We start from the raw sequence: 142,802 nt of genomic DNA on the forward strand, positions 1-142,802 counted from the left end.
CCCCCTAAATCCCCAGCCCTATGGAGTGGCTACATCCCCCAGCAACTCTGAGCCCCAGGCCTCCAATTCCACTACAGATCCCTGAGCCCCCCAGGTCCCCCCCAGCACTCCCCGCCCCCCCAATGCCAGAGGCCCCCCAATGCCAGAGGCCCCCCAGCACTCCCCGCCCCCTCAATGCCAGAGCCCCCCCAGCACTCCCCGCCCCCCCAATGCCAGAGGCCCCCCAATGCCAGAGGCCCCCCAGCACTCCCCGCCCCCTCAATGCCAGAGCCCCCCCAGCACTCCCCGCCCCCCCAATGCCAGAGGCCCCCCCCGCACTCCCCGCCCCCCCAATGCCAGAGGCCCCCCCCGCACTCCCCGCCCCCCCAATGCCAGAGGCCCCCCCAGCACTCCCCGCCCCCCAATGCCAGAGGCCCCCCCCGCACTCCCCGCCCCCCCAATCCCAGAGGCCCCCCCCGCACTCCCCGCCCCCCCAATCCCAGAGCCCCCCCAGCACTCCCCGCCCCCCAATCCCAGAGCCCCCCCAGCACTCCCCGCCCCCCAATGCCAGAGGCCCCCCAGCACTCCCCGTTCCCCCAATGCCAGAGGCCCCCCCAATGCCAGAGGCCCCCCCCGCACTCCCCGCCCCCCAATGCCAGAGCCCCCCCAGCACTCCCCGCCCCCCCAATGCCAGAGCCCCCCCAGCACTCCCCGCCCCCCCAATGCCAGAGCCCCCCCCGCACTCCCCGCCCCCTCAATGCCAGAGCCCCCCCAGCACTCCCCGCCCCCCCAATGCCAGAGGCCCCCCCAGCACTCCCCGCCCCCCCAATCCCAGAGCCCCCCCAGCACTCCCCGCCCCCTCAATGCCAGAGCCCCCCCAGCACTCCCCGCCCCCCAATGCCAGAGGCCCCCCCCAGCACTCCCCGCCCCCCAATCCCAGAGCCCCCCCAGCACTCCCCGCCCCCCAATGCCAGAGGCCCCCCCCAGCACTCCCCGCCCCCCAATCCCAGAGCCCCCCCAGCACTCCCCGCCCCCCCAATGCCAGAGCCCCCCCCCCGCACTCCCCACCCCCCAATGCCAGAGCCCCCCCCCAGCACTCCCCCTAGCGCCTGCCCCAGCGAGGCGGGCCCCCGGCCCGGGGCGGGTTAACCAGGGGGGAGGGGGACGAGCCCCGCGTTCAACCTTAAACCGGACCGCGTAGGCCCCACCTTCGGCTCCGCCCCTCACTTGTTATTGGCTGGCAGGGAGACCCGCCCCCGCATGCCCCCTTCTCTGAATGGCTGCTGGGCTCCCCTGGCCACGCCCATCCCTCCGGCGTCGCGACTGGGCGCCTCTCCCCACCCCCGCCCCTTGCCGTGCGGCCGCGCCCCCAATCGCCTCGCCCCTTGCCGCGCCCCGCGCCGTGAGTGGCTGCTCCCCATCCTCGCCCCGCCCTTCCAGCGCGCCGGTCGCTGTGATTGGCCGGGGCCGGCCCTCGCCGCGCCCCCTCGCGCTCCGCGCTCCCCCTCGCCGCGCGTGGCCGCCCCCGCCCCCGGCCCCGATTGGCCCGGCGGCCGGGGGGGCGGGGCGCGCGCCGAGGCGAGCGGGCCGGGCGGGGGGCGCGGCCGGGATGAGGGAGGCGGCGGCGGCAGCGGCAGCCGGGGCCGCGCGGAGTCGGCAGCACCATGGAGACGGGCGGAGGCGGCTTCCTCGTGCCGCTGCCGCTGCTGCTGCTGCCGCTGCTGCTGCCGCCCGGGGCCGCCGCCGAGGAGGGTGAGTCCGGCCCGGGGGCGGGGGGTCCGAGACGCGGGCAGGGGGCACTGGGGGGCAGGGGCAGTGTGGGGGGCAGGGGCAGTGGGGGGAGGGCAGGATGGGGCAGTGGGGGGCTGGGCAGGGGCAATGTGGGGGGTGGATGGGGCAGTGGGGGGCTGGGCGGCGTGGATGGGGCAGTGGGGGGGCAGAATGGGGAAGTGGGGGGCTGGGCGGGGGGAGGGCAGGGTGGATGGGGCAGTGGGGGGCTGGGCGGGGTGGATGGGGCAGTGGGGGGGGCAGAATGGGGCAGTGGGGGGCTGGGCGGGGTGGATGGGGCAGTGGGGGGGGCAGAATGGGGCAGTGGGGGGCTGGGCGGGGTGGATGGGGCAGTGGGGGGGCAGAATGGGGCAGTGGGGGGCTGGGCGGGGTGGATGGGGCAGTGGGGGGGCAGAATGGGGCAGTGAGGGGCTGGGCGGGGTGGATGGGGCAGTGAGGGGCTGGGCGGGGTGGATGGGGCAGTGGGGGGGCAGAATGGGGAAGTGGGGGGCTGGGCGGGGGGAGGGCAGGGTGGATGGGGCAGTGGGGGGCTGGGCGGGGTGGATGGGGCAGTGGGGGGGCAGAATGGGGAAGTGGGGGGCTGGGCGGGGGGAGGGCAGGGTGGATGGGGCAGTGAGGGGCTGGGCAGGGTGGATGGGGCAGTGGGGGGCTGGGCCGGGTGGATGGGGCAGTGGGGGGGCAGAATGGGGAAGTGGGGGGCTGGGCGGGGGGAGGGCAGGGTGGATGGGGCAGTGGGGGGCTGGGCGGGGTGGATGGGGCAGTGGGGGGGCAGAATGGGGAAGTGGGGGGCTGGGCGGGGGGAGGGCAGGGTGGATGGGGCAGTGGGGGGCTGGGCAGGGTGGATGGGGCACTGGCAACGTGGAGGAGAGGGTGAGTAGGGGCAGCGTGTGGGATGAGTGGGGAAGGGGCAATGGGGGGAGGTAGGGATGTGACAGCGAGTATCTGTGTGGGTGGGAGGATTGATTGTCATTGGACCATGAGCTGGGCTCTGTCATGAACACCTTCAACCTCTCTGTGCCCCATGTGGTTCCTCCCAGCCTCCCTAGGAGGGTCCTTTGCCAAAACAGGTGCATTGAAGAAAGGGGAACAGTTTGGGGATGAGGCAATGGGGACTTGGGGGATACGATGAATAAAGAGTTTCTGCCATCTGCATATAAATAAAGTGTTTCCAGCATGTTTATAAATAGTCGTTGTCGTCGTAAATTGCATTTCCTGAATTTCCCTATAAACAGCAGCCAGTCCTCATCCTCCTTTCCCTTCCCCTGAGCAGAAAGGAGGGTAGCTGGAGGCTGGGATCAGGGGAGTGGAGTCTGCAAGAAGCCTTCCTTTCTGTGGGGAGTCTGTCCTGGACTCAGGTTGCTCATCCCTTCCCCCTAGACTCGGTGCCTAGTCCCTTTCTATCTTATGCCTGGAGATTCCTTGCACAGATCATTCTCTTTGGCACGTGCAGCTTTACAAGGAGCCCCTGGTTCTTCATGCTAGTTTTGTATGCTATGTGAAGAGAAAAGACAGAATGAGGAAAAGCAAGCAGGTTGCTCAAAAAGTCAACAGCTGGAAGGGTACACTTGTTTCCCAGTCTGCCTCCAAGATCCAAAACCTCTGTAGACTATTATTCTGGCTGTGTGAACTCCTCCTGGTTCATAATGTATGGGATCAGTAGCTAGAGAGAACATATATAATGTGAAATCATGGTAGAGCTGTCAATTTGTGGTTGTAAAGATGTGAATTTTTAGTATTGTACTTGTGCTATTGTGGGGACAATAGACCATGTGACGGTAGGTGAGTTTCGTTAGGCTGTGCAGTTATCATTCCCTTCTTAACTGACAGAATAACACAGAGAGACACGGGGGGTGAGGTAATACCTTTTATTGGACCGACTTCTATTGGTGAGGGAGACGAGGTTTTGAGCGTACACAGAGCTCTTCCTCCGGTCTGGTTTGAAGAACAGAATAACACAGAGGCTACAGCCAGAGATGGGAAAAGGTTGCAGTGTAGTCTGGCCAAATCAGTGAATTTTCACTTCCTGCGTCCCTGGACCTATAAAGTCTAATTTAGCTGAGAGACGTGTGTAGCTTAAAGATTTGGACAGCAGTTTTATGGTTTCCAGGAACAAAGAATCGAAAGCTTCCATTCTTGTCTGATTAATTCTTACTGTGTTTGCTGGGTTGTAATCCCATCACTTAAGGAGAGTGTAGAAGATGGACACCTGGTGATGTGAACAGTAGAGTCACTACTATCTCTAAATTCCAAGGCAGACTGGCTGACGTTGTGGATAATCTGGTAAACTAAACCATGTAGATTGTGTACTTTACGCACAATTGTCATTCAGGTGAACTAACATGAGGTACTAGTATAGAGCTTGTAATTAGTGCTGTAACCAGTCTGTCCTTGTATTATTGGTGAATAATGCACTAAGTGAGAACATGATATATGACTTAGGCCCTATGTGATAAAAGTTCATAATTCAGGTAGGTATTGCAAGTTCCCCAATATGTTGTTGCTTGACTGGAGTTTTTTTCCTCTTTGCCATGCACGTGTATAGTTGGAGAACAGTTCTGCTTTTCTGTGGTATGCAGAAGTTAATTTAGAGTCCCAAAATTCTCCCAAAATTTACATGACTAGAATATTCTCTGGAGTGGAAACTCTAGATTCAATTCCTTTTCCTTTCTTGAATTAATCTAGAGGAGATCCTGGTAATAAAGTCTCATCAAGTGTAGTTTTTGACTTGAAATACTATTTCTGGCTGCTAATTTCCTGTATGTCTAGGTGCCACATGACTGCCATTGCATTAAACTGCACGACACAGCTCTGTTTTGTGTTGAAAAGTGTGAACTGCTGCTTCTGTTTCCATTGCCAATGCAGTGTGGATTCTCTGGAGTCCTACACTTCAGAGCATCCTTCATTATGGGTTCCCTTTTGGCTTACAAAAAATGCCCCATGGGTATTGTGTGTGGTTCCCCATCTGGTCACTTACCCAGCTGTGTATTTATCTGTAGATAGACACACAAGCTTGCCAACACTGGCTGCCTCCTCCAGGTGTTGAATAGATTACCAAGAGCAATGCTACAGACAGTGGATCTCACTGGAACTCTGCTGAGAGAGTTGAGTGTGCCCACCTCTGGGATGGGACAGTATCTGATAAAAATACACAACCCTGAGAGTGGAGAGGGGGAAGGAAAGTGAACTCCTGTAGGTTAGGACTGTGCTTGCTATACTAAATTTATCCTGAGGCTTCAACCTTCTCTCTAATCCCCCCATCTTCCTGCCCTTACCTCTGCCCACCTCAGCTGCTGCCCCTTCTTCATACTTTTGGATGATGATGCTCCCTATGCCTGGAAAGACCCTCACTCCCGCCATGCTCTTCATCACTGAACTCCCCTCCTGGACTGTCTTCTCCTCCTCCTAGCTCAGGCTCTGCTTAAAAGTATTTGAACAGATCAGATTTACTTCCCTCAGTTCCGCCTCTGTAAAGAGTGATGATAATCCTTCCTTTCTTGATGGTAAATTCTTCAGGGCAGGGGCTGTCCCATGCTATGCTTGTGCAGTGCCCCGCACAGCAGGGCCTCTTACTGCTATTGTAATACTAATAACTGGCTTATATTTTAAGCTTCTTACCTTCTCCCTGTATCTATCACTGCTGTGTTCTATGCTTCTCTTCTTTAGAAAGAGAGCTCCTTGGGGCAGTGACCCTCTCCTGCAATCCCTGGAAAATGCTGTGCAAAGCTATGATGTTGCATTAATGGTTAACAATACGAATAACAGGATGCATGTTGAAGCTATATTTGAAAAGTGTGGTTCTGTCTAAGTGCTGTGATCACCTGGAAATTCTTGCTGGCAAGTTCCCTTTCTTTACACTTGGTTACACAGCAGCTCTCTGAACTTGCCTTCTGGAGGTACTTAAAAATGTCCTAGGAGGAAAACTCAGATAGGCTGACTTTGTTCTAGGCTCTTGTCTCTCACCCCTCTACCACCTTCCTGCTTTGCTTTCACACTCAGAATCATTGAATTCAATCTGTCTATAGCATATTGATCTGCTTTCTGCGATATTTTTCATTCAAGCAGGCAAATAAATGGCTAGGAATTCATATACTTTTTTTCTAAATGAGCCCAGTGAAGCTTAATTTAACATTTGCATTTCTGAAGAGCTGAAGTTAAAATACACTAGTCACTAGTGTTGCTGAAATTCCCATTTACACCATGAAGATGGTGCTCAGTGTTGCACTGTGGTGTGAAGTGGCCCAAGCCCTAGAGGATGCTACATGTTGTAGTTCTGTTCTGTCTAGAAATGGCATGACAAGCTTGGTTTCTTTCCCCATTTTGCCTCTTGCTTTCTGATTACATTGCACTCTGCTTTTCCCCTAACATGGAGCTCTGTGCTCATGTTGGCCTTTGCTTTCCACTTGCATGGTTGTTCTGATGGGTAGTGGTTTGATTTATCACTGATTGATCAATCTATTCTGTCCTGCGTGTGCTCGATGCATTTACAAATTCCCATGGGGGAGAGGAGCCAAGACTCATCTGAATGTCTGTGCCATTCTCTTCACAGCAGAGGGCCTTAGCATGGGAGGCTGGACAATGAAGATCTGACACTTAAGATAAGCCTTCTCTCTTTCCTCTTGCCCCTTTCACAATTCATCCATGCCTAAAATACTGTATTGGTGCCCCAAATCTTATAGTGTTGTCCTTGTCACAATATCCCTCTGGGGGTGTGGTGGAAGCATCGGAGTCTGAACACAGTCCACCAAGAAAGCTTACGGTACGAGGATAGAAACATGCTGAAAGCCCAGCTGGATCTGGTGGTCGAGTGGTTGCAATGTTCATATTAACAAAGCCTGATTTAAATCTTGATCTGCAATTAAAATGACCCCCAACATCAAGCTGCAGTGCTGGTTTTCAGCCAAGATCATTTGACTGAACACTCTGGCTTATTTGAGACGGCTCCTCTGCCTGTCTTCCCCTCTCAGTAATTAGGGCAGGTGCAGTCCCTTGGAATAAGGCAGTTTGCTGTCTGCCAGCCTTGTATGTTTTTAGCTTTGCTTCACTCTAGTGACGCCCTCTGGCGGCTGCAGCTTTTTCATTCCAAGTAATCCCACTGATTACACCTATTTAGTTCCTGACATGGGTTGCATTAACCTTGCCTGTTAGCCTCTGTCGGCTCCAACCTTTTGCTTTTCCTCTAGGATCCTGAGGAATTTGGAGCTGTCTGTTTACAGTACTCAGCCTTATGGGTAGGGAGACCAAAGAATGACTGTTTGTAGCTTTGTCGGTCCCAGTATATTAGAGAGACCAGGTGGGTGAGGTAATAGCTTTTATTGGACCAACCTCTGTTGGTGAGAGAGACAAGCTTCCGAGCTTACACAGAGCTCTTCTTCAAGTCTGGGAAACTCATTGATGAATTGATCATAATGCTCCTTTCTTGCCTTCGAGTCTACAAATCAAGGAGTCCTACGCTGACTGTGCTCTGGGATTGCTTTCATATTTAATGCCATAAATACCATGTCTAACTCATCTGCAGAACTTGGCATCACAGTGCTATGGAGCCTAGGGAGCCTTACTGCAGGATTTTGACCCTAGTGTACCGTAGTGTACATGGTGGTATCCCTACATTCCCACTGTTGGAAAGCTACTGAACTGTCACAGGTTTCAGAGGGGTACCCATGTCAGTCTATATCAGAAAAAAACCTAAGGAGGACTTGTGGCACCTTAGAGACTAACACATTTATTTGGGCATAAGCTTTCGTGGGCTAAAACCCACTTCATCAGATGCATGCCTTTCACAGTGGCTTCACAATGAACTGGAAAATGAAAGGATTTTGCCCAGTGTGCTAATTTAATTTCCTAGACACCTGCCTGTCTTTCTTTCTGGGTGTCCTCTCTCACTTTCCTGGGGTGATATGTACTTGGTGGGGATCAGTATTCACTTCTTCGCTTGCCCTATCTTTTTGCCACACTCCTTAGATGTCCAGGAGACAGAACCACTTGCCTTGAGAGGAAAAGAGCTTGAATGAATGTTGTTAGCAAGGGATGAATGGAATCCAACAGAATAAACTGATTCTTAGTCTCTGGATGATGATTATCAAGAGAGTTTATATGCCTGTGTCTTCAAGATGTGTTTTTCAACAAGAGTCTCCTTATTACCCAGCTATATAAGGAATCTACAGGAAGATGAGACTCTGAAAGGCAGAAGAGAAAAATAGAGACAGAAGAGTGACACTCAAATGTCTAACTATGACATACAAGAATTTTAAGGAATCCATGTAGCACTTCAGTCATCAGGTTCCTATGGCCTGCCAGGGATTCTCATCCTTCTACAACTCCTGTAACCAGTTCAGTCATCCGGGGCCGAGTTCAGGTTTGCAAGGTATAGCACTGCACAGAGCTCTCCCAAACATGGGCAGAGCTAAGTTGTCCTTGACTATATCTTCTGCCTCTTTTTTAGAAGCATTGGAACAGATGTGTACATAAAACTGCCCGGCAGTCCAGAAATTGTCAGCATTAACCCTTTACATCTGATGAAGTGAGCTGTAGCTCACGAAAGCTCATGCTCAAATAAATTGGTTAGTCTCTAAGGTGCCACAAGTACTCCTTTTCCTTTACAGTCTCTGTCCCAAGCCCACACCTTCAAGCATAGCTGTACTCTGTCTGGACCAATAGCTCCATCTCAGCCAAGACAAAGAGATTTTGAGTATCAATCCTGAGCTGTGACAGTTTCATGGCACCAGAGACCCAGGGGCCAGTCTGATAAAGGAGGTTTCATTATTCTGTTCAGATGTCTCTCCGCCATTGCTATTACACTGTGATAAAGTGCCCTCCTCCAGCATCTGCAAATCCTTCATAGAGTAAGTTAGTGGGAGCAGACACAGTTACAGCAAGGCTTACGATTTAAAATAATAGACCATCATAAAAGTAGTTTATTGCACCAATATGGAGGTTTTCACACACTCTGTTTTTTGCAGAGTAAGAGCTCTGGCTATTCAGCTCCACTGATTTCACAAATTAAACAGAGTTGCCATCCCTTGTGCTGCATCAGAGAGCAGGGTTATTTTTATTCAATCTAACACAGCTCGTAGGTCAACTCTAGCTCCCTCTTGGCAGGAGAGAGTTAGCATTGTACAGCCAGAAGCAGTAGTGGGGGAGAATCACTGTCCTCTTAACCCTCAAGCAAAACACAAGAAAGGTGAAAGCCTCTATTGCAGCTAGCCCCACGAATGAGCCACCCACACAATGGACTGTGCTCCCAGGAGACTGACTGGAAACTCAAGAAATTGGAACAACAGCGTCTCCGTGCAAACCTACTTTATTGGCCTTCTAGTAGGACTATCCCAGCGCATTTCTCTCAAAGCGGGTTGTCACTTAGATAGTTTGAGCTCCTGGGCCCAACTATCCCCAAACAGAATACCTGCAGCTCCTGCTAGGGCCAACCTCCCAGCGACCAGGGGTCATAGTTAGACACTTGAATGTCGCTCTTCTCTCTGGATTTTTCTCTTCTACCTTTCAGTGTCTCAGACATCTGCCTGCAGATTCCTTATACATCTGGTTCATAAGGAAACTTTTGTCCAAGCACACATTTCGAAGACTCTGTCCTCAGGAGGCTGCCCAACATGCTAGGGGCCTTGATGATCATCATTGAGAGACTGAACCAGTTTATTTTATTGGATTCCACTAGTCCCTCGCTTGACAACAATGTTCATTCGAGCTCTGTTGCTCTGGAGATGAGGGCATCTGTTTCCTGGCCTCCAAAGGAGTGTGATTCAAGGAGAGGGACTGCCAATTCAATAAGTTAGCAAGTATTCAACAACTCTGCTGCTCAATTAAATTTGGGAGTTGGTGCCATAGCAACTGTTACGGTATGGCTTAGCCTTCTCTATGCTGAGCTGGTCAGACAGTTTGAGGCCAGAAGGGACCCAAGATCATTTAGTCTGACCTCATGCATGGCTCAGGCCACCAACGCCCACACGCTAAACTCAACAACCAAAATTAGGCCATATTATCACAGCCCACAGGAGACTAGACTGTTACGTGCCGCAAGCAGAGAATAGGAGGGACTGAGGTGCACCAAAGCCCGAGACGCATTCAGTTGGCAGGGAATTGATTGAGAGAGATACCCGGATAATCCTGGCAAGTGACCCTCATGCCATGCTGCAGAGGAAAGCAAAAAAACCCCTCAGATCACTGCCAGTCTGACCTGGGAGCAATCCGTTAGACCCTGAGCATGGCAACAAGAACCAACGAGGCAAGTATCTGAGAGAGGATGCTCGCCTGCCCACCCGTCCGGTGTTCTACCTCCGGCCAGGGCCATCTCAGAAGAAGAAGAAGAACAAAAAGCTTGCTCCAGAATACATTTGGGGGGGGAATCCCTTCCTGACCCCTGCGGGTAACCAGCTAAGTCCTGAAGCATGAGATTTTTAGGAACATAAGACATGAACCAGAAGAGACCCCAAAGGCAGCTGACCCCTGCTCTCCTCCCAATCACAAGCAACCCTGCCATTAGGGCCGGATTAATGCAGGGGCTTTAGGGGCTGCAGCCCAGGGCCTCAGGCTAAAGGGAGCCCTGCATAAATAAATCCATAATTATATACAATTCAGTGGTCACCAACCCGTCAATCCTGGAGCCTCCGCTCTGCCAATGGGAGCGGTGGGGGTGGCACTTGTGGGTGCGGGCAGTGCAGAGATACATGCTGTCTCCCTCTCCTCCTCCCCCTCTACTGCCAGGGGCGCGCAGAGATGTGCCAGCAGCCATGTGCTTCTGGGAGTGGTGTGGGGGTATGGCAGGCAGGGCAGCCTGCCTGAGCCCTGTTGTGTTGCCGGCCGGGAGCCACCTGTGATAAGTGCCTCCCAGCCAGAGCCTGCACCTCGCACCCCCTCCTGCACCCCAACCGTCTGCCCCAGGTCAAAATCTCCTGACCAAACTCCCTGCCAGAGCCAACACCCCTCACCCTCTCCTGCACCCCAACATTCTGCCCCAGCCTGGAGCCCCCTCCTGCACCCACACTCCCTCCCAAAAAGAAACTAATATAACAGCTGTTCTAAGGTAAGATGTAGGCTATTTTGAATTAACTATATTCTACATGTTTTAAGACTGAATTGTAACCACAGAACGGCTTTATGTTAATTAAAAGGCAAGTTTAGTATAGCGTTAGTAGCCTTGATGCCATAATTGTGATCATTTTATTTTAATTTAGGAAGAAGACTTGTATACGGGGGCCCCACACAATCTAATAGCCCCGGGACCACAGGAGAGTTAATCTGGCCCTGCCTGCTCTATAATCCCACTCCGATTTGTTCAGAATTTAAGTACCAGGTTGTATTAGATGGGAAATATCAGGTTCTAAGTGCTGGGGAAGATGCTGCTTGTGTGTCGGTTCTGCAAAGTACATAACGCAGCCAAAGTGTGGGATGGAATTTAGGTCTGGAGTTCTGGCATGCTGTGTGCTTTACCTGGCAAACTAGGTAAAGTAGGTTGGTCAGAAAGACCTGGAGCTCTTGGGGAATCTGGCTGCACAGTCCCTCGAACAACCAGCTTGAAGATACCGTTGGAGTCCCCGTTACAAAGTTACCTGGTGGATGTGGTGCACCCTGTGATACTTGAGTTAGCCAGCAGAGCATGCTGAAGGACACTGGCATCGGCTGGCCAGCTGGTATTCAGAGAGCATTCAGTCTTCAGCAGACCACTGAGCTCCCATTGCCCTGTGGGGACTCCAGGAAGAAGGAATGACTGTGTATATGTTTAACCTTCTGCTCTGCCAAACACATGCAGTCAGTGCTCCCCATGGGGCTCAGTTACTAAGGCAGGTAATCTTGGTAGTGCAGATGCCTGCGCTTCACTGGAATCCATGCACGCTGACAGGCGATGATAAACTCTCCTGAAATTGAGAAATCCAAGAATTCAGCATCAAACGATCTATAAATGACGTGATTTTTCCAAAACATCCCTTTGTGTTTTTCCAAATATTACAACTCTGGCCATCTCTGTCTCTTTAGGTTCATGTTCTATGACAAGCTAAATGTTCTCTGAAATAAAGCAGAATTTTCTGCACCTTGGGGTGTTCTGTAGCCCATGGATGAGTGGGAAGAGTGGAGCTGCAGCCTAATGCAAGGGGAAGGATGGGCAGGATAAAGCATGTGGGATGCTGGCTTCTGGGACTCCCACCCTGTCTCTTTGCTTGGCACACTTCAGAACTAGTGTCAGTGCCTATGGGACGGTATTAAGAACAGGCATGCATCTGGGATTTTGGAGGGTGAAAGGTAGATCATATGGTGTGAGAGGGGAAGGAGGGTCAGGGAGCAGCTAAAGCAACAGTGTGAGATACTGGGGTCTGAGAAAGCTCCCACTTGTTCCTGTGGCTAGGAGCCCTGGGGCTTGGGACATGGAGTTGTGGTGTGTATGAGAAGATGGAGTCAAGGAGCACAGAGGACTGTACCCAGAGGAGCCCCACAGAGATTTCTGGGACTTAAATTTACTGTACTTGTTACTCCACTGCAGCTCTGAAAGCTGATTTGCATATGCCTGCTTTCTTAGCTACTGTGCAGTGGTAGCACTAAAGAGAGATCTGAAATCTCAATACTTTCCTGTCATGTTGTGGTGCTGGCAAGGAGCAAACGAGCGCTTTGCTGTGCTTTGAAAAACATGCTTTATTGCCACTCCACCAGGAAACAATATTTGAACATCTCATTAGCTTTTAAGGCCTCTCTTGTATGTGTTTTTATTCTCTTATCCAGATGTGCATATATTTGCTTAATTTCTCTATTAAGCTTCAGTATCAGAAACATCTGTCTCTTTGGTCTTTGGAGATGGTCTCTCCCAGGGGATCTCTCTTCAAATGGTAGCACAAGTGGATTTTATAAATATAATTTAAAAGGGCAAATAATTAATTTTGTAAAGTATTGATTGCTCCTTTGAGAGCTCCCTAATACAATCATGACGTTCTGTTACCTGATACCAGATCTGATCAATCAGCGGGTCCCTTGGAGAGGGGATTACATATTCCATTACATTTCAGTTACAATACAGCCAAATGGACTGCATACAAATTTGCCTAGCAGGTACGATGATGCGTTGCAAATGTGGAACTCAGCAGCGTTGCCTATTGGTTGAAGCATGTGGTGCAGGAAGGAGAGAATCTAGCTTCTGTTCGTGGCTCTAGAACAAACACGATGTGTCTCGGAGAAGTCTCTTTCCGTTGTCGGCTGAGCATGACACCCACTGAGGTCTGACACACTTGAGTTTATTCATTCAAACCTTTGTCTGAACCAGAAGCATGCCTTGGGATTGCAATCACTATTAAAGTAATGAATGACAGATATACAGAAAAAGACAATGGCCAGCTGTTGTCTCCTGGGGCATCAGCGGGTCACAATGGGTTTCTCCTACAAAGCTCTGACAATCTATTCTGTATTATGCGCATCCAGATTGCGTATTCATTAGTTCTCTTCCAATCACCATTAAGTATCATGAATATTACATATCTTATGTAACTCATACAGTACATGTGTAAACTTTAATTGGTATAACTTCTGTTTATCTTTGCTATTTTCCTGTTGTTATTTCTCTTATCTAATTGCTTTATTACCATTGATCATGTAAATTTGGCCAGGTCACTTTGACCCTTTACTCTGTGTAGGGACTTTTTACCTGTTTTTCTCTAATTGTCTCTTGGCAGTACATTTTGCGTATCTATTGTCCCAATAACTCCCTTCAGTTTCTGTAATATCTGTGGTCAAAACATCCCCTTTGTCCTATGCAGCCTCGGCTGTAAGCGAGTTTGCTGACTAAGAAGTTCACTAAGAATACACTCGAGTCAAACAAAGCTGAAGGCAGCCAGTCAGTACAAACATCACCTTCGTCTGTCCAAACCTACTCAGCGGACATGACTTATAGCACTTCTCATGACCTTCTTTGCCTCTGTTCCTTCATCTGTAAGGCGAGGACAATGTGCTCCTCCCAGGGATGATGTGTGGCTTCATTCATTACTGCTTGTAGAGTGCTTTTGAGGCCTTCAGTAGAAAGGTGCTAGAGGACAATGAGTTGTTAGTGTAAATTGTGTGGTGGTCCACATTATTGACTGTTTTCCTTGTTAGCCTCTGTGTCTGTCACACTTTGTTGCAATTAAATCCAAAGCAGCCCAGAGTAACACTGTTGAGGCAGGGAAGGAAACCCGATGGGGCTTCCTCTTTACCCTCCACCCATCTCTTCCCCACGCCCATTTTACTTCTAATCCCATAAGACTCCGTTATGGGCATGTAATGATGCTGCTGGCTGGGTCGTCCATGAGGAGTGAACCCAAGATCTGTGGATTTAAAAGCATGAGCAGGTACTGCCAGAACTCCAGGTCTGTGTCTATTAGCTGGAGGTAACAGCAGCCTCATACCTACCCATGCCGAACCCCGAAAGGGACACAGAGCCAAACTGTGTTAACATGGGTTATATGCAGATGAAATCTGGATCTTTTGCCTAATAATCCCCCTGGAATTGTGGGTACACTGAGATCGCTAGAGTATGTCCTGCTGACATTTTTAACCACAAAGAGCTCTGTCTGGAGAGGGCAGAAGAGTGTCTAAAAAAGTGATGTGAAAACTGAGTCTCCTCTCCTTCCCCCCCACCTCCCCAAATCAGAAACCCCTAAACCTAGAAGAAGAAACTGGTTGCCAGTGACTTGCTCTTGCGGTCTGTTTCTTAAATTGTCATTCATTTGTTGAGGGTTTTTATTCATCGCTCTAGATTTTAAAATAATGAAAGCACCATTACTGGGCTATTTGGTGATTATGTAAAAAGTCCCACGAGTGTGGTGAATAATAATAATAATTCCTCTAAACGCAATTGTGATCTGGAAATACAGGTGCCTCATTTGCACATTCTCAGCTTGAAATGAAGCTGCAGACCATGAAATGCAGGGAGGGAGGTTATTTGCGAGAAGTACTGGTTTTGTCAGAATTTGTTGCTGTAAATAATTTCAGCACAGCTGTAATCCACTCTACTGTAATGTAGGAAAAGAGCATTATCTGAACTGTGCCCAGTGGATTGTGGCCAATTTGATTGAGTTCTGGAGTAAAATGTATTGTCTGCATTGTAACCAACACCCCGCTGCAAATGAATGATTTGAGGATGGAGAGAGCCAAGGTTTGTTTTCAGTTCACTCTGAACTTCACATCTTACAGATTATATTTCTTTTAAGTATTGCTTATTGTGCTGTCCAGAAACAGCCCTGTCTCTCAATTGGCTGCTCAGATACTGAGAAGCCTAATGCTGCTAAGCACCGTTGGTGGTGATCAGTGGAATTTATGAAGTGGTACAATATGGTGGGTATGGCAGGGGGCATAGCAAACGACCAAATCAGCAGTAATATCATTTGATGGAAGAACTAGCATCTGCTAGGAATGCACAGCAGAGGCTGGCAATTTAAGGCTCACAGATAACTAAACTTGATGGTGGGGCGGAATTCTGATGTGAATTAAAACTTCTTTGATTCAATGGAAACCGAAGGTAGAGATGCGACTAGTCATTCTCTGCTATTCAGAGGCAAGCAGGTCATGAACTGTATTTTGTCTGAATCTCCTGGTTCCCCTCCCCTCTTTCCTAGTCCCTCCCCCCGCCCATTCTCAGGTTGGCTTGGGAATCCCTTATTCTCTGGGGAAAACTTTATACCAAGGATACTTTTTAGTCATAGGTATTTTTAGTAAAAGTCATGGACAGGTCACGGGCAGTAAACAAAAATTCACGGTCCACGACTTTTACTATATACCCCTAACTAAAACTTGGGTCGGGGGGGAGGACAGGGGTGTTGGGGGGTGTGGCCCGGGACTCCCCCTGGTGCTGGGGTGGGGGAGGGTTGGCGGGGCTGGCAGGTTCCCTACCCGGCTCCAACCGGCATGTTCCTGTAGCTCCTAGGGGGAGGGGTGGCGGCTGGGGGGCTCCCTGTGCTGCCTCTGCCACAAGCGCCGGCTCCACAGCTCCCACTGGCCAGGAACCACAGCCAATGGGAGCTGTGGGGTGGTGCCTGAGGTTGCGGGCAGCGCACGGAGCCCCCTGGCTGCTCAACCTAGGAGCTGCAGGGACATGCCGGTGGGAGCCGGGGAGCCCCCCTCCCAGGTTAGCGCCACCCCCCCCCCCAGCCCTGAGCCCCCTCCCACACGCCCAAACTGCTGCTGCTGGCCCAGGTTGCTGCAGAAGTCATGGAGGTCACAGAATCCATGACTTCCATGGCCTCCATGACAGACATGCAGCCTTACTCATGAGGGAATCCGTAATGAAAAAAAACATTTTAATTATTGTCTGTTAACTGAATAAACAAGCTACCCTCTGTTTGTCTGTGACAGAAGTTATAGCCATAAATTCCTGAGAGCTTAATATCTTCATTCTATCCGTTTAAATGTTTGACAGTCTTTATATTCCAAAGTGGGTGTTAAAAATGAACATTTTAATGACTACTGGTGATAGTCTCTTCCAATAAAAGGCCCGTGTGCCACACATACACCTGAGAAATGTTTATCACTGTGATAAAAATGCAGATGGTTCCAGCCTATTATTTTTGGCATGAGCCTGTAGGAGATTAGCCTTTATACCCTGTTAGTTTTAGAGGGAATCCCACTGCAGAGAGACGGGGTCTTTATGACTTTCAGACGGGGGAGTGAGTTTGACCCTGCCTTTCTCGGGGTACTCTGCCAAGAGACCTGGTTCACTTCTGCACTGGAACAAATGAATGACTTGGTATATCCCCGGCATGGAAACTACAGCTATTGAGAGTAGAAAAGACCTGCTGGGTCATCTTGACCGTCCCAGGATCTGTCCCTGCTGGTGACCTGTGGTGTTTGGCCATTACATAGGGGAATCGAAGTGGGCGTTCATATTTAGTGTAAAATGATATCTAGTATCTGAGGCCTGGTGGTGGCAATGGTGCATTTGGAAAAGGCAGCACCATTTTCCAGTGTGTCGGAAACTGACCTCGCCCAACCCCTTTTGAGTAATTCGGATCAGAAAGTGGGGAAATTTCCAGCAATTCTGTCGTTGTAAAGGTTTTGATGTTTGTAAAGTGGAACACCGTGCTTTGCTCCAAGGAGCCGGGTGGGTTAACCTGACCTAATCTCAAGCATTAAAGTCAATTTCAGTGTGGTATTTAATGTCAAGTGGTGGTCATGGGAGTAGTACTGAAAATCACTTGTTGTAATGTCCTGATATTTCTAGACCAGACTTACATGTGGGAGTCATGTCCCTTGGCTGATGTTTTGGTCGTAGTATGAAGGGCTGTGTGGCTAGGCACTACACAGAGGCCAATGCTTAGGTGTCTTTAGCTAGCTAAAGGTTTTTCTACTAGTGCCCATCACCATGGTATCTGAGCGTTTTGAACTTCTGGGATGAAAGCTGTGCCTCATTGAAGTTAGTGGGACTTTTGCCATGACCTCAGTGACACCAGCATTTCACCACTGAGATGTAATTTTGCGCTATAATGTGTATCCTGGGGTGGTTCTTGCCGCTGTAAAATAGACCACCCTGATAGCTACGATTACAGGGTAGCTGGGTAGGGCTGCTGAAGCTTGGTGAGGGAGCTCTGCCGTCGCTGGCTTGTCGGAGGTACACAGGAAAGACTGTAGAAAGGCGATGAAAGGCTCCACGTGAGCAGTACAGTACAGACCCGTTTACGTGCGAATCCGCTGAACGTGCGGTAGCGCCAGGCCTCCCCGTGCTCCCTGTTTAACACGCGAGACTCGTGAACACGCGGTACGGGAAGTTGCTATGTGGTGCTAGAGGTTTGCTCACTAACTCGCTGACATAGCAATCGACAGGAAGTGCGGAGCGGAAACGTGTTGTACGTCTTTACCGCTGATGGGGAGGGAGAAGGGGCAGCAACGTTAAAGCACTGCCGTGGCAAAGGACCCTGCAGCGCTTTAAGGTCCCTGCCCCTTTTGCCCCCCGTCGGCTGCTGACGGGTGGGGGGAGCAAAGGGAGCAGCTGCCCCGGGACTGGCGATTTAAAAGGGCCTGGGGCTCTGGACACTGCTACCACAGCAGCGGTGTTGGGAGCCCTGGGCCCTTTAAATCACCACGGGAACCCCGGGCAGTGCGGACCAGGTGGCCTGGAAGGGCTGGCTGGGGGGATGCTGACCCCTAGCCCCGCCCCTTCTGCTGGAGGCCCTGCCCCTTCCGGGGGCCAGAGCTGCCCCTGCCCCATACCGGTAAGTGTCCTGAGTTACTTTCACCCCTGTGTAGTAGTAGCAATGTTTTTATCAGATTACACATTTGAATTTATATTCTTGCAAAGCACCATTAACAGATAGGCCTGCAGTATTTGGGACGCTATTTCAGCATGGTCCTCTTAACCCATGGTCTGTTAACACGCAGTTGTGACGGCTTGACTCCCGACATCTGCGTGTAAACGGGTCTGTACTGTAGTAAGTTCTTGAACTTAACAGTTCTCAATTCACTTACACGTTTGTAACAAAATATTGGATGGTCTGTTCCCTGTCTTTCTCACCCCACCTGCCCCATGTTCAGGGCTCTGTGGTTACCCTGCGATAGTTGCTGACTCTTCAGCCCCCAAAGCAGCATGCCCTCTGTCAGTTTTGCTGCTGTTGTTGGCACAGTAGAAGTAAGCAAATGCAGAACCTGCAGCTTGGGTCTCAGCTGGTCAGGGAAGGCAAAATGGCCTTTGAAATAGTTTGAAGATGTGACAGTTGTCATCATTAGTCTTTAAGGTGCCACCGGACTCCTTGTTATTTTTGTGGATACAGACTAACACGGCTACGCCCTGATAGTTGTCGTCATTACATTTCAAGTGTCCGCTGGTGACAAACTGGGATTTTAAACTCTTTCAAGGTCTCCTTTAGAGCATGGCAGCGTCACTCCTGTGAAACTGCTCAGTGGGGTGTACGTCTGAGGCAGACTGTGCCCTTTTAAAAGTGAGAAGTGATCCGAATGCCGTTTCCAAATGGTCGAGCCAGCTGGTCATTTCAGAGGCTGGATGTTCAGTGTAGTTCGTCAGGGTGGTTGAGATGGGTGTGAGTTCTATAAATTCACTTTTTAACACATCTGTCTCCCATGCAGTTGTTTTGCTGGATTCTAAGGAGTCACAGGCCGAATTGGGCTGGACATCGCACCCATCGAATGGGGTAAGTAAAAACATACGCAAACATGTTCTGTCGCTATTACTCACCCGTCCCACCCCGGTCAGCCTGGTTAACTCTGATTTAGAGCAATGGTGTGCATCTAGCAGTGGTCTCCTCCTACACGTGTCTCCTGATTCTGCGTGGTGATTCCAGGCTGTCTGTATCTATGGGAAAGGCTTCATGGCTTGAGTGAACTAGCTTCAGCAGCTGAGTAATGCCACCTGTGGAAGTGCATTCGTTGGTGCACTCCCTTCAAGGAGGTGAAGACGGAATTCTTGATCCCTATGATCTCCTCAGGGGTGTCAAATGCTCTGTATTGTGGAGGGCCTTTGCTTTTCGCTGTTGCTCATCTAGATAGGTATCTGCCTTCAGCCACTAATAGCGTTAGAATGATGGGTAGACAAAATTCTGCTTAAAATCCAGATCCCAGAGGTGAGCTGAGAAGCAGCAACACGTCTCTGTGATGCGAACAGCAGGCTTGACAAGCTGACACAATGCTGCTGTGACCTGAACGGTGATGTTTGTCAATCCCAGACAGCTGGGGAGAGGAGCTGAGTGAGTGTATTGATTATGTCAGAGGAACACTGCAGATTGAGCATAGCTCATGACAATGCGTTTTGCATTCTTGTACTAAGAAAAGGAACTCAAGTCAATTAAAGCTTTTCTCTGTAGTTCACTTTCCAGGCCAGTTGCCTTAAGGATTCACTCAGTTCCCCAATGAGCAGAAAGGGCCGGATCTCTGGAATTCTTGGGGAACTTGACCCCATACGTATATGTGACTCCTGCATGATTTATAGTTTGTCTAAGTGAATGGCTGCATTGCTGCCTTTGTCTATAGCTGTGCCCACTTTCACCTGAAAGGGCAAATCACTGAAATCAGATGTTTCTTGCTGCACTTAACTCCCTCATCAGAAGTGATTCTGCATGTTTGGAGCTTGGCTCAGGGGTCAGCTGGACTGGAGCTGTGGGTGGCTGGGAACGAACTCCATTAGGGGGTTTCTTTGGTTATCTCACTGCAAACTCTGCCACCTGTGGAAGGACTTGCTGTGAGCAGCCCTCAGATCACTTCCTTCTCAGGGCTAAGATGATCTAATCACCATCTCATCAATCAGCACTTTCCTGGCCGCTGCAGGGAAATGCCACTTCACTTACACTTGGGTGAGCTTGTTCCTTGAGAGAATCAATGTCCTTGGCCTGCTTTCAGGCTGGGGATTGTCCCTGTTGGGTTTGAGGCACCCGGCTCCTTCATCACCAGCCATCTCTAGCTTCTTTTGATATTTGGCAGTGTGAGTTGCTTCTGGGTGAGAGTGCAAATACTACCTGTCCGGGAAGGTAAAGCCGTGAGAGACAGCCGGCCTTGGGGACTTTGCTCCTCACTCTGACCTGAGTTGCTCAGCGTTGCCGGAGTCATTCTTGTCAGGGAGGGTGGAGTCCTTCCTTCTCCTGCCCACCAAATGACAGGCGAGGAGAAGTTGGTCTGACACTTCCTCTCTCCTTACTCTCTCCCCTCCCCCTCTGGTGCTCTCTAATTAGGAGGGTAGTTTCCTCATTGGGGAGCTGTAATTACTGCTGTGCTATACTAAAATACAGCCTATGACCTAAAGCCAGTGGAGTTGCAGAAAGACTGGCAGTCACCACCTTCAGAACAGTTCGGTTGGTGCTTGGAGAGAAGAGGTCAGTCAAATGGGATTGGAAACTGGCCCTGATAATACACTTAACTATGACATTAGTCACTAATAAAGGGAATGCCATCCCTGGCCCTGCGGGAGTGAACTGGGGGATAGTGTACCTTGCCTCTAGCTTAGCAGACAAGACTTCTCTGGCTTTTAGAAATTAGATCCTTTTTAGACATTAAATTCTGTGTCCATTGTCTGTTACTGACTGTGTTTCTCCCTCCTAAATATTTAGAAATTGGTAAACACTGCAGAGTGGCTGTGTTGGGATTTGTGTATTCTGTGGGCTTCAGGTTTTTTTTAACGCCTGTTATAATGATGCATAGGTTAAGGGGTTTTTAGTGACTGTACTTACAATGATCTTGGTATGGAGGGGGCTTTACTTGAAAGACTGGTTCTCACTAAATAGCGGGTATCAAGATGTGTCTGTTCTTTTTATAGTGGGAAGAAATCAGTGGAGTGGATGAAAACTACAAGCCGATTCGTACCTACCAGGTCTGCAACGTCATGGAGTCGAATCAAAACAACTGGCTGCAGACAGGCTGGATTGCCAGGCGCAGTGGCCAAAGAATCTTCATTGAGCTGAAATTCACCCTGAGGGACTGTAACAGCATCCCTGGAGTGGCTGGCACATGCAAGGAGACCTTCAACCTCTACTACGTTGAGTCAGATTCCGATCTGGGCCGCAGTATCCGTGAGAACAAGCATACAAAAATTGACACCATTGCTGCTGACGAGAGCTTCACCCAGGGGGACTTGGGCGAGCGCAAAATGAAGCTGAACACAGAGCTGAGGGAGATTGGGCATTTGAGCAAGAGAGGCTTCCACCTGGGCTTCCAGGATGTGGGTGCTTGCGTGGCTCTGGTTTCCGTGCGGGTTTATTACAAAAAGTGCCTCTCCACGGTGCAGAACTTGGCGGTGTTTCCAGACACTGTGGCAGAAGCAGCATTTGCAACCCTGGTGGAAGTTAAGGGCACCTGCGTCAATCATGCTGAAGTAGACCTGGATAGTCCTCCCAGGATGCACTGCAGTGCGGAGGGGGCGTGGCTAGTCCCCATTGGGAAATGTACATGTAGTGCTGGCTTTGAAGAGAAGGATGATGGGTGTGAAGGTAAAAATGGCCATTCATGCTCTATTTCTATCTCAGGCCCCAATCAGTCCGTCACATTATTATACTGCGTCCAGCACCCTGGTATCAGAGCACAGTGTAAACACACGGAATTGCATTTTGTCACTCTTGTGTTTGTGGTGTTTTTAGTTCATTATGATTTGCTAATCCAATAACCAGAGTTTTATTTGGGGACCAGGGAATAAGGTATATTGTTTTTGGTGGTGGTGGTGGTTGTACTGTGCCGACTGATTCAGCAGCATCTAAGAATAGCTTCAGGTATTTTCCATAACTTTGTACGTGCCATAAAATGACTCTAGAACATTAATGTCCCCATTGTCGTGCTTTGCACTCAATTTAATAATTCAGTGACTTTACAGCTTGCAAGGTTACATTTAATGACAGCTGTAAAAATGGATATAACCCCTACTTAACTAGTGTCACTTTAATGATGCTGAAATTCACTTCAGTTTCTCTCTTTTAAAATGATGGTAAGAGAAAAACTCAGCATTACCAAGGGGCTGAGTGAGCCAGGGGGCTGGTGCTGTCCTTGGAATCAGTGTTTGGAAATGCTTTTGGAATGGAAGAGGATTATTTTGTTAATGTCTTTTTCTTAGTTCTTGGTCAGTACCTAATCTCAGCATTGTAGCAAATGCTTCTGTAAATCAAGTTAAAAATGTCAAAGTAACTAAGATGCATCTCTTCAAACAATTTCAAGTGGTGCTTTGAGTGGTGTTATCTGTGCAAATACTAGGAAGTTCTTGTGTACCCTTTTGTCACACGTCTAGTCGAGTGTCCCCTCTTGGGCACTGTCCAGACTGCTGTGAGGGGAACCAATTCTCGGATCTCGAGTGCTTGAGGCCTAACAAGTTCCTGTACTGCCCTTAGTCTGGAGTCCCAGCATGCAGATCCTCTGTCTAGCAACCCCTCTTGTGAGCTGAGGCCTCCATGCCCAACGGTCCAGCCCCTGTGGTCAGTGCTGACTCCCCCTCCCACCGTACTCCCCCAAAGCTTAAACACACCCTGTTCCAGAACTCCATCTGTGTGAGCATGCTGGTCCCACAGGTTAACGTTTCAAGGGCCTGAGATAGGTGTAACGCAATGCATATACAGCCTTTGCACAGGAATCTAATATGATTGCTCTTACTTAATCATACAAGAAATACACAGTTCTAGACAAAAATAATAAACTTTTCATGCATTTGCCTTGGTTTCCTCCCTACTCCAGAGCATTCTTTGGGCTGGGGTCAGTCTTCCCTGCAGGCCTCCAGGGTCCTTCTGTGGCTGGTTTGTCTTCCTAATCATGGCACCTCTCTCTCTTTCTGTCCAGGTCAGCTTGCTTTGACTTTGGTTGGTCCCACTGCTAAACTATGGATGGAACAAGCAAGCCATATGAGCAAAGTCTGAAGGAACTGGTTATATTTAGTTTGGAAAAGACGAGATTGAGGGGGAACATGATAGCGGTCTTCAGCTACTTGAAAGGCTGCCATAAAAAAGATGGAGAAAAGTTGTTCTCTTGCCACACAGCAGATTTAGATGAAATCTCAGGAAAAACTTCCTAACTGTAAGACCAGGAGGACAGTGGAACAGACGCCTCGGGAGGTGGTGGAAGCTCCTTCACTGGAGGTTTTCAAAAGGAGGCTGGCTAGCATCTGTCTTGGATGGATTAGACACAAGTAGTCCTGTATCATGGCAGGGGGTTAGTTAGATGACCCTTGTGGTCCCTTCAAACCCTGTGATTCTATTATTCTAAAACTGAGGTTATCTTGGTGACTGTCAGGGTAACTTTATTTTTAAGATTGCAGTGGCTCTGTAGCTATTGCGAAAATGCAGATTGCGTGAAACCCCAGCTACACTCTACTTCTGGAAGGCCATGCAAGGCTGCAGAAATCTCACACAGTGAAGAGGCGAGAGGAGACAGGACGTAAATATGTCCTAAAGTGCTAACATTTCTCTGGTAGAAATGCACCCATGTATTAGAAGAGTGAGCTCTGCCTAAGGATAACGGTTCAGTTGTCAAATGAATACTTGGTGCCATGCAAACCTTAAATTCCCTTTACAGGATGCAGTGTGTCGGCCATCTCACTCTGCTCCCTCCTCCTCCGGAAGGTGGGAAAGTCTTTAATGGTGCTCTTGGTAGTAGTGATTCACTTAATGCCCTCTTTAAGAAGACCATAATAAAACTATTGAATTGAAATCTTGGTATTGTTCATTGCTTCAGTGCTTGTGTGGCAGCTTGCCATGCTCTTCCCATCTGTTTGGAGTGGGGAATTTACATAGCGAGTCCCAGAGGGCTCTTGCTAATGTTTCAGGTTTCTCCGTGTTGAGTTTAAATAATTCATATTCTCTTAGGAAAAATATTTGAAGTAATTTAATGGACATAATTAAGTTTTTTTTTTCCCATTCACAGAAAGCAGGTCATTAGTCACTCTCTGTGGAGCTGCGTCTGATGTCTGGTCAAATATCAAAATAATTTTGAAAAGTGGAGATTTCTTTAAGCCTTGCATTAGCATAGTGCTAAGTGAATAACGTTAAAGATTTATGATGAAAGCATCCAAGGCAGCAGGAATTCTTCGACAAGGACAAAAAAATTAGCTTCACTTGAAGGCAAACAACAATGGCTTTTTGTGGATGTTAAAATCGACTGGCTGTGCAGCAAATCTGTCTCCAGTGCTTTGCTCCCAAGATCTGTTCTGAGAAGGGCCCTACTCCAGGTTAAAGTTTTCCAGGACCTCCTTCCCAGTGAAACTGTGACTCTGATCACTGACACCGGTGCGTTTGCCTACCAGTGAGGGAGAGAATCCAGTGGAGGGAGCAGCAATCCCAGCCCATGTGATTGCGGGCCAGCTCAAGCCGGCATGCCCCTGGGGAGCAGCAGCTCTGACTTGGGATAGTGGGAGCAGCAGCAGAAATCCTTTCCCAGGGTATCATTTTGGTTGCAAGGCACCATGCTGATATGTGAGCTGTGGGGTAAAGGCCAGGGTCTAGGGGAGAGTGTGTGCAGCGCTGTCTCTCACACACTGAGCTGGCCTGCCAGAGCGTTTGCCATGGTCTTTTCTCTCCCCCAAGGAGAGGGCCTCATCAACCCTGCTGGGCTATTCTGCTCCTCTGTCTGTTGAACACCCCCTCCCTTTCCCTCTGGGGCCATGTCTGAAACATGGGGCTTGACTGTTTTGCAATGAATTGCCCTGAGGCTCCATTTGCCTGTGAGTGTCACTGCCTGATTTGGTGCTGTGGCTGTGAGCAGGGCCCTTAATCTTAATGGGTTTCTCTGGTTCACTCTTTGTTGGCATCCAGAAGTACCTGTTCTTTTGTTCAAGGACAGTTCCCCGTTAAACTGGGATTAGCCCGAGGCAGACCATTTGTCTGGTGTAATGGGGGCCTGCCAGTTAGGAGGCCCTGCTCTTTGCCAGGCCTTTCCTCATGTTATGCTTCAGAGCTCCCTGGCCTCTGTCTGTTTATCCTTCGAGACCTTCTTTGACACCCTTCTGGCTGCACCTCATGTTTTGAGATTTGCTGGGAAGAAGTAACATGTACGGGACCACCAGTCACCTGGCATCACGTCTGCAATGAGCTCCCTAGGGCTGGTAACTCTCTGAACGCGGAGGGGCGGTGCCAAGCATGAGAGGGAGAACTGCCCCCACAGTAAGATCCTGCAGGATCATGCAGACTGCCCAGCTGAAATTGTGACCTGCCTGGGGGCTCTGCAGTAAGAGGATGCCATGCCACATGAGCACGTCAGGCAGGAGGCCATAAATGTGCCTGAAACATGGCTGCTGAGGGCACAAGTTCTGTGTGCTTGCTTGGCGCCAGGCAGTGGGTTATAGAGGTGGCAGTGAGCTGGATCAGAGCCGGTGCTGCCCCATGAAGAGGTCAGTAGGAGTCAGGCAACTCTTTGTGGCCTCCCAGCTGCTCTTCCCATGAGGGCTGCCGGTCACTATGAATAGAGTTGTACGGTGATAAAAAGCCATGGCGTGCCAGACCAAATCCAGCCCTGCTGTGAGCAATGGCAGCCCAGCTGACCTGGCATTACACCTACTAATGCAAGCTTGGATCTGGCCCCAGTCTTTTAAAACATGTGGAAACAAGAGAGCCTGCAGCAGGGCTGTGGCTCGGACAGAGCAATGAAATTATTGGAGCACCTCTGCCGGAGTTAACCTCTTCTCAGTATTCAGCCTTAAAGGGGAGTGCTGAGCAAAGCAGTGTCTGTCTGTCAGGACCTGATCCCCCTCCTCGGCCTCTGCTCCTCTCCCCCTACATAAGCCAGGACCTAGTGCTTTTTCTTTTACTCCCTCTTCCAAATGTTTCCTGCCTGCCCTGGTTCTGACGCTGTCATTAACGGAGAGTGCACCTACCCTGCGCCCTCTAGGAAGAGTGAAGAATTAGGCATTCATTGCAATGAGGAAATGATAAAGTAACTAAAGCTAGATGCATCTGAAAGTGTGTGATGCCCTTTGCAGATGAAAAAGCCAGGGCTGAATCTTTCTCCCTTACCAGTGGCACTGGCCCTGCTCTTGACTGGCCTTTAAAAATGAGCCCTTGAAGACAAGACACAAGCTGGCTCCTGAGCTAACTCCAGACCCGGGTAGCTGCCAAGCCAGGAGCCTTTCCCAATAAATCAATTTTTCATTTTCAAAATCTGCCCCATTCTCCAGCTCACAGTAAAAGTGAAGAACGGATTCTATTGTTTTAGATTTGTAATGTGCTGGGTGCACAGAGCTCACGGACAGACGTGTTTGATTAACTCTAACTCCAAATAGGAAGAAAAAATAAATTAAATGGTGGCAGGGAATGAGAACCACGCGAATAGCCCCCCCCCCTCCCCCCGGACAATAGCATCCTTTTGTAGTTCTCCTCGGCAACCTCTAAACTTGAGCTACAATGACCCTGGTCGCAAGCATGGTGCACTACATCCAGATCAGAGTCTTGTGAACCAAATGAGCGATGGGGTCTGTAGGAAGCGTATCAAGACTTCTGGTCAGTTTTATTTCCTGTCTTGCTGATCAGTACCTCTTTAGTTGGGTGCTATAAAATTGGGCATTAAAGCTGGCATCTCTAGCAAAGCAAAAGGGATGGGGATCGACACAATGAGAGTTGGATAAAATAAGTGGGGCGGAGTCATGGACTTTGAATGGGTGGGGAGGATGCAGAGCTTAAACTTGATGTGGTAGAGAAGGAAGCTCATTTAAGACATGCTTTTCTCAGTGGGGAAGAAACGGATTTCTGTGTCTTCTTGAATTTGCAAGGCTGGGTTCTAATTGGATTATAACGCTCTAGTATTCTAGTGATTAAAGTACTGAGGTTATTGTAGTGGTAAGGGAACATTCATGGTTTAGCACAGTAATCAGAGATTTTTTAAAAAGGACTAATAGGATTTATAGCATGCACTGATCACTGCTGCAATAAATCCAAATATTTTTGCTGTTCATCTTTCTATACAGTTGCTTTCATCCTAACGGATCCCAAGGCAGGTGACAAACTTTGTATGTGTTCTCATATATTATAAATCACTTCACCAGTCACTGAAATGCAGCCACCTCTAGGGTAGAATGAGGTAGCTGTTGACTGTCTTCTCAAATAAGATGAGGTTCTGTCACTATAAATACATTTGAAACATTCTTCTTGTTTAGCTGGGGCTGCAGCCAGATGCTGCTCTGTGCTTATCTTGATTTTGAAATCTAGCTCCAGTGATCACATAGTGAGTGAATTAAAGGTCTTATTACACTGCAGCTGATCAGACCTGTCCACTCCTGCTTTTTTCCTGACAGGCTTCCCAGCAGCTGTGTCCTTTTACCCTTAATATCATGAGACACATGCTTTGGCCCCTACGTATAATTTACTTTCCAGTGTATGCAATATCTTTTGTGTAACTGAAGCCCTAATGTAGAGACTCTGCCTGCCATTTGTTCTAAAGTTCTCTCTGCTTCATCTTCTCCATCCTTCTCCTCTTTGTATCTGCAAGGAGAATTTCAACAAAGCCCAAGGTTAATATTTACCAGCCAGATTTGTTGCAAATGAGACAACTTCCACCAGAGGGTAAATTAATATGATGGAGACCAGATTCCAAAAATAGCTATCAGCCGCTTTTCTTTGACAGAAACGTAAATTCGTGCTGTAGCTAAGGTTTCTTTTCAATTTATTTCTGCCCCGTTTTGACGGCCCTGGTGGGAGCTGGCTGCGCGTTAGTATTCTGCTGGGCTTGCAGCAGGCACTGGAGAAATAGCCTCTTTGTATGTCGTTCTTACTTCACCTCTATCACCTGCCAGTCAGCATCTTTTTCCCCTCAGGAGGCTATGATCTAATTAGCAGGCAATTCCACAGGCTTTAGGACACCTTCCTTGTGGGGATAATGGCACCGAAACCAATTTGGGGAGGGACATGGAATCTCTACTGCTTTGTCAGGATTTAAAAAATCCTGTTAAAGTGAATTTAGTGCTGGCGTAAAGGGCCAATTTGACAGGTCGGGATGGTCTCTTGTTGCAAAACCATGCTCTGAAGTGTCCTCTGTTTGCCAGAATCTGGGAATGGGCGATGGGATGGATCACTTGGTAAATTGTCCTGTTCTGTTTATTCCCTCTGGGGCATCTGGCATTGGCCACTGTCAGAAGGCAGGATACTGGACTAGATGGACCTTTGCTCTGACCCAGTGTGGCCGTTCTTATGTGCAGAAGAGGTCCAGGCACAGCAGTGGTACTGCATGCTCCTGATTCCTTGGTCTGCCTCAGGGTTAACCGGGCAGGACTGATCTCACTGGAGTTCAGCCTTGTCTCGTATCTGCCGTGCTGTAGGAGCTAGCGAGATGGCAAAGGGACAGTCCACATTACAAGCCACCCCCATAAAGAAGCTGCCTGTGAGCAGTGGATCAGTCTGGAAAGTTTCTCGGGGTGGGGTGGGGGGGTAATAGAATGTGCCAGGATGTGAACCACTGCCGAAGGGTTAAACTATCTATAAATGCAGCAATGCTTCTTTCTCCAAATGCCCACCTCGCTAACCCTCTTTCCCCTTCTCTATCCTTAGTACACTGAAAGCAAAGCTTAGATTGTGAGCAGTCCCCATTTATACTGTGCCTTGCTGCCCCTATAGTTCTCCTCTTCCTCCTAACTACAGGGAGTTGGATTTAATCATTCCTGGTCTCAGGTCACTAGGTCTTTTCCTTAAGAGGTGCTGACAAGAACTCAAATTAAATCAAATACTCAGGTGACATTAATTAGAGAGAGATTCTTGACACTAAGACCCAGCCTACCTTAGAAAGCATGGTTATGACACAGACCATCAGTATGTGTTAATGATGGGAAGAGCACACACTCTGACATGAATATGGAAAGGCTTTAATATTAACATAACAAGCAGGGCACGTTCTAATTGACTCTGTCTTGTGCTCTGCATGCTGAGATGGAAATGTGGATTTTGCTCCTGGACACCTGAAACTGTGCTAAATTTTAATCAAACTTTCCAACAGATTTCTACTAGTGGCGTGGGACATAGCATGGGCTTAGCCCAGTGCTCGGGAACACCACAAATGAGATGGCAATTAGAAATGGACGTGCACACTTAAGAACATCGGGGCACCATCCCAGAGGGGGTGATGGACTAGTATTCTACTTTCATAAGGTAATTCACACTGAATTATGTAAAAAGAAAAGGAGGACTTTTGGCACCTTAGAGACTAACCAATTTATTTGAGCATAAGCTTTCGTGAGCTACAGCTCACTTCATCGGATGCATGTAGTGGAAAATACAGTGGGAGATTTTATATACACTTATGTATCACTTTTAGAAAATGCACTCTTACGTGTCCTGGGCTTGGAGCCCTTTGTGCGGCAAAGCGCTTTTGGGGATGAGGGGCTCATCTCGTGAGCTGCTAATCTGTTCATGGGAGAGATTCCTCTGATTTCTCCTTTATTTGTTTAACATATTGAATGAATTACTGTGGTAACTGCAACCACACTCAGTGTGAAGGAGCAGACTCTAGAGACACATCCTGTCAAACGCTTGATGGTCATGAGTTCTGTCCTGGGCTTATAGTAGTTAATGCAGAGAAGGAAAATGTACGTAAACGCTCTCCTAACAGATCAGGGTGATGGTAACACTAAGCGCTGTGTGCGCCTGTTTTGCTGTTGAGGGACACGCTTGTCCCACAAGTCATATTGGCAACTTACTGGCCTCATCAGCTCATTATCTAAATTGTTGTTGGGTAACTGGTGTGAAACACATTCTCTTCCCAAGTTGCTGATTGGATTTTTGAGCAGCCAGTCAGACTTGACACAGCACAGAGCATTGGAGCTGTTAATTCACTGTGTGAGTAATTGCAGATGTTGCTTACTCACTAATAAATCTACAGCAAATAATGGCCCAAATCCCTACTTACCCATGGACTTGGGCTGGGACAAAAACCTCTTTAAATATGGATTTTTTTTTCACTTCTCTGGTATGACATGTTCACTTTATTTGCGGGGCAGGGGAATCTCGTGGTTCCCCCTGCTGTCTATTGGCCATTGAAACCCCATCACCCCACACTGGTGATGGAGATTCTGCCCTCTACAGGAATCAGTCTGTGGGAAGATAAGCATGTTCAGTGAAAAGAACAGGAGTACTTGTGGCACCTTAGAGACTAACAAATTTATTAGAGCATAAGCGTTCGTGGGCTAAAACCCACTTCATCGGATGCATACATTAGGTCTCACCCTTTCATGAGTGTGGAACGTGGGGTGGAGCATAAGTAACTAACCTAATCCTTGCTTGAAAGGTGCCATTATAATTGAGGCCATGCAATGTCTAGGCAGGAGTGGTGGGAGCTTTAGTTTTCTTTCATGTTACGCTCTGTGCAGGTTGTGTACACGACCGTGTCAACAAGCACGGTGTAGTACCCGCTGGGCTGTAATCCTGTAAAATCAGCCGTCCAGCGGAGCGTGAGGGGGTCTCGTGTTCCCATTGCCACTCACTGAACAGTGGCTGTAACAGCAGGACTCTGCTTGACCACTCATCTCCTTTAGAAGAGCGAATGACTCGTCCTGCTGATGGTTAGCTTTCCAAATACACACCACCTTCCTGCCCTGGAGAAGGGCTGTGTAACTGTCTAGTGTTTTGTTGATCCCTGAAGCTAATCGTTTGCCCCGTTGTCTTTTTCAAGTGTGTGCTGGGGTGTCTTTGCCTATATCCAGTATGTTGCTTTCCTATTTTGCTCTTCCCACAGCCCCCTGTTAAGTTAAATTAATACCATCCTACAGGAAATTCTAATAACCCAGTAAACAGAAGCTTCCCCTTGCTGACCATGTCCCAGTCAATGTTCATGAAATTATTACCTTTTAGCATTCTTAGATGGTTACGTAGCAATTCCAAGACCATCACACGCACAGGCAGAAGTGACATTCAGGAACTTCTAACTTGTTCCAGTCTAATGCAAAAGCACCTTTAGAAACAGTGGGAAACAAGGAGAGTCAGCACCACTTGACCAGCCATCTCTCCAAACCCATCAGCAAGTTCCCTGTGGGAGCTCTGTCCTGTGTTGCAGTTACTTCTGAATAACCGTTCATCTTCTGACTTGCTGCATCAATGGCAAAGGCCCCTGGTCAAGTGTGAACTCAGCAGAGGGAACAGTCAAGGTTCAGTGAGAAAAGTTTATTTTGAAATGTTGATAGAAAAATAAAATGTGCAAATGAGAATCCTAGGAAAGGCCTTTTCCCTGATCCTGAAGTTGGAGATACAGCCATGGTCAATGACCAGTAGCCTTACACTGCACCTCAGAGTGATGAACTTCTGTTGAGCTCAGCTCTTCCTAGCTGCATTAGACATTTGGAAAAGGGGAGTCTGTGTGACAGGCTCCATCTCATGCCCTGTGTGCCATCCCTCTGTGAGCAAACTGTACTTCTGCAGGAAGTCAAGATGCTCCCAACGACCCTGCTGTTTCTCCAGGTGTCTCCTGCCTGTTCCATTCCTTCTAGTCTTGCCCAAGCAGCTTCTGCCATGAGACTGTGACAGAAAGAGCTGATGTTGGGAGAGCATAGTAATGGACAAAATGAGTCTGACAAGGGACAGCCAAGCAAAACTTCCTGCAGAGCCGAATGTTTGTTGCCAGGCTTGGGACTCTGTGCCCAAACCCCTACAAATGTTGCACTGGTCACTAGGTTTGAGTCCCCATAGACAAGTCACCTAGCCCCAAACTCTCCTCCATTCTCCCACCAAGACACCTGGGTCAGCCGCTCTTCTATGTCCCCGCTCGTATTGCAAATGTGATGCTTCTCCCACCCGTCCCTTCTCAGAAACATTCCAAGTAGTTTAAAAGGAGCCTGAGGAGGAGGGAAGGGAATGCGGTGGAGCTAGTGGGGTTGCTGATGCAGAACTTTCAGCAGCTGTGTAGATTTTTGCAGCATACACAAGTTTTTCCAAAATTCTGTAGATGGGAAATGAAAGCTGTGCCCCGTGTTGGGGGAGGATTCTGGCCAGTCACATCACTCTCTCTTGCATTCCTATCAGCTTGGAGCTGTTTGGCATGTTTGTTTATGTGGGGATTGCTGTATTGGCCAGAGTCTGTGGGACTGAAGGTAAAGTCATTAGCTGTTCTGGAGTTAGGAGCCTGCTTTTCCACCTGAGAGGCTCCCAGCAATGCTGCTGGGTGCTCTGGGGAAGGGATTAGCAAATGGGATAATTAACAACCTGCAGATATGGTGTGCGCCTTTGGAAGGCTTCCTCACTGGCTGAAAGGGGCCCTGTATTTTGCAATGTGTTTTTAATTAGTAACAGTACTGTGCCCTTTCTAGCACCTTCCACCTGAAGGGTTCCAAGGACTTTACAACCACTAACTCAGCTAGTGTTAGTTATTTTGTTCATCTCTAAGATGCCACAAGTACTCCTCGTTTTTTCAGCTAGCGTTGTTAGCACTTCCCGATGAGAGACAAGGCCCACGTCGATCGTCATTCCAGTTACAAGGAAACGGTCCCAGAGAATGGTAGGTGCCATTGGCACTTGCTTAGAGCTGTGCAATGGGGACAAACAGCTTCGTGCTTGGTTATGCAATGGGATTCTGCAGTGGGCAGCATTGTACCTCTGCTGTGTGATTAGGCCAGAGCATGTTATTAATAGCTTGAATTGGCTGTTGAATCTAACCGAGTGCACAGTATAATTATGTTCTCTGACAGCATGTAATTGTTGTTGGTAATGATGAGACAAGATTTACGATGGCAAAGCCTGGCTTGTTATCGGGGCTCCTCACCCATTCTTTACGTACTCGAAACACTGAACATCCAGAGACACAAGGTGGGGGAGGGAATAGCTTTTACTGGACCAACTTCTGTTTGGTCAGAGAGACAAACTTGCGAGCTACACAGAGATTGCCTTCAGGACCTGAAGAAGAGCTCGGTATAAAGCTCAAAATCATTTCTCTCACCAATAGAAGTTGGTCCGATAAAAGCTATTCCCCCACCCACCTTGTCTCTCTATTAGCCTGGCAGCAACACTGCCCTGTACCTCTAGACTACTGCCCGAGAGTGCAAACGCAGCATGGAAACCTTCAGTCTGCCTGTGCTCTGGGTGTTTCTTTCTCTTCCTTTGGCAGTTGCTAACAGTCCAGCTATTTCTCAGATGCCACCAATCTGCCTCAACCTTTGGGGAAATGCCTCTTGCTGAGCAGCCACCATCTCTGCCCAGTGACCATCCCTTTGTCAAAGGCAAGGACTTTGATTTGCAAATACCTCCCCACCTTTCCCCATCGTAATTCAACCAGCTAAGATCCTGCTGCAGCACAGGCTCGGAACTGTGGTCCGCCAAGGACAATTAAATTGGGCCACGGCCTTTCTTGCGCTGATATATAAAGAAGGCCTGAAGTATCTAGTTTGGTTTTTACTGCAGAAATCTCAGGGCAGAAGTCTTTTCTTTCCTATATTTGGCTTCTTGAGCCCTTTAGCTGAAGGGTTGGTGCGCAGAGCCCTTAACAAAAAGCTTCCCTCTGTAGGACTTCTCTACCATTCAAATTGGTTATGGGTCAACTTGAATCTTTGTGTTAAAAGGCCACACAGTGTGTTGCAAATCTGGCTTTTTAGCGCACGTGATCAGTCAAAGCATGAGCATATAGCTGCAGAACGAGTTATCCTGCAGCAGCAAGAAAATAGCTTTAACTAAACAGGGAAACAAATCTTCACGGTGTCTAATCAGGCCTCATTTACATACAGAGCTGATTGGAATTTTTTACCACAATTTTTTTCCTGTCAAAAAGGGGATTTGTTGAACTGTAACAAGAAAATCTCACTTTGGATTAAATTGTTAGATTTTTTTTTTTTTTGAAGGAAAATTTTGAAATGAAATTAAAATTTTGTTTCATTTTAGTTTTTGAAAACAAATAATTGGTGTGTCCCCATCTTTCTTCCCTCTTTGCCTCCTCTCCCCCTTTTGACACTGAGTGTAATATAATGTATCATGCCCAGGGCATGTGTGGGGGTTTTGTTTTATTTTATCATTTTGTAACTTTTCAGTTCTTTCCCAACTTTGGAAGAATTGCAGCGTGGCAAAGTTAGTGTTTCAGTTTTCCTTTTGCTTCTCTCTAACTTGTCCAAAGCTGGGGAAGTTACAGAATGTTAATGGGGAAAGAAAGAATGGGAGAAAACCCAACCTCTGCCTCGGGCTCTGTCCACACTACGCAGTTTTTAGCGACGAGGCTGTGCCTTTACAGCCGTGCAGCTAAAAGGTGCGCAGCGTAGCCGCTGTTTGTCAGCAGAAGAGAGCTCTCCTGCTGACAGAAAACTTCCACCCCCAACGAGCGAGCGGCATTAGCGTTATCAGCAGGACAAAGCACTGTTCACACCAGTGCTGGTCATCGACAAAACTTTCGTCTTTTGGGGGGGGGTGTTATTTTAACACCTCAGAAGGACAAAAGTTTTGTTTTCCGCTTGCCAGTGTAGACATAGCCTCATTCATTGTTACAGTCCATGCCAAAAAGAGAAGACCTGTCCAAAATTGATTTTTTTTTTCTGTTTTAGAATACTGATATGAAACAGCAAAATTGATTTGACTCAAAATGAAATCTTCCTGCAAAAAAGTCAGATTTTGAATGAAATGTTTCATTTTGAAATCTTTCACAGGGGGATGGGGAGAGAAGTTGGATTTTCAACCAGCGTTACATGCAGGAGTTGTCCAGTATCTTAACCTTGCTAATTTTCTGGTCATCTATAGAGACTTCTAAGACAGGTTGAACAAGACCTGAATGTCTGTTACAGTGGGGACATGGCTGCTTTTTTAAGAGTATTTGAAAGGGGGAGATTAAACCTTTCAGGCCCTTTCTACCCATCATAGAGAAGCAAATAAAGACACAGTGTTTTCCTGCCACGGACCCTAAGATGGGGACTCAGCAAAAAATGGAAGAGGTTGGCACAGCTGCAGGAACTGAGTTGAGCATCAGTGTTTGCTTGACATGTGAGAGGCTTGACACAGAGAGCTCCTCACTGAGAGGTTAGTGGGTGCTATAATCGCTTACTCCCAGAGGCCAGATGAGGATGAGGGAGCAGCAAGTAAATCCAAATGCCTCCCCTCCAGTGTCTTAAACTCAGGACTTGATTTAGTGTCTTCTGCCAGAAGCTGGCAGTGAAGTTTCTTCATACAGAGGAAATGCAAACATCAGCTTTATAAAAGGCAGTTGCTGGCACTGAGTGAGTTATTGGTAATGTCTTTCCTGTATTGGCACTCAAATGCGTACTGCCCTTTTGTCCTTGTAAATCCTAAGCGTTATTTGTTTGCATTGCACATCAACCCTTCTCTCGCTGTCCTCAGTATTCATCCTGTACTTGAACGGCAGAATTACTGGAATGTGGAACAAATAAGACTGTACTAGAACTAAGACGAGAGGGGCAGATGTGGGGATTCAGGAGCTGCAGAAATAGAATATATTTATTTCTATAAAATGTGTAGGTTTTAAACACAGGTGTTTAAAGAAAGACTCCATCTTCGCTAAATAGGGACAGTGCTTTTGTGGCATCTTTCCACGTGGCTGGGACGGTGTGTCTGAATAGTACTTGTTTAGATGGGAAGTCTGGTGCAACATCTGTCTCTTTGTTCTGTTTGTACAGTGTCTAGCATAGCGGGGTCCTGGTCCATGTTTGAGTTCCTTGGCACTATGATAATACAAATAACTAAGAATAATAATACCTAAATCCTGGAGTGCTCCATGCCATGTTGGGAACAGAGACGCTTACATTAGCCAGGTAAGAAAGCAGAATTCAAAAAGGTTGAAGACCATCTGAGCCTTGAGATTTGATGGGGGCCACACACACTTTCTCCTGTGCCTTTCCTTATGAGAGATGTTTCTGCTGTAAATTTCTTTTTGGAGTGCTTATCAAGCTTGGGGATATTTTATTGTCCTGTAAATACTATTGCTATGTTATGGTGTGTCTGACATAATTAGGGCCCTGGAAATCATGGCAGAGCTAGATACAAATTACCCAATGACTCTTAATTTTAGCATGAAATACTCAGAAAATTACAAGACTCAAACTTGTTTGCATAATTCCTGTCAAGCTTAAGGTTCTAGATGCTGGGCTCCTAGATGGACATACTAATTGTTCTACTGAAAGGCAAGGCCGGTGATAAACATTGCACTCTCAGCCAGGGGAACTCTGGAAGGCAGGTAGGTTCCAGGTTGTTATCTGGGGTAGGCTGGGGATATTCCTGTGTAATGTACGGACTGACCTGTAACTTGGTGAATTACGTTACGAAATTGAAACCGACAACCGTAAACTACAGTTGGCTTCTGTTGATGTTTCTGCTTTTATGTGGCCTTGGGGAGAGCTCTGCATAAATAGAAATGTTTATAAGGGTTTTTGTTCAGTACTGGTGATTGCACTGAATTCAAGTGAATATTTTTGTGGACTTCACATAGTGGGATATTTCAGCGCTGCCTTACTGAATACAGTTGGGGTATTTAATTTTCCTTTAGATAAAATCACTGAATTTAATTTCTCCTAGTAAGAGCTTATTAATATTTCAAGACATGCTCAAAATTCTGGCATCTGGACATAGTTTATTTCACTTGTGTTCTTAAAATTATTTAAGAAGGGCAAAAAACATACTGTAGTGTTGTCCTAAGGATTTCAAAGAGACTGAGAACACATTAGACTGTAGACTTTGAAAAGTATTGTTGAATACCAGTTCTCTAGCAGAAGAAAAACCACCTTTTGATTTCCCTCCTGTTCCAAAGCGGCCCAGTTTGAAAGATCCATTTTAACAGTAAGGTACCAAGATAACAGGAGTTTAAAAGGGAAGAGCATAATTGTCCCTTGAAGAACTGATCCACTGCTAGTATTGATCTCTTTCATACTGACTTTGTCCCTCTTCCACGGGCATGGAGATTGTACAAGATGTCCTTTTCTTCCTCACAGTGGGGCTCTGTTCCAGTATTGCTCACCGCCTGCAAAATATTGATGACACTTTTTGCAATAAGACAAGGCAAGATTGCAAACCCAGCATGTATGGGGAAGACAGGAGAGCTCCTCTGTTAGACAATGACAGTTGTTGACTAGGCTTTTTCCCCAGCTCAGGAGCTGTACCACTGTAATGATGCTGGTTCTGGTGGGACCCAACTGAGAGTGCCAAGTATCAGAGGGGTAGCCGTGTTAGTCTGGATCTGTAAGAGTGGCAGAGAGTCCTGTGGCACCTTATAGACTAACAGACGTATTGGAGCAGGAGCTTTCATGGGTGAATACCCACTTCGTCGGACGCGTTTAACTACATGCATCCGACGAGGTGGGTATTCACCCACGAAAGCTCCTGCTCCAATACGTCTTCTAGTCTATAAGGTGCCCCAGGACTCCAAGTCAGGACAAATTGCTTCAAGCAGGGCAGTTACCACCCAAGGCTGGGGTTTTTTCACCTCTAAGGCAAACCAAACCAGCCAGACAGAGAGGACTTTAGTTTTACCCCACTGGCTAACCACAAGTCACACAAGCAATTCCTTTAGACACTCCAGTTTCCCAGTATCACCACCAGTGCCACTCATTATGGGGATGAATGGTTATGAAAACTAATATCCCAGTAAAAGAAAAAAGGTTCTCTCGATCCCAAAGGACCAAGCCCCAGACCCAGGTCAATATACAGATCAGATCTTACCCACAAATCACGCTGTTGCCAATCCTTTAGAATCTAAAATCTAAAGGGTTATTCATAAAAGGAAAAAGATAGAGATGAGAGCTGGAATTGGTTAAATGGAATCAATGACATACAGTCATGACAGAGTTCTTGGTTCAGGTTCAGTGATGGAATAAACTGCAGGTTCAAATCAAGCCTCTGGAGTACATCCACAGCTGGGATAGGTCATCAGTCCTTTGTGTAGAGCTTCTGTTTGTAACAAGGTTCCTCCAGAAGTAAGAAGCAGGATTGAAGACAAGATGGAGATGAGGCATCGGCCTTTTATATTCTCTTGCCATGTGGTCTGTCTTTCTTTGTTCCAAAGACAAGCATTCCATCACACGGCATGGAAAAACCTGAGAGTTCTGTCCATAGGCATGTCCCTGCACACCTTGGTGAGTCGCAAGGCGTCTACCTTCTCTCTGTGGGTCAGTTGTATAGCTGATGGTCTTTAATGGGGCATCAAGCAGGCTAGGCAGAGCTGACACCAACTTGTGCTATGCTACTGGATGACACCCCAGACAAGTTTGAACTACAGACAGTATAAAGCCAATACTTACAACTTTAAATAAAAAAATGATACATGCATACAGATAGCATAATCATAACCAGCAAACTATAACCTTGTCTTAAACACCTTATTTGATCCCCTTTATACAAGATTTGGTGCCACTATAGGACTTTGGTTGCAACAATGATCTATACGCTCCCAGTTCATGTCAATAACGTCACAACCACTTACACTTTATTATAGATTCCAAGGCCAGAAGGGATCATTGTGATAATCTAGTCTGATCTCCTGTATGGGGGATGTGGAGAAGCCTGTAGAATTTCCCCCACCCTGTCCTGCCCACCCTCTTCGAGGGGGTTCCCGCAGTAGGTGCTGGAGCAGCATATAAATAAGACATTCAATAACATGCCTATATGAGTGGAAGAAATTGCTCTGTAGAGATTGGTGTGTCCTTAACTAATTGAGCCTTCCTGCCGCTGCCTGTCTCTCCTCCACTTCCTTGCAGATGCCAGGTGTTGATTGCTTAGTTACAAGAGGGCTGGTGGTGATTCCTGAGAGGTGCCCATCGTAATGAACGGCAGCTCAGCTTTGATCTGTGGTGCAGGGGCAAAAGTCTGGACAGGAAACGTGAAGATGATTTTTCCCAAGAGCCCTGAGTTTTCTTCTCGAACAGGCCATGTGGCCACTGTTTGATTTAAAAGATGCTCTTCAACAGAGCTGACCCTTATTTTAAAGTAAGACCTGCTGCATTAAGTCACTGATCGAGTGCAACAGTTTTAAGGAACAAATACCCGATGTTTTTTTCAGAAATATCAGGGAGGGGCAATTTCAAGTGGGGTAAACTCCAATTAGCTCCATCAGTGCAAGCTACACGTATGGGTCAGCACCGGGCTAGCTGTCCCACGGGCTGGGCATTGATTGCTGAACAAGAGCTATTCCCTAGCGTAGACCAGGCCTGGGATGAGGAACTGGGAAGGTAGTGAGATCTGTCAGACTTCTGAATGAGTCTGCGTAGAGAGCAATGACACAAAGGCTTCTCTTCCAATTTTCCTCCAAGTAAATTTCCAGTAATGATAGCAGATGTGACACATTGGTATCAGCTGCATCTCCATCCGGATAAGTGTCCTGCACACTCTGCTGGTATTTCTCATCTTGATGTAATTGGTGTGTGTAGCCCAGGAGTAAAACACAAGAGATTGCAGCCCTAATGAAAACACACTTGAGCAATCTATCTCACCTGAAATTACTTCTGTCTGAAGAATAATTTTTTTCTCTTCCTAGGTAGGTCTAGAGAGTTGAACAGTTTGTTCTCTTGTGGTCAGGGGCTGGGCCAGTTTGTGTCTTGAGCAGCCAGATGGTATGCTAAGCAGCAGGCTTGTGTTCTGCTGTATTTAAGCTTTTTCTTGCAGTGCCAGAAAATAAGATATTTGCAAGAGCAGACCAGTATGCTGCCCAGAAATCTGCCCCATAGCTGGGCATACCCAGGGGCAGCTACCTCTGCTGCCTGGTGTTGTGAATTACTGTCTGAGTGCTATGACCCAAATCTGTACATCACCAGGTGTGTAGTGGAGGGAATGGCCCTTCTGCACACTGCCTGGCAGGGTTTGGAACTGCGTAGGACTCTGTCTGTGCTTGCTATTTGGGAGAGGCAGGGGTCGCTGCTGTTGCCCTCCACCCGAGGGTTTCTTCGCATGACTGTCACAGTGCTGCCAAATTAACCTGATGGCAGTCTCAGCATCCGAGCAGCTGTCTGTCTATGAGTGTGGTCCTTATGTCGGTCGCTCTCTTTATTCGCTGTGGGAGGAGGATGGAGTGGAGCCCGTGCTACCTGCTGCTAATTTGGAGCTGTCACGGTGAGCCTCAGAGAGCCCAAGCAGGGAGCAGTGAGGGCTCTGTAAGGACGACACCTCTTTCCATTCTGACCGCAGACTTGTTCACAAACCCACCCAAAGCGTTAGGATGAAGCTGATGCTGTCTGCAGAGTTACTGTGTGTTGATTAATCCTCCTGCTGGAGTTCACTGTCCACAGTGCGAGGCCAGGTGCCGTTACTTCTAGGGTGACCAGACAGCAAATGTGAGAAATCAGGCTGGGGGGTAATAGAACCCTATAGAAGAAAAAGATCCCAAAATCGGGAATGTCCCTATAAAATCGGGACATCTGGTCACCCTAGTTACTTCCAATTCAGAAACAAGCCCAGGACCTTCTGCGGGGAGGATCCACAGAAACTTGCTTCCTTGTGGGCAATAAAATAAATGTCTTTAGACTCCTCTGCTTTCTGCTGCATCCCAAGAGTGAGCACTAGCGGGGCTTTCTCTCCAGAGCGCTGACTGGGCCCCTACCCGCATGCACCGCAGGCGTCTCAAACCAGGAGCACAGCCATATTCTCCCTTGATGGCCCTCTGCTGAGGGAGATTTCCAGGGCTTCCTGGGGTTGGTCAAAGCAGGCTCAATGGGGGCTGGACGCTATCTACATCCCAGAACCATAGACTGGCCTGCACGTTCTCTGCTTAATACTGGCAAGAAATTCAGCTGTGGTTATTCCAGTTCATTAGACTGGGCTTCTCCTTTCCTTGAGCTCCTCGGCACTGCAGTTAATTGCCAGACACCTGGGGTGGAAGGATTCAAACAGTCAGTATAATGGGGGCGGGGGGACTAGACGGTTCAGATGAGAGGTAATGGAACTTGTGAGGAGGGCCAGCACACACGTGGCAATAGCATTTTACAAGTCAGCTGGCAAAACTTCCCCCGGGGCCAGGCGAATGAAGGGAAGCGGCAGCTCACCTTTGTCAGTAACTGATGCGTCTCGGTAGTAATGGAGGGAAACCCAAATGATGGACAACTTCAGTGCGATGATCTGATGCTCACAGGGGTCATGGCTGCATTGTCCCTCAGAGCTGTGAATCGAACACTCCCATCCTGGCAGCAAGCCGGCAAACTCCAGCATTCAAAGTGTGTACAGTTATCCAGACTGGCTGAGCTTTGCTCGACCTATAGGTTGTGTGTTCCATGGGCTACCTTGGCTCTCGGGTGCCGGCAATGGGTGTGTGTGAGAGAGATGCTTCCTTCCCCCCAGTTGGAAATAGAAGGGAAATGAACGCTGCTACCCCTCCAACAGCTTCCATGGGAAGGAGAGGGGTATGTGGCCAGCTCCCATCCCCCACCCCCATCCTCCAAGCATCTCTTTGGGGGTATCAGGGCTATTCTGCCCCTATTTGGGGTGAGGAGCAGGGCATGATGCTTATTTGGGAGATTGACTGGCCCGTTGTGAGCACCACCACTTTGCACTCCAGATAAGCCTTGGCTGGAAATTAGTTGGCCTGTTTCTACATTAGAGCCAGGTTTGCTGCCCAGGGCCAAGCCACTGTGCTTCTAGCCCAGACTTCCTTAATGATATTTAAATGAAATCTTTAGAGTGTGAAACTTAATTACATGAACTCTGCAGCACCTTGTAGTTCCTGTCGGTGCTGGAGGAGCATAATAAAACCTCTGCTGTGCTCACAGGACAGAGGAAGGACCTTGGTGCTTTGTCCGGGGATTAGTTCCTTGAAGATCTTGGGCTTAAATTTGAGACGGCAAGGGGCAGATTTCCAGAGGTGCTGTGCGTTAACAGCCCAAGTGCTCAGCCTGCTAAAAACGAGACCTTTCATATCTCAAGGTGGGAACCCGAAGTTAGAGACCACTTTGGAACATGTGGGTCTTGGCTCGAATGTGTAGTGAGTGCCAAAAATGGGGACATTTTCCCAGATCCAGGTGATCACCCAGTGGGAATGTCTCTGATCTACCTGGCATGAGATTGCGGGTGAATTTCTCCCAAGTTTTAGTACTTTGATATTCGGATCCATCTCCCGCCGCTCCCCGCCTGCCATGGGGCTTGAGGAATCTATGACGTGCCTACACAGAGCACTTGTAGCTCTTCCTTGACAAAGGTTCTCTCTTCACCCCTGCGTGTTAAGAAGCACACGTCCCCCCTGATAGTCTGATACAATGTTTGAAATATAACAGTGAGTTAAGCTTAATAATGGCAATCAGATGGATGAGAGGCCAGGAGTCAGCCTGGTACAGGGGGCATCAGTGGTAGCTAAAATCCATGGGAAGAACTCCAGAGAGAAATTGCAGTGAGAGCAGGTTTGTAGTTCATACCGCTGAAGGTGACACAAATCACAGGTGCAGCGACAAGGGAGACTGATGTTTGTACAGTACTTCAAATGTCCAGTTTGCTGTAGACCGGTGTAGTTAGGACCCTTTTCCGCACTGACATTAGGAAGGGGGGTGGCGTGCAGCTGTAACTGTGCTTTCATGTTACTTCAGTCACACAGCAGGACACATGGAAGTAGCATCTGTGTAGTCCACACGCAGGGCTCCACCTAGGGACCTGCAGTTTCCAGTATGTGTAAAATGCATAAGACAACCTGTGAAGAGCTGTTCAGTCCTTTGTAATGAAAAGTCACTAACGATGTGTGCGGTGATTGTGCCATAGTTCTGAGTGACCACTTCATTTGCCTTGCACTGGAGGAGAAGATACTGGCTAGGCAAAGACTGAAAGGGGATTTGTGGAATCACTGGAAGAATGTGCTAGGTTTTTCAGATGACTAGACAGCTGAAAGCCAAGAATGCTACTGGGAGAAATGAGATAGAACAGGATCATCACTAAGAAAAATGAAGACTGATTCTTTTATAGGGAAAATGGGCTATTTTAACGGCTGCCCCTCTATCTGTGATTCATCTCTCATCCTTGCCCTTTGTCGGGGAATAGATTATTCAGTTAATCCTTGGCTCACTGTGGGGACCTGTTGCTCACACCCCTCCCTCTCCTACCTGCTGATGTACTAGACCAAATCCAGTTCAATGGATTTTTTCTTTTTCTCTTATAAAAGGTTTCATCCTGGCATTTCATTTAGTGACAGCAAAATCTGTGATCTTATACAATGGACACCAGAGAATTTGCCCTTGTCTCCAGGATTGTTTTTCCTTCCTTTTTTTTTCCCCCCCGGGTGGATGAAGTGAGTGAGTGCTTATGAGACCCCTTGGCTCCTCAGTGGAGCAGAGGCTGGAAGTCCGGTAGTACAGGAATGATTTCTCTGCAGCTAGGGAAAACAAGGCCCACTTACCAGAAAGATCTTTGTCTGTTGGTCTGTGAAAACCCAGTTTGACCCAGTCTAGGAAGGCCTCCCTAGGGGGAGGTGTTTACAAGCTGAGTGATATATCTTAACTCCCCCTCCGCACCCCCGCCCCGTGTTTGGTTCCTGGAGGAGTTGTGGGAACCCTCCCCTCTGGAGTTGCATACAATCTCTGGCCCATGGTGATACATAAACGTAATTCAATGTGGTTCCCAAAGATATTGCATGATATAGCTGTTACAGCTGAGACGGGGGCAAGGCACCAAAGACGATCCCATGAACTGCTGGGTAAAATCCAATTTGCTACCTGGCCGACAGAAGTTTCTGCTCTTCCCTTCCGGTGTCTCCTGTGTCTGAGGGCTTGTCTACAAGCAGATGTTTGTGTTGCCTTATCCGTTTCTCAGCTGATACTGTTTACAGTTAAAGCAGGATGACCTCCCAGTGTGGATGCAGTTCTAGCAGCATAAAGGGGTTCAGGGACCAGGCCACTTTAACTCTTTGTCTAAATCAATATAGTTACAGTGAAGCAAAAGCTGTGCGTGGAACAGCCCGAACACAGCAAAAGCCACTGCAGAGTTTCTTTAACACAGAACAGCATTTGTGTTCTAGACATCCACCTCTCTGCTCTGTCTCGTCTTCCCCAACCTGGCACCTGAGAAGCTATAGGCAGAGTTGGAACTCCTCTTCCCAAAGGAGTGGGACTAAATGTGGGTCCTGCAGCCTTCTGCTCGACTTCTGTTTTCCCCATAGGCAGCGCCAGCAGCTTGTCGGACTCTGACCCCACTTGGGGAGGGTGGTACTGGGTTTCCAGCACATTAGCGAATGCTCTGTTGTCTCCCGCTCAGGGGCTTTGCTTTGAGGCTTCCCTGTTGGGACACACCAAGTTTAGTCTGACATGGACTCGCCCACAAAGGTAACTACCATCTTGAAATGTGGTGGTTGAAGATTTTGGAGAGGGGAGACAAATCTTAGCTATCCTACAGTGTCAGCTGGTTCTGCCCGTGTCTCCCCTCTCCTAGGAACCCGGATGACGAGGCTTGGGCATTCTAATCTATCGCGGACGGTGATGGAAAAGAAGCCCTCCAGGCAGAGGCAGAGTTGACAAAGTGAGACTCGCGGAAGGGAATGCACTAAAGCTGCAATCCCTCTCTCCGAGCTCAGCAATCCCACTGCGGGTGGGGCTAAATGAGGGGTGGGAAGAGGGGTTTTATGGTAGAGCACCAGTGTGCCAGTGTCCATACTCTGCCTGTTTGTTTCTCTCACAACAGTGTCTGTATTTTCTTCCATCCCAGTCTTATGCCCTTTCTGAGCTGGTCTGTCCAGCCTCCTTGGCATTCAAATCCTCCCTGAAAGCTCCTTCTGCCTCCACCCCCACAAGCGCCCTGCCAGGCGTCCTTGGCTCGGTAGCAGAGCAGCAGGTGCTCTAGTATACGTGCAAAATTAAAGTGGGGAACTAAGACATGTACCACATGCCACCCTGCCCCCTCTACTCCCCCTGCTTTCTCTTTCTCTTTGGAATCTCTGCAGGGCAGGGGTTTTAACCTCCTACTTCTGCCCCAAGTCCAGCATGCTTTGGGTGCCACTGCACTGCATCTGCCTGATCCAACTTGCACCCTGTCAGAAGAGAGACAAGTTCACGTGGTTCAAGACGGGAAGGTAGAACAGCAGACGGGGTGACTGCCCCTGGGAATTCTTCAAGGCGGGGATGATGGCTCCCATTCTCCTTAGTGGTCTCCAGAGCAGTTCCCCTGGTTTTCCATTGTCCCTTCACTCTCATTAGTCTTGCCTCACCCGATCAGACATGTAGTCCATCTAGTTCCATGGCCTGCCTCCCAGGAGCGGCCAGCGACTTCTGATTCAGAGGGAGGAGGCTGTCTCTAGAAAGTGCCTGGCAAATTGTGCAGTGCTGAATGTGCCACCTGGACTTGTCCCAGAGGTGGTGTGATGTGGGTTCTTCCCGCTTGAACTTGTGTGCTGCCCTAATTCTGACCACCCCTCAGTTACGTTTGCACAATGACAGTAGGTGAGTGCTAATTGGGTGGAGGGTGAGGGTAAGGGCCAGAGCCCAGATGTCTGTTCATCCTGGATCATAGGCACCCAATGCCACAGAGCAGACTGGAGCGCTACAAAGTAGCTGACTGTGGAACTTTACAAACGTCATTGTGGGGAGCCACACACGGATAAATATTGATTTTTATTTCTCCTCTTTGGCGAAGAGCAAATTAATTCCAGCTCACGTTGTTTGTAGCTATTGGATTAATAGGCGGCAGCGCTGCTCCAGCTGGGACAGTGGCATTTCTCTTTATATGAATAGATGTCAGCTTGAAACATCATTTTATCTATACAACAGAGTTGAAATTTGCAGCAAATGCTCTTGCCTTAGGGGAAATGATGTAACTGTTTTACCGCCATGTGACAGGAGCTGGCTTTGGAATAGGGACTTTGAGGGCGCTCAGCATGTGTGATTCATCACAAGGCCTCGACACAGCAGCACAATTATCCTCTGTGAAAGCCAGTTCCCCTCCCTTCTAAACCTCCATCCTATGCAACTGATGGAGTCTAAGGAGAAAATTTGTTTAGTGTTATGTTCTGCCCTGTCCTTCACCCACGGGGAAACAAAGAACTTTCTCCTGCAATGCTGTGTGCTGGTGTTTGTTGCCACTGTGCTTCAAAGGCGGTCTTTCTACAGTATCTCAATACCTACCCAGTAGTGTGTTAATTTGTGTATAATACCTAGAGCTTTGGGTGAGCCCTGTTACATGAGCAGAGAGTTGAAGGGGCTAGTTTCTGAGCAGAGGTTAAGGGGAACCTAGAATGTACAACAATCCACTTCTCTTTCGCCCCTGCCCTTCAATGTTTTCCCTGCAAGAAACACCCACCACTAAGTGGTCAGCCATGTTCTGCTGGGAACAGATTATCAACAAGCCTCGGAATGAACCTGTAACCGCCCCCCCCACCTCCGAATGCAGTAATGGGGTGTATGATGAGTGTGTGTAGCACTTGGAGTGGATAGAACAAGTTAATCCAAATCAGCTTGCATTCCCTCTCCAGCTAAATAACTCCTCTGGCTCCATGTCAGGGACCTGTTTGAAGGAGGGTGGGCTGGTGGCTCTGTGGCTGGGAGGATGTGAGGGGATTGAAGGTTCCACGTTTAACTCATGAGGACGTGTACATGTGACCAGTAACTGGTCTGAATCACTAGGTTTGGCATGTTTGTCCTGTCATCTCTCCTTTATGGCCTTTTCATGAAGGCATGCTATTAAACATCTCGGCACAGAAAATTAACACACGTTAAAAGTGTACAAACTTAGTCAAATACAATTTCTCCCAAAAAAATGAAAGGAATCGATTTTAGAAGACTACTGAGCTGTAGTGTTAATTATAAATGATCGTATAGGCGTTTGGGGGAGAAACTGCAGGCAGTATTGATTCGTGCTGGCAAGCATACAGCACTTCCACTACAGCTATGAATTAAACAACATGAACAAGTTCAATAGTGCTAATGCATACTGTGTCCTTCAGGTTTTTTGCCTCTCTGCTTTAGAGATGTCTGTAGGGTTTGTGGGTGAACAGAGTAAGTTGAGACAATGAGAAGAATTCAGATCTGTCAAAAACGTTCAAAAAGTAAATGCTTAAGAGGTATATAAAAAAACAAAGGTAAAAATGACCATATTGAACAGCAGAAGAGCCATTGTTAAGGGAAGAGAAGTTTCAGAGTGACAGCCGTGTTAGTCTGTATTCGCAAAAAGAAAAGGGAAGAGAAGAATTCCAGAAAGGGGGAGTCTGATTTCACAGAGACAGCTATCTAGAAGAAACAAACTCATGACCAAAATTTGGCTGCAAAGCCACAGTGAATGTGGGAAAATCCCAAAGAGGAGAGAGGTTTTTTATAGGAGTTCAAGTAGAAGGTGAAAAGCCAGTGTGGCAACCGCTCCAGAAATTGTTTACTGGTCTGAGGATTGGGACAGCGCCCTCAGGCTGTTATGGAAATGTGATGAGGAAAAAAGCAATCTGTTTCCTCCTACACTTACTGTTAAACAAACTCTCTAGATTTAATACATCTGAGCCTCACACAAGAGCGAAAAGGGGAGAGTAGAAAGAATAGAAGAAAACGTGTTTAATTAGAAACTCCGCTTCTGTTAGGGTGTTTGAACTGTGAAGCTCTACCCTTTGATCTGAACCACTGTACATCAGCGGGCAGCTTTCTACCGTCTCTGAATGTGCCGCTGCCATGTGATGCAGCAGGCAGCCCTAGCTTTGGTGAGAAAAAGTGAGTTGGATTTGAGGGTTTTTCTGTTCAAGACTCCAAGGGACCAAGTGGTCTAGCTCTAGCATAACTTCCCCACCAGAGCTGGAAAGCAGACCCTTTCAGGCCAGGCTCAGGCTACAGTGGTACCCCCTGCTGTCCTGTCCGGTGAGCAACGTGCGAATGGAAATCCCATGAACTTCAGTGGGATTCCCACCTGCAGATCAGGCCCCAAAGCCACAAAAATGGTGTTTGTGGGAGACCAGTCAAAGCCAGTTTGAGTTGCATTTTGCAGAGAAATGTGTGTATTTGTCCCATAATGATGCTCTCTCCTCTGTGGGGGCTGCTGCTTGGCTTTGTGGAAAAACATTTTTATGTGGCTCTGGGGCATCTGCTGCTGCTCTGCCTTGTTTGTGGAGGAGCTAGAAGAGGAGGGAATAACCTACTTTCTGCCTCAGAGTTGGGGAAATCTCTTGTAGGTACTTTTGCAGAGAGGGGTCTTGAGAAGAGGAACGTGGCTTTCTGCATCGGTTCGGGGTTAGCATTCCATGTGCAGGGCTCAGAGGTGAAGATGGTCCAGTGCCACTGGTTGAGAAACTGACGAAGAGAGGCGGATGAAGGGCTGGGGGTGTGGCCCAGAGAAGATGTCTTGATAAGCGACTAGGGGAGGTAAATAAGAAGGCGCAAGAGCAGACGTGTAAAAGTGAGGACCGTAAGCTTGGATTTTGGGTGATATGAGGAAGGGGAGCCAGTGGAGAGATTGTGAAGGGGTGAGGTGGTTGGGGGAGAGAGGCACTAGATGGAACACTGGCCTGTTCTTGTGTTCACCATTCAGATGTTGGCATGTCAAGACTTCCCACCACATGAATGCTTAGGAAGCGTGTATGCGAGCAGTCCCTGCAGTCTGAGTCCGCTATAGTCACACGGGGGCCTCCCAATTATCTCCCTCCCATTCCTCTAAACAATGTAATTTTGCCACTTTAATAATCTGAAACTCAAGCTGGGTTCTCCCTAACTGCAGCAAATCAGAGCCCCAAGTCCCTGTCTGTCTGCCCCTCCCACCCATGCTTGTGATGTCACAGTAGTGTTAGATGCAGATCTAGCGGGGAGGTGAATTGGCAGTGGTCACAGTTCGTTTAAAAGCCATTCTCTGAATGCTAGGTGAAGATGTTTGCAACTTCTGAGAGTGCCTCCTTCCAAATCTGTGGGGGTTTCTCCCTACCACTGGAGCCCTGCTAATGCAGTGGGGGGGGGGAGAGAGGGGGGAATACCTCAACACTCTTGCTCCGACAGCTTCCTGGGGGGTGCGGAAGGCTGGCAGCTGCACTGAAATTTGGAACTTCACAAATAATTTGACATCCTGTGAGCTAAAGTAGCTAAACTTCCTTTCAGTCAGATCCCTCCTGCCTTCACCATGCTGCTCTCCCTCCTGCGGAGGTCTCCTAAGAACTTCTGTGACATGAATCTTGTGGCTCCTGCCAGGTGAAATGCAAGCTGCCCCCTCCAGGCTGGGGTGTGTCCTGGGAGTTTGCGCAGCACGGTCAGTTATTTTTTGATGAGGGCAGAGCATGTTTCGCTGTTATTGCTGATGGGAGAGATTGACATAACTGACTTCATTTCTCAGGTCTTCTCTTATTATTCTGGATTGACCTTGCCATGAAATCGGTGCTTTCCGTTTCCACAGAGAATGTCTCTACTGTCCGAGGGCTGGATTGGCTGCATGATGCTGTTTTGTGAGGTTCCGAGGCCTGACAGTATCCACAACCATTTAGCCTTTTACAAATGTTTTAAAGTGTCGCTAGAGCATCGGCCTTGCAAGGAGATGGAGCTCCCCTCACAAAGGCCACCTCAGTGTGGTTACATCTGGAAACGGCTCCATGGAGGAAATGTTCAGAACATCCTCCTTTATCCTGCGGCTTGGAAAGATGAAGCTCATATTCAATATGGAGAGTTCCAGATTTTGACTAGACAACACACAAGGCAGCACGGCATCCTGGGTGGGGGGTAGTGGCAAGAGGCTTCGCTCCCAGTTTCAAGGGAAGAGCTACTAGCACAAACCACAGGAGAAGCTCTTGGTTTTTATAAGCAGTGGCATCATGCAGGTGGGCTAAGAAACCCAACCCTGCCCCCTGGACAGCAGACAGTTGTGATCTTCAAAGTGCTTGTCCTGAAATTCACGCAGAAGGGGAGCCCTCTCCCAGCCCTGCTGCCTGCTGGAGCAATTCCTGATTTTCATTTGCAGGTCCCTCACCTTTTCTCTACAATATCAACCTACCCCTTTTGAAGGAAGGTATGGAGGAGGAGACATGTACCACGGCTGTCGGGGCGGAGAGGAAGCATATAGAAGAGTTTGTTCTCATTTTAGTATTAGCATTAGGCTTCATTCCTACATCCAGAACAGGAAGTGGCTTCCGCCTTGTATTTAATCTCCCCTCTGTGCTCATCCTCTTTATTTTATGCTAAGATGCAATATTTACTCAGGTCTCTGCCCCACTCCTCTTTGCAAAACGATAAGCATATTTCAGTTAGTCAGGTGAATGATAAGGCCACAGAGAATGGATTATTGATTTTCACTGGACTCTACTGATTTGCTGGGTCAGTTTTAGTGGGTTTTAACATGCTTACATTTGTCTGATTAAATACCATTGCATAATTTACAAAGCACTTTGGCTGGCTCTTCATAATGCAGAAGCAGCAGCTGCAGACACCCAGTGTGAACCTGGGAGAGGAGGGGAGGTGTATGGCTCCACTCCAGCTAGCCAAGCCCCATCAAGGAAGGGTTCTGACTTTACCAGTGTAATAAAGCTGCAAACATCTAAATGTGACCGCTGTAACAAGCAAGTGGCTGTGGAATCTGAGCAGAACAGGAGGATTTCTGACCAGGACCCCTCTATGCAAATAAAATTTACTTCCACAACAGACCTTTGTGTACAATTTAACTCAGTGAACCCAACAGCACAGTGGTTCTCAACCTGCGGCCCAATCAGCAGAAAGCTGCAGCCCATGTGACATCCTCAGGGCCATACAGGTAGTATTGGATGCAGCCCCCATAACACGTTGTGGTCCACTTATGTGGTCCCTGATGGTAAACAGGTTGAGAACCACTGCAGCAGCAGGATCACAGCCTCTGCTATTACTTACTCCTGGTGAGTTTCTACTTATTTAGACCTAGCCGTGTCTCCATGGTTCTTATAGCAAGACGGCAACAGAAAACTGGCTGTAGATTTCCCCCCTTAGTGAGAGTGGCTGCGACTGAATCTCTTTAAACTCTTGGCCGAGTTATAAGATGCCACTAGCACTATCCCAGCCCGGCCTCCCGTTCTTGTAGAGAACTGTCTTTCCCCTGGGAGCTGTGTTACTGCCAATACTATTCCATCCTGAGAGGAGCTGCTCTGCGCTGCCGTCTGTCCCGATCGGATTGTGAGCTGCAGACGGGAATGTGGGCGGCAGACACTGACAGTAGCTGAGAACTGCACTTGCATTGTTAGCCATTAGGCTGCAGGACACTTACAATTTCCATCTCAGATGCTATGTTGGCATCAAATTAAATCCCTATGCCAACTGGACTCCATCACTCAGCCAGGTCATGATGGGACACAGTGCAGAGCCTTGGCCTTCGAGTGTGTCTGTGTCCCCCTGGAGACCTGGGGGGAGGGTGGTTCTCATGCTGCAGGTCACAGAGCCCCGGTTACCATAGGTACCACTGCAGAGCAGTCTTCACTTGCCCGGCCTAAGGGCTATGGGGTGTAGCTTTGTGTGCACTGTCAATGGCTTCATGTTTCTTGTGTCTAAGTCACTATCTCACACTACAGTACTTGCGTGGAAGAGCTGGAATCCCATCTGTGGGTCTAGATCAGTCTCTGTTCTAGGGGCCTGGTCTTGTTGTGGGACTCAAGACCTGGGTTCAATTCCTGGTTCTGCCATTCTTCCTGTGTGACCTTCAGCCAGTCATGTGATCTGTACCTCCATTTCCCTATCTTTAAAACGTGGTTAATACTTTCCTACCTTGCAAGGAAATGGAGGATAAATTAATTTGTTTGAGGCTCTCAGTTACTATAGTGTGCTGTGAAACAGAGAGGATATGGCAGTTCTGTTGGGCAGGGGAAGACACAGATGTCCTACCATAATCTGAGCAGCTTTGCCTTGTGCATCTGAATGCTGCATCCCTACTAGCACCTGCTCTCCTTCCAGAAAAGGTCAGGCATGAAAGTTGATGTCACTTTGTTCCTTCGATAGAACCATCTCCACTCCTCCCTCCACTGAAATGCAGCAGCTGTGTATGTAAGAGTGAACCTTCCCACGGGTGCATCTGCCAGGTTATCTATCTGCCAACCTACAGCACAAATCAATGATGCTTGTTTTGCTACTATTTTGAGCGCACACAGTGTTTTAACAAGATGGGAACAAGTGCACTTGCTGTAAAGAATGCATGGTAAGCGAGGTTGCTTGCATGAGCATCAGTGATGGGACTAGGAGGGAGGCAGGCAGTTTGGTGTGCTTGGCACCACAAGTTTGGTCATAGAATGCTACATTTTTGGGTCATTACCATTATTTAACATTTATATTGTGGAAGCACCTGGAGGCCCAGGAGTGGGGTGCAGACGACAATAAAAATTGGGGTGCCATTATGTAAATCAATGGTGTGTCCTCATGTGAAATACTTTGTGCATCATTAGTCCCCCCCCTTTCCGAAAGGATAGGGCAGAATTTGGGGCATGGGAGAAGATTGGAGAAGCATTCCAGAAATGGTTAGGAGGCCTGGAAAAATTCTTCTAGAAAGAGACATTGAAACATTTGGGGTGGTTTTCCTTAGACAGGAGACAAGAGGGGATGTGAGAAAAGTCTATGGCATATCGAATGGTTTGGAGTAGATAGGAGATTGGGGGATTTTGTTCTCCCTAACACAACAAGGGGACATTCAAGGAAATTCTTCATCATCATGGCAAATCCCACAGGAACGTTGCCTCCTTGCAAATCGAGCACCATTCTCTTGCAGCAAGAAGTGAACAAACAGGAAGGGACAAATCTGGTAGAGGGGAAAACGCTGGGCTTGAGCTTTTTGCAAGGTTTGCTTAAAACAAAGACTGCCAAAAATATACACTATTGTGCTCTCTTAAATGGACCCAAGCTAAGAGAATAAGAGCAGGATCCAAAGGACACTAATATTTGTATTCTCTGAGTCCTAGTTTGGCTTCCTCACCATGATTAAGGGCCTGTGGTTAGTTATGACTTGGGCAAGGCATGGAGATCTGGGGAGGCAGTTGTAGGCAACTGCATGCTGCAGACCCTGGTTCCCTATTTCAGTGCATCATCCTGCAGCTTCCCCAGCATTCTGGTGAGTGCCAGGAAGACCGACAAGGAGAGATCAGCTGCTTCAGTGACAAGATTTCTCCCGATCGCTCTATTTTTGCTTCCGAGAATTCTGACCTGACCAGGCTTAGGAGACTTGGCTTGCATCCCGTACAGAAGTAGTGTTGACAACGGCCAGGCAGTTGTTAGTTTTTTGCATGGCTGTAACGTTGTGCAAGAATCCTATTTAATTTGGGTTTTCAGAGAGAAGAGCGGATTCACTGTCCTTTTACAAATAGGGAAACAATCCTCATTTTAAGGTTGAACGCTGCACAAGATGCTATCGGTACCCACTGCAGCAAAGCTCCTCTGCTGTACAGAGCTGAGAACGGGCAGCAGCTCATTGCAGCGCCTGCAATACTGACTGTATGCAATGCTTCCGTTTCTGCCGGCAGCTTAAGAGAAGATGTCTCTTACCGCGTGAAAAAGAAGAGTTACAGACCTCTGGGAACGTGGCACATTAGTCTTGGGAAAACGCAGAGCTGGAAGTCTCTCCCATGCTGAGCAGGACTTGCAGTCTAAGCTGTGACAGCATTTTGCTGTTGTTACTGGACACATTTGGGGAAGCTTGTTGGCAAAGTCTGCTCCATTCTTTCCCCTGATGCTCTTGGTTTGCTTGGCTGGTATTGGGTAAAGCACTCTTGGAGGAGGTCTCACGGACATGTGCTCTGATTCGACACTGAAAGTCTATGGCTACTGAGCATGCTTCTCCTCTTCTCTGGGTGCACATGTACGTAGAACTGAGACAGGACATTGCAGAGATCAGGACTTAAAAATGTGGGTTTGGGGCAATTCCTGAAAGGCCGTTTATGTAACATTTAAAAAAGAAAAATTTCTCTCAGTTGTGTGTTAGACCACAACTCTGCCAGCCAGCAATCCATACCTGTGCCAGACTCCAGGCAGCACAGAGAATGGTCAGCTGAACTTTTCTCTCAAGGAAGAGGAAGGATTAATAAGATGCTTCATGCCCCACTTTGATTTGACTTCCAGGGCGATGTGAATTCTAAAAATACTTTGCAATAGATGAAAATCTGCCTTTCACTTTACGTGTTGCCTGAGCATTCCATTGCCCTATGAATAAATGTCATCCACAGCTGATGCTGTATCTCTGGTACTTTGTCCTAAGATTACAATTGTAGCTGCCAGTATTCTATCACAGTAAAAAATTAATGAACTCCATGGAGTGCCCTGGAATAATCTCTTGTAAAAGGAACAATCTCAGCAGTGAACTCCTTAACAACGATAAGATAGGGGTGTTTTGTGGGACTGTGCAGCTAGGAAGTTTAAAAGTGATTAAGTTTAAATATTCAGGAAGCTGATGCAGGCATAGCAGACAGCAGCACCTCACAAATGAGAGGAAGGAGAAGCCAAGCAAAGCGTGGTGCCGAAAGTTATGTTCTGCTCACATGTTCGGCTTGAACTCCAGCTGAGTCAATCTCATCGCAGCCCCTATTGGCTCAGCTGGAGGTAGCTCCCGCAACAGACACAGGAGCTGCCCAACATAGCAAAGGGGTCCCGATTGGAGCTCCTGCTCCATAAGCAGCGCAGGAAAGCGCATATATCCAAGTCTGTCTGGCTGATCCCTCCATGACTCTCACGCATTTGTTTTCAGGCTTCTCTCGTCCCAAATGCTTTCAGGGTCACCATTGAAACTACTTCCTTGTGTAGTTGAACCTCAAAGGTAATTGACAGAGAATACATGGGAACCAAAAGTTGTTTGTAAAGTTTATTAGGTGATAAGTTTATATTCTTATCATTCAGTATCGATGACTATATTATACCACCTCACCACCCACAATCCATCTCCTGTGTTGATAAAGCCATACTCCTCCTATTTGCCCAGGCATGCAGCTTTGTGACTTGATTCTCATTTACAATGAGTCTCTTTACACCACTCTGGCAGTGTGAAGGGGCCTTAGTGTAAATGCTCTAGTTGTCATCGTTGGCTCTTCCCTTTCTCAGGGCATGTCTACACTATGGAATGAGGTCGAATTTATAGAAGTCGTTTTTTTAGAAATCGGTTTTATATATTTGAGTGTGTGTGTCCCCACAGAAAATGCTCTAAGTGCGTTAAGTGCATTAACTCAGCGGAGTGCTTCCACAGTACCGAGGCTAGAGTCGACTTCCGGAGCGTTGCACTGTGGGTAGCTATCCCACAGTTCCCGCAGTCTCTGCTGCCCATTGGAATTCTGGGTTGAGATCCCAATGCCTGATGGGGCTAAAACATTGTCGCGGGTGGTTCTGGGTACATATCATCAGGCCCCCGTTCCCTCCCTCCCTCCATGAAAGCAAGGGCAGACAATCGTTTTGCGCCTTTTTTTCCTGAGTTACCTGTGCAGACGCCATACCATGGCAAGCATGGAGCCCGCTCAGGTAACCGTCACCGTATGTCTCCTGGGTGCTGGCAGACGCGGTACGGCATTGCTACACAGTAGCAGCAACCTGTTGCCTTCTGGCAGCAGACGGTGCAGTATGACTGTTAGCCGTCATCATCATGTCCGGGATGCTCCTGGCCACGTCGGCCAGGAGCGCCTGGGCAGACATGGGCACAGGGACTAAATTTGGAGTGACTTGACCAGGTCATTCTCTTTAGTCCTGCAGTCAGTCCTATTGAACCGTCTTATGGTGAGCAGGCAGGCGATACGGATTGCTAGCAGTCGTACTGTACCATCTTCTGCCGGGCAGCTATGAGATGTGGATGGCATGCAGTCCTTCTGCACCGTCTGCTGCCAGCCAAAGATGTAAAAGATAGATGGAGTGGATCAAAACAAGAAATAGACCAGATTTGTTTTGTACTCATTTGCTTCCCCCCCCTCCCCTGTCTAGGGGACTCATTCCTCTAGGTCACACTGCAGTCACTCACAGAGAAGGTGCAGCGAGGTAAATCTAGCCATGTATCAATCAGAGGCCAGACTAACCTCCTTGTTCCAATAAGAACAATAACTTAGGTGCATCATTTCTTATTGGAACCCTCCATGAAGTCCTGCCTGAAATACTCCTTGATGTAAAGCCACCCCCTTTGTTGATTTTAGCTCCCTGAAGCCAACCCTGTAAGCCGTGTCCTCAGTTGCCCCTCCCTGCATCAGAGCAACTGCAAACAATCGTGCATCTGAGTTGAGAGTGCTGTCCAGAGCGGTCACAATGGAGCACTCTGGGATAGCTCCCGGAGGCCAATACCGTTGAATCGTGTCCACAGTACCCCAAATTCGACCTGGCAAGGCCGATTTAAGCGCTAATCCACTTGTCAGGGGTGGAGTACGGAAATCAATTTTTAAGAGCCCTTTAAGTCGAAATAAAGGGCTTCATCGTGTGGACGGGTACAGGTTTACATCGATTTAACGCTGCTAAATTTGACCTAAAGTCCTAGTGTAGACCAGGGCTGAGTACCTCCCTCCCATTCAGACTGTCACTAAATCCTACTGCTGTGTCTGTGTCATCCCTGGAACTTTCCCTGTCCCTCCTGACTCGTAAAACCCTGGGCCATGCATTATTCATTGTCTGCCTCATCCTGCAGCCCCCTCCTCCTTGTCTTTGCTGAGAGCCCCCTTCCTGCCCCCCCCCCATTGCTCTCCTCATGCCTCTCCAACCTGCTGTTGCTAAAATCTGGCAATTGCCCAACTCTTTCCTTGACTCTGCAGATAGATTTCTGAACACTGAGACCCAAAGCAAAGGGGGCCTCAGGAACTGGGAAAGGCTGGTCACTAACAACCGCTCTGTTTGCTTGCGCTGCCAGAACTCGGCTTGCCATAACAGTCTGTCTGTCTCTTCACAGCTTGCCCTACTGGATTTTATAAGCTATCCCCCCGACTCCCTCTCTGCTCTCCTTGCCCCGAGCACAGCTTCACACATCGAGAAGCCTCCACATTCTGCACGTGTCAGAAGAACTACTCCCGGTCCCCATCAGACCCGCCATCTGCCTCCTGCACCCGTACGTCTCTCTCAAGCAACATCCGTGGTTCGGTAACTGGAAGGGAGAGAGAGGAGCCAGCCAGATCTGCCGCATGTGCATGGGGCTGGCCAGGCCCATGGCAGGCCAAGGAGCTGCCCCCCCGCCCAGCACCTAGGCCACCGGCACCCAGGCAGAGCCGCTTGCCCTCGGTAGCCGTGTCCCAGGGCATTAGCATCACTGGGCATTGTTCTGGGTATTTCAGTAGCACCCACAAGGAGCTAGGTGCTTTCCAAACAGATAGGAAAAGCCAGGCCCTACCACAGGGAGCTCATAGTCGGAGGTTACAAGGCCTGAAATCTGAGGCTATAAACACGCCAGTAAGGACTGCAGGCATTACCCCAATAAAACTGGGGCAAGCTTGTATAGACACAGGCTAGCCTGGCAGACGTTTTTAATTAAATGGCATCAAGTTAATTAAATTTGATTAATAGATACTACGGTGATGGGCACTTTAGAATTGCTTCTATAATAAGAAGCAGACTTCGTGGTTTGACTGACAGCTAGCACGAGTGAGATGTGTCTTATTCTTGGCCTCTCTGCAGAGCCAGATGGCTTGGCTCTGAGCTATTTCACGGTGGGAACCCAGCAAAGCTTGGAGCAGTGTGAGTAGCCGGCATGTGTAAAGTGTCGGCAGGTGTCAGACACTAAGGATATGCGGGCACTGCAAGAACGGGTGTGTCCTTAATCGGGGTTAAAATAGCAAAGTTACGGCGTCTTGGCTTTTAACTCCAGTTAGCAGCTTGAGTTCAACCCCATGCTTCCCTACAGGGTTTCATTTAAGCTGCTAATGCAAGTTAAAAGACAAGCTGCTGTGTCTTCACTGCTATGTTAGCCTGAGTCCGCTAATGCGGATTAGCTAACCTGAGTTAAGAGCACACCTTCCTCTGCACTGTGTAGACATACACTCAGACTGCAGGGAGACTGATCATCAATCCCGTGCTGCCTTGCTCCTCGCTTTCTTTACAACGTTGCTTCAGTGTGGACACTCTCCGTGCTGCACCTCCAGCTCATATTGCACGTGGGCGAGGCTGCGGGACCCCTGGTGTGACTGGATGGCGTTACCATTGCCAGGCTCTCTTGGATCCAGCTTTGCCTCTGCCATTCTGTAATTCCCCCTGCGCTCCAGTGCAGGGCCAGCGTGGTGTTATCTGTGATGGCCCTGCACTGGTGCTGCTGGTGGCTGCACCCAGTGCCCAGGCAGTGAAACGCTCACTCTTCTGCTTGCAGGTCCCCCGTCTGCTCCAAGGAACCTCATCTACAGCCTGAAGCAGTCCACGCTGGTTCTGGAATGGAGCGCACCAGCAGACTTGGGCGGCCGGACCGACGTCACCTATAACCTCCTGTGTGACCGCTGCTCGGTGGCTCTCCGGCGGCAATGCGAGCAGTGTGGCAGCAGCGTTGGCTTTGTGCCCCAGCAGACGGGATTGGTGGACAGGACCGTGACCCTGGTGAACTTGCTACCACATGTTAACTACACTATCCGTGTGGCAGCTGTCAATGGCGTCTCTGATTTCAGTGACTTGTCAAAGCCGCAGTACGTGGAAGTGAACATCTCCACCAGTTTCACAGGTACGGGCCACCCCTGGCTGCACTTGCTGCTTTACTTCCCCTCTGCTCCTTCCTGTGAGCTTCTGAAACGTGCCCTTTGTGATGCAAGAATCCTGAAGGGGTAAAAAGGGAGTGCTATAGAGAGCGCCCCCCGCCCAAGTCCAGCGAATGAACCTCCCCCAGCCCACTTGCACTACGAATAAGGTTCCAATCTTAGCCCTTGGTTGCAAAGCCCACAGCCACTGGGTTTAACTCCCCTCAGTTTCTATGAGCTGCACCCAACAGCTGGTGGGATGGCTGGACACGCAGAGCTGGAAATAAACTATAAAGCTGGGCAGGGCTCTGTAGGTAGCTGTTCTTTAATACAAGTAACTAGTGAAACCAGCAATGCCTTGCCCCTTTAAGGGCTAAGCAAAACAGAGCCCACCTAAAGGGGTTACAGGAAGGGGACGGCTCAGCCTGCTAGACAGCGCTAGGACACCACACTGTCTCCCGTCCGCTTCAGTGACTCCCCCGGCTTTCTGCTGACTCTAATGGGAGCTGCCTGGCTACATGCAGTGCCACTCTGGCCAGCGAGGCATGCAGCTGACTGTGGAGTATTGTCCAGCATGGCAGTGGCATAGAATGAAGTTAGTTGGCTTGGAGTTCCTACCATTTTTGTTAATGTAGTGCTCTCCTGGAAAGCCCAAGGTTTTCTGAGCAGCTCTGAGCCCCGGGACCCCCGGGGAGGAACAGTCAGGTTAGCACGCTGCAGCGCCCATCTTTACAGAAGGGGCGTGGGTCACTTTCACTGCTGGGCCAATATGCTCCTCTTGAAGCAAGTGACATATACAGGAACCACTGGGCCTGATATGCAGGTGTGTGATCGAGAGCAGCTGTTTCTGGAATCCCAGACATGCTCTGAGGTCATAGTGCTGGGACGTGACGTTCCTTGGCAGAGCTCCTGGGAATGCCTGGTTGGATGTTGTCTCCCCAGTAACATGAGACCATTTGCCCCTGGAACTGGCCTGTCCAGCACCGCAGCCCGTGCTCCGTGCCGAGCTGTCAGGGTCTGGGCTGGTGCTAGCTGAGGGAGCAGCAGTTTCCATTGTCTCTGAAAGAACTGCTGACCCGTAAGCACTCACTGAGAGCGCTGGGCTGGGGGATACAGTGCACAGGGCTGAGTAGTCACTTCACAGGTCCCTGTATTCCCAAATGTGCTGGTCATGTTCCTGTCCTAGTCCATTTCCTGGCACCTTTACCAGGAAGCCAGAGATCCTCTCATTTGTCTACCTGCTCTCATGATCTGCTAGGAGTTTTTCAAAGATGGCTGAGCGAGCCGGAGGGGTTGACACGCCTGAGCTGGTTTTAACATAGCTTTGGCTGCTGGGAGGATGTGATTGCCATGGTGATTGCTCACGTACAGCTCGGCCAGTGGATTTCCCCAGCGTGAGGACTTGACAATGCCGGCCCCCACCTCCACCCGGGGCCTCTCACCTTCACCCCGTCCGCTGGATACTCAGAGTCACACAGATACTACAGCAGTGATGAGGACCGTACTAGCGCCTAGGCAGATAGATGGGAAGAGATGAAGGCAGCTCTGTGACGCTCGGGCTGGGTTTTCATTGCTAGAATACAGAGAACAGAAGCTTGCTGGGTTTAGAAAAGCCCATTGCTCAGCAGTGAAGATGGCCAGTCGTTCCTCTGCTACAGACAGGGCTGGATTAATGCAGGGGCTTTAGGGGCTGCAGCCCAGGGCCGCAGGCTAAGGCGGGCCCTGGCGCAGCAGGGCTCAGGCAGGCTGCCTGCATGCTGTGGCCTCACGCTGCTCCTGGAAACAGCCGGCTGCTGGCACATCTCTGTGGCCCCTGGTTGGGGCAGGAAGGCAGCTCTACGTGCTGCCCCTGCTCCCAGGGAACCGGCCAGTGGGAGCTGTGGGGGAGGCACCTGTGGGCTCAGGCAGCTCACGGAGACACGCTGTCCCCCTCCCACCAGGGGCATGCCACCCGGCCGTTTCCGGGAGCGGTGTAGAGCTGTGGTAGCAGCCAGCCTGCCTGAGCCATGCTGTGCTGCCGGTCAGGAGCCACCTGTGATAAGACCCCGCACCCTCTCCTGCACCCCAAGCCCCTGCCCCAGATCCAAACTCCCTCCAGACCCCACACCCCCTCCTGCACCCCAACCCCCTGCACCAGGTCAGAATCCCTCCTGCACCAAACTCCCTTCCGAAAAGAAACTAATATAACAGCTGTTCTAAGGTAAGACGTAGGCTATTTTGCATTAACTTAACTATATTCTACATGTTTTAAGACTGAAATATAACCACAGAACGGCTTTATGTTAATTAAAAGGCAAGTTTAGTATAGCGTTAATAGCCTCAATGCCATAATTGTGATCATTTTGTTTTAAATTCGGAAAAAGACTTGTAGACAGGGGCCCCACATAATCTAATAGCCCTGGGCCCACAGGAGAGTTAATCCAGCTCTGTCTGCAGAGCCCTTAGCTCTCCTTGTACTGTGCTATTTCGAAGCTACACAAGGCTATTCTGACGGTGAGGTTCTGAGCTCCATGGAGCTGAGAGTCCATTGCATGATTAAGTTACAGTCTGAATTTATGGATCACAAAAGTGTCTTCAGTTCTTGCAACCCAGCCACGTGAAACTCCTTAACAGAGTGATTCAGCAGCTGGCTGTCCCATAGGACTAGGAGAGCGTTAGAATTATTGGTTACATTGTTTTCTCCAGGCCACAGTTTCAGGGCACAATTTCCCATTGTAAATATCTTCCTTCTCCCTAGGGGCTCACACCTTTAATTTCCTGACCTGAGCAGAACTGAGGAGCCTTTCTGTCTGCATGCCAGAGCCCTTCCCTGGTGGAGAGGGGCTTGTTCTCATTGCTCCAATCCCGTTATATTTCTGCAGGTCCCTCTCCATGATTTAAACCTCCTCAAGGCAAGCCGGCAATGGCTTGTTGTGTCCTTGTCTCTCCCTCTGTTGTTGTTAATTTGCATGAAAATCCATTCCCCAGCCACAGTTAATGGAGATGAGCCATCTCCATGTCCCTCTCCATAGGAATTGGCCAACAATTTAATCTTGAGAGATTAAACTTTGATCTTGTTATGAATAATTTCCCCACTGTTTGATCAAATGTTTTTGCTCACGTAGCTGCTTTTCCTTTCCTCACTCAGTCATTTCTGTGACTGTGCAAGGCCAACATGGACCCATCCTTCCGTACAGGAGACCTCTTCTGACCAGTGGAGGGTCCTAGCTTGGTAAAAAGCTTTTAGTGTCTGAGCTCATGTTAACCCCGTAGGTCCATGTCAGGCAGTCAGATGGCTTGATTCAAAAGTAGAAAAAGTCAGATTAGCCCCCAGGGAAATGCTGTGGCTGCAGGAGAGCTTGTTAGGGGAGCTCTCGGAGAGGCGAAGGTGGGAGGAAGGTGTGTTTAAGCCACTCACAGGTCACTGTCTGACAGATTCTTGCTGCCATTGGAAAAAGACTCTTTCCTGGTTTGGCAGCAAGCAGGCAGAATGTGTTTCCGTGTTGCTTTGACTTATCCACAGGTGGGAAGCCAACACTGGTCACAGCTGACAAGTGGGGAAGGACAAGAGGGCTGATTTGCAAGTTTCCAGAACCAGAGTGTATTAGACACAGGGGCTGGGTGAATCTGTTGGCTGAGAGGGATGAGAAACAGAGAGAAGTTTCTCTAAAGCAGGGGCTCTCAACCTTTCCAGACGACTGTACCCCTTTCAGGGTCTGATTTGTCTTGTGTACCCCTAAGTTTCACCTCACTTAAAAGCATCTTGCTTACAAAATCAGACATAAAAATACAAAAGTGTCCCAAGCACACTAGTACTGAACAATGGCTGACTTTCTCATTTTTACCATATAATTATACAATAAATCAACTGGAGTATAAATCTTGTACTTTTCAGCGTACAGTATATAGAGCAGTATAAACGTCATTGTCTGTATGAAACTTTAGTTTGTACTGACTTCGCTAGTGCTTATTATGTGGCCTGTTGTAAAGCGAGGCAAATATCTGGATGAGTTGATGTACCCCCTAGAAGACCTCTTTGTACCCCCAGGGGTATGTGTCCCCCTGGTTGAGAACCACTGCGCTAGAAGAGCTCCCACAAAGGTCTCCCAGCAGAGGGCGGTCGGGAGGCAGGTGCTCTCAGAATCTGTATCCTGAGCTATTATGTCCTGCAGGATGAGACTAAGACAAAGCTAGGACAGCAACTATTCTGCAAGATCCATCCTCCTCTAGTGAGAGAGAAGCAAGTGGCAACACAAGTCAGATTATCATACGCCCCAGGTGTGTGTATGTAACATGTCCCTTCTCCTTGGTTAATGGGAATCCTGGGTGGTTCTCGCAAACTGCTTAACAAATACATGACTCCTAAAGAAACTGAAATCCAGACAAAGAATATGGCAGAAGTAATCTCGTAAACTATCCCAGATCCGTGTCTCTTGTCAAGCCGCTGAGATTCCAGATGCAGCTGGCAATACAGAAATTAGCTAACCAGCTGAGACTCCTGCACCATTTGTGCTGAAACGGACTTTTATCTAGGTGGTGGGAATCCATGGAATTGCTAGATTGGAATGGTTGATTTTGTTCTTTTTGTGTTTGGTCTTTTGGGGGTTGTGCTGAATTGCAGGAGACCCAATTCCTCTGTTTTGATATGTTGTGTAAAAAATGACTGTGATAATTAACTTGTGCCCACCAACCAAGAAGGAAAAGAGGGCACCTTCCCACACCAAGGTGGCTTACAAGTCTGACTTGCCTGCAACATTCCTGCAAGATAAAAGACCAACCCTCCTTGGTGAAATCCCTGCACCTGTGTGTGTGCTCTGCTCTGGGGTGGTCAGACGGGAAGAGCAGCAAAACTCATTTTGAATGTGCAATCCAAACCCTGGGCATTGCAGTCACAGTGCTCTGGGCCTCCGCTTTGTTTAACAAGCTGTCACTTGCAATTTTCTGTGAGCCTTGATGTTCCCGCAGGAGAGCAGCTCTGTGCCCCCAGTTAAAGTGGGCTATTAATGCACTGCAGAGCATGAGCCCATTCTGCGAACTCTGTCCTGGTGATATGGGTAGGGCTGAAGTTCACACCTGGGGTTCTCTGCAAACAGCTCCCTTTGTGGGGAGGGATGTGCTTCCCTGTGCTGCCAGTGGAACATCCCTTACATAAGGGAAAGACAGTGACCAGAGGAGAGCTCCGGGGCTGTTTATATTCGCTCCTGCCTGCCTGGGGAGAACTGTTTCTTTTACAAGGGCTTTTAAACTACTGGTCGGATCCTGAATGTGCACTGGTCTTGGTCGAGGTGCAATAGAAAAGAGCAGTAACCAGGGTTTTGGGACTATAGTTCGTCGCTCTGAGCTGTTCTTAAGAGACTGGGTCCGAGAATCTCTGAACTCCCGCTATTTCAGAGCAGCAGAGACTTCGGAGACGTGTGTTGGACTGAGCCAGGCACAGGGAGGCTGTAAGGGGGTGGGGGAGGGAATGAGCTAGTGTCCTTTAAGTCCAGCTTTCCCTCTGGCCTCCCACCTGCCTCCTTTCTGGGTGTTCTGCCTTAGAGCCTGGGTACCTGTGCGGCACGCTCTGGCTCTGAGTCTGGAGACAGTGAGAGGCAGGAGGCCTTTCAAGGCAGCATGCTTAGCACATGTGAGGAATCCACCGTATGGCTGGGGACCCTCGGGTACAAAACCAGCAGCAGTGGCGGCCGCAAGAGTTGTCGGTGGCGGCAGCGCTGAGAAGCTCTTTCACGTCTCAGTTGCTGCAGAGTTATGAGACCCTTCTAGGTTCCTGGAGCACCTGTGAGAAGGTTGAGCCTGAGCATCCCTGTCTCTTGTTCCCTTGTCGGGTGCCTCAGCAAGCCCAGAGCTTTCGGACCATTCCAGGCCTCAGCTAGTCTGCTTCACAGGTGAAGAGCATCCTGACTGTGGGCCTGGAAAGAAGCAAAGGGCCTCAGGCTTCCTACATTGCTGAAGTGAGCTGTAGCTCACGAAAGCTTATGCTCAAATAAATTTGTTAGTCTCTAAGGTGCCACAAGTCCTCCTCTACATTGCTTCAGTTACTATCCGAGCACAGATGCACGTGTAGGAGGCTCACTTAGCTAAGGAAGGGGTGTTCTCTTTTTGGCATGAGCCCTGTAAGTTAGGGTTGTCGAGGACTCAGAACAGGCGTATCTCCAGCTGTGTCCTGAACTGCCAAAGCTGCTCTGATTTCCCATGATAGCGCAGTGTGGACCTGCTCTGTGGGAGCAGAGAAGTGTGGAAAGAGAGAAGCCAGGACCAACTGGAAGATGCAGAAGCAGAGGAGACCTTGTTCATGGCTGGGACGTGGCAGCTTCAGGGGAGGAGATCTGCAGCAGCAAAGCTCCAGCTGCGGATATACAGATTCAGAGGAAAACTTAAAAAAAGAAACCAGGTCTTATTTCGCTGCCAGGTCCCTGTTCCTGTAAATATAGCTTTGACTAAAGCTTTCAGCTCTAACCACTTCCTGCCCCTTCAGTGTTCACAAGAGGTTTCATTAACATGTCTCCATTGTGTCTGCAGATGCAATTTAGTCCACAGGAGGCAAAATTAATACTGTGTTTTTTCTAATCTGGCCCAGCATGGGGCTAAGTAAAAGTGTTTAAAGAGAGAATGGAGCTGCTTACCTGCGGGGAGGAGTGCATTAACCATGCAAATGTACACTGTAGGACAAGGTCCTTTACATTCCCGGCAGGGATTGGGTTCTGTCTTTTTTAAATTTGTTGCAAATTAATAGTGCGGCCATTGCTGAAATACACTCTAATTTCTGTGTCTGTGGGAATGTGATTTGTGCCCAATTAGGGCCTGGCAGGGAAGCTTTATGTGGCCACACGTGGCTGGCATGCTCCTGACCACCCTGCCTGGACAGGGTGGTAACCGGGTAACCAGACTTCTCCTGGCCTACTGCACAAGTTGAGGACATACTAGGTCAGTCTCCTGCAGAAACACCCCTGGGGCTCTTTCCTATCTGCTCAGAGGAGAGAGGACCTTGGTTTTTAGTGTCTATTTTGAAAGAGCCTCCCAATGAAATGCATGGAGCTTCATTTACAGCTTAGATGGCAAGTTCCTCGTGGCACGAACTGTCCTGTGCAGTGCTCAGTTGGCCGAGGGAACAGTTCATTACCCCAGACAGGCTGTTCTGTGGAATGTGTGAATTATTTTGCTCGGTTCCCTGATCTTCTCCCCACTTATCTCTAGCCTCCAGCAGGCAAGTGCTGGCATCTCCAAGTGCTCGCGTCAGTCCCTCGGCGTTTCCTCGCTGATTTCAGACTCCCTTTGAACCGGCACGGGGCTGGCCATATGCTCCCCTTTGTCATGCTTCATCTGGATGTGCCAACAGCGGCAGGAGATGCAGCTGGACTGTATTAATGGGGGAAACTCCCTCCTGGATTTGAGTAAACCTGAGGTTTTGAACTATAAATTTTACAGTGCTCTATCTTCACCAGCCAATAACTACTCAAAGTGACACTTGTTAACAAGGAAATTCAAATGTCCTCGTTCTTACCAGTACAGGGAGAACCATTAGGTACCAAGCAGGAGCTGGGCACAGCCCCTGTTACAGCAGCAGCTCAGCAAATAAAGGGGAGCCGCGGTTACCTGCAGAATTCCCAACAGGCCTTGGCTTCTAGCCAGCTGATTCAGCTGAACTGCCCTGCCCAAAGCTGCAGTTCAGTCCTGGCTCCCAGGTGGTCCTCACATACCTGCACTGGTCATTGCTGCTGGGTACGTGCGTTTAATGGGCAGCTTTTCTAAATACGTTAAAACAAATTCCAGGGCTTTGTTCGTACTAGTCCAACACAAGCCATGCCTTTGAGTGCTAGCATCACGCTCTGGATCTTCTGGAGGGAATGCTGTCTCCTATGGTGGGAAAAGAAGTCAGGACTCCTGGGTTCTATTTCTGGCTCTGCCACAGGTTTCCTGTGTGAATTCCCCTGTCTGTGCCTCACCATCCCCATCTGTAAAACTGGTCAGCATGATTACCCCATCTCCCAAGGTGCTTGCGTCTGTCAAGCGCTTGTTTGCTGAGCACTCAGTTCTCACTGAAGTCAGTCCCCCTGCTCTCAGGCTCTATGTGTTTGATTTTCAAATACCCTATGGAGTGAGAAGTGGGGTTATTCCTGGTAAATCCACTTCTTCTGCCCCGATATCTGGTCTGTGTGCATAACTGGGCAAACTACCAGGGCAGGAGAGTCAGTGCAGTGCCTTTCAGGGACACTAAGCACTAGATTTATGGCTCTTTTCAGAGTTCATTTAATGTCACTGCCTGGAGTTCTCTGCAGCCAATTCACACAAATTAACAGGTGTGAATTAGTGTTTGTGGCTTAAACTTCTGCTGTGTGTCCCTGTTGTCATTCAGGCTTTGTCTTGCCTCTCTTATGGCTGCTGAACACAATCGGACCTCAGGTATAGAGTGTGCAATGGCTGAATGCTGATTTTTGTAAAGCAGTTCACAAGATAGGAGTGAATAGTTCCCAGCATCACACATCCCCAAGCCATCTTTTCTTTGGCATGTCTCTGTGGCTGTTGGGCTCTGTCCAAGTTCAGAGAGATCAGCTGCCTTTCCACAATGTTAGCTCCAGCATTCGTTCTCTTCCCTTCCTGCCTTCGCTTTGGAACCCTCACGCTAATTTCTTTGGATGGTTTTGGAGTGTGACTTTGGTTGCAGGCTGGATGTGGTTTGCTTCGTAGCTTTGACTCCTGGGGGTCCTGAGCTCTGTCCCTTTGGGCTAGGGCTCTGTCCCATACCTCTCCCCTCCCTCCCCCAGTGTGATAACTTGGAGTGTGTAGCTTGACTTGTGCTTATTACATGTGTTCTCCCTGCATGCCAAATGGCAACAGAGACAGACAGAAATGTCTGTGGAGAATAATATTATCCTCTAAAGCTTTCCTGAAGGGCCCCTCTCAATTCCTTATCCATTAAATCACACGTTAAAAGTTCTTTTGCACAGATACCGTAAACACCATTAATTTCCCGTCTGTGCTTTCCTGGGAAGCTCCCCTGAGAGTCCAACAATAACTGTTCGTGTGCTTTCCCGGTCTGAAAATTCTTCCTTTTGTTTCTGGGATTTTTGATACTGACCCAAACGGGGCAGGATTTTCAGGGACTACTTGCTGAACTTCTCTAATAACACGTTTCAGAGGAGCAGCCGTGTTAGTCTGTATTTGCAAAAAGAAAAGGAGGACTAGTGGCACCTTAGAGACTAACCAATTTATTTGAGCATAAGCTTTCGTGAGCTACAGCATCTGATGAAGTGAGCTGTAGCTCACGAAAGCTTATGCTCTAATAATACGATGGCTCATGCTCTGTTACACCCAAATCCTCGCCAACTCTGTGTATAAACTGGGATGCCTGATCTCATATCTACTGCCAGCATGCTGTGCGAGGAAGCTGGCCCGAGGTGGAGAGGAGTTTAGGCACTGAGGTCTATTATCCATCTCTGGCCATTAAACCCCAGGAATAGCTGCACGTAAGTAGTTAGGTTTAAAATGAAGGGTGCGTCTACGCTGCAATTAACCACCCACGGCTGGTACATGTTAGCTGACTTGGGCTGCAGGGTGGTAAAATTGTGGTTTACACGTGCAGGACCCTGTGATGGGGGAGGGTCCCAGAGGCCAGACTCCAGCCTGAGCCCGAGCCTGAACATCTACACTGCCATTTTACAGCTGTGCACCCCGTGCTGACGTCCGCTGACGTGGGCCAGCCCAGCCACAGGTGTTTAATTGCAGTGTAGACATAGACCACCTGAAACGGCATTACCCAGAAAAATGGAATCCTCCTGGCTCTGAATTTTTTCAGTTTCAAGAGAATTAATGTCTTGCACATTAGCCACTTAGGCTATGTCAGCCTTTCCCAACATCTCATTGAATTTATAATGATAAATACCTTGGGGGGAAGGAGAGTGGGGAGGAGGGAATCTCTTTTACTGCCCTATTAAAGCAATGTGTCCTGTCTCTGCCCTGCAGAATTCTTGGAATTATAAATTGGGCAGCCCCAGACAGAGCTGCTTTCTCCTATAGATGTTATGTTAGTGAAGTGTTCTTTAAGTCTGCTGACATGATGCCCTCTTGGTGGGTGGGTGGGAGCGTTTAAAGCAGCACTGGTTTAGACCTCATGTTACTAACTGATTTCAACTTTGTTTTCTTGGGGTTGCCCTGGCCAGTCTCTGGCTGCATCTGCCTCAAGTCACGTTACAAACCTTTGCAAGCATGTTCATCTTGGAGTTGTTTGGCTTAGACCTTTGTTCCATGCAGAATAAAAAACCTGATATTTCCCTGCTCTGGGGGACTTGCATGATGCCCACAGTTTACAGGGAAAGATGCTAAATTAATGCCACATTAAAGGACATAGGATGCCTATGGGAAGAAATTGAGCTGGAAAATGAAAGCTTCTCTCTCAGAATAAAGCTGACTTGGTGAACTTGGAAGAGAGATCCCAAAGCTCGCTCTTCTGCCATGTGGCACCTTCCCCAGGATGCAGACTAGTTTGCCTCTCTGATTATGATGGAGAGAGGGGGATTTGTCTGGCATCCCCACAGATCTCCTCTGTTTCCCTATTCTCTCCTTTCTGAGCCTCCGCTTCCACTCCCAGTAGCACCACAAGAGTTGCCCATATGCATAGAGAGGAGACTTAACGTCTTTGCAAAGCCTCCCTCTCCCATCCCCCTGGGGAATGGATTGGAGAGACACATTTCAATGAGTGTGGATCCCACCCTCCCTCAGGTCTCCTGGGTGGACAGGAGGCAGGAGCCCTCCCCAGGTATTTAGGACATCACTAGACATCTCCTGCTAGAATCCATATTTCAGATGCAGTTGTTTTCTCAGCAGATGGCTGCAGTGAGTACACCTATTTTTATGCCTTTTCTGCTGGCTGGTTTGTTAATTAAGAGGAACAAAGCCACGCACAGTGAGATGGAGTTTATAAAATCAGGCAGAATGGTGAATAATTTAATGTTTGCTTTTCAGAATAGAGGCAATGTTAGGGAGTTTAAAATATTAATAAGAAACATTTTATTCACAACATGAATTACTCTATAGCTGTATGATTTTTTAATTCCTTTTTAATGCATCTGGGGCTTTACTTTGTAGCTGGTATCTAGCATATGGCACGAACGAAGAAGTCTTGCATACAGGTCTGCAGCAGATCATGGAGTTACCAGAAAAAACCCTAAGTATGATTAGCAATGAATAGGGTTTGTGAGCCGCAGCAATGATTGGAGGCGATACAGAGGTGGAATTGTGTGGGTGGCTCTGATCGTTAACGAAAACAATGTGACTTTCCCCAGCTTGTTGGGAAGCAGAAGGCCCAGGAGCAGAACTGGATTTGGAGGGTCTTTATTTAAATTACGCAGAGCTAAAAAGGCCCAGGCCCTAGGCCCCCTGCACAAGTTAGGAGAGCAACAATGACGATCAAAGAGCAGGCTGCTCTCCAGAAGCCAACAAAACTTGACCTCTTACAAAGCACAAAGATATTTGTCCTCTGACTATAGGTTAACGGCCGTTTGACAGTGATGGTCCCTTACAATCTGTGCTAACTTCTTATGCTAAAGTATCTGTTTGACCTTGTATTTAGCTGTGAGTACCTTTCCCAGACCTGAAGGAGAGCTCTGTGTAGGTGTAAAGCTTGTCTCTCTCATCAACAGAAGTTGGGCCAATAAAAGTGATTACCTCACCCTCCTTGTCGCTCTAAAAATACTACAGGCATGCAGTAGCCACTAAACATGGTGGAGGCGGGCATTTTTCCAGCTGTTCCAGTTACTACAGCTGAAACTGTGTGTGTGTGTCTTTGTCTTTGCAAGGCTGGCAAAAAACTATCATGGTTTCACCTAGAATATTTCTGTTTTTTCTCTCTTGTTGAAAGATTCTTTGCAGGTAAAAATAGTTTCTCCCTCCCACCCTCATTCCTTAGCAAATATTGCACTTGAATTTTTGCCATCACAGAAAATGGCTCTGAGGGAAATGGTAGCCGGGTGTAATTTGCAAGATGCGGTAAAAGGAAGTGCAGAACCGGCAGTAATCCTGTCATATTAACTATTGTTCTCTGAACTACCACACGGGGGCAGCAGGCTTCGTGCCATTCCTGTTGTTCCTGTAACCATAGCTTTTAGTGTCTTTGGTGGGATGGGACCCTTTAATTGTTGACATTTGAAGTTTTCAAATACAGCTCCACACCAGAGACTCTGGTGCAAAGGCCACGCCAGCAAGACTCACGTTGCAGGAATTAGACGGAATCTAAGAGTTGTCCTCTGCCTGTTGTTGTAACTGCCGGACAGACCATACAGGATGTAGAGTTAGCAGCAATGGCAAATGCAGGCACACTGGCAAATGCAGCTTCAGACCACACCTGGACATCCACCTGCAGAGCTGTCACAGGTCTGCTTCTCCGGCTTCATGCTGTCATTGGGTCTTTCGCAAAAAGAAAAGGAGGACTAGAGGCACTTTAGAGACTAACACATTTATTTGAGCATAAGCTTTCGTGAGCTACAGCTCACTGCATCGGATGGCATCATCATTTGGCATCCGATGAAGTGAGCTGTAGCTCATGAAAGCTTATGCTCAAATAAATTGGTTAGTCTCTAAGGTGCCACAAGTCCTCCTTTTCTTTTTGCCAATACAGACTAACACGGTTGCTACTCTGAAATTGGGTCATTAATTTCAAACACAGCAGAATCCTCCCCCTCCTTCCCCAGCACTACACAGGGGCTATCATCTCGGAAAAAGAGTTGCCAGAACTTGAGGGCTCAGGATGAGCCAGATGTTTGGCTTCAGTAATAGGTCATCCTCTGTTTCAGGTCTCCGTTGAGCTGTGGGAATGAGGTCAGACTAGATGATCATAATGGTCCCTTCTGACCTAAATATCTATGAATCTATGAAGCTGACCCTGGTGTCTATGAAAGTCCCAAATGGTCCCTTTTCATTCTGGGCCTTGAGAAGGATTCCAACCTCTGCATTCATTCATGCTGCTCCCACCCAGGAAACTAGGCCTCTTCTGCATGGTCTGTCACTATGTTCTGAAACATTAATAACCTTTGTTATCCTCTTTCCCCATTGCTGGAGTGAATTTGCTCCACCCTCTTTACATATGGAGAATTCAATATCCTCCTAAAGGTCAGTGCGCAGACCTTGTGTATTTACTTGGAGCATTTGTTCTTAAAATGTCAAATAACAACGTCTAGTCAGATTAGAAGCAAATGACAGGTGACCTGTGCAAAGAGAGCGTGCGCGCGCGTACAAACAGCAGCTCCCTGGCTTGCTTTTGCTGGTGGCACATGTTGAGGCTGGTCTGGCCTGTGCCAGCTTTTAAATAGAGGCTGAAAGGACCAGGAGCCAGTCAACATGAATAATTCATCAGCAGGACTTTTCTCAGCAGAGATTAATGAGCTACATAATAAATCCAACATTTCACAGCTACTTAAGTTTGCTTTCCAGGGACTTGTTCCTCTCACCAGAATTCCCTGTAGGATAGTCAGGCTCTAGCAAGCTCCCAAAATCTGGGGAGAAGGAAGACAACATAGAACTAGCTAATTTCCCAGACAGCTTTCCTCAACAAGGTTCCGTTCAGGCTGTCAGCTCAGCCCTGCCGTCCCCTGTGCCAGCTAATGGAGGGGCTGTGAGAGACTCTTGCTCTGATTAACAAAAAGTAAAATCTGTCTGGGCTTTAACGATTGGGGATTTGTGTTTGAATGACCTGGCAGGATATAAATGAGGAAGCCAAAACTGACCTAGGAAGACAGATAGAATCCATGAGAACAGGGCACCCTTTCACATCTTTTTCTGACCTGCCCCAGGCCCCCATTTCCTGTCAATGAGCCGTGTGTGTGTGTGTGCGGGGGGAGATGGAGGCCTCTGGAGCCGGAGACATCCTAGGTGTGCTCATGTATATAAGAATGCTGGGAGCTCCCCAGAGGAAGGATGCTACAGAAGGGCAAAATAAAGTGCCAGTCCAGTGATTAAAATTCACAGCGCTCCTGCTGTGAGACAGGAGGATTCTGGTCTCAGCTTTCCAGAGGAAGACACTGGGGAACAAAGATGAAGCATCTTGCCAAAGGCCACCCACAGTGTTGGTGGTCGAGTTGGTGTAGAACCCAGGAGACCTGACTCCCAATCCCTTGCTCCAGCCTCCCAGATACGGATGCTCCCTCTGACTGTGAGGGAGGGAATGTAGACGCCCAGCTCAGTGGGTGTGATGGAAAATGGGAGCAAACCAGAACTAGGGAAACAGCGAACTCCACTCCTTTGGGGTCTGACCGCTGAGACGGATTATTGCTGCTGTTCTCTGGTGACTACTGAGGATGGGGGAAAAGGAACATCAAAGAGTTTGTGTCCCTGATTTGGGGCCATGGTTCGGCCTCTTTGTTGCTCCAGCAGCAGGTGCAAGCAGTGTCCCCATGGAGACTCTGTTGTGAACAGCCACCTGCGGACCAAAAGTTCCCTCAAAGAAGCTCATTTCAGAGGATAAATCAGTGTAAACTCTCTTCTCTGCTCTTGCCTTGCAGCTTAAAGGGGTGGAATGCGATGGTCTGCTCCTTAGGCATTTCCAGGACCCAGATCTTAGAATGAACAGGGGAAGGTGGGAGGTGATGGCAGCCCAACAAGCTGCAGCAGCCGCGAAAGAGACTTTATATCAGGAGGAACAGGCCAAGGACGGAAAACATTTCCCCTCTCCTGTCAGAGTGATCGGTACTGCCTCAGGGGAGAGTTGGGTTTCTCATTAATCTGGGACAAAAAGAAACTTCAATGGACATTTGTATCCAATGTACTAGAGATGGATTTTCTGTGCTGAACTATTTAGCAAAGTGGTTGGCATCTCCCTGGGCTTCTCCAGTCCAATCAGCCCATTGCCCAGTTCCTGATAAATCAGCAAAAAGTACATCAGTGGGGAGGCGAGGCTTGGAGTCTGACACCTCTATCCCACAGCGGGTGCCCCGTCCCTGACCCCGCTCCCTGTGTAAGCGTAGCCAGGCCCGCAGAGTCAGGCTGTCACACGGGACTATCTGGCCAAATAAAGAGCCGGATTTTCACGTCCTGTGAGCAGGAGCTGTGCTCCTGGGTGGTGACTGGGGAGACACTGTCTGCGTGTCAAACTCTGCCCCGTGTCTGACGCTCGGTGAATGCTAGGCCATGCTATACTGAGTTATGTCCAGGCAGAGATTTGATCTCTCTTTATTATCTAACGGGCTGGAAGGGCCTGACCTGGGCTCTGCTCAGATTTCCTCTTCTAGTGTGAAGCTGACTAATGGGAGTGTTGGTATTTAGTCGTACTTCCCATGGAGTCTGAAGCATTCCAATTGTCTGCCCAGGGGGCCAGTTACTGCCTATTAACAGCACAACAGGAGGCTAATGGGGCAATAAACAGCTGAACTCTGGTCTCCTTCATCTACTCCACGTTCACAAAGCATCCCTCAGAGCCTAAGCAAAAGGTTTTCAGTGAAGAGATGCCAGTGGGCTGCAGCTGAAAATACCTTCCTGCTCTGGTAGCTTGCCAGAGAGTTTGCTCTAAGGTTAGCAGCAACCTGTAGCAGCTGATGGTCTGTGCATGGGTGAGTTTTGTTCATATTTCTCAAATGACTGGAGCTTTCTCTTGATAAGCCTTGAAATCCAGCTAGTCGTTCATCATGGTCAATGGCAAGACAGCTCTTGCGTGCATCCCCATGGCAATAATATAGCCCTGTCTGTTGCCCCAATGAAGGGGGTGCGTCTTTCCAGTAAATACTGCTAGCACAGACGGTTCCAGGAAATCCCAGTAGCAGTCATGTTCCCTTCAATTCATGGGCGATTGCAAGGCATATGCTTTTGGAAAAGAACCCCAGGCCTCCCAGTGGAGACAGCCTTGTTAGTTTGTTCTCAGATCTCAGCTCTGCTAACACCCAGCTTCTGGTGGAGCTTTATAATTCCTCTGGCCATAACAGTCACTTCAAGGAAACCGAGGTATGAGTTAATTTATACTGTCTGTATTTTGTGGGCCAGATTTCCAAAGGGAAAGTGAAAAGGTCTAAAAAACCTCACTACCGGAGATGAAAACCAGGAGCTGTGACCCTGTGGGGCTGAACTGCGGTACAAGTATCTAGGGAAACGGGGGGGTTGTGCAAATGGACCTTTGTGTCCATTGGTATCTGTTTTGAATGCACGAATATGGGCTCCTGACTCTGGGATGCACCTTGCTCCCGGATGTGCTGCACTGTACCCCATATTATTCCAGTGCTGGAAGTTGCCAGTTGTGGAGTGATTTTCTGATAGACCAGTGTCCCAGGAGACTCATTTGTACCTGTGACCATGCAGCCCTATAATACTGTCTGACTGTAGTGAGAGTTCACAAACTCTGACCAGCAGAAGGTTCCAGGAAGTTGTGTGCTATAAACCCCAGTCCCACTCAGTCTCCCTCCTAAACAGCCCAGCATAGACTGACTAGCCACTAATTTATCTGCTGGCAAAAAACGGTGCTCACTTAACCCAATGGGCTCAGGGAAAATTCCCCTCCCAGCTCTGCACTGCAGAATGCTACTCCAATACCCTGCTTTCCACACACTTGCAGAATTCCTGGTGACAGTCAATGCGGGGATGTGTGTGTAGCAAGAAGGGAATGCTGGAGCTAAAATACAGAGCTGGAAGGGGAACCGCTCCCAGTATGGACGTTCAGTGCAAGTCCACAGAGCTAAGCTGGCTGGCTGGAGACCCCCTTTGGGCGACTGGGGGGATCTGGCTCAGGGTGCCTGAGTTCCACACTTAATAAGGTCCTTTTTTAGCAAAGAGCCTGTTTGTGTTGCCTGGACTAATTGACCAGACAGATCCCTATGTGTTAAGCTACAAATTATGCAGCAGCAAAGAGGGTCCCAGAGTCCTGTAGTTTTTGCTGTCGCCAAAAAGTTAAAGCAGCTTCCTTCTGTTTTAATGCAAAAGATTTTGGCTGTAACAAAGCCGCTTTTTTTTTTAGAAACGTTACCCTTTGAACGTGCCTTCGGATGACCTTTCCTTGGCTCTGCCAAGCCACCCTGACAGGGTCAGTACTTTTAACCAAAAAGGAACAGCCTAATGAAATTAACAAAACAACTAAGGTTACAAATTCAGCTGCGTTTACCCCCCCAAATGTATTTCTGCCTGTTTCATCAGTTCTTGACCTATCCGGTTGTAAATGCAGGCAGCCAGGCCAGGATCTAAGCAAGCCCCAGGGAATGTGAACAGCTGACTGAATAATATATCAGGAAGAGCTGATTTCCTCTGCTCCATGTTTATACTCTGAATCCTGAGAGTTCCTGCACGTTTAGTGCGGGACAGAGCCCCAGGATTTGTAAAATTGCAGACAGAGCACAGCTGGAAGGCCACTAAAGGCAGATGCAATTGAGTTTATTTCATGCCTTTTAAGTGCCCTGTGGAAACTTCTTGCCTTCTAAAGGAGCTAGCCCAGGGCCTATTTTATCAGCACAGGATTACAGTGCAGTGGAATTACCTGGGCAGCAGCAACTAGTTGGTGTCTTGTGACTAACCTTGGGCCTCTGTCTCCTCATGGCTGGTCAGTAGTCCTAGGGAGGGACTTGTACTTCAGGGTCTTATTGCTCAAATAAAACCCAGGCCTCCTCTGCCGTCTCACTTCTTGGCCACAAAGCAGGTGCTTGCGAGCTGGGCAGCAGGGTCTTGCTGCGCTCAACACCCCGGTTTTATAGAATCATAGAATATCAGGGTTGGAAGGGACCTCAGGAGATTCTAGTCCAACCCCCTGCTCAAATCAGGACCAATCCCCAATTTTTGCCACAGATCCCTAAATGGCCCCCTCAAGGATTGAACTCACAATCCTGGGTTTAGCAGGCCAATGCTCAAACCACTGAGCTATCCCTTTATGGTAGAAGAGGGAGATTTTCCCTCTGCCCTTCCAGCCTCTTGTCTCAGCAGAGAGAGAAAACAAAGGCGGTTCTGTGCACGGTGTGTGCGTCAGGCAGATGCCGACTATCCCTTTATTACAACACAACTTAGGCTAACGTGGAGTGACACCTATTGTGTCAAAGGGTTTGTCTGTGAAACTCTGTCTGCCCAGAAGCTGACGCCCTTTGTGCTGCATTCACAAGTGATCTGTCACTGGGGCACATTTGTATTTTACTACCCTGACCAGGCATAGAAATGGGTTGTTGATACTGTTCCTCGAGGGCCCAATGCTGCCACAGCTCTGCGCATGGAAGTCTCCCTGAGATGTCTCTGCATGACACGGCTGCACAGTCAGACTCTATAATCAGGGTGCTGTTTTTCTGGGGAGAGTGGTGGGGGAGCCCAGCCTTCTGGGGCGATGGTGTTAGTGATCTGCTTGTTTCTTCTCTCTGCTTTTTCAGCACCAGCTCTTGTCACTGACATCCACACAGATACAATTGAACAGAAGAGCATTTCCTTGTCATGGCAGGAGCCGGGCTTCCCAAGTGCCAGTAACACTGAATACGAAATCAAGTACTATGAAAAGGTAGATCCTTGTTTCCCGTCTTTTCAGTGATATGCCAAAAACTCAAATGAGAGGTTCCCCTGCTTCCCAGCCAGATTTGTGATACATAGTGCTGTCCTTACCGATGCTGTCTGCATGATGTTTGCTGTGACCCACTTGCTTTGTAAATCCTCAGGAATGGAAAATGTACAAGGGGGTATGTGTGTGTAGTGCATGGCATTGTTAAGACTTTACTGGCATGAGTTTGGGATGCTCCTGCTACTTTCAAGTTCCACGTTCCCCAGATCACCACCATGCAATCTGGTTATACTTTAAATTATTTTAGCTATTTTTAGAGTTCATTTTAATTGTTTTTTTTCTGTCTCCACCTGTGAAGCCAGGTTGCATCAGCACTTAGAATCATAGAATATCAGGGTTGGAAGGGACCCCAGAAGGTCATCTAGTCCAACCCCCTGCTCGAAGCAGGACCAATTCCCAGTTAAATCATCCCAGCCAGGGCTTTGTCAAGCCTGACCTTAAAAACCTCTAAGGAAGGAGATTCCACCACCTCCCTAGGTAACGCATTCCAGTGTTTCACCACCCTCCTAGTGAAAAAGTTTTTCCTAATATCCAATCTAAACCTCCCCCACTGCAACTTGAGACCATTACTCCTCGTTCTGTCATCTGCTACCATTGAGAACAGTCTAGAGCCATCCTCTTTGGAACCCCCTTTCAGGTAGTTGAAAGCAGCTATCAAATCCCCCCTCATTCTTCTCTTCTGCAGGCTAAACAATCCCAGCTCCCTCAGCCTCTCCTCATAAGTCATGTGTTCTAGACCCCTAATCATTTTTGTTGCCCTTCGCTGGACTCTCTCCAATTTATCCACATCCTTCTTGTAGTGTGGGGCCCAAAACTGGACACAGTACTCCAGATGAGGCCTCACCAATGTCGAATAGAGGGGAACGATCACTTCAAGTCCTAATATATAAACCTCCAGGGAGAAAGAGTAGAACTAATCATTTTTAGAGGTTTTTAACAGCTTTTCCTTAAGTGCATTAGAATTCTGAGATGTGGGAGCTTGCAACCAGCTTAGTTCAACACAAGTGCTTAGTCCCTTTGGATGAGAGGCATTCCCAGAACTGCAGCAGGATGAGGCTTATATTTTTGGCACTGACGGGTCACAAAATACTGAACCTTAAAAATTCAGTGAGTTCAGGACTGATTATTACCAGTCCTGGATTTTAGAGCTATGATTCGTGAGTGAAATTCACACTGGAGGGGAATGAAGCAAATGTTTTTGTGATTGTATTTTAAATTTAAAAATGGCCACTGTTTGATAGCTGTTGCGAGGTTTGAGAGTGTTAGAAGTAAAACTAGTGAGCAGAGAGCAGGTGAATATGTAGTAGTGGTAATGAGAGTGGTCCATTTCAAACAGTTGACAAAAAGCTGTGAGTAACAGTAGGGGGAAATTAGTATGGGGGAAATTAGGTTTAGTTTTTGTAATGACCCAGCCACTCCCAGTCTTTATTCAGGCCTAATTTGACGGTGTCCAGTTTGCAAATTAATTCCAGTTCTGCAGTTTTACGTTGGAGTCTGTTTTTGAAGTTTTTTTGTTGAAGAATTGGTATATGCGAATGTGATATCTGCCATCATGTGCCAGCAATGCCCCTCTGCCATGTACATTGGTCAAACTGGACAGTCTCTACGCAAAAGAATAAATGGACACAAATGTGACATCAGGAATTAAAGCATTTAAAAACCGGTAGGAGAACACTGCAGTCTCCCTGGTCACTCAATAACAGACCTAAAAGTGGCAATTCTTCAACAAAAAAACTTCAAAAACAGACTCCAACGAGAGACTGCAGAACTGGAATTAATTTGCAGACTTCTTTTAAAAGGTGCAGTGACATGCTGAAATTCTTTCCCTTGAAACAGATGATTCTGAAATAGATTCACATTAACTTGCTCTTTAATATCTGATAGTTTCCAAGAGAGGAATTTGTTGTGAGGTCAGGCGCTGAAATATAATATGATAATTTCTTAGCAAAAATAGTATCGTCACGAGATTTGGAGCATATGTGAAATAACAATCCATTGCCTCTGAATTTGGTAAGTAAGTTTAACTCTTTGTTTACCTGTGAGCAATTGCTAAACTGCATCAATATTTGAGCTGACTCCAGAAAACTGGCTTGGTACCTGGTCCTTGTATTTGAGGACTTAGTTTTTTCATGATTCTCTACACAGAGGGCTCTGAGGAAAAAAAACCCCTCAAATAGATAGCATGTTGCATAACAACATATACAGACCCAGGAGAAATGTAATTAACTATATCCAGGCTGTGGCATTAATGCTAGAAACTAGGGTTTGAGAAATTTGTTACGGTTAGTTATTCAGCATAAATAGTGTGTGAGAAACCCAGGCTTGAGCTCTGCAAAGCCTTTGACACAAAGTACAGCTGTATTAATTCTGGAACCCACAGACCGCAGTAAAACCTGGCCTCAAATAACTTCTACCTGAGCTTTGGGTGAAAAGAGACTAATCTGTTTGCCAAGCAGTTTGTTCCAAAATGCCATTGTTACCTCCCATAACAGCAGTAATCCATTAATCATCAGCATCTAATGTCCCAGCTTTAACAGTGCGTTTCCCCACATCTCACTCACGCCTGCACACGCAGCCCCAGCTGGCTGGGAATGTCTCCTTCCTGACTTGAAATAGCGAACAAGGCAGTGAAAATCCTTCAGTTGCTACCTACTATTGCTGTTACTTACTTTACAACACCCAAAAACATATGAGGCACCTCACAGAAAACACTTAAATTTAGTCCCTGCTCCAGGGTGCTCCAGCCTAATTGATGGGAATGTAGCAAACACACCCTAACGGGGGAGGGGGGGCAAGGAAAGACGTAGGTTCTGGACAGGGGCGTTGGAACAATTTGTGTAGTGGGGGTGCTGAGCGCCATTGAGCCAGACTAAACCTGTATCTGAGTCGGGGCAGGAACCGGCCAATGGGAGCTGTGGGGGCGGTGCCTGTGGGCGAGAACAGCGTGTGGATCCTCCTGCCCCCCCCCCTCACCCCGTCCCGCCTAGGAACCAGACCTGCTGGCCGATTCCGGGGCGCAGAATGGTGCCAGGACAGGCAGGGGGCCTGCCTTAGACCCTCTGACTGGGAGCTGCCCAAGATAAGCCTGAGCCCCAACCCCCTGCTCCAGCCCTGAGCCCCCCCCACCAAACCTGGAGCCTCCTCTTGCTCCCCAAGCCTGTCATCCCTGATCCCAGCCCAGAGCCCACTCTCACTCCCTGAACCCCTCATCTCTGGCCCCAGCCCAGAGGCCTTACCCTCTTCTGCACCCCAACCCTCTGCCTCGACCTGCAGCCCCCTCCCGCACTCTGAATCCCTCGGCCCCACCTCCCCAGCCTGGAGCCCCCTCTTGCACCCCACAACCCAGAGCCCGCACCCGTACCCCAGCCCAGTGAAAGTGAGTGAGGGTGGGAGAAGCAAGCCACCAAGGGAGGGGGAATGTAGAGAGTGGGGGCGGGGCCTCGGGGAAGGGGGTGGGGCCTCGGGGGAAGGGGTGGGGCGAGGGTGTTCGATTTTGAGCGATTAGAAAGTTGGCAGCCCTATAGATGATGGAAGTCACTTCAAGCTGGGGGGTGCAGCACCTGTGGGATGCTGCGCATGTCTAGATGCTTTGAGTGGTTTGTTAAGCCTAAGCTCCTTCTCTGGTGATGCTGTGCGAGTGATTGGATTGAGGAGGTGGAGGCTCTGGGAGGAGCTTTCCTAACCTGAGGTGCTGCCAGGGAGAAGCGTGAATATACCCAGGGGCCTGAGACTTCGAGATTCCCAATGGAGAACGTCATCTGCCTGTGGCAACATATGCCTGCTGTAGAGGCTGCATCTCTGGAGCCCATGGAAGTGCAGTGAGTGTCTTTAAGTGCAAGGAATACAGCAAAGCCCTCAGAACTGCTGTTCTGCCACACTGCGACCCATTGCCTTAGGCAGTGCTGCAGCCGAGCTCCTCTGTTCAGGGCTGCCATGCAGACACAGCTTCCCCCTCCCACTCTGACATTCCTCAGCCGCTGCTGGAAAGGTTCTGTCTGTCCCTGTCATAACAAGGCAGAAATCCGGAGCTAGCTGGGTAGGTGAATCACATTCGTGGGACTGGAATCGCTAGAGAATGTGTCTGCCAGCTTTGATTACTCCATGCGTGCTAACACATGTTTATTTAGTCTTGAGACACAGCGCAGTGCGGGCGCCCAGAGCAGCCTGCATCCGCGAAGAGCTCGGCCCTCGGCACTCCAGGCTGTTCACAGAGCTCTCCAGCAGGGCTGCTCCAGTCAAACATGCCTGGGAAGCGCCGGTGGGTTTAATACCATCCCCCTGTCACGGCGCTGGTTACTAACAAAGAAATCAAGTTAGACTGTTTGCAAAGATCCAATGTGCTGCCTTCGCATTAGCCATAATGAGAACAAGTAACTCTCCAGACTGCTTTCCCTCTGGCCAAAGAGCAGAGCAGGCAGCACCAGGGAGCGGGTGCGGTACTCTCTCTGCTGAGGCTGTGTGACTTCCATCCAGGGCAGGAGAGGCTGGGTGAGTGAGGCATTGCAGGGCCACGGCCGCTCCAGACCAGCTCAGCTAAAGCGTTTCTAAGTGGACGTGTCTTTGCTGTAGTTGGTGCCGTGGCCGAGAGATTCCCCCTGATGCTGTTTGCTGGAGCAGTTTAAAATGCTGTGTTCTCTCTAGGAAACCTGGTTTGTGTGCCAGGCTCTAGTCCACTCTGTAGAGTTGGGAGGAAGGGCTTAGATCTACCCGTCCGGTGGCTTTCCACTGGCTGTCAGCTGATGGCCCAGCTGGAGTGTGGTGGGATTCTGGCCTGGAGATGGTGATCTGGTGCACAGAGGCCTTGTTGGGCTGGGTAACCCAGGTCTCCCTAGACCACCTGCGTGTAGAACAGCATTCAGAGCTGGCTCCAGTTTGTGGAGAGGGCCCTCTCCAGATGGCCTGGTTGCAGCAGGTGTTCAGATTCCAAACGGTGGACGTGTTGTCCTCCTGAGTAGTGCAGTGAGTATAAGCGTTCCTCTGGGGCGGATTCTGTTGGGCACTGTCTCCTCTGCCCCTCACACCTCCACCCTACTCTTTGCTTTTCAGGGTTCTCCTGGGCTCTGGCCCAGCTGCAGCCAGAGCCCTCTTTGGGGCTGTGGCCCCCATTTGGTGCCTTTCACTGAGAACCTGCTCATTGCTCAGCCTCAGCCCCTCCCCTCTGCCTCTTGCCAGAGGCTGAAGGTCCCTTCTCCTCTCCTTGGAAATGGCTTGTAGCAACCCCCCAGGGCCAGGGACGTGCAGCAGCTCCTATTTAATTTAAATCAACCCCTCTCTGCAGACCCAGCTGCAAATTCTCACCCATTGTCCCAGCCTGAAAGGCCCCTTTGTTACAGAGGGAGCTTAAGGAGATGGCCATGCTGCTGCCAGGATGCACCAACTTGCCTCTGTCCTAACCTGCCTCTGCTCTCGCTCAGCCTGCCCTTTCCCCTTCCCCTGATTCCTCCAAGAGCCTCTCTGTTCGAGCCTCCCCCCTATCCAGGGTACTGAGCATGGGACTCTTGGCCCCTCAGGCGACTCATCCCCCCAACCTGCCCTGATGCATTTAGGGGTCATTTAGCACCTTCCAGCCTGTCCCTCCCTTCGGACTCTTCTCCTCTGATATCCCTTTGGGACGCCGGCATCTTCGGCCAGCGACTTCCCAGGGCTGCTTTCAGGCAGTGTCGTTGCGCACCCGTGTCCCCTCGATGAGCTGGGCCCGGTCACTGGCTTGATTGTGTACTCAGTGCTTCCCCCAGGACATGCCACGCAACCCCTCCGAATGTCCTTCCATATCAGGGCTGCCCAAGGTACATCCACAACCACCCTCTGCCCGTCCTCTGGGGTTCTTTGGAGATGGTCACTCGGGCTGGGGTGGGGGACAGGAGTGCGCTGGCTGGTGTCTGAGTGCATGCGGTGTGTGAATGCACCCAGTACCCTTTGCTGGCTGGAACGCCAGGCCTGGTTAGCTGTTTATTTTCAGCCCTACCTGGTGGAACTACTTTTTGCTATATGGTGATTTAATATTAATCGTGTCCTGTAAGCAGTGCCACGCTCAGGACCTCCTTGGAGGCGGAGGGGGAAGGGGCTTGGCGTGCACTCTCCCAGCATGCAAGGTGGTGTGAAAGAAAATGTAAAGACGTGAATGGGAGAGGACAGCCCACGAAGCTGGTGTCGCCCCTTTTATAACCACACATTCCCCAGCCTCTCACTAGTCACATCGTCTAGTCCTCGCTGCGTTTGATTTGCTCTTCTTGTAACTTGTAATTTCTATTAATGAGGCATCTAGCAAACATTTCATTTTCGTTGATGGTCTAACGTTTGGCTAGTCAGCCCTGCTGGGACCCAGAGACACAGCAATAAGACAGCTGCTCCACAGATCAGCTAGAGGACAGCTGTCCATCTTGTTAAATCTCCCGTGTTTCATTATTTCATAGGATCAAAGAGATCAAAGTTACTCGACCGTGAAAACCGCGTCGACGGCCGTGACAGTCAGTAACCTCAGGCCTGGCACGCTCTACGTCTTCCAGATCCGGACGGCGTCAGCCCAGGGTTATGGAAACTATAGTCCTGCCATCGAAGTGGAGACCTTGGGGGAACGTAAGTGCAGGCAGGCCAGTGGGGTGCGTATTGAACACAGAGCACACGTCAGGTGCGTTACTTTGAGCTGGAGCAGCTCTACGGCTCACGGTTCGTGCTGGAGACTCAATTGAGTCTGTTCTGGGTGTAGGCCTGTCCCCTAAGGAGGGAGTGGGCCCTTCTGTTGAGCGAGGGCCTGTTCCTTCCTAGGCCCTCGTTTTCTTCCAATGTCAGAGATTGATGTAGTGCCAATGAGGGCTGCTGGCTTGACAGTCTTGCAGGCTGACGCCCTCGGATCGTCCACAGATCACGTACAGCACCCACCTGCATAAGGGCACCCACCTGCCCTGCCCTAGAGGGAGCCCCCTCGGCAGTAGGAGGGGAGAAATTTACTGGACATCTCTGAGATTTCTACTGAGGCTGCCAAGGAGGACGCCCACTAGGGCCAATTGTGACTCGGTTTTTGTGACATTGACATCTGGATGGATCCCCCCGGTTCCATTCACAGAGGCCACCAAAGAGCTGTCAGATGGGAATGGCTGTCCGTTGCTGCCTGCTGAACTGTGAAGGGCACTTTACCTGTCTTTCTATCCTCTGAGCCACAAGTAATGCCACAGAAAAGAGGGGTTAAGTGCACGATCGTCCAGTGAAAACAAAACCAGGGTCCTTCAGATCATTTCACATGGAGGCAGAGCTGGTCTCGAGCCTGCGTCCAGATCAGAGACGGTTGCTCTACCCCGCTAGAGCCCTGGTCCATGGAGCACTTAGGGTTTTTGTCACTTTGCTGACTAGCTGAATCGGCTTCACTGGATTTTGTTGGGGTTTTTACCTTTTACAGCTTCCATTCAAACCTGTTGTCAAGAACATCTTATTTCACTGTCTAAAGGAGGGGGTCAGGGAGACGGTCGGTTTCAGTTTAATACCCCACTCTGGCTGGAAATGAATGTCCAGAGATTGTGTCTAACAGGGCTTTAAATTGCATCCATTTACCACACGGAAATATTTTCAGAATTCATTGAATCCAGTAAAAGTTGTCTATCGAATGTCCTATCTCAGACCTCTGTTCGCCAATGCAGGAGAGGAAAGTATTGAACTAGTGAGGGAGACCATCTGTACATTTTAATGTGTCTCCCCCATAAACAGGACTATTTCCTAAACATCAGCTAATAGAATGAGGAGTCCACCATGAGAGCTGATGGCTAGAGGTTCCTCTGCTCACCCTGTCAACACAGGCCTTCACTCTGCTTGCGCTGGCTCTGGCTGCCAGAATGGCCTCAGCACGGGTGCTAGAGAAATAACAATAAAAAGCAGCTTGCCGCTTGCAGAGAAAGTTTCTCAAGGTCTGTGCTAGAGGAACCTGAGCTGGTTTAGCAGGAGGAGGGGCCGAGCTCTGGGACAGGGAGATGCTCCAAGGGATCATGGCAAGATTTGAGACTCAAGTGTGTTTACAGCCTTACCAAGGTGTGGCAAATCCTCTAGCTTTTGTCTAGCTGCTTTTGCTTTGGAAAGAAGCTACCAGTCTCCTTGTGAAATTAGAGTTAAAAACCAGCCCTAGTGCTGCAGACCCTACGAAAATAGCACGTGGAGCTCCCCTTGCTGCCTTTACATGAGCAGCTACTGTGACCCCTTGCTCTCAGGTCTGGCCTGACATCAGACAGGTCGTGTGCTGCTAATAAGGGGTCAGCATGAAAATCACTTCCTGCATTTCAAATGTATCCTGGTGGAAATAAGAAAAAGAGGACCTGTGGCACCTTATAGGCTAACCAATTTATTTGAGCAGAAGCATAAGTAAGCTACAGCTCACTTCATCTTATGCTCAAATAAATTGGTTAGTCTCTAAGGTACCACAAGTACACCTTTTCTTTTTGCGAATACAGACTAACACGGCTGCTACTCTGAAACCTGGTAGAAATGTTTTCTCAGCTTCAGCCATCAGGGCAAGGTTGTGGCTTAGGCAAAGTTTTCAGACCATGTAACATCTGCAAACTGCCGGCTTAGTCTAGTGCACTGGACTCTCAACTTAGTCATACTACTGTACCCCTTTCAGGAGTCTGATTTCTCTTGTGTACCCCCAAATTTCATCTCACTTAAAACCCACTTGCTTACAAATTCAGACATAAAAATAGAGAAGTATCACAGCACACTGTTACTGAAGAATGGGTGACTTTCTCATTTTGTTTGTATAAAATTTTAGTTTGTACTAACTTTGCTAGTGCTTTTTATGTAGCCTGTTGTAAAAGTAGGCAAATATCTAGATGAGCGGCTGTACCCCCTGGAAGACCTTTGCATACCCCCGGAGCTACGCGTCCCTCTGGCTGAGAACCACTGGCCTAGGGCAAATGTGTAAGGGGAGGCTGTTAAAAGTGACCTGCTTTGTCCCCTTTCTTGGTGCTTTATGATGCAGAAAAGCCTGCAAGATTTTTCACCCTACCTCAGTCTCTCTCTCTCGCTTTTGTTTTGCCCTAGAAACACCCAGAGTTTCGTCCCCTTTTCCAGTTGTGTTTAAACACGAGGGGCCTATCAAACACTGCCAGTGATGCAGTGCTGTCTGGTGCAGAAGCGCCCTGGAGCTTGGTGCTTTGGCGGGCTGGGAGTGGACACACACCATGACCTTGCCAGGGCTCTGCACTTGATGCTGGCTATTCCTGGTGCCCTTGGTGCAGGAATGCAGCACTAGCCAAGGCAGGCTGATCTGGAGTTGTAACCATGGTGCCGGGTATGTGCAGAGGGGAATACAGACCTAACCCCTGTTTCGTTTCCCTCCTTGGCAGTGACTGTGGCTCCCAGTGAGCAGAACCCTATCATCATCATCATCGTGGTTGCAATCGCTGGGCTGATTGTGCTGGTTTCCATGGTGATTGGTGTGATGATCTGGAGGAGGTGAGCAGACTTCCCGCCTCTTCCATTGTGCATATGGCTATAGACCAAGGATTTCTGGGGGCGGCTTGCTGACTTGGTGTAGCTAATGCTCCTAATGCTGCGGCTGGGGTTCGGGGGACACTGGGAAAGAGACACATCTCTGTAGCAGCCAAGTTCTGTCCTATGGACTGCGTGTTTGGCTGCCTTAGGGTCAGATCCACTCATAGACAGGGCCAACACAAGGCCTAGAGCTGGCCCTCTGCACAGGGGTGAATGTCACCTTCCTGTTCCAGGCTTGGAATAGCCGGTGTTTGTGCCAGGGGATCAAGTGGGCTTCCAGGGTTCTGTAGCTGAAAAATACTTTGGCAAATCAAATACTTTGGCCAGGAGCGGCTGGTGGCATTCAGAGCTCCCCCAGGCTCTGGCTAGAGCAGTTTTCCGAGTGGTCCACAGTCTGCCAAGGCCCAGGCTGGGCTGTTGTCACACACGTGAGTCACTTTCCCGAGGTCAGAGGGTTTTGGGGAACGGGCAGTGGGGAAAGCTTACCCAGAGCCGTGTGTCTGCAGCCACAGTGGTGCTCAGTGAACTATCGATGTGACTGTGACAATGGGCCTGGGTGGGAAGCAGGGGAGAAATCTGGGAGACTTTGTTGGCTACAGTGGATAACAACTAAACCCCCAGGATTCTCTGCACTGTTTGCAATGTGGCCACCATGCTGGCCAACTGGAGACCTTCAGAGAGAGCATGAGAGTCTCTGCACTCCTGGCTGTATCTTGGAACTGTAACAGACTTGCATTCTCTGTGGTTCGGGTCATGTGTCACCAGTGGGTCACACTGAGACATCTCCAAACAGTGTGAAACTCTTCACTTCACCAACTGGTAAATCAAGGATAGAAATTCCCTTAAGTTACCTTAGCATTTTAAAAATCTATATTTCTGTTAATCTTCCTAATCTGGGGCTTTTCCAAGGCTCAGGTGTTTGCTTTGGCTGGGTCTAGCTCTGGAGTTGAAGGATGGGTGAAACCCAGACAGCTGGAGTTCCAAACTGCATTGGGAAGTATATGAAGCAGATAATTGTGCTATCTTCGGAGTCACTCGCTCCGATCTCCATTCCTCCTGCCAGGACTGCTAGAACCAGAGAAATGGTTCAGAGAGGCATCTGTAGTCATCTGACAGATGGTTCAGTGTAACGATCTATAATTTTTTACTTAAAAGATTAAATTGAGCCCCAAATGAGACTAATTTAAGTAAATAGAATAATAAAAAATTACGAGTGAAGACTAGTGTGTTGTGTAACGACAGGGCTGGGGTGAGAGCAAGCCACTGTCACTTGCTTCACCTCGGGAATCCCAGGTCCCTAGGCCCCTTGTTGGAGCAGCGGGGGTGGGGTGGGGCTCCAGAGTGGCAGGCCGAGCTCGAGCTCCGGTGCACAGAATGCCTGAGCTCCAAGAGCCAGGCTCACACAGGCATCAAGAATTCACCCCCCCCACAGTAGCTGCCGTTTCCCCTGAATGCCCTGGGGTGGCAGAGGAGCAGCTCCAAGGGAGGGGAGGCTTGTTTCCTTTGTTTAGAGTTGCACAGTTTGCAGGTGCAGGCAGCCCTGGTGCAAGGCTCTGGGCCCCTGCTTTGGAGCTGGGGAAATTCTTTCCTCCCTCTGGCGTGGAGCTGGTGTCAATGGGGGTGCTGAGGTGGGAAGTTGCCAGAGGAACAGCAGGGTGTGGTGTTGGCTTTGCTTTTAGTTTATGAACAAAATGGTCCTCTCCAAGACAGAGGCCACCCAGCATCTGGGGCAGCCTCACACTCCTGCTTGGTCCTCACTGGGGCCCTGCTCCCTTGGATGCCAGCAGGACTTTTCCCACTGCCCGCAGCCAGTGCAGCATCAGCCCAGGGAGGGTTTAGGCTGCTGACTGGTGGTCCATAGGAGCTCAGCAGAGCTGGCTTTGTATCTATGCTAACAGGAGTCTCTGAAGGTCAGAGCAGGGATCTGACGGTCACACTACGAGTGCCATGTCTGAAATCCTGGTGACTTCGTTGCTTGCGGCACTGAGGCGAGTCTGTCCAGCCCAGGGCGTTTGACTAGCATCTTTTCTAAAAAAAGGGTGGTGTCAGGCTGAGATTACAGGGGTGTGGACACACGGGCAAATATCCTGGCTGCTGCAGGGTTTAGCTGCACCTGTCAGAGGATGTGGACATCTGAGTTATCCGCATGACCGAGCTAGCAAATGCTCCGTGTGTTAGAATACCAGGCGTCTGGTGCCCATCGGCTTAGGAGACCAGAGTGCTCTTCGTGTGGGCTGGAAATGACCTGGAGATGCTGCTCCGTCATTATCCCTGGGCGTTCAGAACTTGCCTTCATGTTGCTGCTCCAGATTTGACCTGCCCTTTGTTGGCTTCTACCCCAGCCCCGGATCAGCCTGGTCCCACTCTGCGCGGTTTGCCCCCAGCCATTTGCTTGTCTGCTGTGCTGCAGAGTAACCCCTAGGCTCTTCCACTCCCACAGCAGAAGATGCAGCTCCACATCCAGTCCCTGCCACAGCAATTCTCTCCTGCTGGGGTTGGGATCACAGAGACCACAGTGGTTAAGTGTACAGGTTTGCTTGGCCCTGACCTCTGGCTTCTTGTGCTGGTGTATTTTGGGGGGTTGGACAGCACTCTTGGGCACTGGCATTTGGGGCTTTGTATCCAGTGGGAGATTCACACCCAAGGCCTAACATGAATATTGCTTCTCATTGCAGACAGTGTGGGTACAGCAAAGCCAGCCAGGACGGAGACGAGGAGCTGTACTTCCATTGTAAGTGACGTCTGGCCACTGTGCTGTCCGATTGCATGGGGAGCTCTGCATTTACTGTTATTAACAACCCTGCTGTCTGCAGAGCAGCCCGGAATCCTTCCTTTTGAAGTGCTGTCATCCCGTGTTAGCCCAGAGAAGGCCAGCTCAGCACAGCAAGGCTCCCTGGAGACAGCTGGCTTGACAGCTTCATAAGCCAGTGGCCGTCCTTCCTGCGCACAGAGCGCTGGCTGCTCAGGGAGGTCACTGGCAAGCCACAGGAAACGGAGGTGCTTTCAGCTTTCTCGAGGGCGTATGAATTATTCTGTCAGCTTTTCACATCCAGCTACGGGAGGGCGGGGGTTTGTTTTCTGGGGCATCTCTTGATTACCAAGCAGCGATAATTTTACAGACAACAGTTGTCAAAGGAAATGCAAATGTCAGAACTGACGAATGTATTTGATTCCTGGCATATGCCGGTTAAGCACAGACCTCCTCTTCTGCTCCCTGCAGCATCTGAGAGGCAGCAGAATCCGTACGCTTTCAGACAAGCCTTTGCTGCCATCATCCGCTTTTCAGGATCTTTGATTATTGCTGAGAGTTTTCCATACAAAGCAGGGAGAGATGAAGTGCAGCAGCTGGGGTTTCTTAGGCTACCTGTTAGTGATCTGGGTAGGGAGGGGGTTGCTCCTGGTGTCCTGATCCCAACCTCCGGTGCCATCACACACAGGCAGGACGCCAGAGGAACCGCATGCGTTATATTTGCTCTTTGGAATTTGTGCTCAGTAGACGTGGGATTGGCCTTCGCTGCTGGTTTGGTTCCCCAATAGGAGCAGCCCCCTGCCTGTTTGGAATGTGCAGAAACTCAGTCAGTCTTTGCCCCTCTGGGTTGAGCAAGGCAAACCCCTGAGGTCAGGGCACCCAGTGCTGTTGTGTTGGGAGCAGAGGCCCCAGGAGCAGCAGAGCCAACATGCTCCTGTCTTTGTTATTTGTTCTGGGAATTTAAAATGAAGGTTTACAGGAAACCTGTGAGTGGAAGCAACAGTCCCCACCCGCGCTGTGCAATGTTCTTTGTAACTGTTTTCAGAGTAGCAGCCGTGTTAGTCTGTATTCGCAAAAAGAAAAGGAGGACTTGTGGCACCTTAGAGACTAACCAATTTATTTGAGCATAAGCTTTCGTGAGTTACAGCTCACTTCATCTGAAGTGAGCTGTAGCTCATGAAAACTTATGCTCAAATAAATTGGTTAGTCTCTAAGGTGCCACAAGTCCTCTTTTTCTTTGTAACTGGGTTGCTCTCACTGCACTTGGCTCTCCTGGGCGCAGTCCGGGCAGTGTCAGTTACCATTTAGCAGATGGTAGTGGCGTGCGGGGAAGGCTTTGCAATCCATGCTGCTGATCATCGGGGCCTGGAACAGCTCATGGTTATAATTATCCCTGCTGGAGGGCTTGGACTGTTCAGGTAGGCGAGGATTAACCTGGGAGGCGGATCTGCTCAGACTCCGAGGGGCGGCTCCTTGAGTTCAAGGGCTGTCATCTCTGTTTGAGCTGGGCGGTGTGAGAATGAGCAGAGGGAACGGTTCCCTTTTCTCCCTGTAGGAACTTGGTAGCAAACTGATAGAGCCAAGTTTCTCATAGGTTTTAGCTAGTGCAGTGTTGGTCCCAAAAGGCAGGAGGTTCCTGCTGAGGCCGATCCGGGGAGAGGCAGCACGTCTGCTCCATCAGTCCTGATGCTGGAAGCAAAGCTCCTGCGTTCGGACCCAGAGAAGCACTCCAAACAATGCTCCCCGGCTTGTCCTAATGGCAGTTCTGACCAGCCCTCCAGCCCACATAGAGCAAACCTGACCTGTAGCCGGAGCTGGCTGTATCTCTAGAGGTGGTCTGGGGGCTAAAGCCATGAGGAGAGGAGCTCTGCGTGTTGGCACCGTGATATCACTGGTGGTTCAGAATGGTGCTGTGTCAATATGGCTGTAGCCTGAATGGATGGCGCGTCCTGGGGAATGGAAGCCCGGTCCCCTGGCCTTAGTGATCGTTTCCATAGACGACCCTAACAGCTGTCTGCCTCACTTCATTCTGTTTCGTTAACAGTGTACAGAGAGGAGAGGACCGTCTATTTGCCAAATGTAGTTTGGGGCTGTGAGATAAAGAGCAGAGCCTTGCAAAGATCTCCCCGGTGCGGGAGGGGCTGGGAGCCGCGGAGCATAATGTAGGTTGCAGAGCTGCGTGTTCTTTTCCAAATCCCCTTGCTACGCAGACAGGAGAGGGCCTCCACAAGGGGCCCAAGCAGCACGGCCAGAGGACACAGGTTTGTAGGGTCCTAGGGAAGTTATTGTTGGGCTTCGTTAAGCTGAAGAGCTAATTACCTGTTTAAACAGCAGTGTTTTTTAGTTAAATTAAATCCAGATAGATGCTGTTGCTCCAGTGCTGAGTCCGGCTCCTGCTGCTGCTCCCATCCTCTGCCGAGGCCTGCGTCCTGGCGCTCTGGGTGCTACAGAATACTTGGGCTTTCTGCATTTACGTGGAGGACTGTGCTCAGCCGATATGTGGACGCTGCTCTGGTGTGGCTGTCTCTGAGCGGCATTCTCAGACCCTGAAAGGGGACACGGTGTCCGAAAGGAAAGCTGTAGGCGTGGATTAGCTGCTGCAGTGTCCCTCAGTGTGGGCCCAATTCAGGTCCTGAGCCCCAAAGCGCAGCTAAAGGCCAGGGAGCAAAGAGCAGCAACAGGAGTACTGGAGACAGCGAGGGGACTGCAGCCTGGAGGGGGTTTGCGGTGCTGGCAGGTAAAGAGAGGGCAGAGCTCCTGCTGGTTCGCACTCTGCTCCCTCTCTCTGTGGGATCCTGGCTGGGCAGAGCTTTGCGGAGGTGACACAGGGTTTTCTTCTCACACATACTCTGTTTATTCCCCCTCTTTGCTGTAGTTAAGATACCAACCAGGAGGACATATATTGACCCTGACACCTGTGAAGACCCCATGCAGGCCGTGCACCTCTTTGCCAAAGAGCTCGACAACTCGAGTATCAAGATCGAGCGGATCATTGGAACAGGCAAGTATTCTGGTTCGAGACACTGCAGCGTGGCTCCCGGTGGGCTCTGCAGAGGGGCATTCCTGCTGGGCCGAGGACGCCTGTGCCACGGGGACACAGCGATCAGTCTGAAGAGGAGAGCATGTGCTCAGCCCATTGGATGGGCATTGGGTGTGGATTTACAGCCTCATGGGGAGGGAGGGTTTCTAGCTCCTCTTTCACCCCAAGGGGCTAATTCCCAGCAGGGTTCACAGGGCTCCAGGCTGCAATCCCAGGCTGAGGCAGGATTTCCAGGTGGAGCAGGTCACAGCTTACCTCCCAGCTCAGTTCTTCTCCAGTCTCTGTCATGTAGCCCAGCAAATGCTGCTGGCACCTGTCTGCAGCCTGACCCCCAGCTAGGAGCCAGGGCGAGTGCAGTGAGAGCTCACTACCCCTCTGGCAGGTGCCGGCGGGCCTGCGTTCTGAGTGACGTTGCTCACCCCCCAAAAACCCTTCTACACTCCCAGGGGATGAACCTCTCAGAGGTGAGGGAGTGTGGCCCAGTTCTGTGTAATCCCCAGCCTCTGTCTGGCCTCAGGGTTTGCCAGGCACAGAGCCCCGGTGTAGCTCTTGCCATTAGTTGGGACTTAAGCAAAACCGTAAATTCATTTTGCGAGCAGTACGTTGAGTCAGCAGCCAAGAGTTTTCTGTTTTAAAAAGCAGAGCTGTGTGTCTGGCTGGCTGAACTGTCAGGCTGCTGTCTGGCCCCCTCCTAGGGAGCCAGAGAGTATGAAACAGACACAGAAACTCGGCAGTATCTGAGACCCTGCCTTTTTCACCCTGGGACTAGAGTTCCTCCTGCTGACTGCAAGGGACAAGAGACAGAGAATTATTAATATTTTGGCTTGCACACACTTCAGAGGTGCTCAGACACTACAGGCATGGGGCCGTATAAGCACCTGAATAGAGAGATCAAATGTCACTCGAGCCTTTTCTAGATGACAAAATGATCTTCCAAAACATTGTCCCCTGCAGGGACTCGGGGAGGCTGTGGATGTTACTGGGGTGTGCAGAGAAGGCTGGCTGAGGTGTGGATCTGACTAGCTGGGTTCAGGGTCACAAGTCTGACACTTTGCATTCAGGGTTGCATCGGGTCGTTGTTCCGTGCAGCTGTAAGGAGCTGGTTCCAGAAGTGCTACTTCTCCATCTAACGCAGCTTGTGAGATTTAGACAAGTCACTTGGGAACAGGCTCCTGTCAGAAATCAGCAGTGTTGCTCTCTAGGGCATGGGGACCCACTTAAACAAGCTTTTAACCAAGATCTTTTCCCTGCAAATGTGTTCCAAGGTGCTCTTCCCCCGCCCAGGAGGCTGAGCCATATCAACCTGTTCACAGTAGCTACTTAGCTGAAATCGATGCAGCTCGTGACTCCCTGGCTCTGTAAGGTGTTGGAGCGCTCCAAGAGATGACTCCTTGCATTATTGCCGGTGTATAAATACAACCCTCGGTTTTCTTTCCATGGTGAGGTTTCTGTGGGAGCTGCCATGTGCTAGGAAACAGATACCTGGGACTGACTGGGGTGGAGAGAGTTGAACTGTGCCATGCACTTGGATGGTGGTCCTGGCAGGGCCTCGCCAGCTGTAACACAGGTGTAAACACCTTACTTCCCCCAGAGCCCTCGCGGCCTTGTCTCGCCTGACCCCTCGCTGAGTTCTGGGGAATGAGGAGAAATGTAAGAACTCACAGTGCCTTCCACTTGGGCTCTGGATGTGTTCAGCTCCCTCCTTCTGCTGGAGGGGAGGGTCTCACCTGAGACAGGCCTTGGAGGAAGGTGGAGAGTGGCGCCCTCTGAGGAGAAGTGAGTCCCAGTCTGCAGCATCAGTCAAACACGTCAGAGATTGTAAAGGAAGGAGGCACCACTGGGGTGGAGGCACAAGATCCCTGGGGATGACGGAGAGGATTGTGATTTTCACCTGCTCCCTTGAAGCCAGGAGGACAAGGGCCATGGTGCCCGTGAAGTGCTGCTATGTGTACTGAGGGGACTGTAGCAGGTACCAGTGTAGGAACGAATCTCAGCAGCCCATTGGTACCTGCTCGGCTCTTTGTAGGATTCTGGGAGCCTCGTCAGGGTTCTTAAAGCCATTTACATATTTCCTGTTACCGGCTTCACTAGTGATTTTCAGTCTCACTGTGGTCCTGGCCGGTTTTGTATGCTCGTAGCAGGGAGAAGCAGAGTACAGTTGGTTAGTACTTTGTACATGAGCTTGATTTAGTGTCCCTGTGTATTTCCTCAGGCAGAGCATACAGTGACGTGAGCAGCATCTCATAGAGAACATCGGCAATTATCTGCTTCTTAGCAGGTTGACAGCGGCGTAAAAACTTTTTATGAATATGTTAACTCTCAATGATTGATTGATTTTCATCAACTTTACGGCCTAAAACGTCAAAGCAAATTAAAATCCCTGCAGCTTTAATTGCTAATACAAGCCAGATCTGTGGAGGCCTTGGTATGCTGGGTGTCATTTTCCCAAAGAGAAGTTGCAGGGGAGTAGCTTAACTAGCAGCTTAAATATGAACATGGAAATAGAAGGTGATTGTCAGACAGTGGAGGGCAGAGGAATCTTAGCAGCCATCAGGGCAGAGAAACTGGCCCAGTGATTTTGAACTTTTAGCAATAGATAATTAATGAGAAGGAAATCCAAGTAGAATAGGTCTTTTAAATGGGAGGAATGTAGAATAGTTTGTATTAGTCTCCCGGGTGACCTAGCCGGTTACCTGTCTCTCAGATCAATAAAGCTCTTCATATCCATTGGCTTTTCCCTGTAAAACCAAAGTTGGCCTTTTCTTATTAGAATTTGTCACTTTGTGCTGCCCTGATTGTGGCTGCGACTGAGCAGAAAGTTCTGTCTCAAGTGCTGATGAACAATGCATGGCCCTGACTATCCTTCATGTGGGCAGGAGGGAGTCACCAGAGAGCGGACATTTGGAATGGTTTGGGAGTGGAGAGAGTCAGAACCCAGCGAGGACTCTCTTGATCTCTGGGAGATAATCGTCCATTCATGGAAAGCACTTCAAAAGTGCAGTGTGTGCTCGGCTGGTGCATTCGGGGAATGGCCTAAGCCGCCAAAGAGAGGAATTTGCATCATGTGTTGTTGTAACTGCTAGTTGGCACTAAAGAGTTTCATGGTCTGTGTGTTCACAGCAAGTCATGATGCCCCCCAGAAGTGGGGGAAGATGGTAAACTGAGGCTAGGGTGAGAATTTTTAAAGGGACCTTAATCCACCTTCCTGTGTTGTGGGTGGATTTTCCCCCTGAGAGTACAGATCCCTGCTATGTGAAAGCAGAGCCCATCTGCCCAACTAGCCAGGTACTCACACACCGGCTGCCCACATCCCAGGACCCGCTTCTATGCTCCCAGGTCACAGTGTTTGCAGGTCCAGAGGCAGAGGTCCTGTTATGGGATGCGGGGCACAAGGAAACGCTACCAGAAGGGGAGCTGATTTTCTAGAAGAGCAGCGCTGCCCCTTGTTCTGAGTCAGAAATTCCAGCGCTGCGACCCAGTGCGCGGCAGCAGGTCTGTGCAGCGCTGTTTTGCACAGTGATATTCAAAGATTTGAGAAAGCCGTAAATAAAAGCAGCTGTAGCAATAGCTCCCGTTTTCATAGCCTGTGAGTGACCAAGAGAGCAGCCAGCTCAGCTCCTAGAATGACAGTATGAAAACAGTCCCATGCCGCATTCTTTTGGGATGTTCGCAAAAAGACAAGGAGGACTTGTGGCACCCTAGAGGCTAACAAATATATTTGAGCATAAGCTTTTGTGAGCTACAGCTCACTTCATCGGATGCATTCAGTGGAAAATACTGATGTTAACACTCTCAAGTGTCTAACCACAGGGACGCTAAATGTCCGTGCTCCTTCAGCTGGAGACACTCTAATTCCCGTCTCTCCTATGGCACAGGAGAGTTAGGAGAAGTCTGCCGGGGATGCTTGAAACTTCCCAGTAAGAGAGAGCTCCTGGTTGCCATCCAGACCCTTCGAGCTGGCTGCTCAGACAAGCAGAAGCACGCCTTCCTGGCAGAGGCTAGCACCATGGGCCAGTTCGATCACTCCAACATCATCCGCCTGGAGGGCGTCATCACCAGAGGTAAGGCTTATTAACTCTGCACGTCATGGTATGCAAACTCATTGCGTTCCAAACAGACCAAGCTTTCCCTGTCTTGTGCTATGCCTAGTGCTCCTGGCATGGATGGTGCCCACAGCATTGGTTTGAGCTAATCTGGGTTCAGGCAAGGCATTTGTCTGAGCCTTCCCCTTCTTTACAGTTGCTCTGCCCCTCACTTCAACCCCAAACGGCACCATCATCTGCTGATTTGGTCCTATGTCTCTGTGGCACAATCCCACATGACTTTCTTTCTGTTCCAAATTTTGTGGTGTTTGGGGTTTTTTAAATGACAGGGCCAATTAATCTAGGACGACACTTGCCAAACCCATTGTGACTAGATCCTAGAGCTAGATTTGAATCCAGTCCTCATGCATGGAAAGCCTAACATACTAGGTTCACTGACCCCTGCATCCACCCCCTCACTTTCAGCTTGAAAAGTTTTGGATTCCTGTTCCCTCTCTCTGAGAGAGGGCCGAATCCCAGAATACCGGCAGCTTTGTGCTGTGTTGTGGTGAGAGAATCCCATGCTTCACTCACTATCTTTGCAGTTTTAACACTGTGCGATTCTCAGAGTGAGGGCAAGAAAATACAGAGAATGGTCACACAGCCCCCTTCATCCAGGGCACCCGAAGCCCTCCACAAGGACAGGTGTGTATTGTCAACCCTGCCTGATGGGGAAACTGAGGCCTGGGGAGGAGCGAGGACTTGACAACACAGACTGTGCCTACCCTGGACTGTTTGGCCAGCTATTTCCAAACCAAACACACTAGCACTGGCTGATCACCACTGTGGTACCAATGCTGGGAGCGCTTAGCTGTTGACTTTTGTATCCCCTGCTTAGAGTAGGCCTGCATGACATGGTGGTGAGAATGCCAGTGGCTGCCGGTGCTTTGGCTACAGGAAATGTTGAGGACAAAACAGAACCACAGACCAGGAGCCTGTGTCAGAGCTACAGTGGAGGCCAAGTGCCCAGGCACCTGCTCACCGTCTGAGGAATCACTATGTGGAGATATTCAGGACCAGAGAGATGGGCGTTACATGAGACTTTGTGCTCCACACACGTATGGGACCGCTGTAAAAACATCCTATCCACACACAGCAGTAATGACATGTTTGCTTCAGGTTACGACACAATTCCAAGTCCTGTGTAACTCCGAGCGTTTGTGGGCTGATCATTGTGCAAGCTGGGCAGCGTGAGGGAGATGTGCACAGGCGGTCGCGCAGCGATTGCATGGCACTTACTCTGATCAATAGATACAAAGTGATTCCGGTATTGTTACACCGTTATTAGTGCCCAGCAAAATGAAGCGATACGCTCCCTGATCTGATTTTTGTGGCAACAGTGCGGCCTCGTTTACTTGGTAATTTAAAAGCAATAGAAAGTGATTGTCCTGTGGAAAAGCAGGAAGAATGCTGATTGTTTTCTTAATTACCCACCATGGAGTTTGGGTCATTAATGCAGGAGTCTCGGCTCTGAACTAATCCGGTAATATGCTGGAGCAGTTGTTTAGCTATGTGATTATCTGGTGGTGGAGATGCTGTACAGTTGCCCTCTGGAAGCCAAACGTTTGCTTGTGTTGGTTTTTATTATTTTATGGTTCTGATGTTGTTTAATAGAATTTTTACAGCTAGATTAATAAAGCCAGGGAGCCAAACTGGGTTAGCAGCGAAACCCAACTCTTATCATAAAAGTAAATTAAAAGGAGGGTTTTGTCAGCAAACAGATGTGTGTGGTTGCTGTCTGTCCCTGTGGCAGGGTGTGTTCTCCGTGAATCTGAGGAAGGTGTAGTTAAATAGAGATCCACATAAATACAGAGAAACATGAACACGCATGTTGTTAACCGTGCTATTTATAAGGCAGGGGATCAGCTTCTGTTTTAACATAGGGCCCGATCCAGCTACCCTCCCTCACGTTGAGTAATACTTTTCTCCTCAACGGTGCTACTCAAAGTGTTCCGAGCAATAGTATTTAATATTCCTCCCCAAATCAAGAGCAGGGCCCCTTATGCTGACTGCATTCCTCAGGGTGAGATCCACGACTCCCTGAGACACCGGACCTGCGCTCGGATCCATGGAGGCAGAGCAAACTGCAGTGTTGGTGTCGAAGGAACAAGAGAATCAGGCCCTTAGAGTTTAAGCCGCTTGCATGCAATACAGATGTACAGAAATCCATCATTTGATGGTCAAGTGCTTAAGTACCCCTAATTATATCCATTCCATTTCCTACCTTTTACTAATTTCTTCTTCAAAATACGACGAGCATGCTTGCTTTGTGGGTGTGTGAATTACGCCAGTTAGATGAACAGCTCCACCGTTATTAGTAGGTAGTCAGAAACGCTAATTAGTTGCTTTCATTATACATTTGTGATAGAGAATTGCAAGTCTCTCGCCCTGAGCAAACACACCCTTCTCACTGTTAATGGCCCTTTTTCTGTGTAGTTCCCTCCTTTTCTGTTTGGCAGATGTGATCTTGTTTCAAAATAAATGAATCATCTAGCTGTGACTCTGGAGACATATCAGGGTCTGATAGCCTCAAAAACCCACACAAGCTTTGTGTTCCCATCATTCCCACAGCTACTTGATATTCATGAAGCATTTCACCATATAGGAATTGTATAGTGAGCCATACTTTTGAAAGCCCTAATTCACTGTTCTCATAGCAGAAAGTTGAAGTCTGTGGATGTAAAATCTGAATGATAGCTGGGAGCTTGTTGAAAGGGAGAAAAAAAATGTGTCTGCCTTTTTCAGCCGTCTGATGATACGGGAAGGAGGCCTGGATTATTGCTATTTATTTATTATAAGGTTTCTTTTTCTGTTTTTTACCTGAGAAATATCAGGAGTAACAGGTCATTGCTGTCTTGTTTTTTGGAGGTCCCACTGCAGCAGTGGTTCTCAACCAGGGGTACACATACCCTTGGGGGTAAGCAGAAGTCTTCCAGGGGTACCTCAGCTCGTCTAGATATTTGCCTAGTTTTACAATAGGCTGCATAAAAAGCACTAGCGAAGTCAGTACAAACTAAAATTTCATACAGACAATGACTTGTTTATACTGCTCCATATACTCTACACTGACATGTAAGTGTGATATTTATATTCCAGTCAACTTATTTTATAATTATTTGGTAAAATGAGAAAGCCAGCAATTGTTCAGTAATAGTGTGCTGGGACACTTTATGTTTTTATGTCTGATTTTGTAAGTAGTTTTTATGTGAAACTTGGGGTACACAAGACAAATCAGACCCTGCAAAGGGTACAGTTGTCTGGAAAGATTGAGAGCCCCTGCACTGGAGGATCTAGAGACCTGAAGCAGGACCTTTCATAAATTCATAGAGTTTATAGCCAAAAGGGACCATTCCATCATCTAGTCTGACATCCTATATATCACAGGCTAGTAAATTTCACCCAATTGCCCCTGTACTGATCTGGATAACTTCCAGAATGGCATCTAGTCTTGATTTGAAGATCAGAGAGGGAGAAGCCACCACTTCTCTTGGTAGTTGGTTCCTAAGGTTAATCACCCTCACTGTTAAAAATGTGTCTGATTTCTAATGTGAATTAATCAGCCATTGGGTCTTGTTCTGCCTTCCTCCACTAGATGAAAGACTCCTTCAGGGCCTGCTATTTTCTCCCCAGAAGGTCCTTGTAACAGAAATCAAGTCTCTTCTCAGTCATCGTTTGGATAAGCTGAGGAGACTGAGTTCTTTAAGTCTCTAACTCTCAGGCATTTTCTCCAGCCCATAAATAATTTTGTGGCTTTTTTTTTTTTGCATTCTCTCCACTTTTTCAACATCCTTTTAAAAACGTGGACGCCAGAAGTGGACACACTATTCCAGTACAGGTCTCACCGATGCCATATACAGAGGTAAAATCACCTCCCTGCTCCTTCTCCCGCTTCAGCCAAGGATTTCATTAGCCCTTTTTGCCCCAGCACTAGGAACTCTTAGTGAGTTGCTGGTCCACTGTGACCCCCAAATCCTCTTCAGAGTCGCTGCTTTCCAGGATCCCAAACCCCATTCTACAGGGATAGCCTGCATGCCTGGTTCCTAGAGGGATAACTTTACATTTGGCTGTATTAAAACACTGTCTTTAGCTACCAATGGACTGGAAAGTACTTCATCGTCCTCATGTAATATGAGCACATGATCCTGCTTCTTTCAAAATATAGAACAGGGAAATTCATTGGACACTTCTCCCTTTTATGAATCAATATTTATGGCTTTATCCTCTACTTTTAGTAACAGGCCTATAAGATTGCTAACTCCTCCTAACTGTCCTGAGCCTTGCCTGCCATGGATTCTCCTCTGATGTCTTTAGCTTTTCTTATCAATTTCCTACATTCCTTCACTTCTAATTCACATTGGTTGCTTTCTGTTTTCCTCCTTTTTCCTTGCGATACATTGTTGCTAATTTATTTCTAATTGCTACCTTCATTTAAACTCCTGAACCAGGGTGGGCTTTTACCCAGAGGTCTCCTCTCTCTTCATTGTGGAATTGTGGCTTTTACGCCACGTAATAAACTCTTCTCAAAGAACTCCCCCACGTTTCTGTATTCCTGGTTGGGACTGTCCTCTGTTTGCCCATATTGAATGAAATGGGGTCATTATCACTGGTCCCTAGGCAAGCACTAACTTCCAGTAACTTCCATCATAGTAAGGTCCAAATCAGAGATGCCTAGCGCAGGGTGAAACCCTTTAGTGGTACATTTTACTGATGGCTGCTTGAGACCTCAGCACATGACTCCCAGTAACGATGCGTACTCCCTGCCAGCATGCCCACTTGTCTCCGGGTGCAGTGCTGCAGGGGTTTCCTCTCCGGTGCCCCCGCAGTCTGTCGGCCTTTGTGCCGGTCAGCCCTCTGGCTGAGAAGCGGCTGGTCCAAACTCCTTCCGGATAACACAATGGCCAGGTGCAGTCCAAATCCCAAAGAATCAGCCTGCCCTCTGGGCCCTGGGGTTCCACTGCCTTTCCCTGGCTCTAGTATCAAGTCCTGTCCTGCCCAGCCTACCTCCTCCTGAGGCTGCTAGCCTCCAGGGTCGCTGGCCCTTTGGCCTGTCGCAAGGGCCAGCCAGCTCCCTGTGGCTTCTCTCCCTTGGCTACAGGCTCTCAGATTATATAGAGGGCCCAGGTGACTGTTATCACCTCTGGCTGAGGAGTAACTACCTAATTACCACCCAGGTGAGGTGGCTATGACTGACTGGGCTTTTAATCCTTTCTTGCCTGGATTGGGGGTTGAAGTCGTCCCCCGCCATAACACCACAATTTCACTTTCCACACATTGTTGACAGGTGCTTCAGGAGTAGCTCATCCTGCTCTCTGGTTTGAGTTGGTGTCTAACTCACCTGTACCCCCTCCTGGACTTTGTGACTTAACACATTGAGTCATACGCATTCATGGTCCTGAGACTGAGTCATTAGTAACTCTACAACAAGTCCTGTCTCTCATCTAGAGTGCTGGCCCACTCCACCCTTCCTGAGTAGGGTGTAACCAGTGATGTTAACATTCCCCTCATGGACGGTCCGACCATTCGGAAATACCAATTTTACCAAGTTTCTTCTCATCAAGGAGAATTTCCAGTTCCTCTTTTTTGTTACCCAGATTCCCAGTATCGGTTTTTAAGCCACTGAAAATTTTCTTCTCTTCACCTTCTTTGTCATATTGGTTCAAACTTTTTGCGACAAGCTAAGTTTGTGTTTGTTCTGCATTTGTCTTCGGAGCACCCTCGCCTCTGTTGCTCTGACTGCTCCAGTTAGTCTCCAGCTGAGAAGATTAGCCCCCTCCCTAATGTAGGGATGTAGACCGTCGCCTGGTACAGCCCCGTCTCCCACTGGACTGTGGCCCAGTGTTCCACAAGACCAAAACCTTCAGCTTCATGCACGGTGTGCAGCCAGCAGCTCACCTCCAGGAGTTCTCCACTTTGGCGGCAGGAGGTGGCGTTGCTGAATCTTTGAGAGAGATTTTCTCCCCACTATTTATCAGGCATTTGAGTTTGAGGCTTTTAAAAAGCCGGTTCTAAAGAGTGAGTAGAAATCCCTTCCCTTCCCCAGCTCCCCTCCTTCGCTCAGGAGTCCCTTCCTTTGAATGTAGACTAACTCTCTAGTTATGCACAGAGATTCCCATGACAGACAGAGCTGACAAGACCCAAATCTCTTGTGTGAAAAGCAAGCAGAAAACAATCTTTAAAGGACTGGAGTGTTGAGGGCTGGGCTGGGCAGGGCACCTTTGGGTCTGCAGGTTTTGCTGGGTGTATGTATTTATATCTGCGCAGAACTGTGCTCGATAAACCCAAGGTTAGCTAAATACTCCTTTTCTGTCTGTGCACCCAGGAAATACCATGATGACTGTGATGGAATACATGGGGAACGGAGTGCTGGATTCGTTTCTCAGGGTGAGTGTACCTGGGTGTCGGTTACCCCCTTGAACTTTGCCGAGCAGTGCTGCCATTTTCCTATCTGAAGAGTCACAGCACGAGCTGTTTGTGCTACTTGAGCCCAAGCTGAACCTCCCTGAAATGCAGCCTTCCCTACTCCTGCCTTGCAGAAACATGAGGGCCAGTTCACAGCCGCCCAGCTGACTGGTATGTTACATGGGATTGCCTCCGGCATGAAGTACCTGACCGAGATGGGTTACGTACATAAAAGCCTTGCTGCCCACAAAGTCCTTGTGAATAGCAACCTGGTTTGCAAAATATCAGGCTTCAGACAGTCCCAGGAAGATAAAATGGAGACCATCTTCACCACCATGGTAAGCTGCGGGGGACTAGCAAGGACGGGGAGCTGCTCTCAGTGCAGTATCTGTGCTGTGACAGAGCTGGATACTCACTAACTTTGTGGGGTCATTGGAGGGGGGAAGTGGAGGGGCAGGGTTGGGTTTGAAGTTGCATGAGATGGGATATCAGGGACAGTCACTGAGGAACACAAAGATGAGCTCCCTGGGTAACGTGGTTATAAGACCATCTCTTGTGCTTGGAAATAGACTGATATGTTTGTGCAGTGTAGAGTTTGAGAAGGAAAACTTTCCAACCTAGGTTCAGAAGGCAGGAGGAATTCCCTTGTACAAAGTTCAAATCATGGAGGTCCTGGAAATGTAAGAATAGAGAAGCCTCTCTTCTATGGACCTGGCGGGTGACAGAACCACATTCCCTGCAAAAACCTGATAGAGAAAAGAACAAGTCCAGATCCCTCTGAGATGCTGAAAGCCCCTTCCACGATGGAGCCAAGGGTCTGAGGCTATTTGTGCAGATGCTGCTGCCACCCATCAGAACAGGAACATAGTTCTGTCATGGCAGGGACTCAAGGAGTGTCTTCTTGCACCACCCTGCCCCTGAGAGAGAGATCTAACAGTCTTCTCCCAGCAGCTGGGGTTACTGCTGTCGCCAGAAACCAATCTGGTTCCACTTCACAGGGTTTGTGAGAAAGTTTCCTTTAGCTTTGGCATCTGGTTCCAATGTTTCCCAAAGCAAAATGCAAACCTTGGGCAGAATGGCCACGTTCTCATGCTGAATCTTTGCAAAACTGGATCTTTCCTTGTTTCGATGCAAAGCCACAATCAGGATAACCTAAAACTAGGCCCAGCATCACCCAAGAGGTTTGCAGGCCTGATCTGAATGTTGAGTAGGGATCAAAATCTGAAGCCAGCTGAGTTTCACGGCTCTGCTTAATACCAGGTGCAGCAAACCTGCCGCAGAAGCAGTATGTTTCCTGGTTGCCTGGTCTCTTCCTGCTACATGAATCCAGTATTTGCATGTAAACAGTTTTCTTTTCAGCTGGAGATTAAAGTAAATGGCAGTGAAATGCTAAGGCTTTCTGCTTAAGCTCCCTATGAATCTGAATCAGTGCAACACAAATTCTTCCCCTCTCATCGCCTCTGTGTGTGTGTGTGTGTGTGTATACATACACATGCACGCACTGGGAGCTGTAAGCAGCTCACGCAGCCTGAGGGTTTGTTGTGTGTGTTTTATCACCTGAATTTCATTACAAGGTTTTCAGTTAAGAATTTAGGACCTGTCTGATTCACATACGTACCTATTCAACGTTCCCAGCTAATACACTTCCTAAACACACACACACACAGATGGGGCTTGAGATCCCATTACAGTCCCCCAGAAACACACCCACACCCCAAACATGGCACTTGGAGGGGGGATCTGTCCTGCAGACTCCGTTAGGGAGGCAAATTGCAGGTTTGGGGGAATGACGCACACTTCCCCAAGAGCACACCTTTAGCATGGCAGTAGAACACTGCTCGCACTAATTCACTCACAGTCCAATTTAGACCATTTCACTTGCCAGTGAAGAAATCAATGTACAGTATAAAAGATGGTTTCATTTGATGCCCCACTGCCAGCGTAGGTGAGCCAGCACCATTGTGTCATCACAGTAACCACAGCATTCGTCCTTAAAAACGACAGTGGATTCTTCACTCCAAAGAACACGTACTGTCACAGGCAGTATTCTGGTAGCTCAAAGAACTAGCGGCCGCTGACACCCTGCCTTCAGCCAGCCCTTGGGACTGAGGGTGTGACCCTCCCTGCCTTGCTGGCTTGCGCGGGGAGCTGCTGACGCTCACCAGCTCTGGCAAGCCTGACACTTAAAGATCTGGGTTAGTCTGAGTGTCTGATGCTGGTGGAGTGTTCCGCACGTCCCCCCAGCCCAATCGAGTGTCCGGCCAGGGGAGAGCCTGACTTGGAGGCTCTGTGGAACTGGAGAGGAAAGCATGTTGCTCGGAGCTATACCTGAGACTCCGAGTCCCAAATGTCATGGATGGAAACCTCGTTGGTGTTAACGAGAGACTGGAGGCCAGATATGTCCCAGTTGAGGAAAGGCTGGAGAGACCTGTGGAAGCACCAGGTCTCCCTCTCTCTAACAAGCAGGGTGTGTGACTGCCGGAGTCTGTCTCTGTCTCCAGCAGTTAATTTTATTAAAGTTAATGTTTAAAATCAAATTTACCCAAGTTAAGAGGGAAGGTGCTGTACCTCTGGGGTCAGGCTTGGGTTATGGGGGATTGCAAGTCTCGGTTCCAAGGTTCCCGAGGTACATACATATCGCATAACCAGCATAGATCCAGACGGGGTGTGGGAGTTTTTTAAAGCATCAGTGGCTAAGTGGGCTCAGGTGCGCCACCCATGGAACGTCTCCAGAGTCCAAGTCAGCGTTGGCGTAGTGCGTAAGCACATGGGTTAGAGGAGCCCAGTGCCGGCTGTCCCACGTGCAGCCAGAAGGGTTCTGCAGACACTAAATACAAGAGAGGTGAGGTGGGAGGGAGTGGCAGTGTGTTTTCGTTCAATATTAATGGATAAAATGCCATCAGCTCCTTCAGGAGACGGAACCTCCCACGTTAACGTTTCAGGTCTCGCCCTGCCCTTCGGACTAGCATTGGTGCTTGTTCCATTGTTAAAGAATTTGGTACAAAGTTTTCCCCTCGCGTTAAAACTGTACGTGGTGCCAAGGTCTGTGGTCGCTAAGTGCTCCACGACCCAGGTGGGCCGCATGCTGATCGGAGGCGTTAGTGAGCCTGTGTGAACGCCTCCCTTGTCCTGCTGCTGCTGAGAACCTCATGTTTTCCTTTCTTCTGCCTGGCCAGAGCGGGAAGAGCCTGGTGCTGTGGTCAGCCCCCGAAGCCATCCAGTACCATCGCTTCAGTTCTGCCAGTGCCGTGTGGAGCTTTGGCATCGTGATGTGGGAAGTGATGTCTTACGGGGAGAGACCCTACTGGGACATGTCCAACCAGGACGTGAGTCGCTTTGCAGCCACTGTACTCTGACCCCACGGAGAGAGCGGCACTTGATACGTGACCATGTTTCAATGCTGGGCATTGGTGGATAGCGGGAATTGCAAGCCATGCATGTCGCTCGAGTGGCTCCGTATTTCCGTCTTGGGTTAACGTGGTGCAGGGGGACGTTTGTATATTTTTGGCCTATAAGAGAAGAGCTATGCAAATAACCCAAAACATTTAAAAACAATTGTTTCGGGTTAAACAAGATGGTCTCTTCAGCCTGAAACAAAACTTTTCATTTACTTTTTGACTGTTTTTACCCTTTTAAAATTTTTAATGACACTGAAAGAAAATTTGAAACAAAATAAATAATTTTGAATTGATACATTTTGTTTTAACGTTTTCAGAACAAAACGTTTTGGTTTTTTCAGGGTTTTTCCCCCACCCAAAACAAACAATTTGGCAATTTCAACACGAAGTCACTAAATGTTTCGGCAATTTGCGGTGAAAAATGTTTCCTCTGAATAATTTCGCGCCGCTCCCTCCAAGCAACGGGAATGTCGTCCTCCAGTAGTGCTGACAGACGGGGACTGCTCTGCTGCTCTTCAGTGACTCCTTTGTATAACTCTCTTCTCTTCTGCCCCGGGTGGGATTTCAGGTGATCAAGGCCATCGAGGATGGGTTCCGGCTGCCTCCCCCGATGAATTGCCAGCCTCCGCTTCACCAGCTCATGCTGGATTGTTGGCAGAAGGATCGCAATGAGAGGCCCAAGTTCTCACACATCCACAGTACCCTAAGCAAGATGCTTCAAAACCCAGAGCCACTAAAATGTACCGCCTCCGCTCGCACTAGGTGAAAATCTGCCTATGTCGCTGCTCTTTCTCCTTCATTCTCGAAGGCCGCGGCGTTCGCCTCTGTATGTGTCCCGTAGGCCGCCCCACACAGCTCGCTCCAGGGTGGCACCAGGTGCTGAACTCAGTTACGCTGAAGCAGATCCAGAGCCACTCCATCTAAATCATTACAGTAACTCCCAGACTCGCACTGAGATCAGGACTGGGCCATCGTGGAATCTGGCTGGGTTGCCGGATTCCTGCTCAGTTGAAGCTGGGTTCGCAGCGTGCTGCGTGGATCTCACTGGGCTGACACCCGTGATAGGAACCTGCCAAGCCTGGGCTCCAGCGAGTTGCCGCAGGGGAATGGCCCCAGTTCTACCCTCCCACTCCTCTGGGAACACAGGGCCCTGGATGCAGCAGGACCAAAACAACCTCATTGCACGGGGTGGGTGGCAGGATTCCCAGAGGGCCCCCAAGGAGTCTGTCTCCCCTGCCCCCCTCGATCCGGGTGGCACCCTGCATGCCAGTGCAGAGACAGGTGTCGTGGGAAGTGGGATCCAGCGAGTGCTCTATTGTGAGGGTCCCCTGGCCACTTAACCCACGTTGTTTGATGATTTCTCCCACGCTGCCTCTACTGCAGAGCCAAACCTCTCCCCTCCTCCAGCGAATGCAGCGCCGCCGGGTCAGAGAGACTCTCCTCAGCCCCAGCGGGTGGGTCTGGGAGCTCTGGCTGCAGGAGGATTCTGTAACTGAAGTTGACTAAAAGCAGAACCCTTCAGATGAGGAACCAGGGGTTTAAGAGCAGCTCCTCTCCTGACTTGTCAGCAGAGACGCTGCACGTTGGGGTGTGTCTGTGTCAGGCCGTGTTATGTGACTGAATGACTTCATAAGCAATGGATAGCCATGCTGCACGACATCTGGGACTTTCAGGTGCCCTGCTCTGCTCCGGTTCTTGGTGGAGGGGTGAGACCTGCTCCAGGCAGGCTGAGGCTTCTCTATTGTTGGATCACTTGGGAGGAAGGTGAAGTGCCCAGTAACCGAGGATCACAGCCAGAGACAGCTCCTGATGGAACTGCAGAACATTCTGTGATCCCAGATCCCCACAGAGTGGGTAGGATTAGGAAACCAAATAGCCACCACCCCTCAGTTCTCCCCTTCCTTACATGGCCAGTGCTCAGGTTAAATTTCCATGTGCCTTGCCTCAGTTGTTCCCTGAAAACTTGCATGGGCCAAGCCCACTTTCATGCCTGCTAGAGAGGTAGCTGCCAGGTTCAGTCCTATGGATGGGAGCTTAACCTTCTTTTGGTGTGATCTAACTGCTCATGTGCTGTTTGAGTTGGCAGGCCTCACAATCCATCCATCCCCCTGGCCGAACGCACTTTCTCAGCCTTCCCGTCCTTCAGCTCCGTGGGTGAGTGGCTGGAAGCCATAGAGATGGGCAGGTACAAAGATAACTTCACCGCTGCAGGGTACTGCTACCTGGAGTCTGTGGCAAGGATGATGGTCCAGTAAGTGAAGAGTGTCTTAGGAATAAACCAAGAGAATAGATGCGGCTTGAAAAAGCCTGCTCTGAAATACCAGGCAGCTGCTATTACATGTGAGCAAGAGATATGCATGGAGCGTCTGACCCCCTGGGAGAACGTGCTCCAGGAGAGGTTGGAGCTGCATGTGTTTGTGTGTGTATCTGTCCTTTGTTTGACCTGTAGATTTTAAAGCTGGAAAACCGGAGGCCACCTATAGTATTTATGGGAGAGTGGCTGGCCGGCTACCTCTCCCAGCACAGCTCAGATCTTACCTGGAGTTTATAAAGCTGGAAATAAATAGTCCTATTTCCAGATAATACAGGTAGCACAGCCCCCAAGTGAGCTCCTGATCTCACTGTAACCCTTTTCCTCCAGCCTGCTTCCTTTGGGTTTGGCTTCTCTTGTCGTGACTCCTGTCACTGTTCCAGTCTTTCTCTTGTATAGTGGAGATTACAGTGTGGGATCCCTTCCAAAGTCTGCAGGCCAGAGAGCATCGGTTGCCTGTGAAATGCCCAGCATGCTGTGGGCATCCATGGTCATTGAACAGTCTCTGTCCCTGAGCTGCTGTCTCCTTTGGCTGAGACTCCTTGTGTGGGCTGCTCCAAAGAGAATTGCATGGGGCTTCGCATCCACACGAGCTGTAACCCTGAGTCCACAGTTGCCTTTTAGTCTAAAATCTCTATTTGCACCATTTGCTGGTGGCCTTGGGGTCTGACGCTGCGAACTCACCTCTTCTGTGGGGCTTGTTTTCCAGAGATGTCCTGAGTCTGGGAATCACCTCAGTGGAACATCAGAAAACCATCCTGAGTGGGATCCAGACCCTGCGAGCCCAGGTGATACAGATGCACGGTCGCGGCGTGCAGGTGTGAGCCCAGCAGGGACGGACACTTTCAGAGCACTGACTTAAAAGTCCCTGGGGACAATGATGCAGCAGGGCCGGGAGCTGGCCCCTAAACTGGACCAAATCTCTGAGACTTTACCAAGAGCAGCTGTGTGAGTGGGAGGTAGGAAGTACAGGTCTGCTGCAAACTAGTCATTCCAGAGTAGTGAGGGAGTCTAGGAATTGGTGTTTCCTTCCTGGGGGCCTCCCTACAGCAGCTTTAGTGCAGTGTGCTTGGTTGGTTGTGTTTTTCCCCAGCAATGTTTTGTAGGGTGAGAGTCAAGCTACAATGATGCTGTTTCACATGGTACCTAGGTTAACAGGGTGGACTGGACACTTGTGTACTGGATTTGACCGTGTTTTAGTATCTGGTGTTCTACTGATAAATCCATAGGTATTTTTTATACAAGCTGATGTATTTTACTGACCCCACGAGTACCTTCTGTTGTATAGAGTCCAGAGCACAGCACACGCTAATGGCCTAGCTTTGAAAGATGACTTGGCCCATCCATTCCTGTCCCTCCAGAGCAGATTCTGAATTCCCACTCTTCCCCAGCGTGATCCATTCCATTCCAAGGGTTACCTCGTTAAGTCACAAAAAGTGTGTGAAAAGTAACTAATTCAAACCAAAGTGGCAGGCAAAAGTCCCCCAATTCCGTCAGAAATGGGACAGATAAAATTAGGGAGTCAGGCTGGAAGAATTATTATTGTATTATTGAGAAGAATGCAGCGTGTATCTGTTCTTCTTCGACTGGACTCTGTCCATTCTCATTCTTGGGACGTGCCCACAGCCACTGACAGAACAACTCTGGTTACAGGTGAGTAGCCTCCATTTCTCCCCCATAGACAGTCCCAACTAACTCCCTAAAACCGTTCTCTGGAGGAGGACTAGAAATGGCTTCTCAGAATCACCCTGTTAAAGCATAGCACGATGTTGACGTTTCACATCACGGATCAGTATCCCTCTATGTCAGAGCCAGAGGGTGCATCCCAAAGCTGCTCGCTGGGTGTGGGACGCCTGATGCTATAGCACCAGGAAGGGTTGGGCCGTGTGCGCTGTCTGGGATGAGAACGCTCTACGCTGTTTGGGAGTTGGTTTGATTAGCCACAGCTGGGGTGTCAGTTTGAGGTAATTTCAACGGTGGTGTTGCCAGATTAGATCCCAAGATAGGAAATTCTGGCCAAATGGGTATCCGAACGGAATCAATGAACCAATGGGATCTCTGAAACTGTCATGAAATCCAGACAAGGCAGGCAGTATCAGCACCTTGTTTTGTTGTAAATAACAGGCCCAGTCCTGCATTCCTTGCACATCAAACACACCCACTGTCCTCAGTCAGGGATCAGACCCTACATCACCAATGGCATTTGCTTAGCAGTACAAGTTTCCTTTAAGTTAGTTAAGTTAGTTAGTAATGGATTTTTGCAGCCTGGATTCAGTTGGATGTACAGAGTTTTGTAGGCCTTTGATTATCATCTATAAGCATTACAAGAGAATTATCGATGATGAAAGACAAAGATTTACAAAGGGAATTCATGCAGTGGAAAGTATTCAAAGCACATTTAGAAATCTGTTTGCATTGTGATTCAGATCTGCCTACTAGACTGCACCATAGGGATAGAAAACTAAATTGAAACTAAATACAGGACCTTAACTCCTCCTATCCCCGGTAGTGTTGGCACAGTATTTACCCACTGCCTGGGCATTCTTCCTTCTGCTCTCGATGAAACAAAGAGGCAATCGTATGTTTTAATTTATCTCTGGCGTGGTGACGCTGCAGAGTCTGTTACATTGGGGATCTAACACTTTTGTTCAGAAAGAGATACTCTAAGGCGGGCTTTTTAAATTGTCCATACTTGAGTAAAATTCTGCTTCGGCTCAGGTGCTGTGATCTGTTCAGATTCCGGAGACCAACGGTTTTGTTAGCAGGATTTAGTTTTGTTCAGATTTACGTTGGTTTTGTTGCATTTCAAAGCAAAACGGAACGTTCTTCTCGAGAGGGGATTTTCTCAGATAACATTTCACAAACACTGCCTATAAGGTGGGGAATGATGTGTACATGTTTTGTGACTCTCTGTTGACAGTTACATGGGACTTGGCTGGCTTGCTTTCTTGGTTATTTTGTACTGCCTCCTTGCCTCATCAGGCTGGATTTATATCTGTTTAGTTCCACAGAGGGACAGTATGGCCCTGGGGATGGATGTACAGAGAGTGTTCATCATGGAACTACATTAGATCCTCTAGATGTGGCACCAAGAGGGTGTGTATTTTAAGTATAACAGAGGTTGCAGCTAAAGCTCTTTGTAATGTTCCTGCCCATATAGAGGCTTTCAGGCAATGTCACATCCGAACTCTCCTGTCAAAGGATCCTGAATCCAGGCAGCTCAGACTGTGTGAGCTGACCTTGAGGAAGTTGCCTCCTTTCTTTGCAGGCTTCTGAAACATTTAAGCAATTCCTGCTAGTAAAGGAAAGGAACAATGGAGTAACCAGAGCACAAATTGTGTGCAAAGCAAGAGATAAGAAATATTGCCCTGTAGAGAACTGGACCGGTCATTTGTGCTACAAATCTACAGAGCATGCGGAAATCAACATGCCTTTCAACACACCATTTCTTCGGGGAATTGCTGGGGTTGGGAACTCTCCCTGAGGTAGACAGACTCTCTTCTCCTTGTCACTTCTTCAGTTAAGAAAAATACACCTGCCCCAATGTCACCTGGTTAACGTTTAATGGAAAGAATTTGTCTTCTGGGTTCATCTAATTCCAGCCCACTTAGTCAACATCCTGTTGTTTCCTACCCAGACAAATAATAATTGTGAACTGAAACCTTCATTTGGTAGAAATGCCAGATCCTAAGGATCAAGTGCAATTTGTATGCTCTTTATGTTTACATTTTATCTATAGAGAAAGTGTACTATAGTCCTCTAGGTAAGAAATTGAACCAACTTGATTCCTGATCATTTCATTGCATTTGACATCTTCCCTTGGGTTCCCAATATCTGTAACCTCTTGGCTGTGATGGTTTCTAAGGGTTGTGTGCACTCTGGATGGTGTGCAGAGCTGCTGTGGAGACCATTTCTGGAATAACTGGGTCCAGCTCTGGGGTCTACTCTTTAAATAGGTGTTGAAAAATTGGAAAGGGCCCAGAGTATGCTGAGACACATGAATTAAGGCCTGGAAAACATGCCGTACAACAGGAGTCTAAAGGAGCTCAATCTATTTAGCATATTGAAGACAATGTTAACAGGTGATTTGTTCATGATCTGTAAGTACCTGCAGAGGGAAAAGCTACCTGAGGACTCGAATCTAGCAGACAAAGGCATAACAAGATCTCATGGCTAGAAACTGAAGTCAGCAAAGCTCAAAGTGGAAATCAATTGCAGATTTTAAGCAGTGACTCTAATCAGCCATAGGAACAGATTGCCAAGAGATGTGGTAAATTCTTCATCACTTGGAGTCTTTAAATCAAAACTGGATCTCATTCCAAAAGATGGGGTTGAACTGGAACATAAATTGTTGGGGTTAGATGGAGGAATCGCTGAGTGAGGTTCTCTGGCCTGTGTCAGGCAGGAGGCCAGACTAGGTGAGCATAATGTTCCCTTTGGCCTTAAAATCTACCATGCTAGCAGAGGAAGGCCTAACACGAGCCCAAGGGCTGGAAGTTGAAGCTAATCAAATTCAGACTGGAACTAAAGTGTGAATATTGACCCATGAGAGTAATTCACCATTGGAACATGGCATTGAGGGTTGTGGTGGATTCTCCGGCACTGGCCATTTTTAAACTGATTGGATGTTTGTCTAACAGATTCGCTGTTGGGATTATTTTGGGCAGTTCTCTGGCCTGGGCTAGGCAGGAGGTCAGACTAGGTGATTACTGTGGTCCCTTCTGGCCTTGGAATCTGTCTCTATAATTGGCAGCTCTTGGAGCCAGATGACTTGTATTCTGGAACATGTAATCAGTTCACTGTCTAACCAAGGAGCAGCGTTTACAGTGATATGGCTCCCCTGAGCTAGATGCGTCCTGTGTTTATATCCAGTAGAATACTATGCTGCCAGCTGGGTGGACTGACCGACCAACTGGCAGACTACCTAGAGGCTTGGCAGTGGAGGTTAAACGGCTGGGAAGTCCCAGTAGTGTTTCAGCAGCAATGCTGCGGCTTGCGGGATGGTCAAGTTTCTTGAGTCCTCACAGAACCGAGACTGAAACGGGAGGTTCCCTTCCCAGAAGATTAAGCATCATTCCCTGTTGCCTAGGAATGATTCAGGTGCCTATTTTTAGAGAAGCCCTGCACACCTAAAAATGGCAACCTTACTAACCTCAGATCTACTTGCTCTTCAATCAGTGCAGAGGCTCCAGGAGCTCATTAGCCAATCGGTAGGTGACAGTAGGCTGATTAAGGAAGGATCTAATTAATTCAGAGCGGCAGGAGAGGGAGAGTCAGCGCACAGCTGCCCTCTTAGCCCCAGCTTCTTAAAGGGCCTCCTGTCTCATCAGTTAGCTGTGTACTGAGGGGCAAGTCACAGCTCCATTGACTTCATCAGAGTAACGACCGTTTATGGCAGCTGAGGATCTGCTCCTACGTTCTGAAACACCTGGTTTAACGTAGTTGAAAAAAGTTCTGTCCCTTCTTCTCAATTATAATCAGAATTGCAAACTGCCGTGTCTCATGTTAGGTGGACTCTACCTGTTTCCAGAGTGAACCTGGGAGTTTAATTACTTTGCTAACTAACTCTTTTGAGGGGCTCAGGCTTGGTCATTGGAAGGGCCTCTCTGTTAGTCCCATCCAAAAGCTCTGTACTGTGTCTGTCAACAGAAACAAGACATAACATTGCCTAGGTCAGAGAACACTTTCCTTGATCTGAACGATAAACTTCTTTAACTGGGCTCCCTCCTCAACAGTGCAGCTACTAAACAAGATGAATGGAAGACGTCATTGATAGGGCCCTACCAAAGTCATGGTCCATTTTGATGAATTTCATGGTCATAGGATTTAAAAAATTATAAATTTCATGATTTCAGCTATTTAAATCTGAAATTTCACAGTGTTGTAATTGTAGGGTCCTGACCCAAAAAGGAGTTGGGGGGGGGAAGGGGTACTGCTACCCTTACGTCTGCACTGCTGCTGGCGGGGGGCTGCCTTTGGAACTGGGCGCCCGGCCGACATCCACCGCTCTCCAGCCACCAGCTCTGAAGGCAACACAGAAGTAAGGGTGGCAGTACTGTGCCCCCCACCCCAAATAACCATGTGAAACCCCTGCAACTCCCTTTTGGGTCAGGCCCCCCCAGTTTGAGAAATGCTGGTCTCCCCCTTGAAATCTATATAGTATAGAGTCAAAGCACACGGAAGTCCAGATTTCACAGTCTGTGATGCGTTTTTCATGGGCATGAATTTGGTAGGGCCCTCGTTATAGATGATTGTTACATTTTTAATATTAACTTCTGTCCCATTAGTAGCTAATCTTTAGGGCTGTGTTCATTGCCTTTATAAGTAAATGAATTAGCAACACTGTTTTTCAGCAGCTCGACCAAGGGGATTTATTCTCTTTCCCATCCAATCTTGGACACAGTGAGAACCGGCTTCCCTCCTCTATTAGTCACAGGGATGCCCTGATCAATTGGGCTGTAAGGAAGGTTTAATGCTTCTGCCCCAGTACTCCCTCTCTTTCCCATGGGGCATCAGTGTAATCTGACCTATTACAAGGAGAATAAAGAACCCTTTTTAGTCATCAGCAGGCTTTACTAGAGCTAATAAATGCAATTACAACAGGATTAGATTGTGGACGTTAATGTGGCCAAGGCACCAAGTGTCTGTGTGTGTGGCAGAAACCACACCCAAGTAGGATCGTGCTCGGGTCTCCCTTCCCCTCCCCTGCTCCAGGAGTGGAAAAAACCACTGAACCCAAATCAGAGTTCCTTAGCTTGTCCCATTGGCCAAAGGCGCCTCACTGCCATAAGCCAGGCCACAGTTCTGTACCTCTGTAGGTATGGGGCCGTTACCTTGTATGTAAACAGCTGAGCTCCCAGTGGCCACATGCTGGGTGCTTTTCCTCAGCCAGGGCTCTGGCTGCAAGCATGAAACAAACAGAACAGCCGTTAGATCCCAGATGTCCTTCCGCAGAGCAAAGCGACCCAAAGAACTTAACATGCAAAGGCTCTGTGACCTCCTCAGGCGCAAAGACTTTGTCAACATCTGCATTGGCAAGTGATGTGGTGGCCAGTGAGAACCAGCATTTCCCTGCAGGAGGGTGCTAAAAACCCCCAGGTTGTCTGGGTAAGTGAGAAGGACTTGTCAGGCTGGTAGTGGGTGTCCTGGTTCAGCACATGCCTGTATGGCCAGCAGGCCATGCTCCCAGGGACGGATTTTCTGCACCCATCATGCCTGCAGAACCTGCGTTTTCTTATGCAAGAGGTGCTCTTGGAAAGACACTGTAATCTGAGTAACCAAAAATTACTCCGGGCTCACAGGTCAATTATATTTTTAGTGCAAACAATTGGCCCTGAGCAGCAGCTTCAATCCTCCCTTCAAAGAGGCTTATCAGCAATTGCTTCCTCTGTCCCTGCACTCTCCAGTGAAACAATCTCTCTTCTGGAGCGGGAGGGGTGTCCATCTGCCCACCTTCCAGGCTGCCAGTTCAAATTCACGCAAAGCTCCTTTGGGTGCCTCTGCATTAATCTGCTAACAACGCTGTGACAAAGGGTTTTCTTTGGATGATGACGATCGGAACAAAAGTGCCGGTGCAAAAAGCACTCGACAGGCAAAGCTGCTCTTGGCATGCTGCTAATGCAGGGCGATGCCAGCGGGAGGACTTAATTCTGTTAATTTACAAAGGATAAACTTTGATTCAGGTCTTGGCTGAGGGCTTGACATGAGGCTGTTATTCTCACACTTCGGCTTTTCCTTTTGTCGCTTAGTCTCCGGCTCCCTTCTGGCAAGGATTCTGTGCCTCGTGTGGCTGCCAGGGCCTCCTGGTACTTCTCAGGAAGAGTATGGAGCACACCCGAGCATGTCATCCCCATCTCCTGCTAGGTGTCTGAGCCTATTATTGGCTTCCTGAGACTCATTTTTCCACTCCTTGCTCCGGTAGCATAACTGCCAGCTCAACCCACGAACAGGGAGCAACGTTTAAGGGCTTTTCCACGTAATCCCTAACTAATACCTCTCCGTTGGAAATGCAACTCTGCCTGGGTACAGGTCATTTGTCTGCAGCAATCTGACTGTCCCGCGGCGGCAGGGGGGAATAATTGTACAGTGTCTCTGCTGTTCAGCTCCACCGGCATTAGCTGCGTTAGGAGCCCGTGTGTGGCCAGGCTGCCATCTGGCACCGGGGTCGGAGCTGGACTCCTCAGCTTCTCTCCCATTGTTTGTTAAAGCCGCTTCTTGCATCTTGTCTTCAGGCGGACAGGCCCTGTCCTGAAGGATTTACCTGTGTGGGCCATGCCCTGCACAATGTGGCCCTAATCTGATCCGGGTCTCTGGCCACTACCACAATTCCCAGAATCCCATACCAAAGTGGGGTCAGGCAAACAGGTGTCTCTCTGCTGGGGGATACTGAGGGGAGGTTTTAAAGTAGGAAAACTAGCATCATATTCGATAGCGTTAGTACCCACGAGACCTGAGGGAAGGGACAGCCTGAAATGAGGATGGTCCAAAGTCCTGAGCTTAAAAGCACTCAGCACAAATTAGCTCCATTCTTTAATTTAACAAGAGTTCGTGTGTTCAGACTAGCGAGGTATTAAATACTGCGTCCCCCTCCTCCCTCCCCCCCCAAACCAAAATTGGAATCAAGTTGGTTCAGCAGTTTAGGTTTTTTGATATTCATTAACCACATGTGATATAATGTAAATACATACTGGAAAAGTCAATATATATTTTTATAAGTTTCAACAAATGTAATATAAGAACACAAGGGACACTGAACATTTCACTATTTGAATTCTAGTCAGGTGTCTCCAGGAATCACTATTGTTTTGGAATAATAATATAATTAATAAAGCTATATTGACATTTTTGTTAATTTTGTATGTATTTGACTCATGTTTGAAGGTTGCAATAAAGAGATACTATATGCATAAGTGAAACCCAATCCCAGCTGCGCCAGGACTTGTCTGTGTGGGTTTATTTCAGGTTTTCCAGCGAAATGCACCAATTAGCACAGATGGCAATTATCAGCCAATTAGTAGTTTAAGCTCTGGCAAGGTGTGACATAATATGTCAATGGTTTATTAAGCAGTGTGCATGCTGAAAGGGAAACCTCCCCTCCTGCGGCAGAGGTGGTGGGTAAGGCGGAAGCCTGTCCAGTGATATTTTTTTGCCTGGTGTTCTACCTCAACAGTCCACCCCAGGTACTTTCTCGGGTGAAGAGCTGTCTCCATCTGCCTGTTTCCAGGAGCAAAGGATCCCTCAACATTATTCCAAAGAGCGGGTGACCTTGGAGCTATCAGCCGTGCAGTCTCGCTGTCAATACAGATGCAAACTGTCAGTCTATTATGCATGTTGCTGCAGGGAGGGGAGGGGGAAGGATGCTTGGGATAGAGGGAAAACCACTGTAGATACTGTGTGTAAAGCCGGTAATTGTTTTATTGAGTAAATGAAAGCAGCGTACAGCCAGCAGGTTAAATGCAAACGCAGCACAGAAATAAGCCTTTAGAAATAACCAGTTCAGTGCGACTCTTCGTCAGCCCCAATTTCTCCTCTCAAGGGGCTTGAATATTAATGCTAATCTACATAAACAAAAGCCCCTTTTCAGCATCCTGACAGTAGCAACAGCTGCTAGAAGGAAGCTGAATGGAAACTAAAATGGGTGAACTCCTCTGTGCTCCCTGCAGTCTACCAATTAATTCAGCCAGCCTCCACCAGGAGCTGTCTCAGCAAATCACACGGGCACTAAAGAAATCATCAGAGGCTTTAGCAAGTCAAGGGGATAGTGCACTCAGCTCTCCAGCTGGGAAATAAGGCCCCGGTTCTGCCAGCACGTAAGCACCTCCTTAGTCCTGCTGAGGTCAGGCGTAAAGTCACATGCATGCTTGTTTGCAGGAGTGGGGGCCTCCCTCTCGTCTCACTAGCAAAGAACATTGGCTCCATCAGTTCTCCTCTCCTCTGGGCCAGGGGGCTCACTGGTCTACTCTCTAGGATCCTGCAGAAAGCGCGAGACCAGGTGCAGCTGGGAGGGGTGAGCGAGTGCAGATCTCGGATCCAGGATCTTTGCCTAAGCCAGTGGTTCTCAGCTTGCGGGCCACTTGCGCTGAGGGGTGGCCCGTGTGACATCCTCAGGGTAGAATATACATAACACTTACAGAGCTGCATATGCAGCCCACAATGGTAAATAGATTGAGACCCACTGTCCTAGGGGCTGCGACGGCTCCACCCGGGCCCGCGCCCTAGGCTTCAAGGCGCACCGCAGCGGACAGGAGGCTGGACAGGTGGGGCCTGACTCCTTTAAACGTGGACCAAGGAGCTTAAGTTCATGCCTGTCCTGCACAGGTGGGTGTGGGGCTCATCCATCACTGGCTGAGGATGCGCTTTTGCTACACCCCAGCCTCTCCGAGGGAGCTTGCCAGCCGTGGGGTGAAGACGCTGCCTTTGTAAATCAAGCCATTTATAACTGAAATCTTGTCATACTGAGACAAACCCTCCACTGGCTGCATGCGGCGGCACGCAGAAAGAACTGAAATCATTAGCGGCTGCCTACCTGCACGTGAGGGAAAGGTTAGCCTGAAAGGCAGGGTTAGCAGCTGGGGCTAATTGGAGACAAAACCAAGGTTTAAAAAAATTGTTCGGGTGACAAGACAACCGCCCCCTGCCCCGAAATACAAACCAGCCCTGACCTTCACCGTCCTCATGGGCTCTGACGGGGAAGGCTCAGTAGGAGGAGCAGCCTAAACACTGAACATCTGCCGGTTTGCCTCCCCTGGGCACTGGGCCTGGGGTTTAACTGCACTCGGCTGAGTGACTCTGGTGTGCTTTCTGCACCAGCATCGAGTAGTTGAATTTGGGGACCGCGGTAAAGCTCATGCTCCTGAGCATAAAGAAGTTGAACAAAATTTAAATCCATTAAAATTACAGTAATTAGAGGTGGGCTTTGGGGGATCTGGGGTAGATAAGGTCAGATGAATAGTTTTTAATACAAATGTTTAACTTTTTTAACTGATGGAAATGTAATTATTTGATTGAAGCAACTAGGGGCACGAGATTATATAAACATTGCTGATCAGACAATTCAACAATGGTTTTCTAAAATGATGTACTTAAAACTGTAAAACAGATTTTAACTCTAGAAATAAATATAAAAACAGCACCATGGTCCCGCTTTGCATCAGGCCCTTCCATTGGTACAGTGACTATGGGAAGGCGGGAGCCCTTGACCATTGCTCTTGTCCCCACTCGGCATCCCAAGCCTGGGGCCTTGGCTCGAGTGCTGCGAGGATGGTCGTGTTAGTCTAGTGAGTGTCCGTAGGGCACAGCGTGGCCCTGCTGGTAGTGACGCAGGAACTCTGCTCGAGTTAGGTTGAAACTCACTGTTGAACAAGTATTTCCCACCCCAAGGTGCTCTAAAATCCTCACGCTTAGGCAGATCGTCTTGAAAATCTCAGTGCCTCATGGGCATCTGGGGTAGGGTACGTGATCCAAGTTTGGGGGGGGGGCAGAGGTGCCCAAGATATAGCCCTCCTAAAAGATCATTCAACATCACAAACGCATAGTTTGGACCTCCCAACACCCCTGGCCATGCAGTGAGAAGTACCATTGCGCCCATTCCACGCAGGGGGAGCCGAGGCACAGACAGATTAAGAATCTTGCCCACGGTCACCCAGAGAGTCTGTGGCAGAGCTGGGACTTGAACTCAGATCTCCCGGGGCGGAGTCTGGAGCTGTAAACCCACAAGACCAGCCCCCATCGTTTGCCTGACAAACCTTGTCTCTACCTTAGCGTTCCATGTGGAGAAAGGAAAATTGCCAAGAACTGAGTTGTTACGGCCCCACCACCTGTCTAATTAGCTGGCATTAATTAATGGTATGAAATGGGCTCCTTCACCTCTGCAGTTCAGGAAACAGTTCCACTGCTGTTGGATCTCCATCTCACTGAGCCACTCTTGAGCAATTCCCTGCATTGGCCACAGCGGAGGCTGGGTTTCTGGCTTATTGGATTAAGCTGTTGTATTGAACAGCGTCCATGTCTCTCCGCTCTCCTCATGTTGGACGCTTTCTCCTTATCGCTGTTCACAGTGTTAGAACTGGCCCCGTTGCTGGGACTGGTTCCAAAAGCTGACATTGACTTTGGGGCTGTTCCCTCCCACCCCCCAGGCTGATGCAGGTGACTGGTCTGCAGATATTTTCTGTACAACACACCAAACCCCCCCCGTCTCGACTCACTTCTCCTAGAACAGATCCTGCAGTGCAGCAGAGGAAAACTTTACAGCCCCATCCATTACCATGTGTATGCCTTGCATATTCAACAACATTCTTAGCATGGTACCAACCTCTCCCAGGAGGAAATTACCCTCTGAAAAATGTCTGCCACAAACACAGCAAGGATCCTGGCTAATTGTAGCTGTCCCGCCCACCCAAGGAAAGCCCCTGGCTGCCAGAGCTACAACTGCTGCATTAGTGTTTGCCTTCGAGAGCCTGGCTGGATCCTCCCAGAAAGATCTATCCCAGGGTTCTCAAACTTCGTTGCACCTCAACCCCCTTCTGACAACAAAAATTGCTACACGACCCCAGGAAGGCGGACCATAGCCTTAGCCCACCCAAGCCCTGCTGCCCTGGGGGTGAGGGCTAAAGCAAAAGCCTGAGGGCTTCAGCCCCAGGCAGGAGGCCTGTAACCTGACCCCCACTGCCCAGGGCTGAAGCCTTCAGGCTTTGGTCCCAGATGGTAGGGCTTGGGCTTCAGCCGCTGGCCCCAGCAAGTCTAAGCCAGCCCTGGCGACCACATTAAAATTAGGTCACGACTCACTTTGAGGTCCTGACCGACAGTTTGAGAACTGCTGGTCTACCCAGTACTTTGCTGAAATTGCTGCTGTCCACGTCTCCTCTGTTTACAAAATTTCCAAGTCTCGTCTCTCTCCAAGCCTACTCTGCCACAGCCCTGCCTGCATCTAGAAAGGAAGCCATCTGATGCATGGATGGAAAACAATTCAGGGAATCCCTGCCCCCATGGGGCTAACAATGGAAGGAGTGAAGAACCCGTACCCTGGTCTGTGATAGAGGCAGGACAAATGGGAGGGGAATACAGTGCAATCAATCACCAAGCAGGTGTATCAATTGCCCTTCAGTGTAATCTGTTGTCTGGTTTATCTCCACTTCCTAACTGGTCTCAGGTTGAAAGGTTGATCAGAGTATCCCCCCAATCCCATCGCATTCGTGGAGCTGTGCCAGCATCCATGTGTGTAGGTCCATGCTCCAGACTGGGTGGGTGTGACATGTTGGGAGTTGACCTTGGCATATTCCTTCACCAGAGTGTGTTCACCTGCCATGGGAAGTAACGAGACAAGGTGGGGGAGGCGTAATCACAGACATATACATGGAGCACATCATGGGACACCGCCAGGACCAGGTCGAGTAATCAAGACCGCCGGCCAGGGAAATAACCCACTTCCTTCCTTGATGAATCAACGGACGCACCCCACCCATGTGCTTACGCGCTACACCAATACTGACTCAGACTCTAAATACATTGGATGGCGTACTCAAGCCCACTTAGCCACTGACATTTTAAAAACTCCTACACCCCAATCTGGGTCTATGCTGGTTATGTGCTATGTATGTATCTCGCAAACCTTGTAACCGATACTTGTAGTCCCTCATAACCCAAGCCTGACCTCAGAGGTACAGTACCTTCCCTCTTGGGTAACTTTGACTTTAAACATTAACTTCAATAAAAATGTTAAATCTTTTACTGGACCAACTTCCGTTGGTGGCAGAGACAAACTTTCCCGCTGTTCAGAGCTCTGCTTCAGGTCTAGGAGAGGTAATCAGAGTGACACAGCCCTGTACAAGGTGGAACACACTGTTTTGCGTTAAGGTTGCAGGAGACCAGTTAAACGAAGTGGGCAGTTAACACCTCTGCCCTCACAGGCCAAAGGAGGGTTAGTAGGTTACAAATTGTCCTAATGAGCCATAAAACTAGTGTCTCTGCTGTGGCCAGGCTTTTTGGTGTCTAGCACAGTTAGGAAAGTGAATTCCCAGGCTCCTCTGTGGAAGGTGTTGTGCAGGTTTCCTTTGAGGAGGAGGATTGAGAGAGTCACTGTGGAGAGTTAAACTGCCACTAGAACAGAGGGAGCCCTTTGGACTGGGCAACGGCAACGATTAACCCAAGCGAACTGGGAAAGCGGATGCAGCAAAGCAGCCGACTGGCTGGGGAGCAGAGCTGGTCAGCCCGGTGGGGGATCTTGGAGGGGTGCGCCCGCCTGCCTGGGCTGGGGCACAGCGGACACTAGACTTCTGCCACCAGCTCCTGATGGGCCTGGCTGCCTTTCTGGAAGATTTCAGAGGAACAGCCGTGTTAGTCTGTATTCGCAAAAAGAAAAGGAGTACTTGTGGCACCTTAGAGACTAACCAATTTATTTGAGCATGAGCTTTCGTGAGCTACAGCTCACTTCATCAGATGTTTACCGTTTAAACATCTGATGAAGTGAGCTGTAGCTCACGAAAGCTCATGCTCAAATAAATTGGTTAGTCTCTAAGGTGCCACAAGTACTCCTTTTCTTTCTGGAAGATGCGTTAGTCAGAGATGAGTCACTGGGCTCAGCACAGGGGTGACTGGGTCGCTATGCAGGAGATCAGAGTAGCTGGTCTAAGGGTCCCTTCTGCCTTAAACTCCAGGCAGTGCCCCTAGGGCAGGGTGAAGGGCCTTGTGACTTGCCCTCTGCTCACTCCTTCATGGAGTTGGTTCTCACAGGGGGATGAGGGCCCAAGACGCTCAGCAAGGACTGCTGACCAGGGTATCCAGGTGAACTTGCCAGGAGCTCTCCAATGTCTTGAAGGGCACTGACCCTCTGCCTTGCTCTGCATGGAGCACTGTGAATGCCTCTCACTCAGTGAATGCTGAAACTGTGGCCAAGGAGGCAGAGAGAGGAGCCAGGCCAGCCTCTCCCTTGTCATAACTTCCTCACTATGGGACACCCTCAGAGCCAGCTCCTAATCAGCACTCACCTTAAGTTCCTAGCAATTACCTGAGCCATTATAACGGGCTTTATGGCCTCATTCATAATCACTGTCCAGAAAGGCGCTGTGATATTTTCCCAATGAGAATCTATTAACCCATTCGCTGGAAGTGAACTGCCCTGTCTTTGAAGTTCCAGCTTGTTAATTGGCCAATTGCAACAAACAGGGACATTGGCCTAAGGTTCTGAACTTGCTTGGCCCATCCCATGACCGGCATTTGACCTGTTCCAAGGCATGCTGCCTTAGTACAAAACCTGTAATGAACCATGGGCAATTATATGGGTAAGTCGTACTTCCCCTGCCACTTCTGCAAATGGACCGTACAGTCTGATCACCCTAACAAGCAGAGTAATTTGTTGGGATGGCGGTTCCGTGCACGCTCACGTGCGGGGCTTCACTGAATGGTCTGTGTGCTCTCTGGCATGCAGAGAAAGGCAGGAAGAGGCGGCCTCTCTCTGTCAGAGTGGGCTGTGCCGCAGGAGCGAAACGGGGGTTTGTCACAGACGTCTGTCACCTCTTCCACCTGCAGCAAAGGCTGGGAAAACTGTCCTTGTGGGCATGTGGTTTGGCTGTGGAAGGACAAGTTCCAGCCCAAACAGAGAGATGCAGGCTGGTCTTGTGCCCTGGATTAGGGTTCTGGTAAAGTGGGTTCAAGTCCCAATTCTGCCACAGACTCCCTGTGTGACCTTGGGCAAGTTCCTTAACCTCCCTGTGCCTCAGTTCCGCCCCGTACAGAATCTGATGCACCTGCTCCTTAGTTTGTGTGGAGGAGTTAACCAGACTGCAATTGTTTCATTGCCACACACAGCAGCTTGACTAAATCGCATTCTGGTATCCAGAAAAAGGTGTCTTCATTTTCCAGGTGAGGGACAGCTCCTTAGCTAGGGAAGCCAGTGTTGCTGTGTTGACCTCATGGCAGCAGCAGACCACGTGCTGAGGAACTGGACTCTTGTTCGCAGGGACAATCTGTTTGACACCTGGCAACAGAAGAGAGTTTGGAATTTCACTTCCCAACGATGGAATTATTATTGTTGCTCTTATTAAATAATGAGTCTTATGTGTGGTACAATGGAGCCCAGAGGGCCCCATGCTGGGGGGAGGGGCCTGGACTGACCCTGTCCCTCAGACAGGTAGAGGGTGAAGGGGAAGGACCTTGCCCCAGGTCACTTTGCATGTGACTAGAATATTGTAAAAATGTGTCCCGTGGCTCTTCCCTCTGCGACAGTTTTATTTATTCCAGATGCATCATAGTTTTCCTAACTCGGGGTTTCCCTGTCAAGTCCTGGAATTCACAGGAAACCGGGACAGAAACCAAGTTACTTGAAAATGTTAAAGACACAGTGGAAACGTCCTCAGAACAATGATCAACAACAGGGAAGATCAATGCTGGTGTTGCAGCCTCTGCGGTCCCTGATCAGCCTAGATTAAATTCCCAGGCAAATGCAAATGCTTCGTGCATGAGACTACAGCAGCCAGGATGAAGAGCTGCAAGGCTGAGGAAGGGCAAACCACGGGGTTTCTGTTGCACCATCCCGATGTATCGTGTGCACGGCCGTAGCCTCTGGAGGCCCAGCTCCGTTGCTCTCGGGTGGCACACACAGGTACCGTGCTCTGCCCAGGCTGGACGTGGTCTGTCGGCTGGACTGTCCTGGGCGCTCGGCTGCTGTCACTGCTCGTTGCTGTGTACCGGGCAGCATGGCTAAGTTACCGCTGCTGGGGAACAGTCAATTTTAAACACGAGCAGGGCACAGAGCTTGCCTGCCAGCTGCCCAGAGCCGTGGGAGGTTTTTCTGGCGGAGGCGGGAATGGCCTCAGAACACAGGCCAAGCTCTTCCACCATGCTGAGGAAAAGAGTGTGTGTGGGGGGGAGGGAATACACCTGCTCCCGAAGAAGGAACTCGACTAGTCTCCCTGGTGGAACACCCCCCTCAGGAAGTACAGGAAATGGGCTTTTTCCTCCTAACCTTGCTGCAACACCACACGCCTAGGGCATGCAGAGCCCTTGGCCTGGCTGAGTAGCAGAGACCCTTGGAAATGTGCAGTGCTGAGTGTGGACAGACTAGCCCCATGCTCCCAGAAGGCAGGGATGGGGGCCGGTCCGATGACCCCGCCTGTCTCCCTGGGGCCACGGCAGGCCAGCGCAGTGAGTGCAGGCTGTGGTTTACAAGGCACCGGAGCAGGGTGGGCTTGCCGTCTCTGGAAGAGCTGTTGCCGCAGCCCCTTGGTTGGTTTGTGGCTCGCTCGGTCCCTGGGGGGACAAGGAAGAGTTCCACACAGAGGTCACTCGAGTTGGCTCCTGGGAAGCAGCCCCATAAGGGGACAGGATAGAAGGAGACGTGATTCTGGGGACTATTAATGAGCGCCCAGGTCTGGAGGGAGCGTAACATTTAAATATGAACAATTGCTAATTATCACAAAGAGCCTGCACCATCCATCATCCTAATCAGCGATTTGTCAATGCGAGTGTCACGGAAATGGCTGCGTCTTTCCTATTCATATTAATCTCCCAGCATCTCCATGCTAACGAAGCGAGCGCTCACCTGCTGGATCCTAGCCAGCTGCTTTCCAGCCCCTGACCCGTCACCCCTGCTCTGTGGCTCTGGGGGCGGAGGCAGGAGCGAATACTTCGCTGCTTTCTTTATGGCCAGCTTTCAAGCTGCTAACTACATTTGGCTAATGAATGAGGCTTTGTGCTCTCTGCTTCCATTGTGACACTGCAAAGAGGGACCAGGCTGTCTGCACTGACAACACACACCTGGTCCATGCCCAGGCCTACAGCATGGCGGGCTCCCAGGCCAGTGATCAAACCCCTGGGATAAGGGAAGCAGGGAGTAGGTTTAAAAAAATAAATTACCCCTGCAGCGCTCACTGCAGATGGGTCGTCTCTGAGCGAACAAAGCAACATCCCTGAAGAAGGGTCATTTGGGAGCCACTGCAGACGTGTCGATTAGCAGGTGGTGACTCCCCCGGAAGCTCTATGGTGTTAGCACCAGGGCCATGCGGCTGCTCCTCCCTGCCCTGCAGGCAGTGTACACAGCCTGGATCTCTGCCAGCGGATGAAGCCGCCGGTGGAGGCCAAGTCTGAAGTGACTCTCTGGGGCTCGTGGTGTCTGCAATGTCCATCCCAGGGCCGATAACCTTTGCAGCGGAGCTGGTGCACAAGGCATCTGCGCTATCAACCCTTCCAGGGCAGAGGTAGCCTTGGGTGTCTTGCCATTTCCTACTGATGGCTGACAATAAATCTGGCTGCCCGGCAGCGGGAGATGCCCTTCAAGCACAGGAGCTGTTTAACTGCACAATTAGAAATGAGGTTTTATCACAATGAGCTTGACAAGCACCTTCCACATCCAACAAAGGGAGGCCTTTATCACTGCCACACACAGCCGCCAGGGCAGGGCAGCGGAGGGGATGTGAACGGATGTAAACAAAAGCTAGCCGCAGAATGGTAACGAGGGTGCGTTCGATGGCACCGGGGAAGGGAGGGGTCATGCAGCTGGCAGGCATGGTGGCATGGGCTCTGTTACACCGACGGAGCTTGAGGACCTTGTTTCTGTTTGTTCCAGGCCTTATTTTTTGTTGAATTACAACAATCTGCTGCATAATGAGGCCAATGTTGCCACCGGGCGCACAGGATCCCTGGGGGGTGCGGGGCGGTGGGGGTGAAGCAGAATGCACCCAGCTCTCCAGACGGCTGGCGCACTGAGCTGTAATGAAGACGCATGTGGAAGCCAGCAATATATCTCCGGTGACAAGGGGAGCAGAGGAGAGGCACAGTGGGTTATTTATAGGCTTTAATAAAAGCAGAGATAAGACAGCTCGTCGGTCCAAATTTTTTAAAAGCAGCATCTAATTTACAGGACATAATTAAAAATGACCTTTATGAGCCCCTGATTTATTAACAGGCCCAGAATTTTAGGGCTCAGTCCTGCCAGAAGCGCAGTGCAATGCTGCAGAACCAGCACCGGAGACGTAAACAGCAGCGCCGACAGCCGGGGCCTGGCCCACCTGGGCGCATCACAGGGGCATGGTCACCTGGGGAGATATGAGCCCTAGACCCCCAGGAAACTGACCCAGCCTCTCCCTTGGATTAAAGCTTTTGGGGGAAGCAGCAGCTTTCCTTAGCGTAGCAAAGATGCTGGCTTTGCAGGCTTTACTGTCTGCTGCTCTCTCTGGGTCTGGGTCTGGGTCTGCATTTCAGCCCCTTCTCTCTGCCGGCTGAGCTGGGCCATTTCCCCAGCTCACCATGTCCCACCCCCACTTGGCTGGTTTGTTTTCAGGCTCAGATGTTTTTAACGAAGGCAAAAAGAGGCCCTGTGCCCCCTGGCTCCATGCTGGCTGGGCGAGCAGAGAGGCAGAGGTTGCTAATGCTGCGGCAGGCTTGGAGTCTGTGTTCATGCCAGTGGGCTATGTAGCAGCCTTCTCCACCTCCTCTCCACCCTCTCGCCCCCATCGCACACTTGGTCCCTACCCTGAAGACTGGGGCCCTTGCCCAGGAGACTGTGGCTTTGACACAGCAACTCATTCCCATGCACTGTCTGGTCACAAGGGCAGCACTGTTGGGAGAAGAGGGAGTCCAATTTCTAGCCATCCCGTGCGCTCTAGAATAAAACCCAGCAATATATGGCATATTGAATCACAAGCCAAAGCAGCTGCCTGCTGGAGGAGGAGCAGCGGAGACATTACATCAGCGAGCTCCTTCCCTCTGCAGCCCAGCTCACAGAACGCGAGGGCCCAGAGTTTTAAAGGGATGGAGGTGTTGCTGTTCTCAGTGTTTTCGGGCTTGCCTGATGGTTCAGTGCGGCGAGAAGGGAGCAGTAGCCCGTGCGTAGTGGAGTGCAGCCCTGACGCAGCACGGGGCTGGCTGGGTAGTCATCCTGCTCAGCATGCTCCGAAGATAAACCTCATCTTCCAGTGGTTTTATGGCCAGACAGCACACAGCCAAATGCGATTACAGTCCCTGTATGGAGCGCAGTTCACTGCTTTATGTACAATCATAAACGTCTCCATTAAGTTGCACAGTATTTAAATTCCGTAATGGACTTGAACTAAACCAGCCATCTCGTATCTGAGTTAGAATCACAGCTCATACGTTACAGAGTCACCGCTGTGCCACCCTGCACGTTTCCAGCATGAATTTACAACCAGGTGATTCAGGTTTTGCTTGGAAGAATCCTTTGCTTTAATGATGCCCACTCGTGCTGCTGCGCCTGGCATTTGATAGCACCCTGCCACCCCCCGTGGGGTGGGGACCGGACTGACTCGTGGGACTGTGTGTCGCTCAGGGACTGCCAGGCAACTTGATACCGTGTCACTCGCCACCGCTTGGCAGAACCTCAAGACAGCAAAGTTCTGCCCGGCCGGGAGCTCGGGTCCTCCCCCTTCCCCAGCAGCGGTTGCTCAGGAGGGGTGATGAGCCTCCGAGGATTCCCCTGAACATCGGGCTCTGTATGAGGCAGCCTTGCAGCATGCACCCATGGTATTGTGGAAGTATAACATTGTATAAGGGGACATGCTGGATACATTGTATCTGAGAGGGCATGCCAAAACATGTTACAAAGTATCTGAGGGAGCACACGTAGGGACAGTTAGCTTTTGAATGGAGAAGCAATTAAGATAGAGCCAGCACGTCTAAGAAGCAGGCATCAGAATGGAAGGTATGAAGGGCAATTAGTTAAGTTAACGGGAAGCTGTTAAAGGAGATTGTTAAGGGTGGCAGGTAATTGAAGATACGTGACTGGTCTCAGGGATCTCGAAGGGTGGTGACTAAAATCTTTTTCTTCTTTTGTCTGTAACTTCTCTGTAACTTGTTCTCCAAAAAACTGTATAAATTAAGAGACACAAGCTCCACTCGGGGGGCTCACTTCTAAATGTATTAGCAGAGCAGCTTTGCTAATAAAACGGAGTGGTCTGATAAATTGTGAGTCTGAGTCAAACTTTGACAGTATCATCCCCCAGCCCAGGGCATGCATGTCCCCAGTGCAGCGCGCTCAGGCCAGTGCGCAAGGAGCATGTGCTGCAATCTGGCAGTGTCTCTGAGAGGGTCAGAGCCAGAGCTAAGCCAAGCAGGGAGGTAAAGAGTGGCACAGAGGCAGCCATTTGCATCAGCAGCTGCTTTTACTGGGACCTACAAAACCCAGCTGCTGTTACCTGATCTATCAGCTATTCAGCTCCAGAGCAATTCTGCAGCAGCCAGCATCTGCCCTTGAGTGCCACCCCCTCGCTCAGGCACTGGGCCCAGCCTCTCCCAGACATGCCCTGGTTATCCAGAGAACCCTCCCCTTTGCAGCCAGATGTTCAGCTCAAACCCACCCACGAGTAGCGCTTATTGTGCAGGGCAAGGGAGGGGAGGGATGAGCCCTGACAGGTGCAGAGCCCTTGCCCTCACTGCTGGAGGAGGAGAAGCGGGGCAGGTGCTTGGCATCGCCAGGACAGCTGGGCAGTAATTCAGATGAGAGACTCACACCTATCTCGAGGTAACGACTTCCAAAGACCCAGGGCCAACAGGGCCAGAGGTTGCCGTTTGCTTTGCATAGTTAGCGCCGGAGCTGCGGGCCCAGTGCTGAGATACGCTCACGATTCATATTTCAAGGCAGTGCAGGGAATGATATTCAGTCATGGCATTTTTATTCTGTTAAATATTTTTAAGTGAATCCTATTAAAGCTCAGGAAGAGGCGAGATTGATGGGCAATGAAAATGCTTTTTGTGAGATTTAGGTGCTCTGGAAGCATGGCAATTGCACCTCTGAATAAATAGTCATTGGAGGCTGTAAATATAAACTTCCCAGGGTAAGTGGTATGTAAATTGGCAATATTGTACATCTCCTGAGAAGAATAGACTCTGGGACCCAGATTGCATTCATTGCGCCTCTTTCTGGACAAAGTTGAATTAAGTGAAGATATAATGCAGTTTCTGCTGGGAGAAGTAGAATTCATTACAATGGCTCATGTGAGCAAGAGCAACAGATTTATTCCCTCTGCACAAGCTCATAACCGGGAGCTCCGAGGCAATGTCTTTCTGTGTGTGTGTATTGCACAGGCTATGATGCAGCTGCCTTTGTTATCTCATTCAGAAGTCGATATGCCTGTACAGTACAGTCTGAACTCGAATGTCGGCTCGTCCAGGCTATAGTCCGTCACCCAGCAGGTATGTGGGGCCCCGACCTACCAGCTACCCTGACTGCATGGAGTGTGGGTCAGGAGTTTGTTCTCACACTTAAAAGTTCCTGTTGGGGTGGAGCGCCAGCCCTAGGGCGGAAGGGCTCTCCCCAAAGGGCAGGTGCTGAATGGCAGTAGCCGGGCTCCACTGATGGGCTGGGCCGAGGCTTTTCATCGGCGTTTCTAATCACACGAGATTTTAAAGCAATGGTACCAGCTGAGTGCGTGTGTCATACAGTGAGTGTGAAACTGACTCGGGACAGCTGTCACGCTGTGCCTGCTATTGGTTTAGTTGTGTTAATTAATTTATTGCTGCTCTAACCTTGCCTTGCAGATGTGAGGCTCAGGCTGGCAACCAGGATGGGAACACTCTCCCCTTTCAGTCCAAAGGTCACTGGGGTTTGTGCGGCACAGCAGGGTCACACACTCGCCCAGTTCCTGCTGGCACACACACGTTTGCTCACTCCCTCTCCAGTAACTGTGCAATGGCACCATTCCAAGTACACCAGCAAAACAAGATGCAGGGCTGATGAATTTGGGTAGTAAAAGCCCATGAGCTGCAGTCTAAAGTCGTCAGGTTGCAAACACACGTGTAGGTGAAGAAGGTCGTTAACTTGACAAGTTACAAGAACTCTGATGGTCTTCCAGCTGTGGCTCAAGGGACTGGTAACGAAGACATCAGATCTGCTGAAGTCCTAGTCCTGCCAGAATAATTCCATGTTCAATTTCCCACCGTATCCTACGGCCAGGCAACGACAGCATCTCGAATCCGGGAAGCCCCTCCAACGCAGCACTGTCAGCTGTAGTCGTTTCGAACAGCAGCTGTGGTTTTGGCATCCCCTAGCACTCTCCATGAATGAAAACATCGCAGGACTGATTCAGCATGAGCCCTGCTGCGAGAGGAAATCGCATGGGCCAGATCAGACATGGCCTTTTCGGGAGGCTGAAGCATGTTATGCAACTCCCCAGCTCTCCTCGGCCACACAAGGCAAAGCCTGAGCCCTTCTCATTGGTAGCCTTGGCAGTCTCAATCCCAGCATTACGGGGGAGGGATGTTGGTGCAGGAATTGCCCGGAATGCAGAACAGCCTTTGTAGCAGTGTAGTCCATACACGTCACTCGTCGCATTAGAAACACATGGCAAAATGTCGCGCCTAAGTGGGAGGGACTCGCCTAGTACCTGCCGTTTGGGAAGATCCCTTGGATCTCCACTGTCCATCGGTCAGGGTCAGGAAATGCAGTTGCTTGCACTTCAGGTCTCCTGAGTCCAGTCCAGTGCCTGGCCACTGGTCCACCCTACCACCTTCCAGCTGGGCGGAATTTGGCCCTTTGTATTTGTTAGCCTAGCCGGGGTGCCCTGAGGATGGCAGTCTCAGTGGGGCAGACCATTTGGTACATAGCAGTTTTACAGCTTCCTGAACGTTTTCCATTTTCTGTTAAAATGTGTGATGGGATGTTCAATGTCTGCACTTGGGCCAGGTCCTCAGGTTTATGTCTAAATTGGTGATTTCTGAATGTTGTTTTCTAAAGCGCTATGTGAACTGCTGCATTTGTCTGCAAAGAAGAAAGAAGGTTTTCCAAGGGCCTGTTACATTTTCATCTTTAGGATGTATTAATTGCGTTGCTTGGTAAGGTCGGGGTGGATCTCAGCTCTTTAATTTATTTTCAGAGGCTGTTACATTGTGTTGCTGTATAAAGCAGAGTTATACATTAAATCGTTACTTTGTCTTGCATGGAAATGTGATGTGTCAAATGTCACATCACACACTGTCAAAATGTGATGTGGCCATAATGAATCAAACTTCCGAAAATAAACTTTCTTCTCTGAACAGACCCATCACTGTCAGTTACTGTCTGCCGCACAATGGCCATTTAATGCAAATTACTTTTGCCCGCAACTTGCAAAGTGGGTGTTTTTAATGACTATTTATAACATGGGTGGGGCTGCAGAAGGGGGGGGGAAAGACATGGCTACCCAAGTACATGTTACAGACACAATGGAAAACCTCCAACCCAATCCGTACACACCGCGCTGCCTTTGCCGGGGTGCCTGCCAGAACACGAGCTGTGCCATACTGGGTGCGCTGCATGAATACGGCATCACTTAAAATAACAAACAGTCAGTATTGTACATGAAAGTATAACGAGGAAAAGGACTAGAAAATTTACCAGGTCCTTAGCTGGTGAAAATCAATGTAGCTCCATTCACTTCAATGGAGATATGCCAATTTACAGCAGCTGAGAATCTGGCCCTACAATATAAGCAATATGGCTGCATAAAGGTTGCAAGAGAAATTATGGGTCTGGTTTTTGTAAGTCAGCAGGAGGGGAGGGTGCTCAGTACCTGGGGACGTCTGGTCTCGTGTATTCAATCATGAGGCATGCTTTCCTCCTGGCTTCAAGACCCCTCCTCACTTTAGCTTGCTGGATTCCTCAGTATTAGCATTGTGCAGGGACACAGAACTCGGGCATTTCATGTCCCAGGGGATTTAGTTTGTTTTTATACATTTCATTTTAGTCACAAAAAGGGGCAATGCAAGGAGAAGGGGGTGAATTAGAGGCAGACGTGGAAAGATAATTCTTTGCACTTGCACATGAGTATCACAGTACAGCTACCGGATAAAATCCCTGCATTTTATAAAACGTTGTTTAAGTGGGAGAGTAAATTGTTCAAGGTATTTTAACCATGAACGAAGAACTAAATTAGGCTTTAGTGCAGCCTGCTGTTATTGTCTCCTGTAAAACAGGATAATTAACAAGGGGAGAGTTGATGAACAATTTAACAGTCAGCACGTAAAAACAGGGCATTTTTGAATGGCAATTTATTTTTAAACACTCCCCACCCGAACCAGCAAGCATGAAGTCACCCTAAAAAAAAATCGCCTGTTTTATAATCTTTGCATAAGGGTACAGCTGCACTGCGATACCAGACTCGCCGCGCAGCTGAGGCTGGCCCAGGCTTGTGGGGCAGTGGAGATGTTCAGGCTTATGCTGGAGCCAGGGCTCTGGGACCATCCCACCTCGTGGGGGCCCTGCTAGCCTGAGTCAACTAACCTGGGCCAGCCAAGGGGTTTTTATTGCAGTGTAGCCATACCCTAGCCCAGAAAGGACCCCCTGCACCCAGAGAGTTACTTAGTAATTTCCAAGCTGGAACAAATTGCTGGCTATGTTTGCACAGAGCGTGATCAGAACTTGCATTTCCCAGATTGCTATGGAGAAAGGGACAGGAGGGCAAAGTTTCTTCATTTTCGGCGGGGCTGCTGGGTCAGCAGCATCAAAGGGCTTTGAACACAGGCGGCCTCCCTTGAAGGAAGTTTTCATGGACCCAAGGTGGGGAAAGGACAATTTCTAGTTGGGGGATGGGGAGGCTGGAATATATTTGTAGACGCTGACAGGAGTTTGAGCAGACTCAGGGGCAGAACTTTCTTGGGGGCTCTCTGAGACCGGAACAAATGCCTGCGGGAATGAAGGATGATCCCAAACCTCCTGCTGCAAGTGCCAGGCATGTTCCTCCAACCATCTGTCTTTACTGAACACCGAGCACCGGGTTTTAAAAACCCTACCCAAACAAACCATGCTGCAGCACACAAAGCTCTTCCCACGGGAGACGGACGGAGCCACCAGTGACAGACATTAGTCACAATGTTTCATGAACAATATTGCGGGGTGACGGAGGGATACGAACCTGAACCGAACGGCCCAGACTAGCCAGGCTGGGTTTTCTTGGCATTAACCTTGATTTACATCGGGTGAGTGATGCTGCTCAGTATCGGGGGAAACGCTTCCCGCGGCGCTTGCTGGAGTATCTAGGAACACTCAGCTGGGGTCTGGCCCTCAGCCAGCCCTGCCATTGCTGCCGGTTGCCCTTGGCTAGCTGCAGCTCCCTTCCCCCACTCACCGAGTCCCTCACAGCTCAGACACATTACCTAGCCATGCTGGGTTGACACAGGCCTTGCCCAACATGCAAGAGCTTGAGGGGGTGGCGGGTTTGGAGCTGGAGCTCAGGGCCCATTGTGAGAGAGGATCTTTGCAACTGCTGAACGCCTTGAGTCTGCCAAGTGGGCAGCTGAATTCAGCTGGATGTCACCCTCCTAAGGAGTGACGCAGCAACCCTGCCAGGGAGGGCGACTGGAAGGGAGAGCAGGCCGTGGAAGGCAGCTTTGCCTTTTGGAGGCGGCACTGGCTGGTGGCTCCAGAGAACTGGCATCTAGTCCCAGCTCTGCCACGGACTCCCTGGGCGACCAGAGCCTTGTCTCTTTCCCCTCCGTGAAATGGGGTGGACTATTTTCTCCCACCCTTGTCTGCCCTGCCCCTTAGCCTGTCAGCTCTTTGGGGCCGGGGCTGGCTCTGATTAGGTGTCTGCGCAGGGCGCAGAGCGCAGTGCAACGGGGCCTTTAGCGCCAGCATACTGCAAAGACTAAATCATGGCAAAGGAGCTGAGGAGGTACCTGGCTTTGCCTCTGCAAGGGTGAGGCTGCAGGGAGAGCCGGATGGAGGGATTAAGACAAGACAGCAGATGGCCTCTCCCTGTTCTTATGTGGCAGGGCAACAGCTCTCGGCAGAAGGTCTTTTCCTGCTCCGAACAGGCAGGACCTGCCAGGCTGGGTGCTGGGTAACAGCCTCAGGCATTGCCCAGAATCCCTGCAGGGCAGACCAGCCCTGGAGCTCTCCCCGCTCACCGAGCAGCAGGCCCGGCTTGGCACACCCGCCCCAGGACCCTCTGCCAGGCCTGGCAGATGGATCTGAGCTGCTTCCTCGGCAGGCAGCTTCTGCTGCCCCTCCCCGGACAGACGCCCTCTCGGCGTTTGCTGGGGGCTGGATTGCCAGGCACGGTCCATGGTGATGCTTTTTCAGCCCTGTCAGTGGGGGATGTAATCAACTATCTTTGGTGAACTTCGTTTCAGCTGCGTGCGTGGGGCCCGGGGTTGAGCTGGCTCACGGGGACTGGAAGTGAGCTGCAGTCCTCTCTGGACATTTGAACTCAGGGAGGCCATGGCCGTGGCATGTGTGGAAAGCTGAGTTCGAACATGGGGCCAGCTTTGCAGCTGGCGTACGCTGGCTGAGCAGTCCTGGCCGGGACAGGGTTTCTGGTTTGTACCCGCTGAGAACATGTGGGTCAGAAATTTCTCACCTCTGCTTCGCATCCTACTTCCTGCTGCCTCACAACGGCAGAGGGCCCGCATACAGGCTCTGGGGTGTGGGGAAGGCGCAGAGCCCGCCTCAGGGAGATTGGAGCCGACCCTGCAGGGCCTGCAGGAACTTCACTGCTCTCAGGTTAGGTTGGGATGCAATTACAACTTCACCAGTCTCCTGCACAAGTCCGGGGAAGGCAGCAGGCCACCCTCACTACGGCCATCCTTGTTTACCGCCAGGCAGCAGCCAGAGACCTCAGCCAAAGCAGAGCCCCACTGGGCCAGATTCATACAGATACACCCATGTAATCAATGGCAGTCGCTGGCCCAGACAGCTCAGTGTCTTAGCAGCCACTGTGGTGAGGCTGGGTGGGTCGGGAGGGCGGTTTATGTTCCCCCCTCCAGTCCACTGCACAAGGCCCAGTTACTCAAGTTCTGCGAGGGAGCATGAGGGTTTCACCCCAACACTCTCACACTGAGCAACCTGAGCGTCAGCATCAGGCGTCCAACAGCCCCGCAATGATCAGCAGCCCAGCGATGCCGGGGCGCATCCCCTATTCCCGTCTCACAGCCACAGAGAGGCCACCAGGCAGATTTCATTCCGAGGGGGTAGTTTATAAATATAGACTGCAAAGGGTGGGTTACCATATCCCCTCCCTTCCCCACTGCTACGTCCATGACATCGCCCCAGACAGCCAACACTTGTTTCAAGGAACCTGATCTTCAGAGCACACACAGTAATTATACACCTCCTCCCTCCGTGTGAACGTGCACAGATCTCACGGCTGTGAGGTCTCCTCATGGTTCATGATGGTAACAAACTATCTGCAAAAAGAAAAGGAGGACTTTTGGCACCTTAGAGACTAACCAATTTATTTGAGCATGAGCTTTCGTGAGCTACAGCACCAAAACTCAGCAACCTTATTCCTTCAGCAAAATAGGCCCTGGGAGACACTTTCCTGATCCAGAATCACTCAGTGGGAACTACAGCCTGATGCCCCTTCCTCCGCCTCCAGCATCAAGCACTGAAATGGGAGCCGGCCTGCCTTTCAGCGCGACACACTTCAGCTCCGTGTCTTCAGTGATTCCTCCCATTGCCAGAGGCCCAGAACGGCCATGCTTCATGGAAACCAAGCAACCTCTCAGCCCCTCTGGGGAGGGTTCCCATGTCCTTCCCCAGGATGTGCGGAAGTAGGCTGCTGATGATTTCCAAAGGGAAACACAGAAAATCCCTGCCGCCACCCCCGTTTTCCCATCAGAGCCCTGGAAGGCCTGCGGCCGAGAGGCGGTGGAATAGTTCTGTGCAGTGCTTGGTCATGCCAAACTTTTGACCCACTTTGCCAGCACTTCCGCCCTTATTCACTGGCCCGGTGAATCCCCTCTGGACAGATGCACAAGGCTTGGGCACCACGTAATCTCCAAAACATGGGTGGAATGGGACAGCATGGAGAGCTGGTTTCATGCTGGCTCCTCGGAAGGGGGAATAGCTGGGCACCCTCCTGACCATAGTGTCTGAGCACCTCACAACCATCCACAGGTTTCATCCTCCTCCCCTCCGCCCCTTGGAGGTAGGACACATTCAGACTGTCACCCGCAGAGGTCTGCAGCAGCGGCAGGGACAGAACCCAGATCTCCCCCGTCTCAGCCCAGCTGCTCCCACCCTATGGTCACCCTGTTTGTATGTTAGTTGTGATAACTGCGTAAGGGGATGTTGTCAGGAGCAGGCTTGCAGCCGTATCCCCATTTCTCCAGGTATCAGGCCTGATGCCACGCCCTGGCACACGAGTCCCGTCCATCCTGTGTGAGCAGGGGAGGCAGGCTCGGTGGTGGGGTGGAGTCCTGGGGTAGCCCCAGGCTGGGAACACAGCCCACCTCATTCAGTCCAGTCTGTCAGGGACTGAACCAGGCTTTGCTCAGCCGTGGGGGCACAGGAGGGATCCCTTCTCTCTCCAGCTAGTGGCAGATCGGGCTATTGGGAGTGACGCATCAGCCAGGACTTTAGCACACCCAGGATGACCCTCTCAGCACAATTACAAGGCAAACGTTGCTGTGCGGGCGAGCTCAGCTAGGAAGTGGGGAAGAGGGGGCAGAGGAAGGGAAGACCGCTGGGCAGGTAGTAGCAGGGACAGAGCTCTGTGCAAACCTCCCTGTTCTTCTATTTTATTGTTACCTTCCATATTCATTTCCAAACAGCTGTTCAGCTATTCTGAGCCATCCCAAGCCCTCTGCTGTATAAATCACAAAATGCAGCTGGTCAAAGTGACTGTCGTTAGAAGTAGGTGTCTGAGGACTGGAGAGAAGTGGGGGCAGCTTAGGCGCCGTTATTGATGGGAGGAACATTTCAAACTGATCATTTATTTTCATTAGGCTTCTGTAGACGTCTTCATTGGAGTGCCCCCTACATAGGATGACATCTGTCCTCAGGAATGCGTTAATTGCATTTTCCTCGCTTTACGCAGCGCGTAGCTAATGCAATCTGGCTTCATTAGATTAGCCACCCCTTGTCCTGAGGATGTTGTCATGTTTTCAAATGGCTTCAGTCAGAACCTTCCAGGCACTGGCTAGTTCAGGAGATAATAAAACTGAAACCTCCTTCAGCCTGGGTGAGTGATGGAGGTGCAGTCCCACCCCCATGCATCCTGGCTTTAAAGCTGACATGCCCCGGGATATTGACAGAACACAATTAGCTCCCATGTCTTGGAGGCATTGGCCGTGTGTAGTTACACACTGCTTAGCAAGAAGAGCTTTGCCACATAAAGTTAGTTTTCAGTGATACTGCCATAGCGAACAGTGCGGCAAGATTCAGTGACCGAATCTTGGAAATAGTCAAGATCAAAGCTTTGATTGCCAGGTGCCTGAAGAAAGCAGCAGCACTAGGGAGCTGGTCTCAGCAGCCACAGCAGGAACTTGGAGAGTCCCCCTCCGCTAGGCAGCCAGTGAATCTGGTTTATGCCTGTCCCTCCCACTCCCTGGGGAAAGAGCCCAGCACTCTGTAAATCTGCCTGCAGCCCCATATAAATGCCAAACAGAGCGCTCTCCCCAAGGCACAAAGGGACAAGGAAGGTTTCCAGTGCCCTGGGCCTGCAGCTCCCTAACATGATCCCCACCCTCCTCGGGGGAGAGCCACTGCCCAGGGCTCCTGTTTAATCAGAGTTACAACACCCAGTCAGGGAACAGATGCCATAACGTGTGACTTGGGTGACCAGTCACACCACCTGGATATGTAACAGCCAAGGCAGCATGGCGCACCCATCTGCCTGCAATCATTCCCTACAGCAAACAGGGTCAGGGAAAGCACCACCCCGTTTGCAGTGAGAAAAGAGAGGGATGAGTAGTCCACAGCTAGTAGTTAGATCAGGTCTAGTAGAAAGCTGGAGGGGATGACATTTCTGAAATGTGACTCTTATTAACATGCAGTGAATTTTTGAAGGATAGGGATTATATATTGCATTTAAAAGAACTCTGAGGGGGCTAGCTAGTACCTGGGGAATGCACGTCTTAACCACACCCCAGAGGGCTGTTATTTAGTCTTCAGGGCAAAGGCTGTCTTCTACTCTGTTTGCACAATGCCCAGTGCATTGGGGCCCCATTCTTGGTTGGTCCTTAGCCACTACCATACCAATGCACATTAAATAATAATCCGCATATCCCTGGGCCCCACCAGCTGATTCCAGAGTGGGACAAAGAATGAAAGTCCAGCAAAATGTCAGACAGAAAGATCTGTGAGGGGAAAGGCTATTGCAGTAAATCTAGGTTCCCTGTCAGGTTATGATAAAGGAAATGGCCATTCAAATGTAAGGGTAAGAAAGGGGACCAAATCCAGAGAGAGCCCCCAGAATGTGGCCCTTATTTGTTCTGAATAACACATGTTTTAACCACATACTTTGGTTACCAGGAAAAGAAACAGAAGATAGAGCCTTGTTCATAGCACAGAGCTCAACAGCAATTTGATTACTAGTCAGCACAAATGGCCCCTCTCAAAGAGCCTAGGCCCGGCATAGCAGCGGGTGCCAAGGCGGTGCTGTGGGGCACCTGTGTTGAGCACTGTACCGGGAGCACAGGTCAGGAATGAGGGACACCGGGAGAGCCGCGAGTGGGAAGTGTAGACAGCCCCTCCCTGCACTCTGCCTAGTGCTAATCAGCACTACCCGTCCCTCTTTGTATGGACACTAACCAGTTACAAGAAACTCGCTCCCTATACGTGCCCTGGTTTCAACTGCCTGCTGAAGAGGGAAGAGCTGATCCTTTGCGGCTGCATTCTCAGCTCACCAAGCCGTGCATGGATTCCGCAGCCTGGGAGACAGACTGTGGCTTTCCTGAACTCAGCCCTGGATACAGGAGCATCTGCTGCCCGACACCAGGCAGCTCCTCTCCATGACTCCTGCTACCCCTGTTACCTTCTGGCAGTCGGGCCAGTGGGAGCGTGACCAAGTGTCTAATGTGAACGGAACCGAGCCCAGCATTATTCCTGCCAGTCCACCCAGCACAACCCTAATTGAGACCAAGTGCGACACGGCAGGGGTTTGTGTGTGTGTGTTCTTTTTCCACAACATAACAATAGATAGTTAGTTTCCTCTGTTTACCTACGGCGGGAATCTGTTAGCATAATTTAGTGTATATTCCACAAGGCATATTGGCCATCATTAAAAGAAAAATTAGTTTGATCTAATGAAAGAGAATAAAATATAAAGAGGCAGTAGCAAAGATCATCAATTTTCAATGGGGCTTGGGGATTCTTTCCTTGATAACGCAAGATAAAAGTAAAACTTAGACCCTGTTCTGAGAAAGCCAGTTTGCCCCCTAAAGAAATCCAAGAGTGCATTTATTAGTGCTTACAACATCTAATGGCTTCATCACACAGAGACAAACTGCTCAGAGATACAGGAAATGAACTGAGGTAAAATGAGACAACAGGCGCGTTTGGCTTCAGGGATTTCAGCAAAGCAGCTGCTGGACGGCACATCCAGCTCCTGCGTCAGGGCATTTAACACAAAGCTGTTTGTCTGGGTCAGAATTGGAACCTGGGTGCAGTTAGGGCTTTGAATTGGATTCTGGGGAGCAGCTGATGCTGGGTGACCTGCCCCATTTTATTCAAGAAGGGAACTGGAGCATCCAACTCCCTCTCTCCAGAGCTGCAAAAAACTCCTGCCAAAAATGGAGCTTGGAAAAGAGCAAAGAATCCAGCTGCCTGAGATTGATTCCTTTGGTTCCCACTGATCCGCTCCTGAAACCAGTGATTTACTTTGTATGTTCCAGAGCAGGCCAGTCTGCATCTCCGGGGAGACAGTTTGTTGCCGAAGGGCGGGTCGTGAGGGCCGTGGAGCTGGCTGCGATAGTTTGATCCTCTGTGTTGGCCTGGCTCTGGCCTCCTTTCCATATACAGGTGTTTAGTGAAGCATCTGGAGTGGTCCTGGCAGGAAAGAGAGTTCAGTGGTGACCTATCAGGCCCCTTCAGAGCGTTGAGGGACAATGCCAGAACTACTAGCTCTGAGGCCTCCTGGAAGGACAAAGCCAGTCAACCCTGGAGGGTTTAAAGGAGCTGGGTCAGGGTAAGAGCCAGGTGGGTGGCTGTGGAGAGCCACGGACGCTCCACTTGCCCTGGGCAGGGGGCCCAGGGGACGGGGACGCGGGCTGGGGGCTGCTCTCAGGCCCCCCTCAACCCCAGGCAGGTGGAGGAGCCTGGGCGTCCCGGCTCTGGCTTGGCCAGGGGGAGGGGCAGGGGCATGGTCGCAGAGGGGGCAGGGCCTCCCCCCACTTTTAGAAAGAATCCATTGCCCCTGCCTCCAGCCACTGGTCACAGGGCTCAACGTGGCCTGTGCCAACCCATGGCAGTTCTGGCTCAGTTTCCCGTTTAACCAGAAAGCAGCCGGCGCTCAGCTGCCTTTGTGCAATATTGGAATCCACCTGCCAGGCTTAAACAAGGGCTCCATTGCCATTGTCCCTGCAGAGAGCCAGCCCCAGCCCGATCTCAGACCCGGTCACACCCATCTCTCTGCTTTTCACCCCAAAACACAGCGGTTTCATTTCTAGTGCTCGCCCTAACTTCCAGGGGATTCTAAATAGATCCGTGACAATTTCCTCTCCTCGTTTTTAATAAGCTGCTCTCAGTCTTAAATTAGGTTTTGGACGTCTGTATTGGAGATAGGCTTTTCATCATGGTGCACAGACAATATTCATCACCCCAGTGTCTTAATCCCCACAGCACACGCACATTCATTACATTATCCCTGCATTCATTATAACAACATTGAATTCATTACAACTCTATTTATTACTGTGTGCACACCGTCCCCATAATAACCTTGCATGCTATTTAGCATCCAGTTCATTACAATGAACTGAAGTTATAATACGCACCTATGCCGAGTCCAGCATCCACATGCTCCCGACTCAATGTGTGCTCATTTCAAAGCTCAGCCCATCAATTACGACGGCTGCTACTCTGAGACCCCTCAGGATTCATTCCCACTTCCATACGCTATCAGAACTAACAGATACAGTTACCACACCCACAGCTTCATTTCAAGCACTGATGGATTTAAGCTCTGGCTCCTGTGTTATTTACAACGTCATACTGTATCTTCTGGGAGAGGAATGCTGCCACTGGCTTAAGCTACTTCCCAGGGTTTCAAAAGATCTGGGTTCTAGTCCCAGCTCTGCAAAAACCTCACTCTGTGCTCCTGGACTCACTCTCTGTGCCTCACTTCCCCTTCTGTAAAATGTGGAGAACCACCCTTTGCCTATTTAGATTAGAATGACTAAAGACCTGGAAAAATTCTCATTTGAAGAGAGACTGAAAAGACTGGGATAGTTACCTGAGAAAGGAGATGGAGCCATGATAAAAGTCTATCAAATAATGGCTGGTCTAGAGATGAGAGATCAGGAGCTTCTGTTGTCCCTGTCCCGTAGCACAAGAACAAGGGGACAGACATGAGACTGAAAAATGGCAAATTCAAAACCGATGAAAGGAAATAGTTTTTCACACAACTCATAACTGGACTGCAGAACTCATTGCCACATGAAGCTGCTGAGACCAAGACCTTAGTAAGATTCAAAGAGAGCGAACATCCCTGTGGATAAGAGTATCCAGTTAGAATA

The 142,802-nt window shown here is 49.4% G+C and overlaps 1 protein-coding gene across 2 annotated transcripts; it reads left to right on the forward strand.

Annotated features, from left to right (window-relative positions):
- Positions 1-1,608: 1,608 nt before the first annotated feature.
- EPHA10 (EPH receptor A10) lies at positions 1,609-117,345 on the forward strand. Of its 2 annotated transcripts, XM_073317553.2 has the most exons (17): positions 1,609-1,731; positions 18,802-18,866; positions 20,978-21,647; positions 56,745-56,900; positions 58,149-58,490; positions 76,791-76,915; positions 83,386-83,548; positions 86,299-86,407; positions 89,122-89,177; positions 92,071-92,208; positions 96,123-96,296; positions 102,637-102,698; positions 102,851-103,054; positions 105,893-106,042; positions 106,683-106,876; positions 108,201-108,365; positions 109,135-117,345. In XM_073317553.2, exons 1-17 carry the CDS (start codon positions 1,644-1,646, stop codon positions 109,247-109,249), a joined length of 2,976 nt encoding a protein of 991 aa, XP_073173654.2. In that variant the 5' UTR covers positions 1,609-1,643; the 3' UTR covers positions 109,250-117,345. The 2 variants fall into 2 exon arrangements, with proteins under 2 accessions (XP_073173654.2, XP_073173653.2); XM_073317552.2 differs by lacking the exons at positions 56,745-56,900; positions 58,149-58,490; positions 76,791-76,915; ... (9 more) ...; positions 108,201-108,365; positions 109,135-117,345 and adding an exon at positions 22,975-23,841.
- The last annotated feature ends 25,457 nt before the right edge of the window (positions 117,346-142,802 follow it).

This window comes from Lepidochelys kempii, chromosome 19 (assembly GCF_965140285.1).
Source record: "Lepidochelys kempii isolate rLepKem1 chromosome 19, rLepKem1.hap1, whole genome shotgun sequence".
NCBI classification, from domain to species: domain Eukaryota; kingdom Metazoa; phylum Chordata; order Testudines; family Cheloniidae; genus Lepidochelys; species Lepidochelys kempii.

Coding starts and splice junctions, on each gene's coding strand:
- EPHA10 (XM_073317553.2), top strand. CDS start 1,644: ATGGAGACGGGCGGAGGCGGCTTCCTCGTGCCGCTGCCGCTGCTGCTG. Junction 1,732..18,801: donor CGGGGCCGCCGCCGAGGAGG/GTGAGTCCGGCC, acceptor TCTCCCATGCAG/TTGTTTTGCTGGATTCTAAG. Junction 56,901..58,148: donor GCCATCTGCCTCCTGCACCC/GTACGTCTCTCT, acceptor TTCTGCTTGCAG/GTCCCCCGTCTGCTCCAAGG.